Below are 144179 nucleotides of genomic sequence, written 5' to 3'. Positions count from 1 at the left end.
AGTATTAGTTGGAAGTTTGAATAAATTCTTCACTCACATTCTTATTTCCCAATACTTTAATAAAACTGGATCTTCTACATTTAAAGCAACAGAATTAATGATTCAAAAGAGTAAGTACAATTTTTAAGTTCTAATTTTGATTCAGAAGTCCTCGTAAGATGGCCTAGGTTTGTAAATACTCTGTGCCCTCTATAGGAGGAACAGCTTTGAGTGTTTCCAAGATGCTGATATAAAAGGTTAATATATATAATCTGTATCATGAACATTTAAAGGGACGTGTACTCTGACCCAAGAGAAATATAGATAGTAAAACATATGATCAACATTAACATCTAGTATTAATAACAGGATTTAATCAAGTTTCACTCTACATCTATTCTGTTATAGGCACTGATTTAGGAGCTGTGCCTACAGCAAAATCTAAATAGATAAAACTCTTCTCTTCTCATAAAGCTTATATTCTAGTTCAGTCCAGTCACTCAGTCATGTCCGACTCTTTGCAACCCCATGAACTGTAGCATGCCAGGCCTCCCTATCCATCACCAACTGCCGGAGTCTACCCAAACCCATGTCCATTGAGTCGGCAGATGACAACAATAAAGAGATGGCAAACAATAAATAAAAAAACCAGCAAAGTAATTTTATATAGTGAAGACAATACAGGATGATTACATTGTGACTGAGAAAGGGGCAACTTTATTTATCCTGAACCATGCAGCTTGTGGGATCTTAGTTCCCCAACCAGGGATTGACAGCAAAACATCAAGTACTAACCACTGGACCACCAGGGAATTCCCAGGGGCAACTTTAAACAGTATCATCAGGACAAGCTTCTTTGAAAAAAACAGCATTTCAACTGATACTACAAAGGGCCAAGAATGCTCCAGGCAGAAAGAACAGCAAACACAAAAGCTCTGGGGTCTTAACAAACCTACCATGTTGGAAAAACCAGAAAAAGGTCCATTTGGCTAAAGTATAGTAACTTGGTGGATCAAGAAGGTAAGCCAAGGATACCGCACAGCTGCAGGCAGGAGATGATGGTGGCAAGGACAAGAGTGGTAGCAGTGGAGGTGGAGACACAGACAAAGCTGGGATAAAATTTCTGGAGATTAAGCCATGAAAACTTGCTGCCTGGATGTGTGAAAATGAATAACTAAAAATAGCTCCTAAGTTTTGGGTTTAAGTAAATGGGTATGGAGTAATACAACTTATGGAAATAGAAAAGAAAAAACAAAAAACAAACCTGTGAAAAGAACACATTATGAAGGAAATGGAGTTCTGTTTTGAACTTGCTTTAACAAGATACCCAAATGGAGATGTCAAACCGGTAACTGTATTAGAGTATCTGGAATAAGGAAGAGGTCAGTCATCAACATAAATCTGGGAATAAATACCACATGAATGGTATTTAAAGCCAAGGGACTAGAAAGAATCAAAGTAGGAAGTATCAGTGTGGAAGGTACAGGCAGGTCACAGTCAAAATGTTAATGGTAGAAAATGTTAATGGCAAGACAGAGCTAATACTTGTGAGAATTCTGTGTCAAGTACTTCACATACAACATGAGAATTAACTGACCACAACCCAGGGAGGTAGATCTGATGGACAGAGTGCCTGAAGAACATGGATGGAGGTAGAGACCAAAACTATCCCAAAGAAAAATAAATTAAAAAGACAAAATGGTTGTCTGAGCAAGCCTTACAAATAGCTGAGAAAAGAAGAGAAGCAAAAGGCAAAACAGAAAGGGAACTCAATCCAGAGTTCCACAGAATAGCAAGGAGAGATAAGAAAGCCTTCTTAAGTGAACAATGCAAAGAAATAGACGAAAACAATAGGATGGGAACAACTAGAAATTTTTTCAAGAAAATTGGAGGTACTGGGGAAACATTTCATACTAAAATGGGCACAATAAAGGATGGAAATGGCAAAGACCATAACAGAAGCAGAAGAGATTAAGAAGAGGTGGCAAGAATACACAGAATAACTGTACAAAAAGATCTTCATGACCCAGATAACCATGATGGTGTGGTCACTCACCTCAAGCCTGACATCCTGGAGTGTGAAGCCAAGTGGGCCTTAGGAAGCAATATGATGAACAAAGCTAGTGGAGGTGATGGAATCCCAGCTAAGCTATTGCAAATCTTAAGAGATGATGCTGTTAAAGTGCTGCATTCAATATGCCAGCAAATTTGGAAAACTCAGCAATGGACATAGGACTGGAAAAGGTCAATTTTCATTCCATTTCCAAAGAAAGGCAGTGCCAAAGGATGTTCAAACTACTGTACAACTGTGCTCATTTCACATGCTAGCAAGGTAATGCTCAAAATCTTTCAAGCTACGCTTCAACAGTACCTGAAGCGAGAACCTCCAGATGTACAAGCTGGATTTAGAAAAGGCAGAGCAAACGGAGATCAAATTGCCAACATCCACTGGATCACAGAAAAAAGCAAGAGAATTCCAGAAAAACATCTGCCTCACTGACTAGGCTAAAGCTTTTGATTGTGTGGATCACAATAAACTGTGGAGAATTCTTAAAGAGATGGGAATACCAGACCACCTTACCTGCCTCATAAGAACTGTATGCAGGTTAAGAAGCAACGGAACCAGACATGGAACAATGAACTGGTTCCAAATTGGGAAAGGAGTATGTCAAGGCTGTATATTGTTATCCTGCTTATTTAACTTATATGCAGAGTACATCATGTGACATGCCAGGCTGGATGAAACACAAGCTGGAATCAAGACTGCTGGAAGAAATAGCAACAACTTCGGATATGCAGATGACACCATCCTCATGGCAGAAAGCGAAGAGGAACTAAAGAGCCTCTTGAGAATGAAAGAGGAGAGTGAAATAGCTGACTTCAAACCCAGCACCTGCGACTTCCCTGGTGGTCCAGGAGGGCTTCCTACATGGCTCAGTAGTAAATAATCTGCCTGCAATGCAAGAGATCCAGGTTTGATCTCTGGGTCGGGAAGATCCCTTGGATGGGGGCACAGCAACCCACTCCAGTATTCTTGCCTGGAGAATCCCATGGACAGAGAAGCCTAATGGGCTACAGTTCATAGAGTTGCAAAGAGTCAGACAAGACTGAGGGATCAACACTTTCACACTTTCAATACTCTCCAAGTCCATCCATGTTCCTGCCATTTTGATCCATAATCCATAATTTTTCTACAATTTTACCACATATTCCCCTATCTTATTGGCATAGAAAAAATAATTTTGCCTTTTAAAAAATTCCTCCAGTTCTTATTAATTGTGGTGACTGTTGTAATATAAAGCAAAATGGGGGCCATTCATCTCAGGAGAAAGCAACTTATAAGGACATCATTATGTTTATCTTAATGTTTTCAAGGGTTATTTGGTTCAAAAATAAATGTCCCTGCACTGTTTTACAGTCACTTGTCTCATCTTTTAATGTTGCTATGATTTGGAAAGTCCACTTCTAACAGTTGTTGTCTCTGTAACAAAAGAAGCCTTTGGAAACAACCTCAGTTCTCATACGTTTTTAGGCCACAGGCTCCATATCATCCCTCAGAGTTCTCTTTCACTTTCAGGTTCCAGATGTCTTATTCCAGAATGAAGAAAACAGAAAAGACTCCTGAGATAACATTTTCCAGAAAATGAAAACAATGAAATGAAACCTACCTTGTCCTTCAATGGTATTCCTAAGGATAAAAGTAGCTCCAAGTCCTGTTCCCGATCTCTGGATGCAAATCCCCAGAAACTGGCTGGTTTTTCCATTGGCATACGGGTCAGCAGTAGTAACACGAAGAATGCTACCTACAAATTCAAAGGAGAAGCGAACTTTTACATGAAATGCAGAGTCGAACAACAGTATTTCCACATAACTCCAAAACTTCCAAAATATATTAATATAATGTTAGAAATAAGTACCTCATATGGGCAAAACCTGTTTGAAAAACAATTTTCTCTGTATCATGAAAACTAACCCTCCTACCACTAATGATAAAAGCATCCAGCTCTTACTGACCAACGTAGAACTCTGGAATGTGGAGTATCTTTCTCCTTTCTAACATATCTTTTCTTTCTATTTGAAATTTCAGAGGATTTGTTCTTCCCCTTGGAGGAATGAATTCAGGACTCAAGAACCTACGAAAAATATAAAGTAAAATAAATTAAAAGCAAACTTAAAGACCATTAAAACAAACCACTGTTTTACCAAAAAAAGTGAAAGATTAGGATGCTGACATGTTTTATTCTTTCTTCTCTAAATAAGAAAAGTCCACCTTATTTCTATAATTGTTGTCAATTCTCATAAAAACAGCTAATAATTCCTGAGTACTCACTAAGCATTGTGTTAAAAGTTTTATTAAACATGAGTTTGGTGTCATCATCTCCTTTTCACAGATGAAGAAAATGAAGCTTGGAGACAGTAAATAACAGATTTATTATTACATTATCTATAAACATATCATTAAATATAGGCATGTCTGTCAGATTCCAAAGTCTAACCCATAGGCTTCATGTTGAGTTGTACATGTTACAGTAAATTATATTGGAAAAGATATAAACATATAAATCAACTGCAAACTAACTTTAAAAATAATCTCCCTATTCTCAAACTGATTTTAAACTTATTACAAAATATTTAATCTATAGAAGAGCATAAATGACATTACCATGAACATACTTGTCCCTGTCACCCATCTCAAGAAATAAAATATCAATATAGTTGAAGCTCCAGTGTACCCCTCCCTACCCCCACAGTTAATTTTGTTGTTGTTGTGTGTTAGTTGCTAAGCTGTGTCTGATCTTCAGTGACCCCATGGACTGTAGCCCACCAGGCTCCTCTGTCCATGGGATTTCCCAGGCAAGAATACTGGAGCAGGTTGCCATTTCCTTCTCCAGGGGACCTTCCTGACCCAGGGATCAAAACTGCGTCTCCTGCATTGGCAGGTGGATTCTTTACTACTGAGCCACCAGGGAAGCTCCACAGCTAATTACTATGGGATAATTAATTTGGTGATGATTATTCCTAAGAATTTCTTCCTTTTCCTCAATGTCCTACTTTAAAATGCTTCAAACTTACCAAACAGATGAAATAGTAATACAATGAACACTCATATATACTTCATGTAATTTCACCAACTACCAACATTTTGCCAGATTTGCTTTATATATAATTTTTTCCTGAGCCATTTGAAAATGTCAAATAGCAAGGCATTTCATCCTTCAATACTTTAGAAGGCTTCCACTAAGATAAGAATTTTCTTACATTTATCACAATACCTTTATGACACCTAAGAACTTCAGCATTAATTCAATAATCTAACATAGTTCATATTTAAATGCGCCTAATTGGTCCTGAAAAAGGTCTTTTATAGATTCTGTTGCCCATTTCAAACTATAATCAAGCTTCACACATTATATCTGGTTTTTATTGTCTTAAACTAGTACTCTTCCCGTATCTGCAATTTGTAATGATTCTTTTCTTCAAAGAGTCAAAGCCTATCACATTATAGACCACTGCTGGATTCTGGATTTATTGTTTCCACATGCCTAGACTGAGGTTAAACATTTTGGTAAAAATATTACTGAGGTGATGATGTGATCTTCTTATTCTGTCACGTCGGGAGACACATAATGTCAGCTTGTACCACTATTTGGAAAACCAGATTTGATTGCTCTGTAAAAGCAGAGAATTTCCCCTCTACATTTTTTAAACTTTACATATGTATGAATGTATGGGCAATATAAAAATGCTGCAATACTTGTCAATTCTTCTGCAGGTTGCTTTTTCACACATCATATTTGTGAAGTTCATCCATGTTAACTCTAGTTCATTTCTGTTTCACTGCTGTACAATAGTGTATTATGTGAATGTATTTGCCCATTCACCTCCTGAAGGATATCTAAGCTACTTCTAAATTTTTAATACAAACTTTACTTTTGTGTTCATTTTTGTACATATCTCCTTGTACATATTACATGTCTCTCAGTTCATATTACCTTCCTTAACTTGCATACTCTCTGGATGGAAAGGTACAACCTCAAACTTACTAAATTTTGTCAAATTATTTATCAAAGTAGTTATTCCCATTTAACTGAATTATATTAAGTGTTGCCATTTAAGAGAAATATTCCTTTTCCACCTTAAAAAAAGTACAGAGAAATATTTTCTAAGTCTCTTGGTTCCATAAATTCAAGTTTATTTCAACTTAGAATCACAGGATATTTTAAATGTTAAACACAAATACACACACAGAGATAATCCAATCGACAATATAGAACTCTCATATAGCCTGTGTGTGTTGGTCACTCAGTCCTGTCTGACTCTTTGTGACCCCATGGACTGTAACCCACCATGCTCCTCTGTCCATGGAATTCTCCAGGCAAGAATACTGGAGTGGGTTGCCATTTCCTTCTCCAGGGGATCTTCCCAACCCAGGGACTGAACCCAGATCTCCTGCATTGCAGGCAGATGCTTTACCATCTGAGCTACTAGGGGGGCCCTTTATATAGCCTAAATCACACCAATTTTCCCCCCTAATATTTGCTTTTTAATAAAGTTGTTGTACAAGTTTACAGAAACACTTTCTGCAAATCTTAGATCATCTAAATTTACATGTACTTCAAAGTTACCACTGTACACTTAAATGAACCAGGTTTTTAGAAAATATTTATTTTTAGTTAATTGTTTGGCTTTGCTGGGTCTTAATCACTGCAGGAGGGATCTTCCATCTTGCAACATGTGGATCTTTAGTTGCCACATGTGGGATCTGGTTCCCCTACCAGGGATCCAAACCAGGCCCTCTACATTGGGAGCACCCAGTCTTAGCCACTGGGCCACCAGGGAAGTCCCTTAACCAGGATTTTAAGCACACTGTTTTGAAGAGCAAATTTCAGGCACAAATTAGTGGAAATTTCTACCACTGTATCGCTTTTGCAGGGACACTAAAATACGATGAGTTGGGAAACTACAACAGGCTGTTTGGTCCAATCCATTTCCACCTAGGGAAGTAAGATCTTAACATCAACAGGTAAAATACGAGGTACTTCACAGAAAAATTCTTGGTACAGGCCAAAGAGCTTCCAATCTGGGCAATCTCTACTTGAAGTTCTGATCTAGTATGACTGCAGAAAATGCTGACTTGGGAGAGCCAGGAAGACAAACCTGAGCTCGGTGTGCTTCCCAGATTCATGAATTCTGCATACAAGCTCTTATCCTGTGAGTTCCAGATCCTAGGATAAGACCCGCTTCAGACTTCGGAAGCAACTATAGGTTCGAGAACGCACAGACCCAAAAATGCAAGAATCGCTTCCAGGTCGCGGGGCCTCACCTGCTTTCCCGGCGTTGAGGACTGCGCTTGTCCACTATAACTGGTTTCGGCGGTGGCTGGAACACGCCAGGCTCAGAAGGTCCAGTGATCTGCCGCCGGCCCGGCCACGCCAGGACCCCTGCAGGGGCACACCACAGAGGTCAAGACTGCTTCTCACAGCCCAGAGCCTCTGAAACCTCGCACTCTCCCCCAGCTCCCGGTCCCACGAGAGGCTCCTCCCAGGTCGCCCGTGACTTCCAGACTCGCCTCTCCCCTAGCCTGACCCGAAGCTCTTTCTGCCCCCGGCTAGCAAGCTCCGCTGCACTTACGGCTGGCGACAGAGGTTGACACAGGGAGTAGAGCCCTGGCGGATCGAAAGCTCGGGCCCAGACCCTTTGCAGCCTGGCAGCCCCTTGCGATAGAGGCCGCCATGCTTGTGCTCTCTGTTGAGACTACAACTCCCAGTGATCAGTGCGACAAGGAAGCGGCCGCCCAAGGCCAGATGGCAGCTTCTACGGGACAAAATAGTCAAGTTTTTCTCTACCCCCGAGCCCCGCTCCCCACAAAGGCCTGACTGTCTTAGGGAAAGTGCACTGTATTTCCCTGCAAGGAGATCTAACCAGTCCATGCTAAAGGAAATCAGTCCTGAATATTCATTGGAAGGACTGATGTTGAAGCTGAAACTCCAATACTTTGGCCACCTGATGCGAAGAGCTGACTAATTTGAAAAGATCCTGATGCTGGGAAAGATTGAAGGCAGAAGGAGAAGGGGGAGACAGAGGATGAGGTGGTTGGATGGCATCACCGACTCAATGGACATGAGTTGAAATAAACTCCGGGAGTTGGTGATGAACAGGGAGGCCTGGCGTGCTGAAGTCCATGGGGTCGCAAAGAGTCGGACACGACTGAGCGACTAAACTGAAGTGAACTGTATTTCTCTAGTTCCCATAATGTGCCAGGTTATGTCGGTCCACTGGGGTGTTCTCTCAGCCTGAGCATTCCTTCCTCTTTGAATCCTCACTATTTATCTTCAATTTCTCAGGCAAGACTTCAGCTTGTTAAAATTCTCATTATAGACTCTCATCCTTCCATTAGCAGCTCTGATGTCATTTGCAATTTTAATTATTAATTTAATTTTAAATTACTTGTATATTTATTGGATTAGATTCTAACTCCAACCTTATACTACAGGCTCCTGAGGGTGTGGAGTTTGTCTTTTGCTCACCATTTTCTCTCAGCATCTAGCTGGTCCTCACTCTTTGTTGAATGCAAGGAAAAGAAAATAGTTCTTGACAGAAGGAGTGACTCGAGTCTGAGACTACAGAGAGCATTACTTCTCTAAGGAGCTAAACTTGAGTTTGCACTGGACAACTGTAGGTAGTCATAATATTACCCTGAAAACTGGGTGCACCTTGAGTCAGGAGGTAGGTGGTTCCCCCCAGGGTAAAGCAATTAGAGATTCATTCCCCTTAGCCTGAAACTCTAAGAATAGCAGGACAATCAAGGGAGAAGGGGAGAAGGAAATGGCAACCCAGTCCAGTGTTCTTGCCTAAAGAATCCCGTGGACAGAGGAGCCTGGTGGTCTGCTGTCCATAGGGTTTCACAGAGTCAGACATGACTGAAGCGACTTAGCATGCGTGTATGCATTGGAGAAGGAAAGGGCAACCCACTCCACTATTCTTGTCTGGAGAATCCCAGGGACAGAGGATCCTGGTGGGCTGCCATGTATGGGGTCACACAGAGTCGGACACGACTGAAGCGATTTAGCAGCAACAGCAAGGGAGAAGGCTGGGCCCTGCCCGGACCACATATTTCTCATTCTCAGCCAGTAGAGAATTCTCTGTTCCAACCACACACTCACAGAAAAGCCTCCTTGGAGGCCACGAGGGTGTTATGTCAAGGGATGTTCCCTACAGAGACGCATTTTTGGTAAAATCCATCTTTGCTAAGAGATGCGTGCATACTCATGGGAGGATCCTGAGACATACCAAATATGAACTGCGAACCAGGCAAATCAAAATGGTCAGCCAAAGGAAACCCAGAAGAAATACCCCATAAAAGTAATTCAAACTGCCAGAGGGCACAACCCAGGGACTCTCCCTCTGAATCTGCCCTTGTGCCTATATACACGTACTGAACTCTTTTCCTCTTAATGGTTTACCTGCTTGACTACTTTCCTTTTATGCAAAGCTAAAGGGCCAGGGCCCTTGTCTCTGACCACTGGCCTAGTGGCTAGGATCTGATGCTTTCACTGCCACAACCGAGCGTGAATCTCTGGCTGGGAACCCAAGCCGCACTCCAGGCCACTGCAGGTGAGGCCACCCGAGATCATATCTGGTGCTGAAACCTGGGAATTCAGAAAGTACATTTCTGGCCTTGCCCAGCTGTGGCTTGAGGCCCCTGACTTTTGCTCCTGCCTTCTTTCTCTCACTCTCCCCTTTGCTTTCAAGACCCGCAGGGCATAATCTCTGTCTGTTCACAGCATTATGGCTCCCCCCAACATAGGGGGTGGCAGGGGAATTCTCCAGGCGGTGCAGATTCAAGCACTGCTGGGGTGACGCAGCTGACGCTGTCCTCTGGGACGTGGTAGAAACGTGATTTCTGACTGTGCTGGGATCCAAGGAGTCTCTGACTCTCACTTCCCCTTGCTCTCTCACTCTCCCTGTCTCACTCGCACAACAAGGTCTCTTTCTCACTTCTTATCTCCGCACCCTTCTCCAGAATGATTTCCTAGATATCATTCCTAAACTGCATCCTCACCACTGTCACACTTGGTGCCATGCCGGACAAAATTGTCAGACGAGTCTCAATTCTATCTTAGCTGCCAGGAAGACAGGGCCAAGGATTTTGGGTTCTTCTGCTGTCTAGTCTCTCACCTCACTCTATGTCCAGAAATCTACCATGAGCATTTCTCTGCCTCCCAGCCCTCAAGCCTTGAACCATGTGCCATCTTCCATAGCACCCAACTCTTAATTTCTCCAAGGGTTCCTCTTTGCATCTGTTGGACCCCTTCACTCCAGGCCTTGGCAGTCTCCACACTGTTACAGATAGCCTATTGGACCAGCTGCTACCCAGAAGCCCAAATTATAAACTTTGTAGATGCTCAGTCTTGAGGAATACACCCCAGTGTAGGAAGACCTATCATAGAACGTAAGCTCTATAGACAAGGGATCCCTTCTAAGAAAAGTCCTGGCAACCTGTCTACACTAGAAAGCCCTTCTCTGGCTGTACTGGGTTGGGCACCCTGCACAGGGTATCACAGGGGCCAGAGATGTCTGGTCAGAAATCGATGGAAGAGTAGAGGATTCTTGAAACTCCATCAAGTTCGAAGGGAATTTGGAGGACGCCCTGAACCCCTTCAGGTTAAAGCCTTCTGGTAAATGTATCTGGGACACTAGATTCCATTCTAGAAGTGCTGTCTTGTTCTGGGGTTCAGGTTACTCAACATGGGAGGATCCCTGTACAAGCCAGAAGAAACACTTCTGGAGTGTATCCCTAAGAACTGGTAGTTCTTTAAAATCGAAGGGTTAAAAAAGGAGAAACTTAAGTTCTACTGTAGCAGTGCCTGGCCTTTTTGTAAGTTGGGGAATGGAGAAAAATGGTCTGAAAACGGGCCTCTAAATTATAATACCATTCTGCAATTAGATCTTTATTGCCACAGAATGGAAAAAGTGGAGTGAGATTCCCTATCTTCAGGTTTCCATGGTCCTTTCATGGTCCAAAATCCCGACCTGTATGGCTTTCATAATGTAAAACCTGGAGAACCAACCAGAAGATTTTCCCGACATTTTGGTTGATCCCCTTCTAAGCTCTTCCAGGGTGGGGGGGGAGGGGGAACTGAGCTTTTCCTGCTCCAAACCTAGCTCTTCCTGCTCCTGAAAGTATTCCCACCTAATCAGTCCACCCTTATATTGAAGTGAAGTCGCTCAGTCCTGTCCAACTCTTTGCGACCCCATGAACTGTAGCCTACCAGGCTCCTCGGTCCATGGGATTTTCCAGGCAAGAGTACTGGAGTGGGTTGCCATTTCCTTCTCCAGGGGATCTTCCTGACCCAGGGATCAAACCCGGGTCTCCTGCATTGTAGGCAGACACTTTACCGTCTGAGCTACCAGGGAAGTCCCAGCCTTTATATTAGGAGGGCTTCCCTAATATCAGATGGTAAAGAATCTGCCTGCAATGCAGGAGACCTGGGTTTGATCCCTGGGTCAGAAAGATCCCCTGGAGAAGGGAATGGCTACCCAGTCCAGTATTCTGTGTAGGGTAAGGGAGTTAGAGAAGGTGAGGTTTGGGAAAAGAATGAGGCCGGCCCTTTACAGGAACAGATCACCTTTAATGAGGCGAGAAGGGGCAGCAGTCAGATTAGTGAGCTGCTGCACTAACCCAGGAAAAGAGTAAGTATATATAGGAATATATGTGGAAATCTACTGTCTTAAGGGGGCTTCTTCTTCTCCAAGGTTGTTCAGAGTAGTTATCTCTTAAACGGCTGGGGCAAGGAATTCTGGAGATTGGCCAGAGACTGGACCAGCTGGGAACTGGACGTAATCAATCTTAGTGTCCATTTTTTTTCTTCGGGTGAGAGAGTTCTTTGTTTTGCATAGAATGGTGGGGAGGACCTGGAGGGGAGTTTTAACTCCAGGCTATTTTGAGCCATGTAACTTTCCTTCACTCTCCAGTATTCTTGCCTGGAGAATCTCATGGACAGAGGAGCCTGTCCATGGGGTCGCGAAGAGTCTGACATGACTGGAGAGACTTAGCAGGCAGCACGCAGGAGTAAAGAATTATTTCTAATTGTATAATAATGTCAATTAGTTTGCTGTCACAGAGGTGATACGTACTTGAAGGAACTGTGATTTGATTTTCCCCTGCTTACAGTGAATACGTTGTTTGTGTCTCAACAGTGATAGAAGACATGGGACTCCTCAGACAACAGACTTTATTATTCATGGCACAGGAAGAAGGTTGAGCTTCAGCATGTTCGCAAGGGTTTCCTTTGCCCCTAAACTCCGCACAGGAGTCACAATGAACACAGATGGGTGGCGCCCGTGCAGTGGGTTTGCTTTATGCTGAGGAACACTGAACTTAGTAAAGCCTTTGCTTTTATAGCAACAGTAAACAAGCCTATGCTTTGTCCTGGTGAGACATGCTTTTATCCCTTGAGGTTGCTCATGTAAACTCAGTCTTGAGAAACGGTCTGAATGGCATAACCAATAAGACACATAGAAGCTCAAGAGAGCCACAGAAAATTCCCTTCAAACAGTACTTACTCTGTGTGTGTGTGTGTGTGTGTGTGTGTGCAGTCTCTTCAGTTGTGTCTGACCCTTTGTCACCCTGTGGACTGTAGCCTGCCAGGCTCCTCTGTCCATGGAATCCCCCGGGCAAGAATACTGGAGTGGGTTGACATGCCTCCTCCAGGGGGATCTTCCTGACCCAGGGATCGACCTGCATCTCCTGCATTGCAGGCGGATTCTTTACTGCTGAGTCACTAGGGAAACCCCAATACTTACTTACATTTCCTAATGTGGAAAAAAACAAAACAAGGAAAATCTACCCTCTACTTATATATCCCAGCAACTTCATTGTTAATTTAGTTCTACAGACTAGATCTGTCTAAAATTGAGAAAGGTATATGGTCAGCCACTGGAATCACATTTAAAGTTCGGGTTATAATATTTTTGAAACTCACAAAAATACTCCTGTTAGTGACAGCTAAAGCTCTTACACATTGTCAACCTCATGATTTGGGATTGCAATTACTTTCTCAGGTGGGGTTACCCAGGGGCCTCCATTTCCCAAATTCTCAAGGACAATCCCTCAGGTTTCCCAGTGATGGAGTGAATGTCCTCTGTCTTTGCACATGGTGAGAGTTTCCTCACAGAGCCTGTCCACTTCTAAGCCCTTGCCTCTTCCTCAGTACACTGTCAAACAAGAACAAGTCACAAAAAAGGCTTGGAATAGGACAGATATCCACAGCAGAGCATCCAGACTAAGGCCACAGGCAGCCTCGACTGCGGAAACATGTAACACAGTTGTCTGTATATGTTAGTGGGACGTTTCCCACTGTTTGTGCTTAGTCACTCATTCGTGTCTGACTCTTTCCCACCCCACGGGCTGTAGCCTGCCAGGCTCCTCTGTCCATGTGGATTCTCCAGGCAAGAATACTGGAGTGGGTTGCCATGCCCTTCTCCAGGGGATCTTCCCAACCCATGGATCAAACCCATGTCTCCCACATTGCAGGTGGATTCTTTACCTTCTGAGCCACCAGGGAAGCCCAAACTTTTAAGTGAAAGTGAAAGTGTTAGTCGCTCAGTTGTGTCTGACTCTTTGCCACTCTACAGACTATAGCCCACCAGGCTCCTCTGTCCATAGAATTCTCCAGATAAGAATACTGGAGTAGGTTGCCATTCCCTTCTCCAGAGGATATTCCCAACCCAGGGATCAAACCCAGGTCTCTTGCACTGCAGGCAGATTCTTTACCATCTGAACCACCAGGGAATGCTACTAATACTTATTGGTATGTAGGCCATGAGTGGTTCCCAAACCTGCTGTTCCCTCTCAGTCTCTTGTATTGGATTTTTCTCTGTACCTGTTTCCTGGATTGCTGGCTATTCCCATACAATCTCTCACAGGGATCTCAAATTCAACATGTTCCAAATTGACTTAATCATTCTTTACCTATCCAAATCTGCTCTTGGCCCTGTAGTTCTGTCTTGATGGATAAAATACTGAACCATCCCACTGCCCAAACTACAACCTTGGGAATCCTGGTTGACACATCCATCTGGCTTACCCTGGATCATCCATCTAAGACCAACTCTTGTTGATTTTACTGCATAAATATTCCTTATACCTGTTCTCCCCCTGAATTCTTTGTCACTTCTCTGACTCAGCTCTTCATTATTTCCTCAGTAGTTTGCAACAGCTTCCTTACTAATCTCTCTTCCAGGGTTTCTCAGAGGAGATGCTATTGGCATTTTGGGAAATATAGGTGTTCATTTGTGCAAGATGGTTCCAGCATCTAATGGTTGCATGCATGAAATGTCAATGGTGCCATCTAATTGTAAGAACCAATCTCTCCTCCCACAAGTGGTGATAGAAAGGAGTTAATGTTGATCAGAAACCCAAGAATACCAAGGGCAAAATAGAGCCACAGGAACCATCAAAGCTGATCTGAGCCAAATCTAAAAGTGGGAACGTGTACCCTTGATGGGGATCCTAGGGTAGGAATGCAGTTCCCTCCAGGAGTTTTAGATGTAGCAGACACTGCATCTCTACCCCATGCCTTGTCCTTCTTTGTCTTTGCCTTTCAGATTTTCTTCTTCTTACTCTACACATTATCCTCAGAGATTGTTTTCACTTGCAAGATCCAAGTGTCATGGAAATGCTGATTTCTACCAGACACACAACTCTAGCCAAGATACCTCTTTTGACCTTGAAATTTTGTATATATTGAAATTTTGTATATAAAAAAAAAGTGGCCATTCAAATCAGTTCAGAAAGGTAAACTATTCAACAAATTGTATCCATACATACAGAAGGAAATTGAGATAGATCCTTAACCAATTATAGAAGTATGTTCCTGATGGTTAAAAAAATTAATATAAAAATTATGAAACTATAGAATAAACTTAAAGGTATATATATTTGAAGATTCCAGTTTGATGGTGACATAGGGAGATCCTGAATTTACCTCTTCCCACAGACACACTGAGTCTATAACTACATGTGGAACAGTTTCCTCTGGGAAAAACCTAAAGCCTGGTTAAGTGACAACTACACACTGGCAAATGAGAAGAAAACCACATCGAAGTGAGTAGGAGAGGCTGGCATACAATCTGATTATAAACCCCATCCCCAGTTTATAACTCACAATCAAGAGAGAATTCAAAACCTGGAACTTCTCCCTGAAGAGTGAAGGGTTTGAACCCTATATTGGTCACCCCACCTTTTAAGACCTGCACCAGAGAGATAAGCCCCCAAAACATCTAGCTTTGAAAACTAAAGTCTGAGATCTTTGACCCATTTCACCCTTTTCTCCCACCCACCCACCCAGCGACAATTGGACTTAGTAAATACACATCTTATCTATCCCAAGGAAAATTCACACATATGCACACACAAGAATGTTCATTGCAGAAATGCTTCTTAGAGCAAAGAGTAGAAAGAAACTTGATGGTTAAGTATAGTGTGATATATCAGGGGCTAAATATACTGTGGTTTGCTCTATCTTAAGACATTACAAAATAGATTACAAACTTATATATGTACAGATGTGGACATTCAGTGAGAAAGTGTAGGTTCAAAAGTAAAGCAATACTGGCAATTCCCCAGTGGTCCAGTGTCTTGATTCTGCACTTTCACTGCTGAGGGCCCAGATTCAATCCCTGGTCATGGTACTAAGATCTCCCCACAAAAAAAAAAAAAAAGAAGAAGAAGAAAGAAAGAAAGAAAGTAAAGAAAAGAAAGAAAAAGCAAAATAGTAATGGGGAGATCTTAGTTTCCTCACCAGGGATCTAATCTGAGCCCTCAGCAGTGAAAATGCAGAGTCCAAGCCACTGGACCACCAAGGAATTCTCAATATATAAAAAAATAAGCAGGGCTATAAGAACTACTTGCCTTTTAAAGGAAAGGAAATATTTGGTAACATGTGGCAAAGGGTGAGTAGTCATGAAGGAGTTAAACCTTTAACTTTTTTTGAAAGTGTGGAGTCCTAACCACTGAACTGCAAGGGAATTCCCATTTTTAACTTTTTGAGAGTTTTGTTACAATGCACACCCTCAATATTAATATAAAACTTTAAAATAATAGAATATACCAGACAATAACCCTCCCCTTTCTTCTTCAGGAAAGGAAGCAAACCATGAGAATGAAGAACAAAACATAAGCAATTGCACCAGAAAGGAACCCTTCACCTAGCATTCTTTCCCTTCTATCCTTCCCAAAGGCAGAGAAGAGCAATCAGCTGCAAACACTAGCCCCACCAGGTGGTTCTACTGACCAGTTTCACACTCAGAAGAAAGGAGTACAACTCATCATGGTTTTTGAAGCCTGACACTATTTTGAAACACTTCTCTGGTAACATTCGATAGAAATGGTCTCTGGAAGTGTAGACTCTGCCCTTTACCTTTGTTGAAACTAGGAATTTTATTCCTGTTTCATTGATGGAGAGATTTCTCCCACTCTCCACCCAACAGTCCTTCAGAAGAATATATTTCCTTAAAATTTTTTTTTGTTTAATTTGTGTATTTATTTTCAGAAGAATATTTCTTATAATTACATTCCACAAGTTTAACAAAGCACTTTGGAATCCATTAAGTAATATTTCTTAGAGAAAGCTTAAGCCACAAACCTCCTAATTAGTACCACCCCACCAATGGCAACACACTCCAGTATTCTTGTCTGGAGAACTCCATGGATGGAGGAGCCTGGCAGGCTACAGTTCATGCTATTGTCTAAGAGTCGGACACAACTGAGCAACTTCACTTCTTCACTTCACTTCATTACCCAATCAGAAGCCATTATCATCCAACTGATATCAGGCCCCTAATTCTTTAGCTACTCTAACATACAAGAACCAGCTCCCCAGTTGGTGGAGCTCTTCTCTGTGATTATGATATTAGCAAGTTGATGCTACCTCAAGTGGAATGAACGTATATGACTTAAGTATAGATTTGAAGTTATTGTTAATTCTGCTTTGTGTCAGGGGTAGTGTCAATGGAGATTTTTAATGCTCAAAACAGTAATAATTATGTTGTATCATTGTGCTTCTTAGATATCTAAGTAAAGTTAGTGAGTTGGTAGTTTGAGTGTTAAGCACAATAAAATGATCTGACCTAGAGATAGGATCTTTGTATGGCTGTTAGAATAATTGATGCCATCCTGGGCCCATAGAGTTCCTCCAGTTCTTCCACTGACCCTACTCAGGACTCTACTTTGTGGCAGATTACTTATCTGTTATCAAGGGCTTTGTAGTTAATACATATTGTTTAATAAACAGGTGACTGAGCATAGCACACACTCCACAGGACCAGGTGACTTCTATGTTCTGTTAGTACCCAAACAATGATGAGACCTTTGCTGACATAATCCTGGCACCCATGAGACTGGTTACTCATTCATAAATCTTGACATCGGAATGCATATCTTATTTCCAAGCATGTACTCCTATACCCTAGGTTGACTATAAAACAGTCCCAATGGCTTCTAGTTGGTGTGGAATGCATTTGCGAATGCTTTCCTATTATCCCACCCTGATCCCACCCTGTGAGTATGTTACCCTATAATAAATTGATCCATTGGTTATATGCAGCTGCCTTCCTCATTTTTCAATCTCAAGATGCCCTCTCACTTTGGTGGGCACTTTTTGTTCCCTCCATCCTCCAACAGCCCTCTTCTGAGAAAATAAAACACAAGATTAAAGTAATATTTTGAGATATTGGTGCTTTTCTCCTCTGTGTATTTTCCTTTATTTATTTATTTTCAGAACTTTCCCCTAGCCATCTCCATCCCAGAAGTTGGTCCAGTTTAATTTTCTCAGGGAAGGAGAGCAATAGCAGAAAATATCCTAATAGTCTCTGGCTAAAACTCAAGCTCACTAAGAAGATTAAGTGAGATGCCTCTGAGGGTAAACACCACAATAGAGGGAGTGCCTTTTAGTCTAAAGTCATAATTAAAAGTTCCTTTGGGCGGGGTGGGGCTGGGAGGAAGCTAGGAGTCTGGAGTTAGGAAGGTTCCATAAGGGAATGGTTGGTCCCCAAGTCCAAGACCCAGAGCATCAGGTAGGTCCTGAAGAGGGTCTGCTGATGATGCTATCTGGGCAGAGTTGTTGACTGAGTGGGGAAAGGAAAGGGCAGTAAGACTCCAGAGAGATCTTAGGGGACCCAAGTCTAGTGAATAGGCAGTGGTATCACAGAGATGGCCCAGAGGAGGCAGAGAAATATGAGGTGGGGTAGGGATGAACTAAAACATACTGGGATTAAATTTCCACTCTTCCTATGGAACAATGGCTTTGCTCGTGATGGTGGAGCTCCAAATAGAAATTGAAGTAAATCTAGATGAAGTTATATTTCTTTAATATGAATCTGAGGACTGAGAGTCCTCTCTGAGACACAGATAACATCTTGTTCTTATCAATACTACACAGAAATGCAGAAATAAATACTATACAGTAATACAGAAGAAATGAAGGGGAGGAGGAGAGAAAATCTTGAGACACCAATGAGAGAGAACAATCTTAGGACCAAATTGATGCGCAGGGGAGGCAGGACCGGGGCGGGGTCGGGGGAAGAAGGAAATGGCATCTATGATGAGCCTCAGGTTTCTTGCCTGGGGCCGTGGTAGTAAAAGTTGGGGTCATTTACTAGAGCTTGGAACACATGAATGAGAGAGGCTATATGAGCCTGGGAGATTGAGTGAAGGCACCTAATTCTCTCTCCTACTCATCTTTATAAAGTAGTGACAACACTACACACCACAGGGCCCCGTTGATTTCACAAAGACCTATTAGAATGCTATGGGCTAGAGTTGATAACTGAGGAGAGGCTAACAGTTGAGAAGAACAACAGGTGATGGAGAACATTAGACAGGAAGGAAATCTTTAAAATGAAATTTAAAAAACTTAAATTTAAGATGAAATTTTAAAAATTCTCTCTAAGTGAATAGATCAGAGCCAGAGACATTCCTTCTGTTTGACACTACTGCTTCGTATCCACATCATGGCTCACCTTCATTAGATCTCCATCACCTGTAAAATGAGGATCACAGTGTGGTCCCAAGACAAGAAAGGGGCAGGGCACAACATTTGAAAGGATGACATGGTCCAAGGACAAGACACAAACTGATTAGAACCAACTAGGTCCAAGATGGTGTACCAGTGGACTTACCCTAGACCTGGAGACTCAGTGTTTGCTCATTTTAATACATCAGCAAGCTAAATGACACACCCACAGGTGTCATGACAGTTCTAAGACTGAACATAAGGTCAAAATGTGGATGGTGGCCCAATTTCTGGAAATCCCCAACCCTTTCTCAAAATGGCTAGAATATTCCTCCCACTCATTAGCCTATGAAATTACTCACCCCTGTAAAAACGAACAACTCCATACCCTATTGCTTCTCTTGACTTCCAAAATGGTCTACATTCTGTCTCTGGAGTGTGTTTCCTCCCTGAATTAACCTTCTTTCACTTTAGTATGGCGTGCTCTTGAATTTTTTCCTGTGTGCAGCCAAGATCCCACACTGATTAGTGCCCAGAGAGGACTGGATGCTGCAGGGGGACAGAGGCAGGAGAGACATGAGGTGTGGGTGAGGGGTTGGTGCCTTGCAGATGGTTGGGGGATAGCTGTGGGGGAGGGAGTTCAGAGATCGTCTATGACCTAGGAAAATCAGGGTGGTTCAGGACTGAGACTGCCACATCAGCCCCCTCCCTGGGCCCTGGAGAGCATTATCAGACTTAGGGCAGCCCCAGGATGGCAGCATTCTTTGAGAGGAGGGCACAGGACTCACAAGGCAGGCCCTCACCACAGGGTCCTCAGCGTAGACAGGAAAAGAGAAAGAGGAGATCATTGGCTTCAATGATCTCTGAGCTAAAGGGCACCCAATCTGACCCTGGACTATTTCTTCTTCTGGCTAATGTCATAGTGGAGTCACTAGACTTTTCTCCAAAGTAACTGGCAGGGCTTTGAGGGTAAAAGCTCTTGTTCTTGCACCTCCTCTGTATTCCAAAGCCCCAACAAGGCATGGCAAGGAAACAGTGCTGGGTAAAGATACAGGTCTCACCCAAATAGCTAGAAAGGCTAGTTTATGTAATAATAAAAATTCAGGACAGAGGGACTGTCACAGAAAGTGGAGAAAAGGTGGTGGGCTTCACTGGTGACTCAGATGGTAAAGAATCTGCCTGCAATGCAGGAGACCTAGGTCCAGTCCCTGAGTTGGAAAGATCCCCTGGAGAAGGAAATGGCAACCCACTCCAGTATTCTTGCCTGGGAAATCCCACAGATAGAAGGAGCCTGGTGAGCTATAGTCCATGGGTTCACAGAGTCAGACACAAGTGAGTGACTAACACTTTTCTCATATAAAGCATGGCCTTGAAGACACCGGCTGGCATTAATCATCTATTTGTAGGCCATCTTGAGACACTGCTGCACCTTAGTAATGATTCATGAAAGGGAAACTGCTACCAAAAATGATATTTAGAGGAGATCATGATAGCAGGGCAATAGGACATGGAATTCATCTCTCCACACAAGTGCACCAAGAATACATCTACAAATGGAATAATTCTCACAAAGCACCAGCTGAACACTAGCAGAGGACCTGAGAGACCTCAAAGGGCAGGAAAGATCCCCATGTGACTGGGTAGGATGAAAGAAAGAAGAGGAAAAGAAGAGAGGAAGCAGGATGAGACTGGTTCTCGGGGTAGGGGGATCTGAAGGAGAGGTTCCCACATCTGGGGAACTCCCTTCACCAGGAGGAAGATCAATTGGTACAGAAGGAGAACTTAGGGGGCCATCAGAGGAGAGTTCAGTAAGCGATCTGTGGCATGCAAGACAGAGTCAGACTTACACAGACAGTCTATGTCACAGCCCTGTGCACTCTACCCTAAGACATGTGTCTGCAACTGTGAGTGGGGATTGGGGGCTGGAACCTGGGGTTGGAGAGCAAACCTGGGAAGGGCTGTGAGGAGACAGCCTAAAGGAGTGGAAGTGAGGAAATTTGCAACTAGGAATGTTTCTGAAGAAAACTTGATCTGCCATAGAAGCAAAAAGTGAAGTGTTAGTAACTCAGTCATGTCTGACTCTTTGCATCCCCATGGACTGTAGCCTGCCAGGCTCCTCTGTCCGTAGAATTCTCCAGGCAAGAATACTGGTGTGGGTGGCCAGCACCACTGCTAAGTGAGGCATGAGGGGCAGGGTCGCCGTTGCAGCCTCTCTTCCCACATGGTAGCCTGGCCTCATGGGCACTGGCAGGGTCCCCTCCCAGGTCTGGCTCTCTCAGGCCCACAGTCTCTGGCTCCCTTACATGACTTGTTGTCACTGGGACCAGCCCTCTCACGCCTGTGGCTCCTGGCTTCCCTGCACACCCCAAAACACCAGGGCCGGCTCTTTTGCACCAATGGCTGGGCACTAGGAAAGACCCCTGCTGGGGATGATTTTCTCTCACCCATAACTGCTGACCTTCCTACATGCCTGTCAGCACTAGGGCCAGCTCTCTTATGCCCATGGCCAAGCACTGGGAATGACCCCAAACAACATACAAGGGACTCCCCAGAAGATTATCAGCTGAGTTTTCAGCAGGAAGTCTGTGGATCAGAAGGGAGTGACATGATATGTTTAACTTGATGAAAGGGATAAAATTACAATCAAGAATACTCTATCAGCAAAGATTTGACAAAGAAATCAAAAGCTTTACAGAAAAGCGAAAGCTGGAATTCAGCACCATCAAACCAGCTTTACAACAAATGCTACAGGAACTTCTCTAGGCAGAGGAACAAAAATAGATCACAACTAGAAACAAGAAAATCACAAATGGGAAACCTCACTGGTAAAACAAAACCTAAAGTAAAAGCAGGAAATCATCCATACACAAATATGACATCAAAACTAGCAACCATAAGAAGAAGCAAGCACAAATGCAGGAAATGGGAAATTGAGAGGCCAGCAATTTAAACTTGAATATATATATAGTGGTTTCCCTGGTGGCTTAGTGGCAAAGAATCTGCCTACCGATGCAGAAGATGCAGGTTCGATCCCTGAGTCAGGAAGGTCCCCTGGAGAAGGAAATGGCAACCTCCTCCAGTATTCTTGCCTGGGAAATCCTATGGAAAGAAGAGCCTGGTGGGCTATAGTCCATGGGTCACAGAGTCTGATATGACTTAGTGACTAAACAACAACAGTGACACCATATATGTGTGTGTATATATATATGTATCTATATACACATATATACATATATATATGTATATATGTATATATATATGTATATACATGTATATATGAATATGTGTGTATATATATATATATATAGAGAGAGAGAGAGAGAGACTGCTAACCAAAATCTCAGGGGAAATGCAAATTAAAAGCTATGATAGATACACACAAAAATAAGAAAGCAACTCAACCACAACACTAAAGATGGTTATCAAACCACAAGAGAGGAGAACAAAAGAGGAAGGAAAGAAGAAAAGACCTACAAAAACAAACTGAAAATAATTAAGAAAATGGCAATAGAAATACACATATCAAAAATTACTTTAAATGTAAATGGATAAATGGATTAAATGCTCCAGCCAAAAGACATAGATTGGCTGAATGGATACAAAAACAGACTGAAAGTTGGAAAAGGATATTTCATGCAAATGGAAATCAAAAGAAAACTGGAATAGCAATAGTTGTATCAGAAAATAGACTTTAAATAAAGACTGCTACAGGAGACAAGGAAAGACACTACCTAATGATCAAGGGTTCAATCCAAGAAGAAGACATACCATTGTAAATATATATGCATCTGACAAAGGAGAACCTCAATATATAAGGCACATGCAAACAACCATTATAAGGGGAAATCAATATTAACACCCAATAGTGGGTGACTTTAACACTCCACTTAATCAATGGACAGTTGATCCAGTCAGAAAATAGATAAGAAAACACTAGCCTTAAATGACACATTAGACCAGATAGACTTAATTGATGTTTACTGGAGCATTCCATCCAAAAGCAGCAGAATACACTGTCTTCCCAGGTGTACATGGAACTACCTCCAAGAAAGATCACATCTTGGGTCACAAATCAAGCCCTGGTAAATTTAGGGAAATTGAAAACATCATGCATCTATTCTAACCACCATGACATGAAATTAGAAATCAATTAGAGGGGGGAAACTGTTTTTAAAAAAAGCACACACATTCACATGGAGGCTAAACAATATGTTCTAAATAACCAATGGATCATTGAGGAAATCAAAGAGGAAATTTAAAAATACCTAGAGACAAATGACAATAGAAAATTATCCAAAACCTATGGGATAGAGCAAAAGCAGTTCTAAGAGGGAAGTTTATAGCAATATAACCTTACCTCAAGAAACGAGAAAAATCTCAAATAGACAATATAACGTTATACCTAAAGCAACCAGAGAAAGAAAAAACAAAACCCCAAGTTAATAGAGGAAAAGGAATCATAAAAATCAAGGCAGAAAAAAATGAAATAGAGACAAAGAAAACAATAGTAAAGATTAATGAAAATAAAAGGTGGTTCTTTAAGAAAATAAACAAAAGTGATAAATCTTTATCAAGTCTCAGCAAGGAAAAAAGGCAAAAGATGCAAATAAATAAAATTAGAAATAAAAAAGGAAAAATTGCAAAAGACACTACAGAAATATAAAGGATCATAAGAAATTACCACAGGCAACTATATGCTAATAAAATGGACAACCTAGGAGATTGAACAAATACTTAGAAAAGTATGGTTTTCTAAGACTGAACCAGGATGAAATAGAAAATATGAGCAGACAACCACAAGTACTGAAATTGAAACTGTGATTAAAAAACAAAAACCCAGGACCAGATGGCTTCAAAGACAAATTCTATTAAACATTTAGAGAAGAGTTAACACCTATTCTTCTGAAAATATTCCAAAATATTGCAGAGGAAGGAACACTCTGATGTTCATTCTATGAGATGACCATCACCTGGATACCAAAACCAGAGAAGAATATCACAAAAAAGAAAATTACAGGCCATTATCACTGATGAACATAGACACAAAAGTCCTCAACAAATTATTAGCAAACTGAAACCAACAGCACATTAAAAGGATCATAGCCCATAATCAAGTGTGATTTACCCCAGAGATGCAAAGATTCTTAAGCATATGTAAATCAGTCAATGTGATACACCACATTAACAACCTACAGGATAAATACCACATGATCATTTCAGTAGACGCAGAAAAAACTTTTGACAAAATTCAACACTCATTTATGATAAAAAAATTACTCTCCAGAAAGTGGGCACAGAGGGAACTTACCTCAATATTATAAATACAATATGAAAAACACACAGCAAACATCAATCTCAGTGGTGAAAAACAGAAAGCATCTCCTCTACAACTAGGAACAAGACAAGGATGTCCACCCTCACCACTTTTATTCAACATCGTTTTGGAAGTCCTAGCCATAGCAATCAGAGAAGAAAAAGAAATGAAAGTAATCTAAATCAGAAAAGAAGAAGTAAAATTGTCAATGTTTGCAGATAAGGTGATACTATACAAAGAAAATCCTAAAAATGCTGTCAGAAAACTACTAGAGCTCATCAATGAATTTGGTAAAGTTGCCAGATATAAAATCTATACACAGAACTCTCTTGCACACCTATACACTAACAACAAAAGATCAGAAAGAGAAATTAAGAAAACAACCCCATTTCCCATAACAGCAAAAAGAATAAATTACCTAGGAATAAACCTACCTCAGGAGGCAAAAGACTTGTACTCAGAAAATTGTAAGATACCAATGAAAGAAATCAAAGATGATGTCCATCAATGGAGGAATGGATAAAGAAGACGTGGTACATGTATACCATGGAACATACTCAGCCATAAAAAAAGGACAAAATAATGCCATTTTCAGCAACATGGATGAACATAGAGACTGCCATACTGAGTGAAGTAAGTCAGACAAAGACAAATATATAATATCACTTATATGTGGAATCTTACAAATGGTACAAATAAACCTATTTACAAAACAGAAATTGGGTCACAGATGTATAAAATAAACTTATGATTATGAAGGGGGTAAGGGGGGTAAAGGGATAAACTAGAATATAGGGATTGACATATACACACTACTCTACATAAAAGACAGCTAATAATAACCTACCATATAACACAGGAAATTCTATATGGTGCTCTGTAAGATGATGCTGTGAAAGTGCTGCACTCAATATGCCTGCAAATTTGGAAAATTCGGAAGTGGCCACAGGACTAGAAAAGGTCAGTTTTCATTCCAATCCCAAAGAAAGGCAATGCCAAAGAATGCTCAAACTACTGCACAATTGCCCTCATCTCACCTTCTAGTAAAGTAATGCTCAAATTCTCCAAGCCAGGCTTCAGCAATACATGAACTGTGAACTTCCAGATGTTCAAGCTGGTTTTAGAAAAGGCAGAGGAACCAGAGATCAAGTTGCCAACATCTGCTGGATCATCGAAAAAGCAAGAGAATTCCAGAAAAACATCTATTTCTGCTTTATTGACTATGCCAAAGACTTTGACTGTGTGGATCACAATAAACTGGAAAATTCTTCAAGAGATGGGAATACCAGACCACCTGACCTGCCTCTTGAGAAATCTGTATGCAGGTCAGGAAGCAACAGTTAGAACTGGACATGGAATAACAGACTGATTCCAAATAGGAAAAGGAGTACGTCAAGGCTGTATATTGTCACCCTGCTTATTTAACTTACATGCAGTACATCATGAGAAATGCTGGGCTGGAAGAAGCACAAGCTGGAATCAAGATTGCTGGGGGAAATATCAATAACCTCAGATATGCAGATGATACCACCCTTATGGCAGAAAGTGAAGAAGAACTAAAGAGCCTCTTGATGAAAGTGAAAGAGGAGAGTGAAAAAGTTGGCTTAAAACTCAACATTCAGAAAACTAAGATCATGGCATCTGGTCCCATCACTTCATGGGAAATAGATGGGGAGACAGTGGAAACAGTGGCTGACTTTATTTTGGGGGGCTCCAAAATCACTGCAGATGGTGATTGCAGCCATGAAATTAAAAGACACTTACTCCTTGGAAGGAAGGTTATGACTAACCTAGACAGCATATTAAAAAGCAGAGACATTACTTTGTCAACAAAGGTCCGTCTAGTCAAGGCTATGGTTTTTCCAGTAGTCATGTATGGATGTGAGAGTTGGACTATAAAGAAAGCTGAGTGCCGAAAAATTGATGCTTTTGAACTGTGGTGTTGGAGAAGACTCTTGAGAGTCCCTTGGGCTGCAAGGAGATCCAACCAGTCCATCCTAAAGCAGATCAGTCCTGGGTGTTCATTGGAAGGACTGCTGTTGAAGCTGCAACTCCAATACTTTGGCCACCTGATGTGAAGAGCTGACTTGTTTGAAAAGACCCTGATGCTGGGAAAGAAGGCAGGAGGAGAAGGGACGACAGAGGATGAGATGGTTGGATGGCATCACCGACTCAATGGACATGAGTTTGGGTAAACTCCGGGAGTTGGTGGTGGGCATGGAGGCCTGGCATGCTGCAGTCCATGGGGTCGCAAAGAGTCGGACATGACTGAGCAACTGAACTGAACTGAATGACCTATATTGCAGTGTCCTTGGTGACTCAACGGTATAGAATCCGCCTGCAAAAGCAGGAGATGCAGGAGACATGGGTTCAATCCCTGGGCCAGGAAGATCCCCCCGAGAAGGAAATGACAACCTACTCCACTATTCTTGCCTAGGAAATTCCATGTACAGAAGGGCCTGGCAGTTTATGGCTATGAGACTGCAAAAAAGTTGGACACAACTTAGTGACCAAACAGCAGCATCAATGACCTATGTGGGAATGGAATCTAAAAGAGAGTAGATATATGAACACATGACTGAGTCACTTTGCTGTACAGAAGAAACATACTATTGTAAATGAACTATAGTTCAACAGTAAATTAATTAAAATGTCAAAAATGAAATTAGCATTCAATTTTTCCCTTCCTCCTAGCTGCAGCAGAAGGTAGGTGAAAATCTGCCATTTTAGAGCCCTGGGTAGTCAGATTCTTGCTTTCTCAACTCATGTTTCCCCCACTATAGAAGGCTGGCAATGGGACTGGACATGAGTAATTAGGGGACAAAGACAGAGTCTCCTGACTTGGCACTTGTCTCTGACAAAGCCTCCTTGAGAAGTGGATAACTGAAGCTGAGTCTTTTACTTGTGATACGCTTGTGGGTTCTTCAGAGCTTCCCTGCCCATCCCTCTGACCACAGGCCCTGTGATGTGGGCAGTTCCTTCTGTCCCTTTGGATGTCATCCCCCTGGGGCCCTCGTGTGCTCATGGCCCATTCTGCATCACATCTGACTGTTGGGGTCCCTTCAACCTCCAAGACTCAGCTCTCAGCAGGGCTTAAAACCTCTTTAGTTAGGTTGTTCTGCCTTTTCATTGTCTGTGAAACACTCACACATCCTTACTCTGACAAATTCTGGGAGTCCAGTTCAGTTTTGGGGCAACATATTCTGTCCTGATGTCCAGGTTCCCTTGTTGTTAAGTAGCTAAGTCATGTCTGACTCTTTGTGACCCCATGGATTGTAGCCTGCTAAGCTCCTCTATCCATGGATTTCCCAAGCAAAAATACTGGAGTGGGTTGCCATTTCCTTCTCCAGAGGATCTTCCCAACTCAGGGATCAAACTAGCATCTCCTGCATTGCAGGCATATTCTTTACCACTGAGCCACCAAGGAAGCTCGTTAGCTATTTCAAAATATCCTGTACCCTCTCTGGCCTTTGCAAACACAGTGCAAGGTCTTCTACTGCAACCATAGAAGTCCTCTCATTATGCCTGAGGGACAGAGGCTGCTTCTAGATCCTCCCTGAAAGGGAGTAGGAACTTGGCAGTAGCAACCTCCAGATAAATCTTTTCGAAATTCTTCTTCCTCTCTCCTCTCTAGATACAGGCTTTTCTATATTCTCAAGTAGGCAACAGTGCTTGAGGACCATAGAACCAGATCTGGAAATTTCCTTTGTGAATTCTGCACATTGTGAGCTGGCCTTTACCCAAACTTGCCCACATCTCAGTTGAGACTGAGTCAGGAAAAACCCCATCTAACATGTCTTTGACATGAAGCTCTAGTAGCATGAGATGTCAGTTCAGAGGTTCTCAATATGCTCACTTGTTTGCTCCCTCATCTCTCACACAGCACCTGTTCTTTGAGTCAGACACCTGGAAAAACCCCAGAGACTGTCCAACTTAACTGGACAGTCAAGTATCCTTTACTGCATTCAATTTGGATTGCTTCATCAGGTTTTAGGTGCAGCTACTGACTGGGACTGGGGCTTCCCTGGTAGCTCAGTGGTAAAGAATATGCCTGCTGATACAGGAGACATGGGTTCAATCCCTGAGTTGGGAAGATCTCCTGGAGAAGGAAATGGCAACCTCCTCCAGTATTCTTGCCTGGGAAAACCCTGGACAGAGAAGCCTGGTGGGCTACAGTCCATGGGATTGCAAAAGAATCGGACACGACTGAGTGACTAAAAACAACAACAACAATTGATTGGGACTAAATTCAGCAGCATATGGAAGCAGTCAAGATGGCTCCGCAAATTTGGGGTGCAAATGTGAGCAACTCTCTTTTTTCCACTGGCATAGCAAGTAACCTCCAACCACTCTGCCTTTCCTTGAGGTCACACTCCTCACCTGAGATGATCTGAGAAGGTCCAGGATGTACGAGGGAGAGAGCAATGGGATCCACTGTCCTCCCAATGCTGCCACGTGGTGGCAGCTGTTGAAGGTCCTGCAGCCTTCCACAAAGGGGCTTTTGTCTGTGTCCCCACAGAGCCACTCAGGTTCTCTGAAGGAGGATGAACCCATTCCTTCAGCAGTAACCTCAGCCGGGGTGACCCTCCCACTGGAGCTCACAAGGTTGCAGCTTAGCTGAGTTCTGCTGCCAGTTTTCTTTCACAGCTCCTATTTGGGAGCCAGTTGGCCCCAGGATCCCCAGGGCAGCACAGGCTACCAGGAATCCCAACAAGTGTTTGTTTTCAACTCAAAACACAGTGTCCTGTTACCATCTCCTCTTCACGGACAACCAAGATACTTGCCACTCATCTAGAATTCTGGAAAAAAGTAACCTCAGTAACTCTCTAGGGAATTTCAGCATGCCTAACTCTTCCCTTCCCCTTCCCTCCACTTAAAGTTAGCAGCTCATGGAGTTCAAATTGGTTTTCTGTCAGAATCTACAAACCAATAAGAAGTTGGTACTTTTCTCACTTAAGAAAGGGACTGCAAATGTAATTTTTAGATTTTCCTTAGACATCCCTCAAAGTGAGAGGTGCCTCAAAGTCACTCTGCCTGAAAGTAAAAGCCTGTCTCACATGCTTTAAGATCTGGAACTGTCTATGGCCCTGATTTTCAGAGCGGACCTCTGGGAGTGCGTTTGAAAACAGTGCCACAAGACTCTACAGCCATGGCCAAGACTAAGGTTTGAGACCTTTGCAGCAAGAAGAAGGAGGAGCTGCTGAAACAGCTAGAGGACCTAAAGGTGGAGCTGTCTCAGCTGCGTGTGGCTGAAGTGACAGGTGGCATGGCTTCCAAACTCTCCAAGATCCGAGTTGTTCATAAATCCATCGCCATCATTAACCAGACTCAGAAATAGAAATTCTATAAGGGCAAGAAGTACAAGCCCCTGCATCTGCGGCCTAGGAAAACATGTCCCATGGGCCGCTGACTCAACACGCATGAAGAGAGCCTGAAAGACCAAGAAACAGAGAGGCAGGAGTGGCTGTACCTGCTCCGGAAGCACACATCTGAGCACCCAGGGGGCAATGGAACAACAAACTGGCAAAAAGAAAAAGGACATGGTGCCACAGTCTGACCTCTCTGACCTAAGAAATTGATTTTAGGTTCAGAAGGCTTGTTCATGCGTGGCAATTAGTTTTTAAAGCTTCACGGGATAAAGGTTAGTCCCCATGGAGATGCAGAATGGGGAACCCAGTGTTTTTGAGGCAGGGATGTAGGTCATGGAGTGCTGGATGTTGCATCAGTGACTAAGCCACTTCTTACCTTTGCTCAGTAGGAGCAGGCACTGAGGGGACCAGAGGGCTCACAGGGTGAGGATGAGACAGTACATCTTACAATCTGGGATAACAACAGTTAACATCTTTGAACAGGGGTTATATGCCAAACCTTTTTGGGCTTACTTTGCACATGTTCTTTCTTATTTTCATGAGCAATCTATTTGGTGGATGTTTATCACCCCCATTTTACAGATGAGGAAAGTATCTCAGAGAAGTGAGCAGTCCAGTGTCACACAGCTATTAGTGGAGTTGGGATTTAAACTCACTTTACAGGACTCTACAACTCTTTCTTTTCCCACTGTCCTATGTGGCCTCTCAAGAATATTATCCATCTTGGAAGATGGATGACAAGGAGAAGGCAGCTGGGAATGGATCTTGCAGGGCTCCTTGTGAGATTTAAAGTTTAGAAAAATGATAGGCTTGCCAATAAGGCAACAATGAAAATTATTGTCACCTACAGTCCCTTACAGAAAGAGTGGTGGAAGCCAAGGGCACAGACTAAATGTGACCACTTCACTTCCTTAGGAGTGGGTGGGCTTTTTATTAATTTGACATCCTCTTTCATGTCTCTGTAGTGTTTCCTCTGCTGCTTCCTTCCCTGGAGTTACTTTCAGCCCCCACTCTGCTTCCCTTGGAGAAAGTCTGACCATCTCCTCTATGCAAGAAGGCCTTTCCTGATGGGTCCTCTAATATGCAGGTGGAGTTAGGAACTCTCTCATCTGTGTCCCCATTGTTCTTGTGCAGGCCCTAGAACAGCATGCATTATTCAAAGCACAGTCATTGTTTAGGCCTGGGGCTAAATGCAATGGCAGGGGAGTTATTTTTTACACAAGACAATAGCAGGTGCCAGGAATGTTCAGAGCCCCAACTATTCAAGAACAGGGAGGTCTGAAGGGAGTCTACATGGCCCAAAGGCAGTTATGTTAGAGGATGAAGCTGGAGCCAGGAACCTGGAACCTGGAGAGGATGAGAGAAGCAAGCACTAGCAAGTCAAGCTGGAAGGTGCAGTATCTAGTGAGGGCCCTGCCTGTAGATGGCTGGTCCTCAGTAAGCAGGTGATAAATCAGAGAGGAACTGATAAAGTATGATGAACAGCCTTTCTTAAGCCAAACCTGAGGCTGTATTCATCACAGGCAGTCGCTAACATGAAACTGGAGTCATAATTCTCCCAAGAGCTCATCATTGTCTTGAAACTTCTCCCTGTGTTTCCCGAATGACTTCCCCACAGGTTTGACCAAAGATCTGGACCACTTGAATTGATAAGCCACACCAACCATCCTGGCCAGCCACACTCTGAGAAACACTTCTCTCTCTAGGTGCCTGCGTGCACAGCTAGAAATAGCTGAACCAAAATGACAGTTCAGTATAACTGAACTGCCTCATTTGGGAATCAGCCTTTACTCCTGGTCATAAATCTACTTGTGCCCAACACTCCCTTTGTTTTTCTGGAAGTTGGGATTTCTTTGGTTAAGCCTCCAGGTCTTCCCTATTTCTGCATTTAATGAATTCATTTATTTTTCACCTAGCAGGTTTTAGGGCTGGTTAATGAGTGGTGGGGTTCTCTTTAACTGCCCAAGTGGGCCAAACTCGGACACTTTTCTTGCTATTTCCGGCTTTCAAGTCCCCAGAGTCTCAGTCTCTCCTCAACTCTGGAAATTGCCTTCCTTAGTACAGTTCCAGTCTGTGGAAATTTCTGCAGTACAATGCCTCAGGTTTTGTTTTGTTTATTCACCTATCTTCCCTTGGACAGTTATTTCAAAATGAGCTTATTCTTTTTAAAAAGAAATCTGTGTTGAAGTGTCAGGGAGAGAGATTTGCTTTTAAACATAGTTTCTTCTCTGGGATTTGTCTGAAACTTTTGGTAGATTTTGGGGTGGGGGATGGTTATGAACCCTAGAGAGACTTGCCAGAGGCTGTTTCAACCTCCTTTGGGTGAAGCTGTTATAAAGAGCTGCCAGGAGGGAACACTAATGAAAGGGAACTTAGAAGCCTCCCTTGGTGATTGACACCTGGGAAATTTTCAGGCTAGAGCAAATGAGTGTAGGGTCTGTGTGGCAAGAACAGGAATCTACAGTGACTCAACGGCTGACTCTGTTCCCAATAGCTCCTTGTGGTAATGACATCGCAGCTGCTTTATGGAATCATGAACCACAGAAAGTTTAACCCATAGGATCTCTGTATCGTTGATCCTGCTTGTGACGCCAATTGTCTTGCTATTCACACTGTCCGCACTGTTTGCTAAACCCAGGGTAGGCAAGGTGCTAGCTAAGAGGCTGGAAGGAGACTTGAGGAGCCGAACTGCAGACACATTCATTCTCCTCTGGCTGGCACAGCAGCCGTAGTGGTGTTCACACTTTAGTCTCTCCTCTCATGGCTGACCACACAGACACAGCCCTGATGCCGCAGTAATGCTGACACTTTTTAGGTGGATCTCACATGTACGTACAGCATACAACCCGTGACCAAGCAGGAACCTCATAACACTCATGTGCAGTGCTATAAGTGATCTCAGCTGTTACATAAACCTCATGATGTGCATGCACAGTGCTATAAATGAAGTCAGCTGTTATATGGTCATTATTTACAAAATGTAGGGAGAGAGAGCCTGAACACACTATCTTGGCTAATTTGCTCTCTCCCCACAATTTCCTTATGTGTTTGCCCACCATCCTTTGATCTTCCATCCATTGATCTAGTTATCCATCCATCTATCCATCCAGTAAATGAAGGCTGACCACTTACTGTGAGGCAGGCCCTGGACTAGGTACTAGGGTGGCAGGAGGAACGATTAGACACAGCACCAATGAATAAATACAGGTCACCTTTGCACATTTCACAGTAAGGATTCTTGTGTGGTAGAGGCCAAAAGACAGTGGGGAGGCGATGGAGAATAATTCACAGAAACCTCAGCATGCCATGTTTGGGTGGTTCACAGAGTGATTGTTAACTCCTTGTCCCCTGCTGAATCTCTAAAGCTTGGGCACAGCACTCTGCCTCCTCAACCTCTGCTGCCTCCTATGAAGTCACAGCTTTCAACCCGCTTCTCCATGGGGTCTAGACAGTGGGTAGCATTAGAGAGTCTGAGGTGCTTCCATCCCAGGTGAGATTAGAGAGACAAGCTCAGGTGGGTTCTGCCTTCATCTGTGTGCCGTTGCTGGGCTTCCCAGGTGGCTCAGTGATAAAGAATTCACCGGCCAATGCAGGAGACGCAGGAGACTAGGGTTTGATCCCTGGGTCAGGAAGAGCCCCTGGAGGAGGAAATGGCAACCCACTTCAGTATCCTTGCCTGGAAAAATCCCATGGACAGAGGAGCCTGGCAGGCTATAATCCATGGGGTTGTAAAGAGCTCAACACAACTGAGCACCTTAGTTTGCTAGGGCTGCTGTAACAGAGCACCACCTGGGTGGCTTAAACAGTAGGAATTTGTTGTCTCACAGTTCTGGAGGCTAGAAATCCAAGATGAGAGTGTCAGGAGGATTAATTCCTTCTGAGGATTATGAGAGAGAATCTGTTCCAGATTCATATGAAATCTGTTCCATTTTTCATCTGGTTTCTGGTGGTTAGCTGATAATCTTTGGCTGCTCTTGGCTTTTTTTTTTTTTTTTTTTTTAGTGTAGAAATTATTATTATTTTTTTACTTTTTTTTCCATTTATTTTTATTAGTTGGAGGCTAATTACTTTACAATATTGTAGTGGTTTTTTGCCATACATTGACATGAATCAGCCATGGATTTACATGTGTTCACCATCCTGAACCCCCCTCCCACCTCCCTCCCCATCCCATCCCTCTAGGTCATCCCGGTGCACCAGCCCCGAGCACTTGTCTCATGCATCCAACCTGGACTGGCGATCTGTTTCACACTTGATAATATACATGTTTCGATGCTGTTCTCTCAGATCATCCCACCCTCTCCTTCTCCCATAGGGTCCAAAAGTCTGTTCTATACATCTGTGTCTCTTTTTCTGTCTTGCATATAGGGTTATCGTTACCAACTTTCTAAATTCCATATATATGCGTTAGTATACTGTATTGGTGTTTATCTTTCTGGCTTACTTCACTCTGTGTAATGGGCTCCAGTTTCATCCATCTCATTAGAACTGATTCAAATGTATTCTTTTTAATGGCTGAGTAATATTCCATTGTGTATATGTACCACGGCTTTCTTATCCATTCGTCTGCTGATGGGCATCTAGGTTGCTTCCATGTCCTGGCTATTGTAAACAGTGCTGTGATGAACATTGGGGGTACATGTGTCTCTTTCAGATCTGGTTTCTCGGTGTGTATGCCCAGGAGTGGGATTGCTGGGTCATATGGCAGTTCTATTTCCAGTTTTTTAAGGAATCTCCACACTGTTCTCCATAGTGGCTGTACTAGTTTGCATTCCCACCAACAGTGTAAGAGGGTTCCCTTTTCTCCACACCCTCTCCAGCATTTATTGCTTGTAGACTTTTGGATAGCCCCATCTGAGCCGGACTTTAATGACTTAACTGATTATATCTACAGTGACCCTATTTCCCAATAAGGTCACATTCTAAGGTACTGGGGGTTAGACTTTAGTACATGAATTTTAGGGAGACACAGTTCTACTCATAACATCTTGTTTCTGACTTTATCCTCTTCTTCCTGCCATCAGCAGTGCCTTTGAAAAGGAGGCCACAGTGATTTGTGCTGGAGAGCAGCATGGCAAATTTAATTATTTAGAGAGTTCCTTGGTGGTCTAATGGTTAGGGTTTGGATCTTTCACACCTGTGGCCCAGGTTTGTTCCCTGGATGAGGAAGTGAGGTTCCACAAGCCACACAGTGTGGCCAAAACAAAAAAATTAATCATTTATTCATCACACTGGCAAAAATTAAAAAGACCAGTGACATCTTGTGCTAGAGGGAATGAGGGGAAATGAGCACTTAGTATACCTTGCTGGTAGGACTGTGAACTGTTGAAACCTCCAGGGAAAACTAATCTGGTAATGTTTGTTAAAGTCCACAGACTCAGCAACCCTATTTTTTGCTTTAATCATTTGATACCATTGAATCCATTATGTAACTTTTATTTGTTTATTGAAGTATAGTGGATTTATGCTGTATTAGTTTCAGGTGTACAGGAAAGTGATTCAGTTTTGTATATATATACATATATATGTTTTATTTTTCAGATTCTTTTCCCTTATAGGTTGTTACAAAATATTGAACATAGTTCTCTGTGCTATACAATAGGCCCTGGTTGGTTATTTATTTTATATATAGTAGTATGTTGGAGAAGGAAATGGCAACCCACTCTAGCATTCTTGCCTGGGAAATCCCTTGGATAGAGGAGCCTGGTGGGCTACAGTCCTTGGGGTCGCAAAGAGTTGGACACAACCGAGTGACTAACACTTATGGAGAAGAAGGGGATTCCCTAGTGGCCCAGATAGTAAAGAATCCACCTGCAATGTGGGTGACCTGGTTTCTATCCCTAGGTTGGGAAGATTCTCTGGAGGAGGGAATGGCAACCCACTCCAGTATTCTTGCCTGGAGAATCCCCATGGACAGAGGAGCCTGTAGGCTACAGTCCATGGGGTTGCAGAGTTGGACATGACTGAGCAACTAAACACACACACATATGGGTGTGTCTATGTTAATTCCAAACTTCTAATTCATCCCTCCCCCTGCTTTCCCCATTGGTAACCATAAGTTTGTTTCCTATGTCTGTGGATCTATTTCTGTCCTGTTATATAAATTTATTTGCATAATTTTTCCACATACAAGTAATATCATTTATTTGTCTTTCTTTGTTGGACTTACTTCACTTAGTATAATAATCTCTAGGTTGAGCCATATTGCTACAAATGGCATTATTTCATTTTTATGGCTGAGTAATATTCCGCTGTGTGTGTGTGTGTGTGTGTGTGTGTGTGTGTATGTGTGTGATATCTTCTTTATCCACTCATCTGTCAATGGACTTTTAGGTTGCTTCCATGTCTTGGTCATTATAAATAGTGCTTCAATGAACATTGGGGTGCAATTTCAAATTATTATGGTTTCCTCTGGATACATGCCAAGGAGTGGGATTGCAGGATCACATGGTAGTCTGTTTTCAGTTTTTTAAGGAACCTCCATACTGTTCTTCATAGTGACTGAACCAATTTACATTCATACCAACAGTGTAAGAGAATTTCTTTTTCTCCATACCCTCTCTAGCATTTATTATTGTAGACTTTTTGATGATAGCCATTCTGACCTGTGTGAGGTGATAACTTACTGTAGTTTTGATTTGCACTTCTCTAGTAATTAGCAATGTTGAACATCTTTTCATAACCTGCTGTTTATCTGTAATTCTTCTTTGAAGAAAGTCTATTTAGATCTGCCCATTTTTTGATTCGGTTGTTGGTCTTTTTTATATTGAGCTGTATGAGCTGTTTATATTTTGGAAGTTAATCCCTTGTTGGTCACATGGTTTCAGGAACCCCACTTTAAGCTGTTCTTCCAGTGAGATATGAAAGTACTTGTACCTAAGAATGTATGACAGGGGTACTTATGGAAGCACGGTTTGCTGTGGCAAAATACTGGACAATGCACCAGAATCTGTCAATGATAAATGGCCAAATAAACACTGTGCCTCCATACTGTAAGATGTTATGTGACTATCACAAAGAAGAAGTAAATTAGATTTATCAACATATTCACATGGAGAAATGTTACTGTATTAAGTGCAAAAGCAAGTTGTTTTCAAATGTACATACCATAATTGCATTTTTATAGAAAAGTTGATAAGCAAATAAAACACAATACTCATGCCTATTCTGTGTTTATATTTATAACATTTTGGAGAAGCATGGCTTAACAGCATAAATTGCCTCAGGGAATAGGAATAATAGAGTGATTTTTAACTTACCCTTTCTATACCTTGAGTTGTTTTGCTTTTTAGAAGAATCATGTTTTTGCTTTTTTAATTAAAAGCAATTGGTTAAAGGCAATTTTCAAGGGGAAAAAAAAGACAAAGTGCTTAAAACATTTTTGTGACTCACTGGAATCTCAGGTTAAAGTTCTTTAATGGACACACAAAGCCCGTGGGATCTGATGTCTGCATACAATAACAGCCTTTCCCCCCTTTATTTTGCTGTTTCTCCTCTGTTCCCCAACTGTGCAGGACCAGGAGCCTTCTTGATAGTATTCTTCCCTCTCTGCATACCTGGATCTCACTTCCCATGGGAATCCCTGAAACTGGCTTAAGTACCCACCTAACCATTCCTACAGCTCCTTGTGCCTATGTCCCTAATGGGATTGCTGTAATTGTCTGTTGGTTTAGTTTTATCCCCACTGGATGGTAGGTACCATAAAGGGAGAAACAGCTTTTTTCAAAGTGCCCTCTGTGCCTTGTCCAGTTCATTGTGGGTAATAAATACAATAAAAGTTTGCTGAATGAATAAAGGAAAGAAGAGCAAAATTAATGAATGAATGTCAAGCATTAGAGATACAAAGAAGAAAACATAGTCTGTGCCCTCAAAATTGCATAGTGGAGAGACAGGCATGTAAACAGCACAGTTATAATAGAAAAGAATGATTATTGTTATAGGACAGAAGGACCATAAGCTACCTAGAATTGCCCAGAGAAAGTCTGGAAGATTTCACCAGTGAGGAAACATTAAATTAGAGATCTAAAGTATAAATAGACATTTACTAGGAAAATAAGAGGATGGCGTGATTTTCCTTGCACAAGGACAAGCTCCGGCAAGGGCATAAAAGAGCATAACATAGTCTGAAAAACCTCAATAGATTTAGCATTGCTTAAGTGTAAAGTTCAAGGTTGGGAAAAGAAGTATATGAAAGGTCATAAATGGAGGCAGTTTTATTGGAACCAAATCATTAATGAAGTTCCCTGCTTAGCCATGACCATGACTTTAGGGATTACATGGGGAATTACTGAGGAAGACTTTAAGAAGGGGTATTATATGAGAGGAGAAGGCAATGGCACCCCACTCCAGTACTCTTGCCTGGAAAATCCCATGGATGGAGGAGCCTGGTAGGCTGCAGTCCATGGGGTCGCTAAGAGTCGGACATGACTGAGCAACTTCCCTTTCACTTTTCACTTTCATGCATTGGTAAAGGAAATGGCAACCCACTTCAGTATTCTTGCCTGGAGAATCCCAGGGATGGAGGAGCCTGGTGGGCTGCCATCTATGGGGTTACACAGAGTTGGACATGACTGAAGTGACTTAGCAGCAGCAGCAGCAGCATGATATGAGAAGTTTTAGATCATACTGATAAGATTTGAAGTTTGGGGCAGGAGATGATTATCAAATAAAGGGAGACTGGTCAAGAGTGCAACAGAAAGGAGGTTACTACAACCTTCTGAAAGTGAAAGCCGCTCAGTTGTGTCCAACTCTTTGCGACCCTGTGGACTATATCAGTCTATGGAATTCTCCAGGCCAGAATACTGGAGTGGGTAGCCTTTCCCTTCCCCAGGGGTTCTTCCCAACCCAGGGATCAAACCCAGGCCTCCCATATTGCAGGTGGATTCTTTACCAGCTGAACCACAAGGGAAGTCCAAGAATACTGGAGTGGGTAGCCTATCCTTTCTCCAGTGGATCTTCTCAACCTAGAAATTGAACCGGGGCCTCCTGCATTGCATGCAGATTCTTTACCAACTGAGCTATGAGAGAAGCCCACCACAACCTTCTACTAGAGAAGTAATCTGGGCTGAACCATAGCAGAGACTGCGCTTCAAATAGGAGGGATTGGTGAAGTACTAAGGAGGTCAAGTGCTTGATGGGCTGTAGCAGCCAAAAGTCCAAATGATGCCTCAAATTTCTGATTTGGCAACTTCAGAAATATTATAATAAGAAACATCAGAGTAGATGCAGATGTAAGAAAGGTAGGAAACAAATTCATTCTGGCCTGCGTGGAGGGTATTCATTTTCTAGGGCTTAAGTTCTAAAAACTGCATGGCTCAAATCAATAGGAATTTATTCTCTTACAGCTCTGGAGGCTGGAAGGCCAAAATCAAGATGTCAGCAGTGCCATGCTCCCTCTGAAGGCTGTAGCAGAGAGTTCTTCTTTTCTTGCCTCTTCCTAGCTTCCTGGTGGTTTCTCTCAATCTTCAGTTACTGGGCTTTCAGCTCCAGTCTCTGCCTCTGCCATCCCTGAACTTCTCCCTATGTCTCTGTTTCCATACAGCATTTTTCTTTTATTATAAAGACTGGGCATATTGATTAGGATCCACCTTACCAGCCTCGTATTAACCTGATTATACCTGCAAAGACCCTATTTCCAAATAAGGTCACATAGAGAGATGTGGGGAGTTAGGATTTAAACACATATTTGGGGGAGATGAAATTCAACCCATTGCACTGAGTTTAAAGGGTGGTGAGACTTTTGGTGGCAGTGTCCAGGAGGCCTCTAGACAGATGGTTTAGGGCAGAGGCCTGGATTGCATATCTTTAATTAGAATCTGGTGGTTCAGATGGTAAGGAATCTGCCCACAACGTGGGAGACCTGAGTTCGATCCCTGGGTTGAGAAGCTCCCCTGGAGGAGGGCATAGCAACCCACTTCAGTATTCTTGCCTGGAGAATTACATGGACAGAGGAGCCTGGTGGGCTACAGTCCATACGGTCACAAAGAGTTGGACATAACTGAGCAACTAAGCATGCACACCAGCAAACGGACTGCAGGAGTGATCGCGGCAAACACGGAAGTGGCCTGGGAAAAGGAATCCTGGGGAAGGTTATGGAGCTGCAAGGGCCAGAGGGTCCCATGCAAGGCATGAATAAGAAGGGCCACAGGATGGACATCTTCAGGGACTCCTATGGATATGGCTGTGACAGGGCAGGCATGTGTCCACCCTTTGCTAATTGTCACCCACCAGAGCACTAGACTGTAGCCTGGCTCTTTCGTGCTCGAGTTTCTTCCCCCTGCTTGTCATAGCTTTTCTCTCTTATTTAGGAAGCATTTGAGCCCTGCAACCGCCTTCCAAAAGTGTCAGTGGTGATCTTGTCAGGTCAACTGCCTTGCTAAACTCAGCACCATAGTACAGCATTGGTAAAATAAACAAGGGCGGCTTGTTTGCATTTTGCATTCCTTCAGAAATAAGCTGAACGTTTTATAATAAAACTGAGGAATTACACTTTGCTGTATCACCAAAATATTCCCATATGGCCATAAAAGGGTTGTCAGGGTGTACCTAGTCTTTCCCTTTCAATCTTGAGCCTCTACTCCTAAGAGGCTGCAAAGCCAGATTTCAGTTATCAGAGAAAGGTGCAGATTCTAGAAAGTAGGACTGAAGGTCAGAGAGGACCGGAATAACTCAGCCAAGGGCATTCAAAAAGCGTTCCTTTCAAACATGGTAGTATGTGCTTTCTGTTAGGGCAGAGTCCTTGACTGTTTGTTCACTGCTATAGCTAGCTCCTGGTAGGCTCATGGGAGTTTTTTTTAAGTTTAGTCCCTCAGTCGTGTCCGACTCTTTGTGACCCCATGGACTGTAGCCTACTAGGCTCCTCTGTCCATGGGATTTTCCAGACAAGAATACTGGAGTGGGCTGCCATTTCCTTCTCCAGAGGATCTTCCCAACCCAGGATCGAACCCAGGTCTCCCACATTGTAGGCAGACACTTTACCATCTGAGTCACCAGGGAAGTCACACGTTAGGTGTTAGGCTCATGGGAAATACTTGAGATACTCAAGAAATACCTCCAGCTCCGGGCAGCCCAGGAAGTGAGATGATTGTCAACACTGGGATCAGTAAATGACTGCCCAGCAGTTTTCAGCTAAAGTGGAACTCCCACCTCCATCCTGAGTGAGCAGGAGTGAGATGCGTGCAGCGCTCATCTTTTCTTTTCCTTTCTGGGGAGGCCAGTTGTCAGTGCTCAAGCTTACTGCAGGTTAGCAGTTCTGAGCCAAATCTTCCTTGCTCCAGCAAGATTTATTTTCTCTGACTCTGAAAACTATTGCATTTTGACAATAAAAATAATGACTAATATTTATTGAGTGCCTGCTATAGATCAGGCTCTGAACTATGTGCTTTACATGTATTGTCCCAAGTAACACTTGCAACACTCTATGGGGTAGTGGAGTAGGTGCTTTTTTGTTTGTTTAAGAGAACTAAGCTTTTATTTTGTTGTTTCACAAATAAAGCTGGCTGAGTCGATTGCTTTCTTGGTGATAATTCAAAGAAACCAAGTGCAGGTGTTATTATATCACCATTTTGAAACAAAAATGAAATTTAAAATGATGAAGTCACTTTATTCAAGTTCTCACACCTAGAATGTGGTGTTAGGCATGTCTGAACCCAGACTCTCCGGAAATGTAGTCCCCTTCTTGAAGCCCTTCATTGTACACATGAGTTTTGTCAATATCTTGTTGAAATTTCTTGTATACTCATAGCAAGTTTAGCCCAAGAGATGTGACAAGAATGATGTGGACAGTTAGGAAGCCTTCAGGGAGGCTCCTGTCAAGTTCTAGGAATTAGAACACAACTTTGGCTTTGGGGAGAAAAATAGCAGTGAATTTAACAAGAAGTGCAAAGGAGCCTAGGTGCCAAGAGTCATAACTGCCTTGTAAGCGCTACATGTCTTTTGGGCTGAGTTCAGCTGTACAGGCCTACAAAGGGCATGGACTCACAGTCTGAGCTCCTTTTGTCAATTAGTGAATTACGCGTTAGAACCAGTGATTCATAGCCTCTGGGGATTGACAGGGCCCCCAAGGATAATCCAGTTTGACTCTTTGATTTCACAGGTGAGAAACCTGAGGTTCCAAATGCAGAGCAAGGACTATGGAGGTGAGTTCTTTACCACTGGGACCACCTGGGAAGCCCCATGGCAGATTTAAGATGGCTACAAATTCTTTGACACTTGTCCTACTGTGAGTGAGAACTAAGCTCCTCCCCATGAATCTAGAGAGTCTATGACTGCTTAGCTAATAGAAAGCTGCCTAAGTGACACTGTGCCAGTTTCTGGACCCAGGCCTTAAGAGACTAGCAGCTTCCACTTCCTGCTGTGTGAACATGGATTCTTCAAATACAAATGCCATGCTGTGAAGAAGCCTAAATAGCCCCATAGAGAAACATATAAAGAGGAACTGAGGTCCCTGAAGTCAACAGTCCTTGATGACAGTGAGGATTTTGTGGCTAATTTGGAAATGTAGCCTCTAGCTCGAGTCAAGGGCCTCCTGCTGAAAACTCATGGAATAAGAACAGCCATTTCTGCGTAGCCCGGCCCCAAATGCCAATTTATAAGCAAATTAAGTGCTATTTTAAGGCACTGAGTTTTGGAATGGTTTGCTGTGCAGCAAGAGATAATTAGAATAAGATGTTCTGACCTTCAACCAGTGTTTATTTCACTCTAGTGCACTAATGCTTGGGGTTTGCCTTTGGGTCACGCAGCCCACTCACCAGTCTCAGTGGTCTGTGAAGCTGGAAAAACTGGTTTATTACCCTATATGAGGACTGCTGAATGACTGCAGGTCTTCAGCAAACGTCTAAGGATCATAAGAATCCCTGGGGTCTGGAGCTTAAGTATATACATTATTGAGGCTCATCCCATCATATATTGAATCATAATCCTTAAATGTGTGACACTTCTATTTTTTAAGGCGTCCCCAAGTGATTCTGATGATCAGTCAGCTTTGGGAACCACCAATTAAGATTTGTTGTTGTTCAGTCAGTAAGTCATGTCTGACTATGTGTGACCCCATGGCATGCCGGGCACCTCTGTCCTCCACTATCACCCAGAGTTTGCTCAAATTCATGTCCACTGAGTCACTAATGCTATCTAATCATCGCATCTTCTGCCACCCTCTTCTCCTTTTGCCTTCAAATTTCCCAGCATTGGGATCTTTTCCAATGAGTCAGCTGTTTGCATCAGGTGGTCAGCATCAGTCTCTCCAATGAATTTTCAGGACTGATTTCCTTTAGCATTGACTGGTTTGATCTCCTTGCAGTCCAAGGGACTCTCAAAAGTCTCCTCCAATACCAGAGTTCAAAAGCATCAATTCTTTAGTGCTCAGCATTCTTTATGGTCCACATCCATATATGACTACTGGAAAAACTGCAGTTTGACTATACGGATCTTTGTCAGCAAAGTGATGTCTCTGCTTATAATATGCTTTCTATGTTTGTTATCACTTTCCTTCCAAGGGGACTTCCCTTGTGGCTCAGCTTGTAAAGAATCCACCTGCAATGTGGGAGATCTGGGTTCAATTCCTGGGTTGGGAAGATCCTCTGGAGAAGGAAAAGGCCACCCACTCCAGCATTCTGGTCTGGAGAATTCCATGGACTGTATAGTCCATGGGGTCCCAAAGAGTCTGAGCTACTTTCACTTTACTTCACTTCCTTCCAAGGAGCAGACTTCTTTTAATTGTATGGCTGCAGTCACCGTCTGCAGTGATTTTGGAGCCCAAAATATAAAATTGTCACTGCTTCTGCTTTTTCTCCTTCTATTTGCCATGAAGTGATGGGACCAGATGCCATGGTCTTAGTTTTATGAATGTTTTAAGCCAGTCTTTTCACTCTCCTCTTTCACCATCTTCTAGAGGCTCTTTAGTTCTTCTTCACTTTCTACCATTAGAGTGGTATTATCTGCATATCTGAGACTGTTGATATTTCTCCCTGAAGTCTTTATCCCAGCTTCATCCAGTCCAGCATTTTGCATGATGTACTCTGCATATAAGTTAAATAAACAGGGTGACGTATACAGTCTTGATGTACTCCTTTCCCAATTTTGAACCTGTCAGTTGTTCTATACATGGTTCTGACTGTTGTTCTTTGACCCAGATACAGGTTTCTCAGGAGACAGGTAAGGTGGTCTGGTATTCTCATCTCTTTAAGAATTTTCCACACTTTGTTGTGATTCATAGAGTTAAAGGCTTTCATGCAGTCAATGAAGCAGACATAGACATTTTTCTTGAATTCCCTTGCTTTCTCTATGAGCCAAAGATGTTGGCAATTTGATTTCTGGTTCCTCTTTTCAAAATCCATCTTGTACATCTGGAAATTCTGGATTCACATATTGTTGAAGTCTGACTTGAAGGATTTTGAGCATAACCTGAGAAATGAACACATGAGAATGAACACATGAGAAATGAACACAATTGTACAATAGTCTGAAAATTCTTTGGCACTGCCCATATTTGGGATTGGAATGAAAACCGACCTTTTCCAATTCTGTGGCTGCTGCTGAGTTTTTCAAATTTGCTGGTATATTGAGTACAGCACTTTAACAGCATCATCTTTTAGGAGTTGAAATAGCTCAACTGGAATTTCATCACCTCCGCTACCTTTGTTTTAGTTATGCTTCTTAATGCCTACTTGATTTCACAGTCCACTCACTAAAGAATCCACCTGCACCACACCATCATGGTTATCTGGGTCATTAAGACCTTTTTGTATTGTTCTTCTGTGTATTTTTGCAACCTCTTCTTAATCTCTTCTGCTTCTGTTAGAGCCTTACCATTTCTATCCTTTATTGTGTCCATCACTGAATGAAATATTACCTTGATAGCTCTAATTTTCCTGAAAAGAGGTCTCTGTCTTTCCCATTCTATTGCTTTCCTCTACTTCTTTGCGTTGTTCATCGAAGAAGGCCTTCTTATTTCTCCTTGCTATTCTCTGGATCTCTGCATTCAGTTAGATATATCTTTCACTTTCTCCCTTGCTTTTCACTTCTCTTCTTTCCTCAGCTATTTGTAAATCCTCCTCAGACAAACACTTTACCTTGTTGCATTTCTTTATATTTGGGATGGTTTTAGTCTCTGCCTCCTGTGCAATGTTAGAACCTCTGTCTACAGTTCTTCAGGCACTCTGTCTACCAGATCTAATTCCTTGAATCTGTTTGTCACCTCCACTGTATAATCATAAGGGATTTTATTTAGGGCATACCTGAATGGCCTAGTGGTCTTCCCTGCTTTCTTCAATTTAAGCCTGAATTTGGCAATAAGGAGCTGATGATATGAGCAACAGTCAGCTCCAGGACTCACTTTTGCTGTCTGTAGAGAGCTTCTCCATCTTTGTCTGCAAAGAATATAATCAGTCTGGTTTCTGTATTACCATATGATGATGATCATGTGTAGAATCATCTCTTGTGTTGGTGGAAAAGGGTGTTTGCTATAACCAATGTCTTCTCTTGACAAAACTCTGTTAGCCTTTACCCTGCTTCACTTTGTACTCAAGGCCAAACTTGCTTGTTACTCCAGGTATCTCTTGACTTCCCACTTTGGCATTCCAATCCCCTATGATGAAAAGGATATCTTTTTTTGTTGTTAGTTCTGAAGGGTCTTAGAGGTCTTCATAGAACTGTTCAACTTCGATTTCTTAGGCATCAGTGGTTGAAGCATAGACTTGGATTACTGTGGTACTGAATGGTTTGCCTTGGAAACAAACTGATATTATTCAGTCGTTTTTGAGATTGCACCCAAGTACTGCGTTTCAGACTCTTTTGTTGACTGTGAGAGCTACTCCATTTCTTCTAAGGGATTCTTGCCATAGTAAATATAATGGTCACCTGAATTAAATTCTCCCATTCTGGTCCATTTTAGTTTACTGATTCCTAAGATGTTGATGTTCACTCTTACCATCTCCTGCTTGACCAGATCCAATTTACCCTGATTCATGGACCTAAGATTTCAGATTCCTATGCAATATTGTTCTTTAGCATTGGACTTCACTTTTATCACCAGACACATTCACAACTGTGTGTCATTTCCACTTTGGCCTAGTCACTTCATTCTTTGTGGAGCTATTAGTAATTGCCCTCCAGTCTTCCCCAGTGGCATATTGGACACCTTCCAACCTGAGGGGCTCATCTTCTGGTGTCATATCTTTTTGCCTTTTCATACTGTTCATGGGATTCTCAGGGCAAGAATACCAGAGTGGTTTGCCATTCCCTCCTTCAGTAGACCACATTTTGTCAGAATTCTCCACTATGACCCGTTGTTTTGGGTGGCCTTGCATGTCATGGCTCATAGCTTCATTGAGTTACACAAGTCCCTTTGCATGACAAGGCTGTGATCCATGAAGCAGAAAGCAAAAGTTACTTATTCTCTTAAAAGCTAGGCCCAACACTGGAATGGCATTATTTCTGCTACATTCTATTTGTTAATCAGTCATAGAACCAGTCCAGACTCAAAATTAGGAGTAGCAAAATCTACCTCTAGATAGGGTAATTGACAAAGAATTTGCCATCATCTTTAAGCCACCACATTGCCTAATTTCCATTTCAAATATCTCCCAAATCACTCAAGAAGATTCTACGAGGCAAAGTAAGTCTATTAGCATTTCCAAAATATGTCTGGTTCTTTCTCACTTCTCTGTCTTGAGCAAACCTATCCCTCTTCATAAATTTTGCCCTCAGATACCTCTACCCTCTGGGGGATTCTAGACAGTCAGAATTGGCCATTGATCAGTGTCTCCTGTGAAGTTTCATGACAATACAGCCATCCATTGGTATCTGCTGGTGATTGGTTTCAGGACACCTCACAGATATCAAAATATTCAGATATATATCCCTTATATAAAAGGTATAGTATTTGCATATGATCATTGCATAGTCTTCTGTGTACTTTATCTCTAGATTACTTATTATACCTAAGACAATAAAAATGCTAAGTAAAAGGTTGCTGGTGTGTGCAGTAAATTCAAGTTTTGTTTGAACTTTCTGAATTTTTTTTTTAATAGTATTTTCAATCTGCAGTTGGTTGAATCCACAGACATAGAACCTGTGGATAGGGAATGCTGAATGTACATTTACCTGTTACTTGATACTTTCCAGATCTGAATACTCATTTTATACGTAGTTTCTCATTGAATGGGCTTCCCTTGTGGCTCAACTGGTAGAGAATCCACCTGCAATGTGGGACACCTGGGTTCGATCCCTGGGTTGGGAAGATCCTCTGAAGAAGGGAATGGCTACCCAGTATTCTGGCCTGGAGAATTTCATGGACTGTATAGTCCATGGGTCGCAAAGAGTCAGACATGATTACTTCTCATTGAATGGAATTTATATGTCATGGCTTTCAGCATTGATCAGTGCTTAGTAAGTATTTTCTAATTTGAGTGCTGTGGGACCTTCTCTGGTGGCTCAGACAGTAAAGAATCCACCTGCCAATGCAAGATACCTGGGTTCAATCCCTGGGTTGGGAAGATCGCCTGCAGGATGGCATGGCAACCCACTCCAGTATTCTTGCCTGGAGAGTTCCATGGACAGAGGAGCCTGGTGGGCTATGGTCCATGAGGCCACAAAGAGTTGGACATGACTGAGTGACTAACGCACATTGTGGGGAGGCAATGGTGGAAGGGACTTGGTATTCATTAAACACAGAGCCAAGCACGATGCTATGTTTATACACATCATTTCATATGTTCTTGATGGCCATTCTATAAAATGAGAATTTTATTCCCCTCTAACAGACAAGGAAATCAGTACTTAATTCGTTTTATTTCACAGCTGGTAAGTGGAAAACCCAGAACTGAATGTAAATCTGTTTGAGGCCAAAATATTTATCTTTCATTGGTATCATCCTGCCTACAACTCCCTTGAAATGAAGCTGTATGGAAAAATAGGGGAAAACTATGTAACTAGAGACTGTGGTTTCTAGAGCATTTGAACCATGAACTTATGGTGAAGGCATACTCTAGTCAGCTTATCGGCATGCAGACATTTACTAGTGCTTAGGACTAAAGCTAAACATTAACTCATTTGAGATCTGCTTTTTCTTTTTGTTTTCAAATTCCTATGACTCTCAGTGGACTTGGTCATAGACCTTTTCCATTATTACTCCTTTTTAAACAGCTGCTGGGCCTCGAGACAGCACTTTTGGAAACACTGGGTCACATCTGTAGTGATTAAACTTCACTAATATGTTTGGAAACACTGGGGCACATCTGTAGTGAAGTCGCTAATATGTTTGACTCCTAGTCTTCCTTAGGCCTCATGACTCCAGCATTGCTGGGGAGCCCCTATTTATGTCTCCATTTGAAGAATCTCAAGAGAGTGCTTGTGGCTCCTTCTCTCCAGCCTCAGGGGGGAGAAAAATTGCTGGGTAGGCATTTCCAGAGGGCTTCAAGGGGATCAAAGAGAGAAAAGCAAACACTGAGGGAAAATGTGCTGTTTATTCTTGGAACAGAGTTACATTGGCAGCTTTCTCCTCTCCAGTAATACTTGTTTTCCTGAAAGGATTATGCATGAATTTGCTTCCTCCCAGAGGATTGAGATACCACTCAGCTTGTGACCTGCAACTTCTATCTCCCATACCCTCTCAATTATGCTTTCAGTTTTCTCACTGGCTGGACAAAATATAAAGAGATTAAAATCAACCATGAGAGAAAGTGGGTTAATGCAGCTGCTGCAAATGCCCATGTCAGCAATCCAAGTCAGCAGCTTTAATTAACTCAACCATGGGGGTGGTGTCCCTGTGCCATAGACGAAAAGAGCCCAGAGATTTTAGGGCTCCATCCCCAGGGAAGCAATGAGGAGGTTTAGGCTAAGTGAGGAGGGCTGCCAAGTGGAAATATCTTTCTTTGGGAAAGCAATTCTGGGTTTCTAAGCATACACATCCAGACTGGAGGTCAAGGAGTTCCCCAAAAAGGAAAGAGAGAACAAGATTTCTGAGTGTGTTCATGAAATGTAAATGCCTGGATCCTGCTCTCCTACGGCACCCATTTCAAGGACTGCTGAAGGGCAGGACGGGAGAGAGAGAGAGTAGAAACAACCAAATATTACAGGCTGTGGCCTTGAGAACCACAGGCCTCAGAAGTTACATGTAGACTTAGAAAATAAGCTTGGATATAGTAATGAATGTAGACAGGAGGGCCCACCTTACATGCTCTGTATGGTACAAATCATCAGGGAGCTACCCCTGACCTTGGGGAGAACCTAATAATGACTGAGATTAAATTTCCCTATGGAGGGAGTAAAGAGCTCAAAGTGAATTAAATTCACTTTAGAGAAATAAAAGAAGTGTGATGGCTCTTGCATCTTACTCATGTAGTAGCACCTACTAGGTGCTAGGCAGTGTGCAAACTCTGGATACAAAGCGATGAACAAGCACTTATTGCCCTCACAGGTGAGGAAACAAATTGCAGAGTTCACAGTGAAGACGTCACAGATGCCAGGGATCCAGGAGGGAGTGCTGCCTCTGTTTGAGGGCAGGGAAGCCTTTCTAGAATTCCCCACCTTTTTCCTGAGTCTCAAAAGATGATTTGGAATTCCCCAGTGGAGGATGGGGGTGGAGTAAAGGACATTTTTTACAGAGGTATAGAAGTGTGAAATAGCATGACATATTTGGGAGATGGTAAAGAGGTTCACCTGGGTTTCCCAGGTGGTACTAGTGGTAAAGAACCTGCCTGCCAATGTAGGAGAGTCAGGGGGCCTGGGTTCTACCCCTGGGTTGGGAAGATTCCCTGGAGGAGGGCATGGCAACCCACTCCAGTATTCTTGCCTGGAGGATCCCTGTGAACAGAGGAGCCTGATGGGCTACAATCCACGGGGTCACAAAGAGTCAGACACGACTGAAGTGACTGAGCCTGCATGCAACGCAAAGAGGTTCACAGAGCGAAGCATTGCAGATTGTTACAGGCTGTGTGGGGGCTGACCCTGAAAAGCCTTGCGCTCCATGCTAAGAAGTCTAGGCTTTATTCTGTACGAGGTGGACAACCCCCAAAGGATTTTAGTAACACTAACAGATGCATTTATCATGAATCAAAGCTAGTTAATGAAGGTCACAAAGGAGGTATGACCACAAAGATAGGAAGGAATCTAAGCGATGGGAAAGTGCAGAAGTGAAGGGAGTATAGTTTGTGAAGAAGAAAATGGCCAACAGTGGACAATACTGCAGAGAGGTACCAATATGAGCTCAGGGACAACCAATGGGTTTTGAAATTTGGAGGCTATTATTGACTTTATTGAGGGCAATTCCAATGGTATGTTGGGGCCAGAAAACAGGCAACAGTGAGCTGATGACTGAATAGAGTTTGAGAAAGTGAAAGTAAATACACTCATTTGTTTGATAAATTTGGAGAAGAAATAAAGATATGGAAAAATATACATAAGTGGGTAATTTATTTATGTGTTTCAATTGATGAGGAGGACTCAGGCATGTTCAAGATTTAGGAAGGAGGCAATGAGAGGATAAAAGATAAGAGAGGGAAAAAAGTATTAGAAAGCAAGGTCTGGCAAGCAAGGGCTTAAAGCATGAAGAAGATTCCGCTGACCAACCAAACTTCCCATATGCCCAAGGGGGTAGAGATCACACGCTAATTTAAAGGGTTCCAAGTATGGCCCTTTTGTTGAAGCAAATGAATCTGTTTTTTCATTTATTATCTCTTCTTCTGTTTGGACCATAATCTTAGACTCTTTTTTCAACCTAAAGTAGATCCCTAACTCCATTAGCTGTGTCCACACATAGGAGGCTGACTGTTTGCTAGATGCAGACATCAATTTAGAAATCACTTCAGTTTGGGCACTGGGGTAATGAACAAAGTGCCGTCCATTTGGTTTGATTAGATTTGGCACACCTGTGCATAAGGATACCATGTTCCAGAACTTGCTACTATGAAATTTATGAAGCAGAGAACTGATTAATGAATGCACTGTAGGGTTTTGAGAAGTTTAAGGTCACCTCAACCATCTGTTCTGGTTAGTGCACACTCTTCAAAGAAATGAATAATTTGGTATGTTCTGTCATATGTTCTGTGTTTGCCTATTTATCTTTCAGACCAAATCACTCAATTTCTCAGTCTCACACCTTTCACAGATTTGCAGGATACAAGTCTTTGAGAAATTTGGAAGAGTTGCAGACTGTCTTGTAAAGGAGTACTGAAATAGAGCTCAGAGTTTGGTTCAGTTATGTTATTATGTTGAGCTACTGTAATTAAAGTTTTATACTTTATTTTGAACTCTACTGTTTCTTATTCCTCTAAAAATGACTTTTAGTAGTTTTCTACGTATGAAGTGCATTTTTTTTAAACAGAGTGTGGGACTAAAGTTAAGTGTAGCAGAATGTCTCAAAATTGAAATGTCAATGACATTTTCAATATAAGAAAGACATTTATCTTACAGACAACATTTAGGGTCATATGTATTGTGGATAGAAGTAAAATTCGCACTTTCTTAAAACACAACTATTAAAAATTTTACTAGGCATGTTTCCTGTTTCCATTGTCTCATTTCTTAAAATTAAAACCTCTCAGTTGCACAGTGACTTCCTGTTCATTAGAAAGAGAGTGTTTTCTATGAATGATTTATTAAAATTCTGTTCATGCTTATTTAGCCTGTTAGCTTTGATGAAAAAAGTAAAGGTCTCAGCCAAAGGATAAAAATCCCCCCATGGAAAATAGAGGGAATAAAAGAGAAGCAAAAAAAAATTTTTTTTTGAGAAGCAAAATTTATACTCAGCTATATTTATAGTTTCACTGGTGAATGTTTTTTGGTTTGAAACCCACCAGTAATCAGAAGTAATATTGTATTGGGCAGCAGAAACTGGCTAGAGAAATATTTTGATTTCTACTCTGTTACCTCAAGCAAGATATGGTGGTTGAGCCAAGAGGACTTAGATTTCTACTCTTCTGACTGGACCCATGGGGAAATAATTCAATGAGAGATAAGTTTCCACTTTGCAATAGAATAAAGACATCCTTAGTGGATGCTTGTTCCTCATTATTTCATCTATTTTAAGTGCATAATATTTTAAGAAAGATGGAGGAAATAATTAGAACACCGGGAGGCCAGTTGGGGGGGTTGGTGCTTAGCTGTGTGGCTTAAGTTCTCTATGCTTTTCAGTTTTATGAAATTTTTTTGACTAGTGCATCCAGCATCCCCTTATATTTCTCTGTATAGGTAAAACTTCACTTTCTGAAAATGAAGAAAAGACCAGGGACTATACATTTGGTTATCTGTCTCTGGAAACTAGGGAGGGCATAACTGTCAATATTGACTTATTTGGTGATCAAAGGTGAAAAAGCTGATGAAAGGTCTGGCTGTAAGTGTTTGGTGCTGCATTCTTCAACCTTTGGTGTCTAAGAGGTATTAGCAACTAATACTATTAAGGTTGGTGATAAAGTAACTGCAGTTTCAGACCATGAATTTTAAATCATTATAACTAGGCTCAAATACATCTTTACTAAACAAAATAGGAACCATCACAATCACCACATTTTTGCCAATAAGAAATAAATTTGTTTATTCCTGTAGCATAAAAATCCATACCTCAGAATTTGATGAACTCTTGGAAAGTATTTTCTGCATGCTGTTGGTTGTGGAAGTGTTTTCCTTTGCAAAAAGGTGTCAAGATGTTGAAGAACCAGTAGTTGGTTGGTGAGAGGTCAGGTGAATATACCAGATGAGGCAGAACACTGTAGCCCAATTCATTCAACTTTTGAAGTGCTGGTTGTGTGACATGCGGCCGGGTGTTATCATGAGAAGAATTGGGCCCATTCTTTTGACCCATGTTGGCTGCAGGCATTGTAGTTTTCAGTGCATCTCATCAATTTGCTAAGCATACTTTTCAGATGTAATGGTTTTGTTGGGATTCAGAAAGCTGTAGTGGATCAAACAGGCAGCAGACCACCAAACAGTGACCATGGCCTTTTTTTTGGTGCAAGTTTGGCTTTGGGAAGTGCTTTGGAGCTTCTTCTCAGTCCAACCACTGAGCTGGTTGTCTCCAGTTGTTGTATAAAATCCCTTTTTCATCGCATGTCATAATCTGATGGAGAAATGGTTCGCTCTCATTGCATAGAATAAGAGAAGATGAAACTTCAAAACAACTTTTTTGATTTTCAGTCAGCTCATAAGGTACCCACTTATCAAGCTCTTTCACCTTTCCAATTTGCTTCAAATGCTGAACAACCACAGAAGTGCCGACATTGAGTTCTTTGGCAACTTCTCGTAAGAGGATCAGCTTCAATAATCTTCTCAGTTGGTCATTATCAACTTCCGATGGCCAGCCACTATGCTCCTTATCTTCAAGGCTCCTGTCTCCTTTGAAAACTTCTTGAACCACCACTGCAGTATATGTTTGTTAGCAGTTCCTGGGCCAAATGTATCATTGATATTGCAAGTTGTCTCTGCTTCTTTAAGATCCATTTTGAACTCAAGTAAGAAAATCTCTCAAATTTGCCTTTTTGACTAACAGCATTTCCCTAATCTAAAATAAATGTAAAATAAACAGCAAGTAATAAGTAATAAGCAAGTAATGTCACTAGCAAAAAAACATAAAATGAGAAATGCACATTAAAATGATGTATAATATAACCACATTTAATTTAAGAATGTAACCCAATATCAAACAGCAAATTTCAACAATGCAAAATCAAGATTATTTTTGCACCAACCTAAATATCTATCATATGACTAGCATCATTTCAGTGGGAAGTTATGAGGTGAATTTAAATGTCACCTGATTAATGACTATCCATGGGCCTTAATGTAAATTTTATCAGTTTTCCAGGGAGTGTAAAGGTAAAAGTGAAAAGGGATTTTTAAAAAAATAGGGAAAAAAGGAAGCAAGAAACAAAGAGAAAGAAATTGTCTTGCATCCTGTAATATTTTAAGTAATATTTGAAACAATGTTCAATATTAAACAAGATTAAACAATAATCTTACTTTTAAGATTAATAAATATGAAAAGACTATACGGTAGAACATTTTTAAAAATTCTCAGCTTCTTGATTTTCCTAATGTGACATCATTAATGGTGACTGTTGCATCACTGATGCAATGGACATGAGTTTGACCAAGCTCCGGGAGATGGTGAAGAACAGGGAAGCTTGGTGTCCAGCAGTCCATGGGGTTGCAAAGAGTTGGACAGGGCTGAGTGACTGAACAACAAAAGTCATGAGGCAATTTCTTTCGTCTTTCATTTACGTGTTTACATTACTGTCTTGCTCTGACTCTTAGAGATCATTTACTACTTCTGAAATTATAAGTGCTTGATGTATGAATGCTTCTTGTAAATAGCAGTGTCATAAGAGAAAGGACAAGAATTCTGGTTTCAATCATTTGTACTTTCTTAGGACAGAACAAGATTTCCTACTCTTCAGCATGTGTTGATGACCTCACCTGCTCAAGACTGAGATAAGTCCAGGGATTTTTGTTAGTTTGGTGTTATCTTAACATGCTTCAGTCAAGAGGGAGATTTTGATATTTTCCTTTCTTTGATGACTTCTGGTGATCATCCATTACTAAACAGAGCACCTCATCTGTTAGGACCTAGGCTTTGTCTCTGCCTTTCCTAGAGAAATGCTTCTTAATCCTGACTGTAATTTTAATTACCTGCAGAGGTTAAAAAAATGGGCTCCACCCCTAGAGATTCTGATTCAATTGGTTTGGAACCCAGCTTGCAATTTTAAAATATTCTCCAGCTCTCTACTCCTGCCCATTTGACAGATAGCCGCAACTTCCCTGCTGTGCCAGCCGCATCCCTGAGACAAGATGGTGAAGGTCGGAGTGAGGGATTCAGCTGCATTGAGTGCCTGGTCACCAGGGCTGCTTTTGATTCTGGCAAAGTGGACATTGTCACCATCAATGACCCCTTCACTACATGGTCTACATGTTCCAGTATGATTCCACCCACGGCAAGTTCCACGGCACAGTCAAGGTGGAGAAAGGGAAGCTCGTCATCAATGGAAAGGCCATCACCATCTTCCAGGAGCAAGATCCCACCAACATCAAGTGGGGTGATGCTGGTGCTGAGTACGTGATGGAGTCCACTGGGGTCTTCACTACCATGGAGAAGGCTGGGGCTCACTTGAAGGGTGGCGCCAAGAGGGTCATCATCTCCGAGCCTTCTGCTGATGCCCCCATGTTTGTGATGGGCGTGAACCATGAGAAGTATAACAACACCCTCAAGACCGTCAGCAACGCCTCCTGCACCACCAACTGCTTAGTCCCCCGGCCAAGGTCATCCATGACCACTTTGGCCTCGTGCAGGGACTCATGACCACTGTCCAAGCCATCACTGCCACCCAGAAGACTGTGGATGGCCCCTCTGGGAAGCTGTGGCGTGATAGCTGAGGGGCTGCCCAGAACATCATCTCTGCTTCTACTGGCACTGCCAAGGCCGTGGGCAAGGTCATCCCTGAGCACAATGGGAAGCTCACCAGCATGGCCTTCCGCGTCCCCACCCACAACGTGTCTGTTGTAGATCTGACCTGCCGCCTGGAGAAGCCTACTAAGTATGATGAAATCAAGAAGGTGGTGAAGCAGGCGTCAGAGGGCCCCCTCAAGGGCATTCTAGGCTACACTGAGGACTAGGTTGTCTCCTGCGACTTCAACAGCGACACTCACTCTTCTACCTTCAATGCTGGGGCTGGCATTGACATCAGCGACCACTTTGTCAAGCTCATTTCCTGGTACGACAATGAATTTGGCTACAGCAACAGGGTGGTGGACCTCATGGTCCACATGGCCTCCAAGGAGTAAGGTCCCCAGACCCCAGCAGGAGCACGAGAGGAAGAGAGAGTTCCTCAGCTGCTGGGGAGTCCTTGGCCCACCTCGATCCTCCGCCACACTAAGAATCTCCTGACCTCCACACGGTTTCCATCCCCAAGGCGCTGAGGAAGGGGAGGGGCTTAGGGAGCACTGCCTTGTCCTGTACCATCAATAAAAGTACCCTATACCCCCCAAAATAAATAAATAATAAAATAAAATATTCTCCAGATTAGGAGTGAGTGTAACATGCCTCTGGTGTCTAGGAAAATTCTTTGTGAAGGCAGGTAGTCTCCAGGAAATGGCAGATAAATTGAACCACATTGGTAAATAGGCTACAGAGGCCAGATGATTTTGAGTGAGGACACGTCTGGACCTATTTCACTGCAAGCATAGTGCAGCATCTTACCTACATCATTTGGGGGTAAAATCATAGGGGCCTGAAGGTCTCACCTTAGATTCATTGTCCCCCTTTGGGTATTGTGCCTTAATTTCCTCATCAGTAAAATGGAAATAACCAAAGTTTGAGGTCACAGTTTTGTTTGAGGCAAAAACCAGTATCAGTAAAGGTTCGCCACAATGAGCTTTGTGTAAAATCATCAAATTGCGGTCATGCAAACACAGATGAGAGTCTGGGAACTGGAAGCAGCAAAAATGTGTCTGGGGTCCTTGTTTAAGTTGATTGACAGGGATCCACAATGATGTGGACTTGGAATCTCCTACTAAATCCCAGCATCATGACATTAGTGTTGCTGAAGAAATGCTACAGCCTCCACTGACTGAGGGTTAAAACTACCAGTTCTTTTTTGTGTTAAAAAAAAGGGGGGGTGGGCTCTGAGGACTGTGTTCAGTCACTTCAGTCTTATCAGACTCTTTACAACCCTATGGACTATAGCCTGCCAGGTTCCTCTATTCATAGGATTCTCTAGGCAAGAATACTGGAGTGGGTTGCCATTTCTTTCTCCTGAGGATCTTCCCAACCCAGGTATCGAACACTCATTTCTTATGTCTCCTGCATTGGCAGGCATGTTCTTTACCACTAGCACCACCAGGAAGCCCATGGGACTGAATCTCTTCCATGAGTCAAGATGTCCTGCTGCTAACCAGGACACCAGTGTGCAGGATGGTGGAGCTTTGCTCTTACCACCAGCACCTTGGGAGCCTAGCATACTCTGCAGGGAGGCCCAAGCTTGTTGATATTCACATCAGCAAGAGTGCTTACAATGAGAGCTTAGTTCACAGCTCTGGGCCTGGACCCATGCATGAAGTAGTTACTTCAGATTCTGGTTTCCCAGAATAAACACTTTTCCTCTTCTAATTCCCCACCCCTGCCTATAACTGGAGCCACAGGCCATGTCTGTGAGTATAGACTCCCTCCTGCTTCTGCTCCTACCTGGATCATCCTATGGTTCTCAACCCCAGATTGTGTTTCTATTTAACTCAGCCTTAAGGCCAGTCCAGCAGTCCCATAACCAGGGGATTAGCTTCATAAGATAGCCACTGAGTATCTGCCATGGTCTAGGATACAGACAGCCCCTCCTCACATTCAGTCTAAAGTCTTAAATTATACATAATGCCAGATGGCACTAGTGGTAAAGAACCCACCTGCCAGTCCAGGAGACATAAGAGACACAGGTTCGATCCCTGGATTGGGAAGATCCACTGGAGGAGGGCATGACAACCCACTCTAGTATTCTTGCCTGGAGAATCCCATGGACAGAGGAGCCTGATCAGCTACAGCTCATGGGGTCACAAAGAGTTGGACACATCTGAAGCAACTAAGCACGCATGCACAGACAAGGAAAATAGAGGATTCCCTCTTTTATGATAGTTGTGCTATTAATGAAGTGCTGAACCCTCTCATCTTGGGATAAATCTCCCCATTATGTTTGGCTTCTCATCACAGTCTATAGTTTCTCTCTCCTCATCTCACTTACGGAGGATCAAGCCATGCATTGCTTGCTTGCTTGCTAAGTTGCTTCAGTCATGCCCGACTCTTTGCGACCCTATGGACTGTAACCTACCAGGCTCCTCTGTCCATGGGATTCTCCAGGCAAGAATACTGGAGTGGGTTGCCATGCCCTCCTCTAGGAGATCTTCCTAACCCAGGGATTGAACCTGTGTCTCTTACGTCTCTTGCATTGTAGCTGGATTCTTAACTGCTGAGCCACAGAGGAAGCCCCAAGCCATGCATAGTGTCTTGGTAAACGGGCAATCAAGGCAACTTATTTTACATATGGGAAAAAGGGGGACAGAGAGTTTTGATGAAGTATAACTGTGACAAGTGAATGGGATCTGAAATAAGAACTCTTGTTTCTATCAAAATGGTGGTGTGGGGGTAAAAGGGTGGTGATCAATGTGAACAATGGTGGTGGTCAAGTGTACCACTTGAGAAACTTGGATTGCAGGGACAAACAAATCTTCATTTAATGACATCTCAGTTTTCTCATTTATAAAACATGAAAACAAGAGTACTTAACATGTTAGGATGCTGTGAGGGTTAGTAAAAATATATGTGAAAAGAACTGCAGCAGGGTTTGGCTTTTGTAAGTAAGTAAGGCAGTAAGTGCAAACAGGTGCAACCACGAAGTGGGTAGCTTTGAAGAGTCCCTTTTCAACGCTTAACCAGATAGTCCAGAGATCTCTTGAGATAGGTTCTGGGAGCATCGGTTCCTATAGGGCCCTGGAGCAGTCACTCCGAAGCCCTTCCCTCAGGTTGGTCTCTATGGAAGCATTCTCTTTGAAGAGTGACCCCTAAGACCCTCAGGAGGGCTCTCTGGCCCAGTTGCACAACCAGAGGCAGGGGCTGCCTTAGGGGTTGCCCTCATCCCTTTATATCTATGATTCCTGAAACTAATTGGACTGTATAAGTTCAACAGTATCTTCTTCATTATAATGAAATGAGGTTATCCTAAGCAGAGTATTTAGCTCAATGCCTGGTGTATACTAAGCATTCAACAAAGGTTTTATTTTTGTTGTTTTTTAGTTGCTAAGTCGTGTCTGACTCTTTGCGAACCCATGGACTGTAGTCCACAAGGCTCCTCTTTCCATGGGACTTCCCAGGCAAGAATACTGGAGTGGGTTGTCTCTTCTTTCTCCAGGGGATCTTCCCCACCCAGGGATTGAATCCACATCTCCGGTGTTGGCTGCTGGATTCTTTACTGCTGAGCCACCAGGGAATAGTTTTAAATCCTAAACTAGGTTTATGGGTCAAAGTGCTTCCAAATTCCAGAGTCCTTCCTCTAGATTAGGAAGGGCCAATTCTGGGTTAGGGCCAGTTCATGGAAAGTCTATATCACCATTATGAATGATATTTATTCATTCATATATTTATTTAAACATTTAGTACACATTTACTGAGCATCACTTATGTGTGTTGCCCTTGCTCAGCACATAATTCTCTGATCTCTGGTGCTTATGAATGGCAGTTGCACACAGAATGTTTTATCAGGAAAACCCACCTCTGAACATCACTTTTCCATTTACCTGCTGATAAACATAGCAAATGAGAAGGAGCTCTGATCATGGCACCTTTCAAGCCAAGGTGTGAAATCTAGAGTTAGTCACGTGTGTATTTTACAGATAAGAAACTGAGGCCTGAGAGGCCAGAGGCCCCAAGTTTGGAACAGTACTTCAGAGGCCATCTGAGGCTAGAATCTGATTCCCTGATTAGTTTAGGAAACAAAGGCCCTTTCCAGCAGACTGGTTGCCTCTGTACAAGGGTGAGATAATTGGTCTTTACATTGTCATTTACACAAAGGTGTTCTTTTTTTTCTGAAGAGGTGACCTTCAAGGTTAAGTGAAATAGCATTTGAATAAGTCTAAAACAGTGGTTTTTAACTCTGACTGTATTAGATCCTCTGAAAAGCATTTTTAAAACACTGATTTTGGAGCCCCACCCCAGACCAACGAAATAAGCATTTGTGGGAGCAGGGGTCTGGGGGCCTCATGTTGTTTTTTAAAGCTCTCCAGGTGTTTCTAATTAAAAAGCTCCACAGTCTAATTAATACCCAATCATTCTTATACACAGTCAGTGGTCTAGAGATCAGTGCCTCTGAAATTCTAATGCACATTTGCATTATCTGGGATCTTGTTAAAATTTAGATTCTGATTCAGTAGGTCAAATGGGGCTGGAAAGTTCCCATTTGCAACACACTCTCAGTTCAAGTTAATAATGCCAGTCCCCAGATCACACTTGAAATCGCATCCCCAGAAAGTGCTCTGGATTCTGGTCATCCACTAGTCACCAGTTTGTCCAGCCAGAGGCCTGGAAATTGCCTCTTTACTTCACCCACTCATCTGTACCCCATCAGCTCTTGGTTACTAGTGCTTGTCAATGCCAGCCCACTGTTCTCTGTAGCTTGTCAACTTAAATGCACAACATGAAAATTGCAAATTTTATCTGCAGTAAAGTGAGAACTGCAACCAGGAGACAGCATCTCAGATAGCTTTGAGAAACTGCTCCAAAGATGCGGGGCGGGAGGGAGGGGGAGGTCAGTATATATGATTTTTTGTGAACAGAGAATACATGCAATCAAATACATTATTTTTCCAGAAGGTTTCTATTAGTCTCTTGAAGCCTTCTCTAGTCCTGAGGAACAGTGTCACCATGAAGGATTTTAGTGTTCTAGATAGGAGGAGATGTAAGAATTGGGCTCATAAAAATCAGCTCCTGAGAATATCTATTTGAAGACCTGTCCTGTCAGTTTTCCTGGGGCACAGATTGCCTCATTTATGCCCCTCACCCTGAACCCCTTCAGGGGATGTTGAAAGTCAGCAGCAACAAATGATTTAATCCTTGTAGAGGTAAATGGCAAGCACCCATGTATGTGTGTTTGTGTGTGTGTGCTTAGTCAGGCAGTCATGTCCAACTCTTTGTGACCCCCAAAGACTGTAGTCCACCAGGCTCCTCTGTCCATGGGATTATCCAGGCAAAACTACTGGAGTGGGTTGCGATTTCCTTCTCCAGGGGATCTCCCCAACCCAGGAATTGAACCCGCGTCTCTTGAGTCTTCTGCATTGGTAGGTGGATTCTTTTTTTTTTTCCATTTATTTTTATTAGTTGGAGGCTAATTACTTCACAACATTGCAGTGGGTTTTGTCATACATTGACATGAATCAGTGGTAGGTGGATTCTTTAGCCCTAGTGCCACCTGGGAAGCCCAATCACCCATGGCAAGTTCCAATCTGTATTTGACAAGTTCTTAATTCTTTCTTGGTAGACTGGTGACCATTCTCTTCCACATTCATCTACCGTCACTCCCCATCCTGGCTGTGTTCTCTGATAGACCACCTCCTGATGGGGGTTTTCCATTCCTTCTTAGCTCTGTGCATGCCTTTTCTACTCTGTAGAAAGCTCTTCCAGTACTTGACCTATCTTGTAAGAGACCACAGAATCCTTGGGCCTCTATCTGCACTAGATACATATTACAATTGACCAGGAACAACACGTCCTACTGGTTCTTTTCTAAGTTCCTAGAGCCCTGCTCAGCACTCATCAGGCTCTTAAATAAAACAGTCCTTGAATCTAAGAAAGAAAATCCCAAATTTGAATGAGCAAAACCAAACAAAGACATCAAATACTCTCCTCATCAAAATGAACATTCTTTGAGATTACGCATTAGGTTTTAAACACCCCCATTGGGGGGGGGGGGGAAGTAGCTTAATAGGGGCTCAGGTATGTCTCTGGTGGTTCAGTGATTCAGATTCTGGGCTTCCACAGCAGGGGGCACAGGTTGGATATCTGGTCCTGGAACTAAGACCCCAGATAGGGAACTAAGATCAGAAAAAGGAAACAAAACAAAACAAAACAAAACACTCCCCACACAAAAAAGAGCTCAAAGCAAGCGAGAGGACAGGAAGGAGAGGATGGGATGCTGGAAGCAGCTTGGAGGTCCGCTTTTAAATCTGGGCTGGTCCCAGCAAAGGCGCCTCTCATAGCTCAGTTGGTAAAGAATCTACCTGCAATGCAGGAGACCCCGGTTGGATTCCTAGGTCAGAAAGATCCCCTGGGGAAGGGACAGGTTACCCACTCCAGGATTCTGGTCTGGAGAGTTCCACGGACTGTATAGTTCATGGGGTCGCAAAGAGTCGGACACGATTGAGCGACCTTCATTTTTTTTTTTTTTCTTTCCTCCCAACAGGGGAAAAGGGAAGAGCTCTGGGCCAGGGTGGGGACAGCCCACGGTGAACCTTTCAGGGCCCTGGGGACTGTCAGAAGTGCGCGGAGTAGGCAGGAGTTTCGAAGCTTGAACTAACTTGCTGCGGAGGGAGGCGCCGCGAGCCGCAGCCATTCAGGTTTCAGGTCTTTCCAGCGCCCTCAGGGTAGCTGGTTTGGGGAAGGGGAGGGGATGGGAGGGCAGGTCCAGAGCAGAGTGGGTGGAGTGGAGGGGGCAGACTGAAGGAAATGAGACAACCTTTTCCTCCCACCGAATCGAGATCCTCCTGCGTCTGCTGGGGTTACCACCGCCGCCCGTGAGCGCCCAGGCCGGGACCGCGTGCCCACAGGTCTCCACTGGGGTTTCTTTCCGAATCGCCAGTGCCAGCCCCAACCTTGGCCACAGCTTTGCTGCGTCCTCCTCTCAGGGATCGGCTCCCGGTCCCCCGGCTCCGCCCCCAGCACCAGGAGCCAGGACCCCGGAAGTGCGTGCTGGCGGCTCCGGCGAAGGTAAGCGTTGCGGTTGAGCGCGCTCAGGGGTTAGGGGCGCCTGGCATCCCCAGCGGGTCGTGGCCTGCCCTGAACACCCCTGCTTCGGAAACACGTAGAGCACTTCTGACCCGAGGAGGCTGCTTTGTTCCTGACCCCCTGCCCAGGTGTTGTATCCTGGGTACCCACAAGGAACTTTGCTCACTGGCGCTTTTCTCTTTCTTCTTCTCACTTTCCTGTTGCTTCCTACCCCGCATCCCTGCTTCTTTTTCTGGATCCAAGAAATCTCTGCTCCTTGCCTATGCAGCCTGGCTTCGGAGAGCGAGTCCTTCCCTAATCTCTGCGCCTCTCTCCTTCTCTGCCTCCGGGACCAGGGGCTAAGTTCCCAGCCGGCGACTGTGACTGGCTTTGACCTCGGACCTGCGAGGTCCGAAATTTCCTTGGCTCTAGTTGATTTCGTTTTGTTGTTCAGTGGCTCAGTCGTGTCCGACTCTTTGCTACCCCGCGGACTGCAGCACACCAGGCTTCCCTGTCCCTGACCTTCACCATCCCCCAGAGCTTGCTCAAACTCGTCCACTGAGTCAGTGATGCCATCCAACCATCTCGTCCTCTGTTGTCCCCTTCTCCTCCTGCCTTCAATGTTTCCCAGCATCAGGGTCTTTTCCAGTGAGTTGGCTCTTCCCATTAGGTGGCCAAAGTATTGGAGCTTCAGCCTCAGTTCTTCCAATGAATATTCTGGGTTGATTTCCTTTAGGATTGATTGGTTTGATCTTGCAGTCCAAAAGACTCTCAAGAGTCCTCTCCGATACCACAGTTCAAAAGCATCATTTCTTCCATGCTCAGCCTTCTTTATGGTCCAACTCTCACATTTTACATGACTACTTAAAAAAACAGCTTTGTTTTATGAATGTTTTAAGCCAGCTTTTTCACTCTCCTCTGTCACCCTCATCAAGAGACTCTTTAGTTCCTCTTCGCTTTCTGCCATATGGGTGGTGTCATCTGCATATCTGACATTTACCAGACTCCTTTCCAGGAACTCAGCCTGCTACATGCTTTTGGTGGCCCCCGAAATAAAAATGGATGGGGGGGTGAAAAGGTAGTTGGTGGTCCCTAAATCCTTAGGGGGATGCTTTGCTCGTGGAGAGGAGTGTAGTCAGCTTCTTGCAGTTCTGACTGGGTTTCCCAAGGATTAGGATGTGGGGGAGGGGATGAGCGCTGAATGTGGGATTCGAGGGTGGAGGGTGGAGGTAAGGAGGCTGATTTGGAAGGAGAGGGGAGGAAACCATTTTGTGTAAACTTGCCATTTTGCTCTTATTAACTACCTGAGTTCTCACATCAAGCCTCTGAGTAGGGACTCCTATCCCTATTTTACAAAGGGGCAAAGTGAGATGCACAGAGGGTGAGTAATGCTGCCAAGGCTATGCAGATGGGAAGGGATCCAGCCAGGATTTGGGAATCAGCTGGTTTGTACCAAGCATACCCACATCCTGCCCTACAAAGAGTTCCTCTATCCAGTTTGAGCAGAATACCAACACCTATCCCTGGGTCAAACTACATGGGACCAGGCTTTTTACTTTTTGAGCAAATACATCTTGATTCTATTCAAATCCAAATGATTTATTTAGTACCTACTATCCTCACAATTCAGTGGAAAGCACTGAAATTTCAGCTTGAAACCTCACTCTTGTATCTTCTGCCCGTCATCCAATCTGTCATCAAATATGTAATTCTTCCTCAGAAGCATGTCTTGAGTCTCTCTCCCCAAAAGACTGTTAGGCTTGTTGGCTAACCTAAACCCTAGAGTGGGACCACTAGCGTTTAAATCCTGCATGAGGTCTTACTGTAGTTTTCTGTGTCTGGAAAATAGGGATGGGAGAATTTGAAGCAGAAGCTGTCAACTAGGGTTTCGGTTTTGCCTCCCAAATGGTATCTGGCAATTTCTGGAAACATTTTTGGCTCTTAACATGCAAGTATTAGTGTCCTCCCACCCCCAGGTGACAGAAGAGATGAGAATCTGCACGTGTTGTATGAGCACCGAGGTAGATCCTGTGCATATTAAAATTTGAGAATCACTGTCTCACAGAATAAAGTCTAACCTCAGATATTGGCCTACATGCCTGTTCACACTGGTCTCAATTTACCTTCCCAAATTCATCTCATGACACTTCCTGTATGCACTTTCTATTCCACCCAACTTCCTATTCTTTTGGTATTCTAGGTCTTGACTTTTTGGAATGCCCATCTTTCTCCATGGCTGGCAAATTCCTCATTATTCTTTGAGACCAGATCTCAAGTCCCATGCTGGGTGAAGGATAGTTCAGCCCCTACAGGTGGTTTGGTTTTATCCCTCCCTGCTACCCTGTCCCCAGTCCTCCTCTCCCATTTTTCCTTTTAATGTAGCTCTCCGGTAGTGTTCACTGTGCTTTATAGGGATCTCTTGTTCATCTCCTGACTGGTCTCTACCTGGAACCTAGCTCAGTGCTGTCCTCATGCTGATGGTTAAACTTGCAAGCTTTGGAATCAGGCTGCCTGCATTCAAATTCTGGTTCTGCCACTTTGTGACCTTGAGACATTGACTCAATCTCTCAACACCTTGTTAACAAAATAAGAAGAAATAGTCTGCCTTCTCTGCGGACGAGTGTTATTAACTAGTAGGATAATAATTGTTCATATTAGCACTGAGTGCCAGGACAGGGTTCAATTTTAGCATTTTATATTTTTACTAATTTAATTTTTATGAGGACCCTATTAAGTTAGTACTAGTGTTACCTTATTTTCCAGGCAAAGAAATGGTATCCCGGGAAGCTAAGCAGTTTGCCCAAAGTCACACAGCTAATGTAGGCCAGGATTCACCAGACATCTGGACTGTAAAACACATTCTGGTACAGGGCTTAAACCACATATAGTAAGTGCTATATAAACATGAGCTGGATTTGTTGTGTACATTGATAAGAGCCAAAGTCTATTGGGTTTTTCAACTACACCGCCTTGTGATCTAAGACTGTGCCTTTCTTTTTACAATTCCTGTTCCTTTCCTCTCCATCTTGCCCCTAACCCAGTCACAGAGGGACAAGACATTGGGGTCAGTCTCCTGTCACAGTTCTAGGTCAGCACCAATGAACTTGATGCTGAATGGAGCCTTTTGTGAGCCAGGTCAGGGTCAGAACAGCATTCACTCTTTGAGGACGGGCCCATGGAATCAGCACACTTGCTGGAGGTGGGAGGTGCTGAGGAGGAGTTAGGAGCTACCTGACTCCAGCTCTGTCCTTTCTAAGCATTTTGTGTTTTGCAGTGTGTTCCTAGCACATCAGTACTGTGTTAAATCAATCAGTGAATGTGGGATGAATGGGTGAATGGCACTAGGTGGATCTCCTGCCTATACTTGATGATGCAGAGTATGCTTTTTCTCCAAGTGTTATATAGTAAAGGTAAAACTTGTTAAGAGAATTTAATGACTTGCACGGAGTTTTTGAGAACCAGATTTGGAACCTGTCACTGACCACTTATATGAGTTATGTGTGACACTGGATTCTAGGTTACAGCTGATCACTTTATTAACTCAAGATCCTTTTCCCTGAATATAGCCCTGCCTTTGAAAGCTGAAAGCTGAACCCCTTCCTTGCTGGTCCATTGGCCACTTGCTCTATAGGCCAGACTGCCTTACACAAATACCTGCACATTTGTGTTTTCTGGCTTCTTTCACAGCTGACTCAGACAGTTGTGATCCCCCTGAGTTTGCTTGTTTTGGCAGGTTGTCCCTCAGACTTTAGTGGAATGAGGTTACCTGGTATGTGCAAGGCTTTGAGGTTTTGTTAGGAGGTCACAGAAATACTCTAGTAAGGCTGCTTTTGAGGATGGAGCAGGGTGAGAACTTTCCTGTCCATCGACATGTTACAGACCACTCAGATTCCCTGTAGCACTTCAGACCAGACTCTTACTGCCTCTGGTGGTAATGCCTCTGGCATTATCCCCTTTCCTGGGTCACCAGACGACTGATCTGAGAAACACGTTTCCCTCAAGTGCTAATGACTGGAGTGAAAGGCCAACTCAAGATTTTGGGAGCATCACTTGTATTTTCACTGAGGCATTTATCTAGAAGATAAACTAGCCCAGGAGGGGAATGTCAGGCCCGGCACTATGTTTTCAGGCCTCTGATGTCACAGCTTGGCTGCCATCTTAGGTAGTACCTCTTAACCTCTTCTACCTCTCAAGTAGGAGCTTGCTGGGTTTGTGGGGACTGGTAATCATAAATGTGACAGATAGAAAGCTGTATGTAACTGGTATATAGCTAAAGAAGGACCTGACAGATGGATAGGTGCATGGTGACTGGAGGACAAGAGATGGGTCTGGGAGATGGCTCTGACTTTCCAGCAGACCAGGAATCTGTTTCTACATTTTGGGAGACAGTGGAGTGGGCTCAGGTATGCTGAGCTCTTTGAATGGTGGCTCTCCCTTCTGTTTCCTCCTGTGGCCATGGAACCAGAGCCCAGGGGGAGGGACAGTGTGTCCGGTAAGCAAAGAAACCAGAGTCACGAGGTTGTGCTCAGTGGTTGTAGGTTTGTTTGTCTGTTTTCCTTCAAAGCCCTGGTTAATAAACTGTGTGGATGCCTCCTCCTGAGTCTGGACTTTTGAACATTACCTTTAGAGAAGCCAAAAGTCTGTCTGAATTGATGAGTAATTGCTAAGTTTCTCTGGACTTAGGGAGGAAGAAAGCAAGAGAGAGAGAGACAAGAGAGAGAGCTAGGGCACACTTGATCTATCAGGTCTGATTTTGTAAAATCCAGCATGTGACCTAGCAGATCACTGTCATGGCTGATACATTTGCTGGGAATCATGTTCACAGTTGCAGTCCTTTTCTTTGATCCAAAAGCCTTTTGTCAAAACACACTTCAGGTGCTAGGTACATATGTTTGTTGATTGGACAACTGATATAAGTGCTTCTATAGGTCATTCCCAGATTTCACTAGTTTATTTACCACTTAGTGACAACCCCTTCCCCCTTCCCGCATGCAAGAGATACTTATTGAGTGATAAACAGTGAATGAATGCACTAGCTTGAAAGTCACATCTTGAACCTCAATATGTTCATGCCCTAAATGGGGAGATAGACAGCAAAACCAGCACAGCACAGTGGAGCAGTTCTGTGACAGAAAATACAGATGCGGAGGAATACTCAGTCTAGCCAGGGGTCAAGGAATGGAGGCAGAGGGAGAGGAGGTCTCTTTGTGGAACATTCCTCCTCCATGGAAAGTGGTCCCATAGGTGGTTCCTAGTGGTCAGCTGCAATAAGAGCACCTGGGAGTAGGTGGCAGAACCCATGTTAAAGGTTTTATATGCCTTTATTGTGTTGATTCTTGTAACCATCCTCTGAGGTCAACATTAGAGGGGGAATCAGAATCCCATCCTTAGCTAAAAGGCAGATCTGGTATTGGATCCAGGCCCCTGGACTCTGAGCCCTTCACCATTGCTCCAGACAGTGTCAGGGTGGTCATATTATCATCAAAGCCAATTAGAAAATCTAATTTTCAAAAAAGAAAGTACAGGTGTGTGGGTTTTTGTGGTCTGGGTGGGAGTGGCCCTTTCCTCTATGTTTTTCCCCCTTTCCCTCTCCCTTGCCTGATGTCTGAGGCCTGGACTTGTGAGAACTTAGAAGCTTAGACGCTGAGAAGCTTAGATGTCTAAGACGTCTTAGATGCTTAGAAACTTAGAAGTTAGACGCTGTCTGCTCTGGGGATCAGCACCTCTTTTTTGTTTTTTTTATTAGTTGGAGGCTAATTACTTCACAACATTTCAGTGGGTTTTGTCATACATTGATATGAATCAGCCATAGATTTACACGTATTCACCATCCCGATCCCCCCTCCCACCTCCCTCTCCACCCGATTCCTCTGGGTCTTCCCAGTGCACCAGGCCCGAGCACTTGTCTCATGCATCCCACCTGGGCTGGTGATCTGTTTCACCATAGATAGTATACATACTGTTCTTTTGAAATATCCCACCCTCACATTCTCCCACAGAGTTCAAAAGTCTGTTCTGTATTTCTGTGTCTCTTTTTCTGTTTTGCATATAAGGTTATCGTTACCATCTTTCTAAATTCCATATATATGTGTTAGTATGCTGTAATGTTCTTTATCTTTCTGGCTTACTTCACTCTGTATAAGGGGCTCCAGTTTCATCCATCTCATTAGGACTGATTCGAATGAATTCTTTTTAACGGCTGAGTAATATTCCATGGTGTATATGTACCACAGCTTCCTTATCCATTCATCTGCTGATGGGCATCTAGGTTGCTTCCATGTCCTGGCTATTATAAACAGTGCTGCGATGAACATTGGGGTGCATGTGTCTCTTTCAGATCTGGTTTCCTCAGTGTGTATGCCCAGAAGTGGGATTGCTGGGTCATATGGCAGTTCTATTTCCAGTTTTTTAAGAAATCTCCACACTGTTTTCCATAGCAGCTGTACTAGTTTGCATTCCCACCAACAGTGTAAGAGGGTTCCCTTTTCTCCACACCCTCTCCAGCATTTATTGCTTGTAGACTTTTGGATAGCAGCCATCCTGACTGGCGTGTAATGGTACCTCATTGTGGTTTTGATTTGCATTTCTCTGATAATGAGTGATGTTGAGCATCTTTTCATGTGTTTGTTAGCCATCTGTATGTCTTCTTTGGAGAAATGTCTGTTTAGTTCTTTGGCCCATTTTTTGATTGGGTCATTTGTTTTTCTGGAATTGAGCTGCAGGAGTTGCTTGTATATTTTTGAGATTAATCCTTTGTCTGTTGCTTCATTTGCTATTATTTTCTCCCAATCTGAGGGCTGTCTTTTCACCTTACTTATAGTTTCCTTTGTAGTGCAAAAGCTTTTAAGTTTCATTAGGTCCCATTTGTTTATTTTTGCTTTTATTTCCAATATTCTGGGAGGTGGGTCATAGAGGATCTTGCTGTGATTTATGTCGGAGAGTGTTTTGCCTATGTTCTCCTCTAGGAGTTTTATAGTTTCTGGTCTTACATTTAGATCTTGAATCCATTTTGAGTTTATTTTTGTGTATGGTGTTAGAAAGTGTTCTAGTTTCATTCTTTTACAAGTGGTTGACCAGTTTTCCCAGCACCACTTGTTAAAGAGGTTGTCTTTTTTCCATTGTATATCCTTGCCTCCTTTGTCAAAGATAAGGTGTCCATAGGTTCGTGGATTTATCTCTGGGCTTTCTATTCTGTTCCATTGATCTATATTTCTGTCTTTGCAGCACCTCTTTTTTCTACCTCTTACTTCCTCTTTCATCACCTAGGCATCTTGCACTTTTTTCTCCAAGGTGAGAGGAGGTGGAAATGCTGCTCAGTAGACAAGTAACCATAGAGTTTTGAATAAAAAAAAGCTTTCTTAAAAAAAAAAAAACAACAACAACCCTGCTGTAGTTTAAGCCTTTCCCCTTCGCCCTGTGCCCTCCTGCCTGTGTCACTCAGATGGTTAGTAGTAGGAGGAAACTGACTTCAGGGGGCCTTGTTTCTACACAGGGACCCTTGATCAAAAGGGCTGCCAAAACTTGCCTTATCCTAAGGACCTACACAAATCACAAATATGGCTGGCTTGTCTTTTTGCTTGCTCATATTGGCAAGACAGGCCACAGCAGCCCATGATAAGGGGCTGGAAGGGCCTCTTATTGGAAGACACATGCATGATTTTCCTTAAGTGCCTATCCTGTGTTCCACTAGGCTGAGCAACCTTTGACGTTAGTTTCCTTCCCTGCTGGAGTACATTTTGAGGACCTCATGAAAATACAGAAAACAATGACTTGGATGTATTAGAGTCTTGAAAAGACACTCATAAAAGTGAAGAGTGAGCCTGTAGATAGCCTTGTTTGCTCACAGAGATAGCTTGGTGGCCTTGGTTAGTCTGCTTAGCTCAAACCGTCAGTGTTTGGGCTTCCCAGGTGGCTCAGTGGTAAAGAACCTGCCTGCCAATGCAGGAAACACCACAGACTCAAGTTCAGTCCCGTGGGTTGGGAAGATTCCCTGGAGAAGGAAATGGCAACCCACTCCAGTATTCTTGCCTGAAGAATCCCATGGACAGAGGAGTCTGACGGGCTACAGTCCACGGGGTCACAAGAGTTGGACCCAACTGAGCACACATGCTGCACGTCAGTGTTTACTGACACCTCATGTCCCAGACATAGTTCTAGGCCCTGGGGTTGTAGAGATGAACAAGATGTTCTTCCTGCCCGTCAGGCTTCTTTGCCCATGGAGTTTTCCAGGCAAGAATACTGGAGTGGAGTGCCATTTCTTACTCCAGGGGATCTTCTCAACCCAGAAATTGAAACTGTGTCTCTTGCATCTCCTGCATCGGCAGCTGGATTCTTTACCACTAGCACCATGTGGGAAGCCCCAATGTAGCTCCAATTATTACATGACTATTCTGTATTGTAGTAGCATTACTATATTACTGTCTTGTAGTATTACTATGCTGTCCATCTCTCTCATTAAAGTAAATTCTCTGAAAGCAAGACATGTGTGCTTGTGCATGCTGAATTGCTAAGTCATGTCTGACTCTTTATGTCCCTATGGAATGCAGCCTGCCAGGCTCCTCTGTCCATGGGATTTCCCAGGCAAGAATACTGGAGTGGGTTGCCATTTCCTTCTTCAGGGGATCTTCCCAACCCAGGGATCAGACCTGCATCTTCTGCATTGGCAGGCAAATTCTTTACCACTGCACCACTGGGGAAGTTATTTCTCTACTGATCTCCAGTAGCATATTTGGCACCTACCGAGCTGGGGAGTTCCTCTTTCAGTGTCCTATCTTTTTGCTTTTTCATACTGTTCATGGGTTTCTCAAGGCAAGAATACTGAGGTGGTTTGCCATTCCCTTCTCCAATGGGCCACATTTTGTCAGAACTCTCCACCAAGACCCGTCCATCTTGGGTGGCCCTACATGGCATGGCTTAGTTTCATTGGGTTAGACAAGGCTGTGGTCCATGTGATTAGATTGGTTAGTTTTCTGTGATTGTGTCTCCATTGCTTGTCTGTAAATAGGTTCTTCAGTGCTATTTTTCTAGATTCTGTGTATGTGTGTATTCACAATCAATAGCCAGACAAAAAATAAAAAATAATTACAATTGCAGGCTGCAATGGAAATATGATTAACTTAACAATATTAAATAATTACATACAATTTGAGGGGTCAAGCAGAATAATGTGGGAAGTGGACATACATACATGCACATGTTTTCATCTGCCCAGCCAGTCTTTGTCTTTGATTGGTGCATTTAATCCATTTACATTTAAGATAGTTATCAATATGTGATCCTATTAGCGTTTTCTTAATTGTTTTGGGTTTATTTTCTGTAGGTCCTTTCCTTCTCTTGTGTTTCCTGCCTAGAGAAGTTTCTTCAACATTTGTTGTAAAGCTGGTTTGGTGGTGCTGAATTTGCTTAACTTTTGCTTGTCTGAAAAGCTTTTGATTTGTCCATCAAATTTGAATGAGAGTCTTGGATAGAGTATTCTTGGTTGTAGGTTACCTTTCATTACTTTAAATATATCATGCCAGTCCCTTCTGGTTTGTGGAATTTCTGTTGAGAAATCAGCTGATAATCTGATGGGAGTTCCCTTGTATGTCATTTGTCATTTTTCCCTTGTTGCTTTCAATATTTTATGTCTTTAATTTTTGTCCGTTTGATTAATATGAGTCTCAGTGTGTTCCTCCTATGGTTTATTCTGCCTGGGACTCTGTGCTTCCTGGACTTTGTTGACTATTTCTTTTCCCATGGTAGGGAATTTTTCAGCTATTATATCTTCAAATGTTTTCACAGGTCCTTTCTTTTTCTCTTCTCCTTCTGAGGCCCCTATAGTGCGAATGTTGGTGCACTTAATTTTGTCCCAGAGGTCTCTTAGGCTGTTTTAATTTCTTTTCATTCTTTTTTTCTATATTCTGTTCTGTGGCAGTGATTTGCACGATTCTGTCCTCCAGGTCACTTATCTGTTCATTTTCATTAGGTATTCTACTATTGGTTCCTTGTAGTGTATTGTTCATCTCTGTTTGATTGTTCTTTCCTTTTTCTAGGTGTTTGGTAAACATTTCTTGCATCTTCTCAATCTTTGCCTCCATTCTTTTTTCCAAGATCTTGTATCAATATCGCTATCATTATTCTGAATTCTTTTTCTGGAATGTTGCCTGTTTCTAATTCATTTAGTTGCTTTTCTGGGGTTTTATCTTGTCCCTTTATCTGGGACATAACTTTCTCCTTTTTCATTGTGATTAACTTTCTGTAATATGGTTTTTATTTTAGCTGCTATGAGACTGTTTCTTTTTGCTTCTTCTGTCTGCTGTCTGGTGGAGGAGGCTAAGAGGCTTGCGTAAGCTTCCTGATAGGAGGAACTGGCGATGGGAACTTACTCTGGTGGGCAGGGCCTTGCTCAGTAAAGTTTTAGTCCAATTATCTGCGATGGGTAGGGTGTACTTCCTTCCTGGTAGTTTTTTGGCCTGAGGCAACCTAGCCCTGGGGTCTATGGTAGGGTTAATGGTGACCTCCAAAAGGGTTTATGTCAAAGGGGACCTTCAAGGCTTGCTGTTGCCATGCCCCTATCCTGGTGGTGAGCCCCTGCCAACCCACACCTTCACAAGAGGCCCTCCAACACTAGCTTTGGTTCAGCAGCCTGTGGGGGTCACTGCTCTTTTCCTCTGGGTCTTGGTGTGTGCAAGATTTTGTTTGTACCCTCCAAGACTGGAGTCTCTGTTTCCCTTAGTCCTGTGAAAAGTAAAAGTGAAAGTCGCTCAGTTGTGTCCAACTCTTTGCAACCCCATGGGCTATACAGTCCATGGAATTCTCCAAGCCAGAATACTGGAGTGGGTAGCCTTTCCCTTCTCCAGGGGATCTTCCTGAGCCAGGAATTGAACCAGGGTCTCCTGCACTGCAGGCAGATTCTTTACCAACTGAGCCATCAGGGAAGCCCCAGTCTTGTGGAGTCCTGTAATCAAGTCCCGCTAGTCTTCGAGCTCAGGTTTCCTCGGGATTCCTAGTCCCTTTGTTGGATCCCTAGGCTGGGGAGCCTAACATGGGGTTTAGAACCTTCGCAACAGTGGGAAAATTTCTTTGGTATTATTGTTCTCCAGTTTGTGGGTCACCCACCCGGCAGGTTTTGGATTTGATTTTATCATGATTGTGCCCCTCCTACTGTCATGCTACAACTTCTTCTTTCTCTTTGGATGTGGGGTACATTTTTTTGGTGGGTTCCAGCCTCCTCCTATTGATGGTTGTTCAACAGCTAGTTGCAGTTTTGTTGTTCTCATAGCAGGAGATGAGTGCACATCCTTCTATTCCACCAGCTTGAACAGGAAGGCTTAATTTCTAACTTTTTTGAAATTAAAAAAATTTTTTCTTGATGAATCTGGCTAATGGTTTGTCAGTTTTGTTTATCTTCTCAAAGAACCAGCTTTTAGTTTTATTGATCTTTCTTATTGTCCTTTCTCTCTTTTTTTTTCCCATTTATTTCTGCTCTGATTTTATGAGTATTTCCTTGTACTAACCCTGGAGTTTTTTGTTTCATTTTTTTCTGGTTGCTACAGATGTAAGGTTAGATTGATTATTAGATGGTTTCCTTGTTTCTTATTTTTTCCCTTTTTAAAAAAGTTCATTTTTAATTGGAAGAAAACTGCTTTACAATATTTTGTTGGTTTCTCCCATGCATCAACATGAATCAGCCATAAGTGTACATGTATCCCCTCCCTTTTGAACCTTGCTCCCACCTCACTCCGTCTCTCAGCATTGTCATAGAGCACCAAGTTTGGGTTCTCTGAATCATGCAGGAAATTTCCAGAACAAAGTTAGTGGAGGTGATGGAATTCCAGCTGAGCTATTTCAAATTCTAAAAGATGATGCCATGAAAGTACTGCACTCAATATGCCAGCGAATTTGGAAACTCAGCAATGGCCACAATACTGGAAAAGGTCAGTTTTCATTCCAATACCAAAGAAAGGCAGTGCCAAAGAATGTTGTAATAAACTGTCTTACAATTGCTCTCATTTCACATGCTAGCAAAATTATGTTCAAAATCCTTCAAGCTAGGCCTCAGCAGTGCCTGAATCGAGATCTCCAAATGCACAAGCTGTATTTAGAAAAGTAGAGGAACCAGAGATCAAATTGCTAACATCTGCTGGATTATAGAAAAAGCAAGGGAATTCCAAAAAAGTATACTTCTGCTTCATTTGACTCCAAGAATGCTTTTGACTGTGTGGATCACAACAAACTGTGGAAAATTCTTAAAGAGATGGGAATGCCAGACCACCTTAGCTGTTTCCTGAGAACCCTGTATGCAGGTCAAGAAGCAACAGTTAGAACTGGACATGTAACAGTGGATTGGTTCTAAATTGGGAAAGGAGTATGTCAAGGCTGTAGATTGTCACCCTGCTTATTTAACTTATATGCAGAGTACACCATGCAAAATGCTGGTCTGAATAAATCACAAGCTATCATCAAGATTGCCAGGAGAAATACCAACAGCCTCAGATATGAAGATGATACCACTCTAATGTCAGAAAGCCAAGGGGAACTAAAGAGCCTCTTGATGAAGGTGAAAGAGGAGAGTGAAAAAGGTGATTTAAAACTCAACATTCAAAAAACCAAGATCATGACGTATGGCTCCATCACTTCATGGCAAATAGATGGGAAACAAATGGAAACAGTGACCTATTTTATTTTCTTGGGCTCCAAAATCACTGTAAATGGTGACTGCAGCCATGAAATTAAAAGATGCTTGCTTCTTTGAAGAAAAGCTATGACAGACATAGACAACATATTAAAAAGCAGAGACATCACAGTCAACAGAGGTCCATATAGTCAAAGCTATGGTTTTTCCCATAGTCATGTACAGATGTGAGAGTTGGACTGTAAAGTAGGCTAAGTATCTAAGAATCGAAGCTTTTGAACTGTGGTGCTAGAGAGGACTCTTGAGAGTCCCTTGGACAGCAAGGAGATCAAACCAGATCAAACCAATGGAAATCAACCCTGAATATTCATTGGAAGGGATGATGCTGAATAGGGATGATGCATGATGCTTGACCACCCATGATGCAAAGAGCTGCCTCATTGCAGGGTACCCTGATATTGGGAAAGATTAAGGGCAGAAGGAGAAGGGTGGGACAGAGAATGAGCTGGTTGGATGGCATCACTGACTAGATGGACATGAGTTTGAGCAAGGTCTGGGAGTTGGTGATGGACAGGGAAGCCTGGTGTGCTGCAGTTCATAGGGTTGCAGAGAGTAGCATATGGCTTAATGACTGAACAATAATAATCTATTTTACATATGTTAATGTTTATGCTTCAATGCTACTCTTGATTTGTTCCACCCCCTCTGTTCCCTACTGTGCCCGCAAGTCTGTTCTTTATGTCTGCGTCTCTATTGCTGCCCTACGAATAAGTTCATCAGTACCATCTCTCTGGATTACATATATATGCATTAATGTACAATATTTATTTTTCTCTTTCTGACTTAACTCTATATAATAGGCTGTACGTTCATCCACCTGATTAGAACTGACTGAAATGCATTCCTTTTTATTGCCGAGTAATCCATTGTCTATATATACCATTCATCATATGTACCATCCATTCATCTTAATGAATGTCCATTCATATCCATGGACATCTAGGTTGCTTCCATGTCTTTACTATCGTAAATAGTGCTGCAATGAACATTGGGGTATGTATGTCTCTTTCATTATGGTTTCCTCATGGTATTAACCCCAGTAGTGGGATTGTTGGATCATATGGTAGTTTTGTTCCTAGTTTTTAAAGGAATCTATGTATTATTCTCCATAACTGCTGTATCAATTTACATTCCCACCAACAGTGCAAGAGAATTCCATTTTATCCACACCCTTTCAAGTGTCTATTGTTTGTAGATTTTTTGATGATGGCCATTCTGACTGATGTGAAATGATACCTTACTGTTTTTTTGATTTGCAATTCTCTGATCATGTGTGATGTTGAGCATCTTTTCATGTGTTTATTAGCCATCTGTATGTCTTCTTTGGTGGAATGTCTGTATCGGTCTTCTGCTCACTTTTTGATTGAGTTGTTTGTTTTCCTGGTATTGAGCAGCATCAGCTTCTTGTATTTTGGGGGAATTAATCCTTTGTCATTTTTTCCTTTGCTATTATTTTCTCCCAATCTGAGGGTTGTTTTTTCACTTTGTTTACAGTTTTCTTTTGCTGTGCAAAAGCTTTTAAACTTAATTAGGTCCCACGTGTTTATTTTTATTTCTATTCTTGAAGGTGAGTCATGGAGGATCTTGCTGTGATTTATTCAAGGAGTGTGCTGCTTATGTTTTCCTCTAAGAGCTTTATTGTTTCTGGCCTTATATGCAAGTCTTTAATCTATCTTGAATTAATTTTTGTGTATGGTGTTAGGAGGTGTTCTAATTTCATTCTTTTACATGTCCAGTTTTCCCAACACCACTTACTGAAGAGGCTTTATTTTCTCCATTGTATATTTTTGCCTCCTTTGTCAAAGATAAGGTGTGTGGGTTTATATCTGGGCTTTCTATCTTGTTCCTTTTGTCTACATTTCTGTTTTTGTGCCAGTACTGTGCTGTCTTGGTGACTGTAGCTTTGTAGTATAGTCTGAAGTCAGGAAGGTTGATTCCTCCGTCTCCATTTTTCTTTCTCAAGATTACTTTAGCTATTCACAGTCTTTTGGTTTCCATACAAATTGTGAAATTTTTTTGTTCTAGGTCTGTGAAGAATACCATTGGTAGTTTGAGAGGGATTGCATTGAATCTGTAGGTTGCTTTGGGTAGTGTAGTCATTTTCACAATATTGATTCTTCTAATCCAAGAACATAGTATATCTCATCTGTTTGTGTCATCTTTGATTTCTTTCATCAGTGTCTTATAGTTTTCTGCATACAGGTCTTTTGTCCCTTTAGGTAGGTTTATTCCTAAGTATTTCATTCTTTCCATTGCAATGGTGAATGCAATTGTTTGCTTAATTTCTCTTTCTGATTTTTCATTGCTAGTATATAGAAATGCAAAGGATTTCTGTATATTTATGTCCTGCAATTTTATTATATTCATTGATTAGCTCTAATGATTTCTGGTGGCACCTTATGGTTTCTGTGTATAGTCTCATGTCATCTGCAAAAAGTGAGAGTTTTACATCTTCTTTTCTAATCTAGATTCCTTTTATTTCTTTTTCTTCTCTGATTGCTATGGCTAGGGCTTCCAAAACTATGTTGACTAATAGTGGTGAGTATGGGCACCCTTGTCTTGTTCCTGATCTTAGCAGAAATGCTTTTCAGTTTTTCACTGTTGAGAATAATGTTTTCTGTGAATTTGTTGTATATAGCCTTTATTATGTTGAGGTAGATTCATTCTGTACCTACTTTCTGGAGAGGTTTTTTTTTTTTTTTAAATCATAAATGGGTGTTGAATATTGTCAAAAACTTTCTCTGCATCTATTGAATTGACCATATAGTTTTTATCTTCAATTTGTTAATATGATGTGTCACAGTGATTGATTTGTATATATTGAAGAATCTTTGCATCCCTGGAATAAACACCACTTGATCATGGTGTATGATCCTCTTAATGTGTTGTTGGATTCTGTTTGCTGAATTTTGTTGAGGATTTTTTAATGCATCTGTGTTCATCCATGATTTTGGCCTGCAATTTTCTTTTTTTGTGTGATATTTTTGTCTGGTTTTGGTATTAGGGTGTTGGTGGCCTGGTAGAATGAGTTCAGGAGCTTTCCTTCCTCTGCAATTTTCTGTAAACATTTGAGCAGTATAGGTGTTAGCTCTTCTCTAAACTTTTGGTAGAATTCACCTGTAAAGCCATCTGGCCCTTGGCTTTTGTTGTTGAAAGATTTTTTATTGAAGTTTTGATTTCTGTGCTTGTGATTGTTCTATTTATATTTTTTATTTTTTAGCTTTTAGTTCAACTTTGGAAGCTTATGCTTTTTCTAAGAATTTGCCCATTTCTTTGTGGTTGTCCGTTTTATTGGCATATAGTTGCTCACAGTATCTGTTATAATCCATTATATTTCTGTGTTGTCTGTTGTAACTTCTCCTTTTTCATATTTAATTTTATTGATTTGAGTCTTTTCCCTTTTTTTCTTGAGAAGTCTGGCTAATGGTTTGTCAGTTTTGTTTATCTTAGTTTTAGTTTTATTTAGCTTTTAGTTGTATTTGTCTTTGCTATTGTATTCATTTCTTTTTCATTTATTTCTGTTCTGATCTTTTTTATTTCTTCTACTAACTTTTAGAGTTTTTTATTCTTCTTTTTCCAGTTGCCAGGGTTAGGCTGTTTATTTGATGTTTCTCTTGTTTCTTGATGTAGGCTTGTATTGCTGTAACGTTCCATCCTAGCGCTGGTTTTACTGCGTCTCTTAGGTTTTGAGTTGCTGTGTTTTCATTGTCATTTATTTCTAGGTATTTTTTAGTTCCTTTTTGATTTCTTCAATGACTTCTTTGCTTTTCAGAAGTGTATTTACCACCTTCCATATGTTTGGTTTTTTTGTTTTTAACATTTATTCCCCTTGTTTTGATATCTAATCCTGTAGCATTGTGGTCAGAAAAAATATTTGATACAATTTCAAGTTTTAAAAATTTATGAAGGCTTGATTTGTGACCAATGATGTGATCTATTCTGATGAATTGTCCATGTGCACTTGACAAAATAGTGAAATCTAGTCTTTTTGGATAAATGTCCTGTAGATATCAATTAGGTACATCTGGTCCAACATGTCATTTAAAGCTTGTGCTTCCTTATTAATTTTCTGTCTGGAAGATCTGTCCATCCGTGTTAGTTGGGTGTTAAAGTCCCCACTATTATTATGCTGCTGTTGATTTCCCCTTTAATAGTTTTTAACATTTGCCCTATGTCTTGAGGCAATCCTTTGTTGTGTGCATATATATTTAAAATTGTTATGTCTTCTTCTCCGATTGATCCCTTGATCATTATGTAGTGTCTTTACTTGTCTCTTGAAATGGTCTTTATTTTACTTTCATTTTTTAATGATGAGTATTACTATTCTTGATTTCTTTTGATTTCCATTTGCATGGAATAATTTTTTCCGGCCCCTCACTTTCAGTCTGTATGTGTTCCTAGGTCTGAAGTGGATCTCTCATAGATAACAGCATTGGGGTCTTGTTTTTTTATCCATTCAGTTCTCTGTGTCTTTTGGTTGGAGCATTTAATCCATTTCCATTTAAGGTGATTACTGATATGTATGATCCTTTTACCATTTACTTTATTGGTGAGTGTGTTTTTGTAGGTCTTTGTTTTTCTCTTGTGTTTCCTGTCTAGAGAAATTCCTTTGGCATTTGTTGTAAAGTTGGCTTATTGGTGCTGAATTCTTTGAATTTTTACTTATCTGTAAAACTTTTGATTTCTCCATCGAATCTGACAAAGCAAAGTCTTTGCTGAGTAGAGTAATTTTGGTTGTAGGTTTTTCCCTTTCATCACTTTAAGTATATCTTGCCACTCTCTTCTGGCCTGCAGAGTTTTTGTTGAAAGATCAACTGATAGCCTCATGGGGATTCCGTTGTATGTTTTTTTTTTTTTTTTTTTAAATCTTCCCTTGTTGCTTTTAATATTATTTCTTTCTGTTTGCTTTTGTTAGTTTGTATAATAAGTGTCTTGACATGTTTCTCCTTGGATTTATCCTGTTTGGGACTCTCTGGGCTTCCTGGACTTGGGTGGCTATTTCCTTCCCCATGTTAGGGAAGTTTTTGACTATAGTCTTCCCAAATATTTTATCATACCCTTTATTTTTCTCTTTTTCTTTAGGGACACCTATACTTTGAATGTTTGTGTGCCTTATGTTTCCCCAGATGTCTCTGAAACTGTTCTCATCTTTTCTTATTCTTGTTTCTTTATTCTGCTGTTTCAGTTACTTCCACCATTCTATCCTCCAGCTTGCTTATTCAGTTCTTTTGCCCCAGTTATTCTGTTATTGGTTCCGTCTAGTGTATTTTTTGTCTCATTGTTCATTGCTGATTGCCTATTCTCTAATTCTTCTAGGGCCTTGTTACACATTTCTTGTATCTTTTCAATCCATGCCTCCATTCTATTAATCTGTGCCTCCATTTTTATTTCCATGATTTTAGATTATCTTTAGTATCATTACTCTGAATTCTTTTTCAGGTAGACTGCTTATTTCCTTTTCATTTGTTTGGTCTTGTAGGTTTTTACCATTTTCCTTCATCTGCTGCGCATTTTTTGTGTCTTTCCATTGTGTTTAATTTGCTGTGCTTGGGATTTCCTTTTTACAGGATTCTAGGTCATAGTTTCTCTCATTTATGGAGTCTGCCCGCCGTGGGTGGGGCTGGACCAGTGCCTCATGATGGTTTCCTGGTTGGGGGGATGGGTGCTTTTGTTCTAAGACAAATGGTAATAGCAATACTCCACAGACAAGAACACCCGAAGAAGCTCACATGCTCACAAAGAGAAGAGACAGAAAAAGAGAACAAAAAAAAGAAAAACAAGAACCAAAAGAGAAGAGAGCAGTGAAGCCAATTAAAAAATCCATAATTAAAACAAATATAAAAACTAGCAAAAATACAAAATCAAAAACATAGGATAAAATCCTATTTATCTACAGAGTACTGTAAAAATAGGAAAAATGAACAAGAAAAAAGATATATATATATATAGCAAGAGAGAGAGGAGGAAGAGGAGGAGGAGGAGTAAGAATATCCTCCTGTGTACTCTGTTGTCCTCATTACACAGTGATCACCAGCCAATCTGCCTCCTCAGGAAGTCCTCCAATATTTCTAGGAAGGTGTCTGAACCTTCTGTGGGCATTCTGGGGTCAGCTCAGACCCAGATCTGTCCTTCTCCAGCTTGTAATTGCGTCCAAAGTCCACAGTTGACCCCAAAGCCATCTCAAACCTATTGTGGGGATTTGACCTGTGTCCGCAGCCATATTAGTACTCTAGTACTTTGGCCATCTGATGCGAAGAGTTGACTCTTAGAAAAGAACCTGATGCTGGGAAAGATTGAAGGCAGGAGAAGAAGGGGACAACAGAGGACGAGATGATTGGATGGCATAACAAACTCAAGGAACATGAGTTTGAGCAAGCTCCAGGAGATGGTGAAAGACAGGGAAGCCTGGCGTGCAGCAGTCCATGGGGTCACAAAAAGTTGGACACAACTGAGTGACTGAACAACAACGTGTTGCACCTGCAGCTGCAGTAATGCATAGCCTTCCTCTTCTCAGGCCACACAGCCCCGAGTGCTCAGCTTTGGTTTTGGCTCTGCCTCTGCTTGTAGGTCTCCCTTTGGTGTCTGTTCCACCCAGGCAGGAGGGGCCAAAAGTTATCAGGTTATTAGGGCTCACTTGCTCAGTCAGGCTAAGGAGACGGAGGGGCATAGCAGATACAGTTGGGGGTGTGTGAGGCGTGCCTGCTACCGCTGAGGCCTGAGGGAAGTTGCTGTAGTCTGAGGTGGTTCATGTGCTCTCCTAAAGGAACTGGCCCTGGATTGTGTGTCCCTCGGCAAAGCCAAGCGGCATAGCCTCCCAGGAAGGTGTGGGTAGTGACCTGTGCCCGTTCACAGCTTGGTGGCAGCTGCTACCTCTGGGGTCGGGACAGCAGTGGTGTTTTGTCCCTTGCCTTTGGCACTCGCTCAGGCTTTGGTGGTGGCCATTTGGCCTGTTTCCACCTTTGGGATTGAAAACAACAGTCCCTTCTAGTCCTGCTTCTGGCACTCATGCCAACTTTGGTGGTGCTGGCCAGCGTATCTAACTCTGGGGTCACAGTCCACAGCTGCATCTTGTCCCACCTACAGCACTAGCGAAGGCAGAGTCTGGTGGTCTGTGAGTGTGTGGAGTTAGAGGGTCCCCACAGCAGTGATCTTTTGTGTCTCTGGCAGGCCCAGGCTTTCCCCTGGACTTCCTCAGCTGTGTCATACTAGCTCCCTCAGAGTATCTTCACAGCAGTCAACCCAAGTCCTTTACCTGGAGTCTGACCCCCAAAGCCTGAACCTTAGCACCCAGCCCCCATTTGCCACAGCAAGTGTGCAAACAGCCCCTCAGCCTACAAGTGCTGGTTGGCAATGATCTCCGTAGTGAATTCTCTCCATTTTGCCTTCCAAGCACCTATTGCTGCATCCAGCTTTGAGGTTCTGAAGCTCCCTGCCCTGTCCCTGCCCGTGAAGGGGTTTCCGACTGTGTGGAAACTTTTCCTCCTTCACAGCTCCCTCCTTGAGATGCAGGTCTCTGTCCTAAATCCTTTTATTTATTTTTTTTCTTTATATCTTTTACCCTACCCCATTCTGTGGAGATAAGTTTGCGTTTTTGGAAGTCTGGGATCTTCTGCCAGCATTCAGGTGTTTTGTAGGAGTTGTTCCACGGATGTATTTTTGGTGGATTTATGGGGAGAAAGGTGATCCTCTAGCCTTACTCCTTAGCCATCTTGAAAGCTACTCCCATTTAGCTTCTTAATAATGGGAAAGACTGACATTTCTTTATGAATGCTCTGTAATCAGGCTTGAAGGACAGTTCCAGCAAATTCTAAGAAGTGCTAATCTAGATCCAAAGACAATCTCCATGTTTTAATACATAGAATTCTTTCATTGCTTGACCAGAGGTAGATGCCACAGAGGGCTGAAAGCTTGATTTAAACAAGAAATTCAGCTTTGCCTTCATTCATGGAACTGACATCCCTGAGGCTGCAGGCTAGAAATAGAATTTGACTGCCAGCTTCGTTAATTTGCCTTGGTTGAAAAGGTGTCTTTGCTCTTCTTGGAAACATCTCAGTGAAATGCACACACCTCCACAGAAAGCCTTTGTGGATGGGGCTGTCTCTCAAAGAGACGCTGTCCAAAATCAAAAAAGCCACACAGGAAATGGCCTTGGGATATTTTTTTTTCCCCTACACTAAGCAGCAACCAAGCTGAATTATTTGCCTGATCTTGAGCTTCAGGTCTTAGGAAGAATGAACAATACAGCTTTCAAGAGTCACAGTCTGAGCTTAAAAATTTCTTCTGTTGGAGTCAAGGAAGGATCATTCCAGCCTGGCAGTCTCCCCCAGCCCTTCCCACCCAGGCCTCTCATCTGTATGTGGGCATGGTGTGTGGTGCCTTTAGCTGGATGTGGGAGTGATGCATGGATAGGACACCCTCCTTAGGGACAGAGAGAAGAAGTTGCAGTAGTCTTGCCCACCTTTTCTTAGTAGAAAAGGAGTAGAGAATGTCTTTTTCTAGGAAGTCATGGTTGGGATACTGTATGGTTCATTGAAAATGTAGACTCAGTGACATAAAGCTATAACTTTATTTCAGTTTCATGAGGTCTGAATTTGAACTCATCAAAAGGGCTATGTAAACGTTCCACACAGATTCCAAGAACATGTGAATAGAACTGTATACATATTCCAAACATCCCCATCAAAGTGGTACTTGAGTTCAGTTCAGTCACTCAGTCGTGTCTGATTCTTTGCGACCCCATGAACCGCAGCATGCCAGGCCTCCCTGTCCATCACCAACTCCCAGAGTCCAACCAAACCCATGTCCATTGAGTCAATGATGCCATCCAACCATCTCATCCTCTGTCGTCCCCTTCTCCTCGTGCCCTCAATCTTCCCCGGCATCAGGGTCTTTTCAAATGAGTCAGCTCTGCACATCAGGTGGCCAAAATATTGGAGTTTCAACATCAGTCCTTCCAATGAACACCCAGGACTGATCTCCTTTAGGATGGGTTGGTTGGATCTCCTTGCAGCCCAAGGGGCTCTCAAGAGTCTTCTCCAACACCACAGTTCAAAAGCATTAATTCTTCGGCGCTCAGCTCTCTTTATAGTCCAATTCTCACATCCATACATGACCACTGGAAAAACCATAGTCTTGACTAGACGGACCTTTGTTGGCAAAGTAATGTCTCTGCTTTTTAATATGCAGTCTAGGTTGGTCATAACTTTCCCTCCAAGGAGTAAGCGTCTTTTAATTTCATGGCTGCAATCACCATCTACAGTGATTTTGGAGCCCAGAAAAATAAAGTCAGCCACTGTTTCCACTGTTTCCCCATCTATCTGCCATGAAGTGATGGGACCAGATGCCATGATCTTAGTTTTCTGAATGTTGAGCTTTAAGCCAACTTATGCCTATCCAAACTTTTGGACCATCTGAATGCCAGAAGAATCTGAGGGGCAGTATCTGGTGTACTCAGAAAGTAACAGTTTTGATTCTTTAGATTATTTCATTGATATTTTTGTCTTTTCATACTGTTCATGGTTTCTTGCTGCAATAGTACTGAAGTTGTTTGCCATTTCCTCCTCCAGTGGACTGCATTTTGTCAGAACTCTCCACTATGACCAGTCGATCTTGGGCAGTCCTGCATGGCATGCCTCATAGCTTCATTGAGTTATGCAAGTGCCTTCTCCGTGACAAGGCTGTGATCCATGAAGCAATATGTACTGAGTATGACATGTCAGTTATTGGTGGGATATTATTTCCAAGGAAGGAGTGCCTGCCCCTTGGATAGGGCTGAGGCAGCAATTCTAGAAGGCTTCATAAAGGAAAGGATATTCAAGAAGTATATTGAAGTACAAATAGAAGTGTTTTGTTGTTGTTGTTGTTGTTGTTTATGTGGAAAGGGTGTGGTGTTGTTCTAGGTGAAGAGATTCTGGTGTGTTTTGGGGAGCTTTATTCTACAAGGAGTTTAGGGTGCAAGTAGGGGAATGGTGAGAGATGAGCCAGGATAGACTGGTTAGGGCCAACTAACACAGCTTAGACTTTATCTTATAGGCAAGTCACTGAAGGGAATGATGAGTTACTAAGGGGGAGTGTTCTAGAACAAATTACCAAGGGTACTGCAAGCTTTCTTAAAGAACCAGATAGTAAATATTTTAAGCTTTACAAGCCATACTGTTTCTGTTGCAGCTACTCAGCTGTGCCACTATAGTGTGAAAGTTGTAATAGATGATACATAAGCAAATGAGCATGACACTGTTCCAAGAAAACTTTATTGATACAAACAGCCAGTGGGCCTGACTTACTTGTGAACTTACCAATCGCTATTCTACAATGACAGTTCTAGGGGCTCACTCAAGATTGGATTGGACCATGGGGAGAGAATGGAGACAGTGAGGCCACTTAGGCTCCACTGCTTTAATTCAGGGGAACTAGGAAGGAGGGACCTTGAAGAGAATGGCTTGTGACATGCTCAAAAGTCAAAATGACAGGACTACATAACCAATTTGATGGAAAAAATGTCTAGCTGTTTCTTTAATGCTCAGTGGACTGATTTTTCCAGTAAAGAAAAAACAAAACTGTAGACATTCTGTATTTGTGACTCAGAATCATGTGTACATCCTGGGGAAGTCACCTCTTGATCACAAGACACTATGCTGGGTGTATTATATAGATTATTATGCAGAATTCTTAAAAATATTGTTTTATTTTCTGTTTCTCAAACTGAATTCAAGTAGCTGGTAAATGGTGGAGCTGAGATTGAACCAGATCTGGGATCAAAGCCTGTGACATTCTTAAAGTGTAGAGTCTTCTCCCCACCTCTCATAGTGTGGCATGAAGCCCCATTCCATAAACCTATGCCACTCTCTCCTCTCTGTCCCTGCTAAGACCCACCTAGCCCTTCAGGGTTCTCAGTTAGCCTCTGGCATAGCAAGGACTGTGTTTTAGCTGCAAAAACCAGTTAGATGTGAGATTATTCTTCTGTGTTTGACAAAGGACATGCAACAAAACTCAGACCCAAACTTGAGGTTCTAACCTGATGATTTTTGCGTGTTACAATTTGGAGAAAGTGTGGTATTAGGTTGTGGATTAGGGAATTCCTGAATTTAAGTGTCTAGATTAGAACATTGTCTTATCCACTGCCTAATCACCCAGGGAATGTTTGTTAAATTCAGGTAATAATATCTGATAAGAGAAAACTTGTTAACTTACACCCTGGAGGTCCAGATTAGCCTCTGAAAGGACAAACAACTATTATGGTCAAAGAAATCAATTCAGTTACCATTCTCCCTCAGGTTATCTAGTAACCCCACTGATTATTACTTTAGTGCCTTGTCCAGGTTCAGTAAGAGACAGTCTCTGCATTGAATATTTCAAACAGGCCTTCAGAGACAGAGAAATATCCAAAACCGAATGAATCATATCATGGATGCTGTGCTGCTGTGCTAAGTCGCTCAGTTGTGTCTAACTCTGTGAGACCCCATGGACTGTAGACGCCAGGATGCTCTGTCCATGGGATTCTCCAGGCAAGAATACTGGAGTGGGTTGCCATTTCCTTCTCCAGGGACTCTTCCCAACCCAGGGATTGAACCTGCGTCTCATGTTTCCTGCATTGGCAGTTGGTTCTTTACCACTAGCACCACCTGGGATACAGCAGTCCTTTTAGTGAGACCTCTTGGACAGAGCTGGGTCACATGGCACACGGAATGGCAAAGAGATCTCTGTGATTGAAGTGAATCAAGTCCATCTCCCATACCTTGGGCCAGGGAGGATGGAGAAACAAAGCAGAGGTCTTCAGTAAGCGATAAGGAGGACTGCATGTTGGGGATAAGCACCAGTGCCTGCCACAGGTTTTGATCTGTTTGACTTCCAGCCTGTATTAGTTTCATAGGGCTGCCATAACAAAGTACTACAAACTAGATGGCCTATAACAACAGAAATTTATTGTCTCACAGTTGGGGAGGCCAGAAAAAATATTAGCAGGGCCATGCTCCCTCTGAAGGTCCTAGGGAAGTATCTGTGCCAGGTTTCTACCCAGGCTTCTGGTAGCCTTAGGCACTTTTGCTTCCTCCCTGTGTCTCTTCACATTGTCTTCCTTCTGTGTATGTCTGCATCCAAACTTCTCCTTTATGTAAGAACACTAGTCATACGGAAGGACCCACTCTTAAAGACCTCATTTTAACTTGGTTAAATCTGTAGAGATCCTGTTTCCAAATAAGGTTACATTTTGAGACTTCACCATATCTTTTTTGAGGGACACAATTCAACCTATAACACAACCCTCTCTCTCCTTTTTTTTTTTTTTTATTGCAGTGGTTTTTGTCATACATTGACATGAATCAGTCATGGATTTATATGTATTCCCCATCCCAATCCCCCCTCCCACCTCCCTCTCCACCCGATTCCTCTGGGTCTTCCCAGTGCACCAGGCCCAAGCACTTGTCTCATGCATCCAGCCTGGGCTGGTGATCTGTTTCACCCTAGATAATATACATGTTTCGATGCTGTTCTCTCGAAACATCCCCCCCTCGCCTTCTCCCACAGAGTCCAAAAGTCTGTTCTGTACATCTGTGTCTCTTTTTCTGTTTTGCATATAGGGTTATCGTTACCATCTTTCTAAATTCCATATATATATGCGTTAGTATACTGTATTGGTCTTTATCTTTCTGGCTTACTTCACTCTGTATAATGGGCTCCAGTTTCATCCATCTCATTAAAACTGATTCAAATGAATTAATGGCTGAGTAATATTCCATGGTGTATATGTACCACAGCTTTCTTATCCATTCGTCTGCTGATGGGCATCTAGGTTGCTTCCATGTCCTGGCTATTATAAACAGTGCTGCGATGAACATTGGGGTGCACGTGTCTCTTTCAAATCTGGTTTCCTCAGTGTGTATGCCCAGAAGTGGATTGCTGGGTCATATGGCAGTTCTATTTCCAGTTTTTTAAGAAATCTCCACACTGTTTTCCATAGCGGCTGTACTAGTTTGCATTCCCACCAACAGTGTAAGAGGGTTCCCTTTTCTCCACACCCTCCCCAGCATTTATTGCTTGTAGACTTTTGAATAGCAGCCATCCTGACTGGCGTGTAATGGTACCTCATTGTGGTTTTGATTTGCGTTTCTCTGATAATGAGTGATGTTGAGCATCTTTTCATGTGTTTGTTAGCCATCTGTATGTCTTCTTTGGAGAAATGTCTGTTTAGATCTTTGGCCCATTTTTTGATTGGGTCATTTGTTTTTCTGGTATTGAGCTGCAGGAGTTGCTTGTATATTTTTGAGATTAATCCTTTGTCTCTTGCTTCGTTTGCTATTATTTTCTCCCAATCCGAGGGCTGTCTTTTCACCTTGCTTATAGTTTCCTTTGTTGTGCAGAAGCTTTTAAGTTTAATTAGGTCCCATTTGTTTATTTTTGCTTTTATTTCCAATATTCTGGGAGGTGGGTCATAGAGGATCCTGCTGAGATTTATGTCGGAGAGTGTTTTGCCTATGTTCTCCTCTAGGAATTTTATAGTTTCTGGTCTTACATTTTGATCTTTAATCCATTTTGAGTTTATTTTTGTGTATGGTGTTAGAAAGTGTTCTAGTTTCATTCTTTTACAAGTGGTTGACCAGTTTTCCCAGCACCACTTGTTAAAGAGGTACACAACCCTCTCTCAAGGAGACTTCAGGACTGCTTCCTCATACCAAGGTGATTGAGTAGCTCTACCCTAAGGAATTTTCATCTGTGTTCTTTAGGCCACACTCACTGCCTTTGTCCTTCCAGCCTCCCCTTACTTTAAACTTTGCTCATTTATTTAACAGTAAGTGTTCATGTAACAGTAAGCGCTGAGTTCCTGTTGCATTTCAGGTACTATGCTAAGCGCCCCTCTACCATGCTCTCCTTGCTTCCTTTGGAAACAGTACTCCTTTCCCCCAAAGCGACACTGACCAAAATTTGTTTGTCTTCATAACTCAAGTACTACTATCATGCCCGTGTTAGTAGATGCTTTATCAGTAAATGAGTGAATGAATGAATGAATGATTCCTAGACTATGCTGCACTTCTGCTTTCCAGGCTGCATTCTTCTCTTGGCCTCCTTCCCTCAAAATCATGTCTAGTCACCACTTTTTTTCTACATGCCCAGAGCAAGTAGCACATGGCATTCTTTCCATTATGCTGATACCTCAGCTATGCTGGTCCTAATCATCTGTGGAAACATTTGGCTACCCATTGACCACCATCTCTCTGTCCTGCTTCACACAAAGAAAAGTCCAATTTCAGTTCAGTTCAGTTGATCAGCCATGTCCAACTCTTTGCGACCCCATGGACTGCAGCACACTAGGCCTCCCTGTCCATCATCAACTCCCAGAGTTTACTCAGACTCATGTCCATTGAGTTGGTGATGCCATCCAACCATCTCATCCTCTGTTGTCCCCTTCTCCTCCCGCCTTCAATCTGTCCCAGCATCAGGGTCTTTTCTAATGAGTCAGTTCTTCACATCAAGCAGCCAAAGTATTGGAGTTTCAGCTTCAACTCCTTCCAATGAATATTCAGGACTGATTTCCTTTAGGATGAACTGGTTGGATCTCCTTGCAGTCCAAGGGACTCTCAAGAGTCTTCTCCAACACCACAGTTCAAAAGCATCAATTCTTGGTGCTCAGCTTTCTTTATAGTCCCACTCTCACATCCATACTTGACCACTGGAAAAACCATAGCCTTGACTAGATAGACCTTTGTTGGCAATAACATCTCTGCTTTTTAATATGTTATCTAGGTTGGTCATAACTGTTCTTCCAAGGAGTAGGCGTCTTTTCATTTCATGGCTCCAGTCACCATCTGCAGTGATTTTGGAGCCCCCAAAAATAAAGTTTCTCACTGTCTCCCCATCTATTTGCCATGAAGTGATGGGAGCAGATGCCATGATCTTTGTTTTTTGAATGTTGAGCTTTAAGCCAACTTTTTCACTCTCCTCTTTCACTTTCATCAAGAGGCTCTTTAGTAAAAAAAAAAAAAAAAAAAAAGAGGCTCTTTAGTTCTTCTTCACTTTCTGCCATAAAGGTGGTATCATCTGCATATCTGAGGTTATTGAAATTTCTCCTGGCAATCTTGGTTCCAGCTTGTGCTTCACCCAGCCCAGCGTTTCTCATGATGTACTCTGCATATAAGTTAAATAAGCAGGGTGACAGTATACAGCCTTGACATACTCCTTTCCCTATTTGGAACCAGTCTGTTGTTCCATGTCCAGTTCTAACTTGCTTCCTGACCTGCATACAGGTTTCTCAAGAGGCAGGTCAGGTGGTCTGGTATTCCCATATTTTTAAGAATTTTCCACAGTTTGTGGTGATCCACACAGTCAAAGTCTTTGGCATAGGCAATAAAGCAGAAATAGATGTTTTTCTGGAACTCTCTTGCTTTTTTGGTGTTCCAGCAGATGTTGGCAATTTGATCTCTGGTTCCTCTGCCTTTTTTAAAACTAGCTTGAACATCTGGAATTTCCTGGTTCATGTACTGTTGAAGCCTGGATTAGAGAATTTTGAGCATTACTTTACTAGCATGTGAGATGAGTACAATTGTGCGGTAGTTTGAGCATTCTTGGAATTGGAATGAAAACTGACCTTTTCCGGTCCTGTGGCCGCTGCTGAGTTTTCCAAATTTGCTGGCATATTGAGTGCAGCACTTTCACAGCATCATCTTTTAGGACCTGAAATAGCTCAACTGGAATTCCATTACCTCCACTAGCTTTGTTCATATAGTGAACAAAGCTAGAAACAATGTTCAACTTACTTGCCCGCAGAAAGATGGCTCTCATAGGAAAAGCAAAACTTCTACCATGGGCATCTTTGTTTCTCCATTTCTAAGGTTTCCCTCTCTTGCAATTCCAGAAGGAAGGGACATACCATTTCTGCTACGTTGATTATTTCAACAAGTATTTTTTCAAGTCCCACGTTTATAGGTGGGGCTATGTTTGAAGCACATTAACTCTTATCTAGTTTCTACCTTTCTAATAAAAAGGCCTGCTTCTTTAACTTCTTCCTGTTTAATATATTGGGTTTTTCCTATGGATTGAATAACACAGCGACTTTTAATTTTTTTTAGCATTAATACTCTTCAAATGAAATCTTAAATGGAATATCAATGAGTTAAAGAGAAGAAACAAAAATTTTGTTGTATATTTGAAAATAATGAGACTGTTATGGTAAATATAAAAATATAAATTGAAATTTTGCGATGACAGTTGTAGCCTTGTAGTCGCCTCACTATTAATACTTCTCTGTGTTTTGTGTTGGCTGTACAGCCTTAAGAAAATTATGGCAGCCAGACATTCAAAGTGATAGCACTTTTAAACAGGATACCTTGCAGATTCAGGTTATTTTGATTAAAATGATCCAGAAACTTGAAAGAAGAATATAGGAAAATGTGGTTTTAATGTTACTAAATAATACTATGTAACAACTGTTTGCATTCTTTAATTATAAGGAATCTAATTGAAAATAATAGATAAACAGGTTCTTCAACCAATTTTTATCTTCCTTTGACAGAAAATACTTCCTCAAAACATATTGTGCCATTATGAGATGTTAATTATGTTATTAAGAGTATTGTGACTTCAGTGCCTGTTTCTATTAATGGGTTTCCCTGGTGGCTCAGGTGGCAAAGAATCCACCTGGGTTCCATCTCTGGGTTGCAAAGATCCCCTGGAGGAAGGCATGGCAATCCACTCCAGTATTCTTGCCTGGAGAATCCCCATGGACAGAGGAGACTGGTGGACTGCAGTCCATGGGGTTGTAAAGAATCGGACACGACTGAGTGACTAAGCACAGAACAGCACAAGACCTTAAACACAGCAAAAAATATTTAATTTGGCATGTTGAGTCCAAACTTCAGTTGTCATTTTCATCACTGACATTTTGGCCTGTACTGCTGAGTTGGTCTTATTTGGATTTATAAAAGCCTTCCAAGCACTATAAGAATAAAACAAACATTAAAGGTACCAATACTACCACATTGCAACAGGTAATGTGGTCACTTATTACTATTACAGTTTACTTTCCCTCTTTATGTGAGCATGCACTCAATGGATATCCCAGAGTCTTGTCTAGCATTTAACTTAGCTATGGCATACTTGAGCCAAAGTGGTGGTGGTGGGCTTACTTGTCCAGTTTTACAGAGAGAAGACTTGCAAGGATCTGAATCACTAAAGACATTTTCAGAACTACAGCTTTCCTAATTATTGGTGTTTCTAATACATTCCCTGATGGCTCAGCAGTAAAGAATCTACCTGCCAAGCAGGAGATGCAGGAGACACGGGTTCGATCCCTGGGTCAGAAAGATCCCTTGGAGGAAGAAATGGCAACCCACTCAAGTATTCTTGCCTGTGAAAAATCCCATGGACAGAGTAGTCTGGCAGGCTATAGTCTTTGGGGTTACAAAAAGTCGGACATGACTCAGCACAAGCTACCGTTAATATGTTCAAACATATTCATGATTTTCCTTTATTCTGAGCTTGTTTACATTTGGCATATCACACACTGAATATATATGTTTACTGTTTTAAAAATATTTTAAAAAATATAATTTGAGTCAAGCATTTGTAGAACCCTGAAGCAAATAGGTTGAACTTCAGTGTATTGGAGTATGATGTAAGACAATGGTGGCTGCAAGGAAGCTGTAGAACTGACTTGTTGGCATCAGATAAATGTCTGCCCAGCTCATGGCTTTTCACCTTCTGCGTGTTCAGCGGTTTGTCTGCATTGCATTGAATTGAATTGGCCCAGAGCAGGTCCTGGGTATCTGTGGACTAGTTTCCCCTGGAAGGTCTCAGGTGGAAGCTGTCTACCTTCTCAAGTATCCACACAGCTCCTGCCAAGGAAGGCTGGCACACCCCTACCTAGAATTTCCCTTTTCTCCAGCTCCCTGGGGGACTGGTGTGGGTTTCCAGACTCCACCTTGTTTTTGATCCACTCTTCTGACTTCTTGTCTTCTTTGGGCTTCCCTTATGGCTCAGCTGGTAAGGAATCTGCCTGCAATTGGGAGACCTAGGTTCAATCCCTGGGTTTGGCAGATCCCCTGGAGAAGGGGAAGGCTACTCACTCCAATATTCTGGCCTGGAGAATTCCAGTGTCCCTGTACTTATGCTCTGGTTTTAATAATTATCATGGACTTAGAAGTCAGCTTGGGACTTGGGAAGCCAAAATGGAAAAGAATCATGACTGGTAATGCTTCTTGTTCCCATTTGTGTGTTCCTTGGTGGGGCATTATTTTTGTGAGTTCTCTACATTTACAGATGCCCCAGGTATACAGGACTTGGGAAGCCCTAGTGGTGGCAGATGAAGCCTTTGCTTGAGGAATACAGGTTAAGAATAAAATGGCAAGTGAATTGCCTTTTTTAATGGCCTGGATTAAAGATCCACATGTCTGTCGTCATGTTCTGCCTTGCTTGCAACCGTAGAGAGAAAATCACACAGGATTTAGTCAGAATTATTCAAGCACATGTTGGTTGGCTGACCATCAGGACTGAAATTCTTTTCATGCCCAGTGTGGTACAAATGTTGTGATTCTGTTTGACTACTTCCTGCCATCTCCATGAAGTTTCTTCTTTCTCCATCTGACACTTGGCAGGCTAGTTTTCACTAGGATTCAGCCATGAGTTCTTTCCTTTACCTTTGATATTCTTCGTCAGGATTACCTCCTCTGTTTTCACACTTCAGCTGATAACTCGCAAATGCTTTTAATTATCATTCCAGGATCACAGCATGATTCCAGAATTCCTTTACGTTATTATTCCTCCAAACCTCTTTACATGTCTTACAAGCTGAGCAAATTCAATGTTCTTGGGTCTCTCTACATTTCCTTAATGAAGGCGAATCTGGTGTAAGGCCCCTAATGTCAAAGAACTTATATGGCCTAATGCAAAAATATAGGAAACACATACTTTTACCACATGCAAAATATTGTCACAGAGGGTTACAGGGCTGCAAGAGAGGGAGCGATTATGTATGATGAGGAGAATCAGAGAATGTTCTTACAGGAGATGATGTGACATGGATCTTGAAGGGTGGATAGGACTCAGAAGTGCATTAATGTAGAGAAAAGCATTCAGCAGAGCAAAGCCCAGAGTTAGAACTGAGTGGGAAGTATATGAGGAAGAACATGATTCCATTTGCTGGGACTTTGGCTGTGTTGGAGGGCTAGGTTGGGAAGAACCTATGAAGGGCCTTGATTTACAGGCTCACACTTGAATTTTACTCTGTAGGTGGTGATTTTAGAACAGAAGAGTGGCATTATTAGAACATTGTTTCTGAATGCTCAGTCCAACACCAATATATGATCTTGGGGTAGGAGAAGAAGAAAAGGGAACTCCTGTTAGGTGAGTGGCAATGGGGACCAAAGAGGGGATATGAGGTAGAATTTTCAGGGCAAGGGAGAGGAAGGGCCCAAGATGACTTCCAAGTGTGAGTATGAGTGATTGGGAGGGTCAGGATATTGTGAAAACTGTGGATAAAATAGGAAGTAGTTTAGTGGGAGAATGAACTTAGGACACACTGGGCTGGGGAGATCGCTGAGAAATCCAAGTGGAGACTCCCATTCCGCCTCATCCATCCTCAGTCCTTTAGACTCCCCTTTCAGATTAAGGTGGTCTGGCTCCCTGCCTGGCTCTCCAAGCTAGAATCAACCCCAACTTGTATGCCCAGGCCTGTCTTACTTGGGGCAGTAAATATTTAAGAGGATCCCCTGACCTCCTGGGCACATATATTTGGGCATCAGTCAAAGAGTCAGACACAACTAAAGGGACTTAGCACAAACCCAACAGGCCAGCCTAGGGCTGATCCTAGAGCCTTGCAGGTTAGACCACGTCTAACCCATGTGGTCTACTTCATAAGACTGGTTTTTGTTTGTTTCCCTTTCAAATTCTTGTCCCTTTGCTTGTCTTCGCACTCCTGTACGCCCTCCTGAGACAGAAACCCCTGCTCCCAGACTAGTGCTAGGGTCCTAATACACATAGACAGAATCCAGAGATTGAAAGCTACTCTTTAAAGATAGCTTCCTGGATTCTGACCATTTTTAAGGCCCTTAGAGTTGACTCGGGCTTCCCAGGTGGCGCTAGTGGTAAAGAATCCACCTGCCAATGCAGGAGACATAAGAGACGCAGGTTCAATCCCTGGGTCAGGAAGATCCCCTGGAGGAGGGCATGGCAACCCACTCTAGTATCTTGCCTGGAGAATCCCATGGACAGAGGAGTCTGGTGGCCTGCAGTCCATGGGGCCACAAAGAGTCGGACAAGACTGAAAGTGACTTGGCTCTGGCACTAGAGATGACTCTGCTCTTCCATCTACAAGATCAAATCCTCAGTGCCTGTATTATCCTTAGGGATGGGCCCTGGTTCTCTTCCCACGTCCAGGTGCTACTTCAAGCCCAGTACCACAGCTCACCACTGACTTCCAGGAAATGTGAGGTGTCCCACATGTGCATGGCACACCCTGCATCTTGCACCTATCTGGGACCTTTTATGAAAGCATCCTGCATCCTGCCTCCCAGGGTTTGAACATTCCTTTGGACCCTCAGTCTTCCCTCCGTGGTACTCTGGTTGACCTCCCCCACGACCGGACACCTGACCTTCGTGCCATACTGGAGGTGTTTGGATTGCTGGTGCTTGGTATTCCCCACGTTGGTTGTTTTTGCTGCTGGTTGCCCCTTGGTTCTGACAGTGTCATCATTCAATTCCATGAATACTTCCTTTATGTTTATGGTTTGGAGACTTCAGAAATAAACTGAAACTGGGGAGGAATCCGGGAGTATCCAGAGCCTTTTCAATTGCTTTAGTCAAACATCTTCAATCACTTTTTCCTCCTAGTGAAGACTTCACATAATTAAAACCATTCCTGGCCAACGCCAAATAAATTTTTCACATTCTGCTTGAGTTACTGTGCAATTTTACCCTAGTGTGGCTTTGTCTGAAATTAATATTTCACCGAAACTCTTCCTCTGGATAGGCTGAAACAAGAAACAGTGGAAATTCAACATTTGCTTTGTACAATGAAAATTTAGGACAGGACTCCCCCCTCCCCCACATTTCTTAGATATGTAACTCATTTGTTGCGGGGGGGGTGGGAATCATTCTTGGCAGAATCCATGTAGCATGAGCCAAATATCCTAGCTTGTGTTTCTATATACTCAGATATAAAGTGATGGAGAAAATGCAATTCTAAATGCCCATCATATAACATTGGTGTATAAAAGTTAGGATTACCATTTATTGAGTATCTACTATGTGCCAGGCATCTTACCATGCTCTGCATCCTCAAAAACACCCTGTGAGTATAAATGTGCCAAACCTGGACCTTTTGGCTTTCTGATCCATACTCTGTCCTGCATAGAAGGGACTAAACTGGAGGCTGCCTTTCTCAGGCTTTAGGGTGCTCTGATTTCCTGCTAGGTTCGGTCAGTAGAGTCACCAGTGAATGGTTGAAGGGTGAGGAAAGGAGGAAGCTGGAGCATTTCCTTCCTCCCTCTTTTCCTCAGGTGTCTCCTCCAGTAGTGGCTGCGTCTCCATGGTTCCAACTTCCACTGTTTCAGTGCTCCATGGTTCCAGATTCTTCCTGGTGACCCTGGCTCCTGGAAAACACAGCCTTCTCCCTGTGTCCCTTCAGTTGGCTCCTGCTTATTGTTGCTAATCTCTGGTTTATCTCTGGCCCATCTTGTACAGTCTTACTCCAGCTATTTTCCTCTTTTTAAAGTTCAAACCAATCTGAAAAGATTTTTAAATTCTTGACTTTGTCATCTATTATAGCAGTCTTCAAATCTCAGCTTCTCTGTCACCTTCAGCCTGTATTTATATCTTTATCAAATGCAACCAGTTCTCTGAAATAAATTTCTTTTGTTGTAAATACTTGAAACAATTTCTCTGGTTAGAAGGGGATTGATGGATTGAAGCCGGAATCATTAGCCTCATTTTAAGGATGAGGAAACAGAGGATCACAGAGGTTACTGATTTGCTCAGTCTTAAATATAGGAAATAGAACTCTGGTTTAAACTCATGCTTGACCAGTCCTGAAGCTTGTGCCCTTTCCCCTACGTACATCTGTGTTCTGCTTACTGCTGCCATACAAATGGAATCTAATTTTTTTTTCTGTATAAATTCCTTCATCTTCTGGAAAAAGAAAACTTTCATAACCTCCTTCTCCAAGATTTCCCCAGATGAAATGTTCTATGTCTCTTCAACTGTTCCTTATGAAAAAGAATTTTGGATTTCCCAAGAATCGCTCTGTGGCCCTTTTATTGCCATACTCACTTCCCTTCTGACCCTAACCCCTCCTTAATCCCTAAAACCACTAATTTACTCACCATTTCTATAATTTTGGCATTAAAAAAAAAAGACTATTACATAAAGTCATACAATATGCAACCTTTTGAACACGTTTTTTTAGATTCACTTTTTAAAAATATTTGTTTCTTTTTGGCTGCTGTGGGTCTTTGTTGCTGAGTGCAGGTTTTCTCTGGTTGCGGCAAGTGAGGGCTCTTCTTTGATTTGGTGTGCGGGCTCCTCATTGTGTTGGCTTCTTGTTGAGAAACACAGGCTCTAGGCTGCGTGCGTCAGTAGTTGCAGCCCGTGGGCTCAGTAGTTGTCGCGCACAGGCTTAGTTGCCCCACAGCATGGGGAATCTTTCTGGACCAGGGATTGAATTTGTGTCACCTGCATTGGCAAGTGAATTCTTAGCCACTGGACCACTAGGGAAGTCCTGAAATCTTCTTGGATTGAGTTTTTAACTCATAATTTTTTGGAGATTTATCCAGGTTGTTGCATTTGTTAAAAGTCTGTTCCTTTGTTCTTGCTGAGTAGTATTCCATGGCATGACTATCCCACAGAACATTTACCCCTTGGAGAAAATTTGGGTTGTTTTCAGTTTTTGGATGTTACAAATAAAACTGCTTTAAATATCTGTGTGGGTTTTTGTGTGAATGTAAGTCTTCCCTTATTTGGAATAAATGCCCAGGAATGGTGCAATTGCTGGGTTATGTGATAGTTTTTTGAGAAACTATGGAACTCTTTTCTAGAGTGGCTGTCTAATTTTACATCCTCACTAGCAATGTATCACTGATCTAATTCCTCCATATCTTTGTCAGCAATTGGTATTGTCTCTATCTTTTAGTTTTGCTGTTTTGATAGATATGTATTGGTATCTCATTGCTTTAATTTCATCTTCTTAGTGACTCATGATGTTGCATATCTTTTCATGTGCTTATTTGCTATTTCAGTATCTTCTTTGGTGAAATGTCTCTTCATGACTTTATCCCTGTTCTAAATGGATTGTTTCCTGTTTTTTATCATTGAGGTTTGGAAGTTCTTTATATATTCTAGATAGTAGTCCCTTTGACAGATATATGACTTGCACACTTTCCCCCATTCTCTAGTTGTCTCTTCATCCTCTTAACAGAGAGAATGTTTTTAATTTTGATGAAATCCAGATTATCAATTTTCCCTGTTATGCATTGTGATTTTGGTGTCAAATCTGAGAATTCTTTACCTAATGCTAGATCCTGAAGATTTGCTTTTTTTTTTCTAAAAGTTTTGTGGTTTTATGGTTTGTATTTGGTCTGTGATCCACTCTGAGTAAACTTTTATGTAATATATGAGGCTTAGGTCAAGGTTCACTTTTTTGCCTTTGGCTGTCCAATTTCTCCAGCACCATTTGTTATAAAAGCTCTTTCCTCCATTGAGCTGCAAAGCACCTTTGTCAAAAATCAGTTGGGCATATTTACGTGGGTCTATTTCTGGGTTATTTATTCTGCTCCATTGGTCTGTGTTTCTCTCTTTCAGAAGTAACACACAGTCTTGATTAATGTAGCTGTATACTAGTAAGTTTTGATATAGGTAGACTTATTCCTCTCACTTAATTCTTTTTCAAACTTGTTTTAACCATTCTAGTTCCATTGCATTTTTATATAAATCTCAGCAAAATCTTATTTATATCTACCAAAAGTCTTGCTGGTTTTCTTGTTTGTTTGTTTGTTTTTGGCTGGGATTTTAATAAGAATTCATTACACTTATATCTTTTTGGCCTTTTATACAGCTCTCACAGCAAGTATACTGGGGTGGTTTGCCATTCCCTCCTCCAGTGGATCACATTTTGTCAGAAACTCTCTGCTATGACCTGTCTGTCTTGGGTGGCCCTGCATGGCGTGACTCATAGCTTCATTGAGTTACACAAGCCCCTTTGCCATGACAAGGCAGTGATCCTTGAAGGGGACTGTATACACAGAAGAACTGTATAGAAAGGATCTTAATGAACTGGATTACTACGATGGTGTGTGGTTAGTCACCCAGAGTCAGACATTCTGGAGTGCAAAGTCAAGTGGGCCTTAAGAAGCACTGCTGTTAATAAAGCTAGTGGATGCGATGAAATTCCAGCAGAATTATTCAAATCCCTAAAGGATGATGCCATCAAGGTTATGCATTCAGTATGTCAGCAAATCTGGAAGACCCAGCAGTGGCCATAGGACTGGAGAAGGTTGATCTTCATCCCAGTTCTAAGGAGGGTAGTACCAAAGAATGTGCTAACCATTGGACAGTTGCACTCATATCCCATGCTAGTAAGGTCATGCTTAAAATCTTGCATGCTAGGCTTCAGCATTATGCAAACCAAGAAATTTCAGATGTCCAAGGTGGATTTAGAAAAGGAAGAGGAACTAGAGATCGAATTGCCAATATTCACTGGATTATAGAGAAAGCAAGGGAATTTGAGAAAAACATCTTTGACTGCATGGATCATGACAAACTGTGGAAAGCTCTTTGAGAGATGACTCATTGGACCAGCCCCTGATGCTGGGAAAGATTGAGGGCAGAAGGAGAAGTGGGTGTCAGAGAATGAGAGGGCTGGACAGCATCACCAATGCAATGAACAAGAACTTGGGCAAACTTCAGGAAGTTTGGTGAAGGACAGAGAGGCCTGGCATGCTGCAGTCCATGGGGTCACAAAGAGTTGGACACAACTGAACGACTGAACTGAACTGACAGGGCAACTGAACAACAACAACAACAAAATACTTGTATATCACTTTGGGGAGAATTAGTATCTTTACTCTATTGAATCTTTGAGACCACAACCATGATTTCCTTTCATTTTTTTAGATCTTTGATTTCTCTCTGCAGCATTGTATAGTTTTCAGCTTTAGAGTTCTGTACATGTTATGTTACATTTATATCTAAGCGTTTCATTTTTTGAGCAATTGTAACTGGTATTGTGTTTTTAATTTCAGTGTCCACATGCTCATTACTAGCATTTAGAAATAAACTTGATTTTTGTATGTTTTATCTGTTTATCTTCCCTGTGATATTGCTGAACTCACTTATTAGTTTTAAGGGTTTATTGTCGTTGTTGTTGGCTTTTTTGTTTTGTGTTTTTAGGTTCCTTGGTATGGTCTGTGTAGACCATCAGTTCAGTTCAGTTCAGTTCAGTCGCTCAGTCATGTCTGACTCTTTGAGACTTCATGAACCACAGCACACCAGGCCTCCCTGTCCATCACCAACTCCCGGAGTTCACCCAAACCCTTGTCCATTGAGTCGGTGATGCCATCCAACCATCTCATCCTTTGTTGTCCCCTTCTCCTTCTGCCCTCAATCTTTCCCAGCATCAGAGTCTTTTCCAATGAGTCAGCTCTTCGCATGAGGTGGCCAAAGTATTGGCGTTTCAGCTTCAGCATCAGTCCTTCCAATGAACACCCAGGACTGATCTCCTTCAGGATGGACTGGTTGGATCTCCTTGCCGTCCAAGGGACTCTCAAGAGTCTTCTCCAACACCACAGTTCAAAAGCATCAATTTTTCAGCACTCAGCTTTCTTCACAGTCCAACTCTCACATCCATACATGACTACTCATTTTCAAATGAGTCCATCCTCTCATCTGCAAATAGAAACAGTTCTGTTTCTTCTCTCTAATTTGTATCTGATCTGTAGCTAAGGACAGATCAGTTCAGTACAGTCGTTCAGTTGTGTCCAACTCTTTGTAACCCCATGGACTGCAGCACACCAGGCCTCCCTGTCCATCACCTCCCAGAGCTTACTCAAACTCGTGTCCATCAAGTTGGTGATGCCACCCAACCATCTCATCCTCTGTCATCCGCTTCTCCTCCTGCCTTCAATCTTTCCCATTATCAGAGTCTTTTCCAATGACTCAGTTCTTTCCATAAGTTGGCCAAAGTATTGGAGTTTCAGCTTCAGCATCAGTCCTTCCGATGAATATTCAGGACTGATTTTCTTTAGGATGGACTAGTTGGATCTCCTTGCAGTCCAAGGGACTCTCAAGAGTCTTCTCCAATACCACAGTTCAAAAGCATCAATTCTTCGGCACTCAGCTTTCTTTATAGTCCAACTCTCACATCCATACATGACTACTGAAAAAACCATAGCTTTGACTAGATGGACCTTTGTTGGCAAAGTAATGTCTCTGCTTTTTATTTATTTATTTTTGTCTCTGCTTTTTAATATGCTGTCTAGGCTGGTCATAGCTTTTCTTCCAAGGAAGAAATGTCTTTTAATTTCATGGCTGCAGTCATCATGTGCAGTGATTTTGGAGCCCCCCAAAATAAAGTCTCACTGTTTCCATTGTTTCCCCATCTATTTGCCATGAAGTGATGGGACCGGATGCCATGATCTTAGTTTTCTGAATGCTGAGTTTTAAGCCAACTTTTTCACTCTCCTCTTTCACTTTCATCAAGAAGCTCTTTAGTTCTTTTTCTCTTTCTGCCATAAGGGTGGTGTCATCTGCGTATCTGAGGTTACTGATATTTCTCCAGGCAATCTTGATTCTATATTGTGTTCCATCAGATAGCTCTAGCTTAATTTGGTTTCAAGGTTTCTTTCTTTGTTTTAGTTTTCAGAAATTTAATTAAAATGTGTTCCGGGGACTTCCATCTGCCTGCCAGTGCAGGGGACATGGGTTCGATCCCTGGTCCAGGAAGATGCCCAGGGAAACTAAGCCCGTGTGCGGCACCTCTGTGTGCCCTAGAGCCCATGCTCTGCAACAAGAGAAGCCATGACAGTGAGAGGCCTGCACACTTCTCTAGTTGTGGTGAGTGGGGGAGAGAGCAGCCCCCACTCACCACAACTAAAGAAAGCTCACATGCCGCAACGAAGACCCAGTGGAGCCAAAAATAAATACATAAAAATAAAAAAAATTTAAGTGTGTTTTAGAATGGATTTCTTTTTTGATAATAGCTATTTTTATTTATTTAAGTTTAAATTTTTATTGGTGTATAGTTGGTTTACAATGTTGTGTTAGTTTCAAAGTAAATCATTTATGCATATATCCTCTCTTTTTTAGATTCTTTTCCCATATAGGCCGTTACAGAATATTGAGTAGAGTTCCCTGTACTATACCATAGGTCCTTATAAGTTATCTATTTTATAGATAGTAGTGTGCATATGTCGATCCCAGTCTCCCAATTTATCTCTCCCACCGCTTTCCCACCTGGTAACCATAAGTGTGTTTTCTACCTCTGTGACTCTATCTCTGTTTTATAAATTCATTTGTACCATCTTCTTTAATATTCTACGTATAAGTGATATCATATGATACATCTTTCTTTGACTTACTTTACCCAGCATGACAATCTCTAGTCCATCCATGTTGCTGCAAATGGCACTATTTTTTCTTTTTTATGGCAGAGTAATATTCCATTGTATATATGTACTCCATCTTCTTTATCCATTCCTCTGTTGAATGACTTTTAGGTTGCTTCCATGTCCTGGCTGTTATAAACAATACTGCAATAAACATTTGGGTGCATGTATCTTTTCAAATTATGATTTACTCCAGATATATGCTTAAGAGTGGGATTGCTAGATCGTATGGTAACTCTATTGTTCTTTACTATTCTTCATAGTGCCTGTACCAATTTACATTCCCACCAATGGTGTGGGAAGTTTACCCTTCTCCACACTCTCTCCAGGATTGATTGTTTTTAGATTTTTTGATGATGGTCATTCTGATCATGGTATGAGCTGATATCTCATTGTAGTCTGGATTTGCTTTTCTCTAACAATTAGCATGTTTTGTCAGAACTCTCCTCTACGACTCGACTGTCTCGGGTGGCCCTGCACAACATGGCTCATAGCTGAGAAGAGGAGTGAAAGGCAAAGGGAAAAAGGAAAGATATGCCCATCAGAATGCAGGGTTCCAAAGAATAGCTAGGAGAGATAAGAAAGCATTCGTAAGTGAACAATTCAAAGAAATAGAGGGAAACAATAGAATGGGAAAGACTAGAGATCTTTTCAAGAAAATTAGAGATACCAAGGGAATGTTTCATGCAAGATGGGCACACTAATGGACAAAAACCGTGTGGACCTAACAGAAGCAGAAGATATTAAGAGGAGGTGGCTAGAATACACAGAACTGTACAAAAAAGATCTTCATGACCCAGATAATCATGATGGTGTGATCACTCAGCTAGAGCCGGACGTCCTTGAGTGTGAAGTCATGTGGGCTTTAGGAAGCACACTACAAACAAAACTAGTGAAGGTGATAGAATTCAAGCTTAGTTATTTCAAATCCTAAAAGATGATGCTGTTAGTGTGCGGCACTCAGTATGTCAGCAAATTTGGAAAACTCAGCAGTAGTCACTGAAAAAGGTCAGTTTTCATTCCAGTCCCAAAGAGGGCAGTGCCAAAGAATGTTCAAACTACTGCACAATTACACTCGTCTCACACACTAGCAAAGTAATGCTGAAAATTCTCTAAGCCAGGCTTCAGCAGTATGTGAGCTGAGAATTTCCAGATGTTCAAGCTGGATTTAGGAAAGGCAGAGGAACCAGAGATCAAATTGCCAACATCCATTGTATCATAGATAAAGCTAGAGAATTCCGGAAAAACATGTACTTCTGCTTCATTGACTACGCTAAAGTCTTTGACTATGTGGATCCACAACAAACTGTGGAAAATTCTGAAAGAGATGGGAATATCAGATGGGAATATCACCTTACCTGCCTCCTGAGAAATCTGTATGCAGGTCAAGAAGCAACAGTTAGAACCAGACATGGAACAACAGACTGGTTCCAAATAGGGAAAGGAGTACATCAAGGCTGTATATTGTCACCCTGCTTATTTAACTTATATGCATAGTACATCATGAGTAACACTGGGCTGGATGAAGCACAAGCTGGAATCAAGATTGCCAGGAGAAATATCAATAACCTCAGATATGCAGATGACACCACCCTTATGGCAGAAAGTGAAGAAGAACTAAAGAACCTCTTGATGAAAGTGAAAGAGGACAGTGAAAACGTTGGCTTAAAGCTCAACATTCAGAAAACAAAGATCATGGCATCTGCTCCCATCACTTCATGGCAAATAGATGGGGAAACAGTGAGAAGCTTTATTTTGGGGGGGCTCAAAAATCACTGCAGATGGTGACTGCAGCCATGAAATGAAAAGACGCCTACTCCTTGGAAGGAAAGTTATGACCAACCTAGATAGCATATTAAAAAGCAGAGACATTACTTTACCAACCAAAGTCTGTCTCGTCAAGGCTATGGTTTTTCCAGTAGTCATGTATGGATGTGAGAGTTGGACTATTACAAAAGCTGAGTGCCAAAGAATTGAGGCTTTAGAACTGTGGAGCAAGCGTCTTTTATAGCACTTTCACAGCATCATCTTTTAGGATTTGAAATGGCTCAACTGGAATTCTATCACCTCCACTAGCTTTGTTCGTAGTGAGGCTTCCTAAGGCCTACTTGACTTCACATTCCAGTATGTCTGGCTCTAGGTGAGTGATCACACCATCGTGATTATCTGGGTCATGAAGATCTTTTTTGTATAGTTCTTCTTGTATTCTTGCCACCTCTTCTTAATATCTTTTGCTTCTGTTAGGTCCATACCATTTCTGTCCTTTATTTTGCCCATCTTTGCATGTAATGTTCCCTTGGTATCTCTAATTTTCTTGAAGAGATCTCCAGTCTCTCCCATTCTATTGTTTGCCTCTATTTCTTTGCACTGATCACTGAGGAAGGCTTTCTTCTCTCTCCTTGCTATTCTTTGGAACTTCTAGCAGATGAAACAAATCAGGCTCACTTGGCTAGAGGGCCAATATTTACGGAAATGACACTTAAGATTTTAACTTATCCTTGACAACCTGTAGTTCTCAATTTCTTCACCCTTGTTTTCCAAATTTATATTTTAAAAAGATGGCAGAGATAAGGTGTTCCCCTGAATACCAGATAAGAACATTTACATTTTGAAGGTGTAGGCAGATTTCTCCTAGGATGACTTTGTTTTCCCTCTGTTTAATACTGACAAGCCTTTTGAGAAAAATAAGGTTTTGGGAGTGGTAAAAAGGATTGGTGGGCTTTGGATTACTTTTGGAGCCACACTTCTGGTCCTATAAAGGCTAAATTTGTAAAACAAAGATGGTTTTGTTTTTATTTCTCTCTCCCTCTCTCTCTCTCTTTTTTTTTTTTTCGAAGTTTGGGTGGCTGCCCCAGTGATATGGAAGGACTGACATACCCATTTGCCGGTGCTGGAATGTTTTAGTTTTACTCATTTAGCTTAAGGGAGAAGGCCTTCACCTAAAATTCCTGTCAGGCTCCAAATGTTATCTATGGTTAGTGTGAAAGTGAAAGTGTTAGTCACTCAGTCATGTCTGACTCTTTGTGACCCCATGGACTGTAGCCCACCAGGCTCCTCTGTTCATGGAATTCTCCAGGCAAGAATATTGGAATGGGTGCCATTTCCTTCTCTAGGGAATCTTCCCCAGTCAGGGATTGAACCTGGGTCTCCTGCGTTGCAGGCAGACTGTTTACCGTCTGAGCCACTAGAAAGTCCATGATTAGTGTAGTGGCCTCCCATTTTGGTAGTCTATTTACAAACACTTTCGAGGATCTTCCCTAGGCTTAAGGAATTTGTACCTTATATTTAGACACTGTTAGACCCTTTTGCGTCACCCACTTGGTTGACATGAGTTTGAGTAAACTCCGGGAGTTGGTGATGGACAGGGAGGCCTGGCGTGCTGCAATTCATGGAGTCGCAAAGAGTCGGACACGACTGAGCGACTGAACTGAACTGAACTGAAACCCTTTTTACTTAATAATCATTGGCTGGATATCTTCAGCCAATCCCAGAACCTTGCTATTCCACATTATAGGGTCTACTAAGGCTTCTATTTTAGTTTCAGCTTTTATCTGTTACTTTCTACTTTCTGTTAGAACCACTTGGTGATGAGGGTGGTTACTTTGCCCCTCAAGAAACAGAGAAGCCCCTAACTTGGTTAATAAATCTTTTCCCATTAAAGGGATGGGGCAATCAGGCACAAACAGAAAGGAATGTAAAAACAGCTGGCCATTGATTTTGCACAAAAGAGGTTTCTAGGAAAGTGTGCCCCTTCTTTTTCCCTGACACCCTCATTACATACTCTTTATGGTTACTAAGGTTTCCAATACTTTGGGTTAAGACTGAAAAGGTTGCACCATATTTAACATATTTCTCTGGGTATGTTAAGACTTTCTGGCCATATCACTATTATTGAAAACCAAATAAGCCAATTGGAATAAATCATTCATCAGTGTCTGAGGATCAGCAGTTGTTTTCTGAATTGTTCCTGGGGCAGACTGGGGTATGAAATGCATAAAAAAAGGGCCTGTCCCTCGGGGGAGGAGGTATCCGTGTTCATGTACCTCCTTATCAGCTCTACTACCTTGGAAGACTGCAAGACTTTTCTCCCGTCCCTGTTGAACCTCTTGTCTCAAGCTTCCGTCTTGTACGTGGTCCTCTCGTAGTCCTGAGGAAGTACCCAGCTTGCCACCCGACTCATAACCGGTCAGCCCTGGTGTCCTTTTAGTCTTCAGAGTGGCTCACTCTAAAATCTACTCAGAAATACTCTCTGAGACTTACTCATGCACGTAGAATGTTGTTAGTCACTCAGTCGTTTCCAACTCTTTGCGACCCCATGGACTGTAGCCCGCCATACTCTTCTGTCCATGGAATTTTCCAGGCAAGGATACTGGAGTGGCTAATCACTCCCTTCTCCAGGGAATCTTCCCGACCCAACATCAAACCCGTCTTCTGCATTGCCGGTAGATTCTTTACTCTTTGAGCCACCAGGGAAGCCCTTATGCATACAAAGCTCATGCCTAATTGCTCTTTTGTTTTTCAACTTTCTTTCATCAGGTACCATGCTAGGTACCAGGATAATAAGGATTTGTAAGATGCCTCTTCAGTAAACCAATAATTCCAATTACAATAGCATAGGTACAATATTAGAAAAATATTTGGATACTTTGATAGAGAAGAAAAGAGTCTGGAGCATTTGAAGCTTTGCTTCATTAGATTATTCTTTTTTAAAAAAAATCATGAATTTTTATTAATTTTTACACAAACACATTTTTACATTCAGTGACATATGTTTTTCCTCTTAATCCATAAATGTGATAGAATACAGTTATTTACATTAAATTTTTTATAAGTGAGATAATGAAAGCTTTTACATAAAGTTAAGCCAGATTAGAATTGTATTGACTTCAACTTTTTACATCAAAGTGTAGTTTATATATAATATTCTATAAATTACAAGTGTACAATATAGTGATTCACAATTTTTAAACATTATAGTGCATTTTTAGTTATTATAAAATATTGGCTATATTCTCTGTGTTGTATAGTGTATCTTTGCAGCTTATTTTGTACATAATACTTTGTATTTCTGAATCCCTTGCTCTATATTGCTCTTCCCCCATTCCCTCTCCTCACTGGTAAACACTAGTTCTCTATATCTGTGAGCCAGCTTCTTTTTTGTTATACTCACTAGTTTGTTGTATTTTTTTAGATTCCACATATAAGTTATATCATGTAGTATTTTGACTTCAATTTTAATATCACTATAATTCTATTATCATTCCTGTTAACTGAAAATCAATATTTGATTACAGGATTCTCTAAAGAATCTTTAAAATTTAATGTTTAAAATGTATTGTGTACCTCATCAACAGCTTATATTATTATTAATTTAAAAATTGTGAAAATTTCCTATTTAAGTCATTTTTTTTTTTTTTTATTTAAGTCATTTTTAAATGCACAACTCAATGGCATCAAATACATTTACTTTGTTGTGCAACCATTATCACTATCCATGTCCAGAACACTTTTCATCTTGCAAAATTGAATCTTTGTGCTCTGTACCCATTAAACAGTAATTTCCCATTCCTGCCTTCTCCCCACCCCAAAAGTCACCATTCTTCCTTCTGTCTCTATGGATTCAACTACTCTAGATACTTCATATAAGCAGAATCATACTATATTTGTTCTTTTGTGACTGGATTTATTTCATTTAACACAACGTCCTCAAGATTCATCCATGTTGTTGCATGTGTCAGAATTTCATTCCTTTTGAAGACTGTAAGTAATATTTCTTTGTATGCATATACCACATTTTGCTTATCCATTTATCTGAGGATAGACACTTTGATTGATTTATCTTTAGTCTGATGTAATACTGCTTCATAATTGATAAACAAATATCTGAGCCCCTGTTTTCAATTCTTTTGGTTGTAGACCCAGAGATGAATTGCTGAATCATATTTTTAATTTTTTTTTTTAGAAACTGCCATACTATTTTCCATAGTGCCTCCACAATTTTACCTTCCCACCAAGAGTACAAGTGTTCCTCTGAAATCCCCTCAAATACTTGATCCTTTCTGTTCTCTCTTTTTTTTTTTTTTTTAATAGTAGCCATCCTAATGGATGTGGGGAGGTATCTCACTGTGTTTTGATTTGCATTTCCTTAGTAATGTTGAGCATCTTTTCATGTGCTTATTGGTCATTCATAAATCTTCTTTAAAGAAAGGAGTATTCAAGTTCTTAGCACATTTTAAAATCAGATTGTTTGTTTTTTGTTGTTGAGTTGTAGGAGTTCTGTATATAATCCAGATATTAACCCCTCATCAGATAAATGATTTGCAAATATTTTCTCCCATTCCATGGATTGCCTTTCACTCTGTTGATTGTATCCTTTGATGCACAGAAGTTTTAAGTTTTGATGTAGTCCAGCTTATCTACTTTTATTTTGTTGCCTGTGCTTTTGATATTAAGTTCAAGAAATCATTGCCAAATCCTGTGTCATGGAATTTTCCTCTATGTTTTCTTCTAGGAGCTTTATAATTTTAGCTCTTCCATTTAGATCTTTTATCCATTTTTAGTTAAATTCTTTTAGTATGGTGTAAAGTAAGGGTTCAACTTCATTCTTTCACAAGTGGATATCCAGTTTTCTCAACAAGACTATTCTTTCCAAGTTGTATGGTCTTGGCTCCTTTGTTGAAAATACTGTAACCAGGGGGTACTCTTTTGCCCCCCTTCTGATGCCTATGTCAGAAGCTTTCTCTATCTCCTTTATACTTTAATAAAGCTTTATTACACACACACACACAAAAGAAACATCAATTTTGTAAAATAGGAGCAATACATATAACATAGCAGTATTAGTAAAGTCACAAGTAAGACTTAAGTTAAGAGCTTTCATTAGATGTAGCCCAGTATATCCCAGGTCATTTGACTTGGTCTACTCTGTAGAATCTTTATCTTGCAGGGAAATTATATATTGGCATCATCTATAAGGCATATAAGCCCAGTTTTTTAGTGTTACTAGACTGATTATCTTTAGTATGATTTAATTGTTTTCAACACAGAGGAGACTTTAAATGTAAATTACCATAGCCTGGTGTTATCTGTATAAATCCGTCTCATAATTGTGGGAGATTTTTCCCTCCTTTGTTGAAACTTTGTTGCTCTGATTGAGTTTGAGTAATAGAAGAAAGCTCAAATTTATGGCCAGAGTCAGAGCAGGCATTATTAATTTGCCTGGTGAGGGGATCCCATCTAGTAATATCAATAGTGTCTTGAATATGACTCTAATTTTTTTTTTAAAGTAAATTTTTTCAGGGCCAACCAGTTAGACCCTTGTAGTAGAGAAATTCACCAAGGTAACCCAGAACTAGACACAGGTAATTGGCCACAAACCCAACAATTGGATTGATTTCTAAACCTAGTATAGGATCAGGCCTATGATAGAAAAGCATTTGATTTATATGTAAAGGTCTAAGAAGTCAAGATAAAAAAAAAAAAAAGAAAATACTGTAACCATATATATAAGGTTTTATTTCTTGGCTCTCTATTTTATTCCATTTATGTATATGTCTGTCTTCATGCAAGTACTATATTGTCTGGGTTACTGTAGCTTTGTAATATGTTTTGAAATCAGGAAGGGTGAGACTTCCTGCTTTTTTGTTTATTTAAGGCTGCTTTGGTTATTTGGATTGCTTGATATTCCATATGAATTTTAGTATGGATTTTTCTATTTCTTAAAAAGGGAAGTCTTTGAGATTTTGAGACTATCATAGAACTTTTGAATTATTTCTTAAAAGAAACATTAGCCAGACAGATAAAAGGAGGAGGGGCTTTTAGACAAAAGGAAGGGTATAACAAAAAGCATGAAAAGATGAAAGAGCTTAGTATATTTGGGGAACTGAAAGTAATTTAGTATTTTGAAGTTTTAGGCATATTTCTATCTCTGTGTATATGTGTAAGAGTGTAGACTTGATTAGGAGATGAATTAGGAGTTAAAATACAGTTCATATATTGTGAAAGTAGATGTGTTGTTAAGTTTAATGAGGATTAGTTGAAGGGTTGGACTATGGAGTGAAGTGATCAGATTTGTACTTTATAAAGATAATCTTGTTGGTGAGAGTGGGTGCTAGGTTGAATAGGAAGAGTTATTGGCAGAAGCATCAGTTAGGAGACTATTAGAAAACTCACAGAAATGAAATGAGATTTGCACTATAGTAAATCTTGATGGGGATACAAATGAGGGAATGGACCTGAAACAGCTTTGTCCCACTACATACTCCATTTTTCATTGACCTCACTTTCTTCCTAGGTCCTGAAGTCCTCAGACCTTCAGTTCAGAGTTCAGTCTCTGAACTCAGTATGGTGGTTCCAAGCCTTCACCTACATCATCTAGTTGTCACCATTTAGGAACTCAAATGGCGTTGAGGGCTCAGAGATACAGGGGTCCCTAAGCAGTATCTAGCCCCCTCTCAGAGCCCCCTAGCTCCCACTCCTCATCCCGCTTCTCTCTAGGCCTCTGGCTGCTCCAAGGACCTTACGTTGGTTTCTATCTTACCTGTGGGTTGGTCTGTCTTTCTTTGCTTTAGTCTTCCATAAGCCCATTGGAATTCATCAAAGTGAGAGTTGCTTTATCTGTTGTGACCCATTCCACCCACCTATGGAACTGTGGTTCTCCAAGCCCTCTAAATGTGATCCATGTTACCAATGTCTGTGACCCATCTGAGAACCTGTTTCTTCTGCAAGGACTGGAGCTTTCTGCTTCTCTTACTTTCCCCAGGGCTTCCCTTGTGGCTCAGCTGGTAAAGAATCTGCCTGCAATGCAGGAGACCTGGGTTCAATCCCTGGGTTGGGAAGATCCCCTGGAGAAGAGAAAGGTTACCCACTCCAGTATTCTGACCTGGAGAATTCCATGGACTGTATAGTCTATGGGGTCGCAAAGAGTCAGACACGACTGAGTGACTTTCATTTCACTTCACTGCTTTCCCCAACCTGACATCCCTCCATACCCTGTGACTCAGTTTCCTGCTTCCAGCTGGAGTGTGGCATTGAATAGGAATCATTAAAATCTTTGCCACTTGAAATCCTCAGCTGTCTGCCAGGGCTTCATTGAATCAACTGGGTGATGATAATGTTGGGCCTGAGCAACAGCAGCAGCTGGGGAAAGAATGTGTTCCCCCAGCCAGAGACTGAGCCACTGAATACTGAGATCCCAAGTTCTTGTTTGGAACCCCAGTGATCCAGTTCCTTTGATGGGTAGTTCATAGCACTGCCTGTGTGTTTGGTTGGCCCACCACTGTCACAGTGGAGTCATGGAGCTAGGTGCAGGGAGCATGCTTGAGCTCCCAACTTCTTGGGGGGCATTTTAGAACTGGAACCACTTTAGCAGTTCTAAAATAGCCAGCTCTGACCCATTTCCAAGAATCCACATCTGGTGATATGTGGGATGAGGCAAACTGATCAAAGTACCCAAGTGCCAACAATACAGGCGAAAGCATAGCCAAGTGAAGAGCAGGCTGTGGCTTGGGGTTAAAATGCAGTGACTAAAATGACGATGGACTGCACCTCATAGACAAACCAGCGAGAATGAAATGAAACATATCACAGAATGATGAGGGAGAAGTGTTAAAATGGGAAATTGGAAAGAGATGGGGAAAGAGAAGGGCTTCTCAGGTGGTGCTAGCAGAAAAGAACCCACCTGCCAATGCAGGAAACATGGGTTCGATCCCTGGGTCAGGAAGATCCCCTGGAGGAGGGCATGGCAATCCACTCCAGTACTTTTGCCTGGAGGATCCCATGAATAGAGGAGCCTGGTAGGTTATAGTCCATAGGGTCGCAAAGAGTCGGACATGACTAAAGCAATTTAGCATGCATACATACCGGGAAGAGAAAGGAGAAAGGCCAGGAAAAAATGACTTAAGGAATTACTGCTTCTTTGAAAGCCAAGAAGCTGTTATAGCAAAGGGAATAAGACCTCAGGTCTTTGCAGCCCCCTGGCTGGGAAATTGGACTGACTTTTGTTCTTGAGCCCAGGCTACCTGGAACACAGCTTCAGGAAATCAGAACGTGTTCTCATCACTCACTTTGTGTTCCCAAACAGAAGAGAAGAGAGGGAGGGTGGCCACCTTGATCCAGCTAAAGCATCTCCAGGAGGCCTTCTCTGGATGTCACATCGCGGCTGCCCTTCTGCCACAACACGGAACTGGTGATCCCCGAGCGCATGGACATGGCTTTGCTCAGCAATATCCTAGCGGCCTATTCCTTTGTCTCAGGTAGTTGTCCAGGCTCAGCTGGGCCAGGTCTGAGGCCTTGGGCTGGGCAGAGTCATTTCCTGAGTGGCCACCTCTGGCCTTTTACTCAGGAGAAAAATGGTATGCAGACTTAACAGAGGGGCTCTGTGTTACTGAGTTTTGAATGGAAAATCTTCTGGTTTGAAAGTTAAGTTTTCTCTAATTTGGCAAATGGGAGGAGTTCTAAGAGCTTTATATAATGTTTGGTTTCCTTTTGGACTCAAGTGAGTGAGTGAAGTAGCCTGGGGCTGCTGTTGGCTTCTGTCATTAAGCATTTAACTCTGATATGAAAGGCCAGAATAGAGTATCCTCATCCTGATTTTTTCTAAACAATGGTTCTCAACCCTGCTTAGGGTGTGTGTGTGGGCGGGGGGGGGGGGGGGAGCGTCTATGTTTGGGGGGCTATGTGGAGAAGTTTGATAACTCTCTTTGAGACATGGAAACAAAAAGTATGTGAGTCTGGGAGAGTCTAATATTTGCCTCTTCCTTGATTCCAGGTTCTTTTCTTTTAGGAAGATGGCTGACTTTCTCAAGATCATTTCTTGAGAATAGGTGCTGTACATATAATAGGAGTCATTTAAAAATACATGAAAATATACCTCAATAAAGCTGAAAATTTTAAAAAATATATGAAAATGCTCAATGGTTTGAATGACCAAACTGATTTTCTGCTGCTTGAGTGAGTTTTTAAGTTTTGGTAGTTGACTTTTCTTTATCTTATGTCTCTATTGTATAAAAAGGAAGGGACTGAGGTTCTGAATAGATTTCCTTTGAGAGCCTGGTTTTACTTTCTAGTTCTCTAGTCAGGGTTGACATGTGATGACTTCAGAGTTCAGATACAAAATTTGACTTTTCTATTTACAATGTCAACTCTGAGCCAGGACTGAGGATAAAGGAAGTTCACAGCTTCTTGCTGAGAGAGCATCTTGGATGACATGCAATCTGATTTTAGAATGGAAGACTTCTCAGGAGCTTGGCTGGCTCCTTAGTGGTTGGCAAGATGCAGCATGTCATCTTCACATGTTTCGAGTCCAGGGTTCTCCCTTCTCAGATCAGCAAAGGCTCAGGTCATCAGTCAGCTCCTCACCTCCCAAAGTGATGCCGAAAGCTCAGCTTCTCTATAAACTGGTGCCAGATCGAATCTCAGAGAGTTTTAGGTGAAGTAGAAATGGATAGCTTTGTTACTTTGCCAGGCAAAGGGGGACACAGTGGACTCCTGCCTCAAAAAACTATGTGTCCCCACTTGGAGAAGATAGAAAGTTTATAGTAATTGTTCAAAGAGAGCATGATCAGCTCATGGGCATTCTTCTGATAGGTTGATGGTAAGTAGGAGTCAGCATCATAAACTTTCAGGTTCCAGCTGGTCTGGATCTACATACTTGTGGTCAGCATACCATTCATTATTAACTGTTAATTTATCCCACTCTGAGGGGGGGTTTCAGTATCTGAAAAACAACTCAAAGATATTGTGTGTATCTGTTGATGGGGAACCAGGACCGTGCCCCATGGCTGAATAACTTGTTTCTCTTGACCGTTTCTCCCTGGTCTTGCATCCTCTCCCTTCCCTAATTAGCAACTGCTAGAATCTACCTGGTGGAACTCAGCAAAGGTCATGGAGGCTGAATGAAGGCTATTTTCTGTAATCAAAGAAATGGGAGACATAGAAAGGATTTGTGTCCAGGAGACCCACAGGACCCTGCTCAGTATCAAAAGGAAGTTCTAGTGCCAGGAGCCTCCTTACCTGGGTACTCACACATCAAAGGAATCTCAGTTCTGCTCTTTCTTCTAGGTTATTCTGGGGAGAAAGGACACTGGAGCTGGAAAAGAGATGTTTGAAACTATGGTATCATGTTTTCACAAGCAATTGAATGATGGTCTCCTCAGCTCTATAGTGAAGACCTCCAAAATGAAGTGGGGTATGGCAGGGAGGGTCTGAAGTTTTCAAGGTCTCAGATGACCCTTGCAAATAAGCTGTTGTAAGAAAATATCTCTGGTGAGAACAAACAGGCTATTGGACTTTGAAACTGTTCTCAGCACAGGAAGTACCTGGCAGATTTCCATTTTGGCCAGCATAACCCTGAGTTGTGATCATTGGATGTGGTAACTCATTGAATGCCCTGGTGTTTACCATGTGTCTTATGATCTTAAGGTGAAAGGGTTCGTGGCCCTGTTTTTCTTCCTCCTTCAAACTTTTTCCTTCCCACTCCATATTCTGGAATTAAATATTGCTTACGGTACAGGAGGATTTCCCTGATGGCTTAGAGGGTAAAGTGGCTGCCCATAATTCGGGAGACCCAGGTTTGATTCCTGGGTCAGGAAGATCCCCTGGACAAGGAAATGGCAACCCACTCTAGTACCCTTGCCTGGAAAATCCCATGAACCGAGGAGTCTGGTAGGCTACAGTCCATGGGGTCGCAAAGAATCAGACACGACTGAGTGACTTCACTTTAGGGTACAGGAAAATAATTTTTCTTTTAAGTATGGGCTGAGATAAAAAGAGAATGCAAGGAAATGGAAAGTATAGTAGCTAAAATAAAATTCATTAGAACTAGTAAGTAGATTTGGTGGCTAAAAATTCATTCCAAGTGTGATTTAGAACACCGCCTGACTATAAAGGAAATGAATTAAAATATTTAAAATATGAAAGTGTTAACTTAAAAAATATTCACAACTTATTAATAAAAATTGAGAGTAATATTTTATTCAGTGGAAATTTGGGGAATTTCAAGACTGGAAGACAGCATTTCAAGTGACCCTGAGAGAATTGCTCCCAGAAGGTGAGGGAGGAGCCAAGTTATATAGAAGTTTTGCAACAAGGGGCAGGTAGTCTTAACATCAGAAGATGATTTTTAATTAAAGAAAACCAGATACTCCAAGTTAAAGAATTTAGTGCTTTATGGCAGGAAATATTTCATTTCTCAAAGGTGAATATAATATCCCCTAACCTCTCCTAGTTTCTCCCAGCTTATCAATTGCCTCATTCATGTGGTCCATCATTTCAGCAACACCCTTGCATACACATAATTCCCTTATTCCTGGGGGCTTCTCTGGTAGCTCAGATGGTAAAGCGTCTGCCTACAATGCAGGAGACCTGGGTTCGATCCCTGGGATGGGAAGATCCCCTGGAGAAGGAAATGGCAACCCACTCCAGTATTCTTGCCTGGAGAATTCCATGGACTGAGGAGCTGGTGGGCTACAGTCCATGGGGTCGCAAAGAGTCGGACATGAATGAGCAACTTCACTCACTCCCTTATTCCTGTGCCTCGTTTCTGACTAAACCAACAGGCAAAATTCCAACTCTTAAGTGAATCCTTCTTTCTCCCTTTTCTTTCTCTGCACTCAAGAAACCAAACTTTGAGGATTGAAACAATTAGAAATTCATAGAATCCAGCCTTTGCTGAGCCTAATATTGCATCATTCTATTTGCTTTTGGATACATCTTATTCCCATTCTTCACATTCTTCCCATTCTTCACCATTTCAAACCTTGACCATTCCAGCAATTTAAAATATCTGTTTATCAAAATGTACCCTTAGTTGGCAAATGCAACTAAGAATAAAATGTAGCATTAATGAAGAAAGGTTAAAGTTAATATGTAAAGAGCTCTTACAAATCAATAAATGTTTTAAAAGAAAAGGGGCAAAGGATAAGAATCAGCAGTCTGCCAAAGAAAAAATCCAAATTGCTGATAAACATAAGCATCTCAGGTTTTAGAAATTAAATGCAAAATGAAAACAACAGGTTAACATTTTTATTTTATAAAATTGTCAAATATTTGAGTGATTATGCTTATAATTTCAGTTTTGGAGAAAGTGTAGGGAGATGAGTATTTGCACATATGCTGATGACATTATGAATTGCCACAGCCTCTCCAGAAAATGATTTGGGAACACCTGTCAAAAGCCTTAAAACAATATTTAGCCAGCAATTCCACAAGTAGGGATTTATCCTAGTGAAATAATTAAGGTTATGGGCCAAAATTTTACTGTGAAGACAGTTTGTCTCAGAACTATTTATAATAGTATAAAAAAATCATAAAAGTAGGTGAATATTAATTTAAATAGAAAGATGTTTCTTATGTGCTATTAAGTAAACAACGCCTGTTACCACACAGCATATGCAGTATAATCCTGTTAAGTGCATATGTTCATATGTATATCAATTGTATACATATGTATTTTTTTACTACAAACTGTATCTGGATGCTGGGATTGTATGAATATGTCTGTGTATTTTTAATTCTCTTTTGCTTAGCTGTATTATTAAGTATTCTATACTTCATTGATATTGTTTTTGTAGTGTTATGTTATTTTATTGGAATTTAAAAATTTGATACATATATATACCACTGCTTTACTCTTTTTCTGACTTCTCTAGCTAAGTATCTAAATGTCATGAACATTACCACTTAGATGTGCCATCAGCATTTCAAATTCAACTTGGCCTGGAATGGAATATTATCCTCTTTAAAAATATATATATATAATCTTCTTCAGATCCTTTTCCATTATAGATTATCACCAGATGTTGAGTATAGTTTCCTGTGCTATACAGTGGGACCTTGTTTACCTATTTTATATATAGTAGTATTAGTAGGTATAATGTATAATTAATTCCAAACTTCTACTTTATCCTTCTCTTGCCTCTTTTGGTAACCATGTTTGTTTTTTAAAATATCTATTTTTATTCATTTATTTGGTTGTGCCAGGCCTTAGTTGTGCCATGTGAGATCTTTAGCTGTGGCATGTGGAATCTAATCCCCTGACCAAGGACCAAACCTGGGCCCCCTGCATTGGGAACATGGAGTCTTAGCCACTGGGACACCAAGGAGGTCCCTCTCAGTTTGTTTTCTGTGTCTGCAGGTCTATTTCTGTTTTGTAATTAAGTTCATTTGTATCATTTTTTAGATTCCACATTTAAGTGATATAATAAGATATTTATCTTCCTCTAATTTGCCTCACTTAGTGTGATAATCTCTAGGTCCATCTATGTTGCTGTAAATGGCATCATTTCTTTTTTTTTATGGCTAAGTAATAATCCATCGTGGTGTGTGTGTGTGTATCCACACGATATTTTTATCCATTCACCTGTTGATGGACATTTAGGTTGCTTTCATGTCTTGGCTATTGTAAATAGTGATGCTTTGAACATTGGGGTGCATGTGCCTTTTCAAATTAGAGTTTCCTTCAGATACATACCCAGGAGTGGGATTGCAGGATCATATGGTAACTCTATTTTTAGTTTTTTAAAGAACCTCTATACTGTTCCCATAGTGGCTGCACCAGATAACGTTCTCATCAACAGTGTTAACACAGTTCCTTTTTCTCCACACCCTCTCCAGCATTAATTATTTGCAGGCTTTTTAATGATGGCCATTCTGACTGGTTTTGATTAGATTTTTGATTTGCCTTTCTCTAACAATTAGTAGTGTGGAGCACTTTTCGTGTATTTGTTGGCTGTCTGTAGGTCTTCTTTGGAAAAATGTTTATTTAGGTCTTCTGCCCATTTAAAAAAAAATTTTTTAATATATTAAGCTTTATGAGCTGTTTGTATATTTTGGAAATTAATCTCTTGTCAGTAGCATCATTTACAATTTAAATATGCTCCTTATATTTTGTGTTCCATCTAGGACATCACCTACACCAGAAGTATGATTTTTAGCCTTTGATGTATCTTCTTCACTGCCCATATCCAATTACTTACAATTTCATTTATGAGATCCATTTCACCTTTCAATGTCTCTGAAATGCATCCTTTCTACTTTATTACCACTATCACTGAGTTGACTTAAGCTCATTCATGTTTTTGCCTGATTTGCCATAATGGTATTTTCCATGGTCTACCAACCTCTATTGCCTGTGTTTTGTAGTGAAATGATTTTTCTAAAATGTAGATATGATGATGAAATTCTTTTTACTCTTAAGATCTAGGAAAAAATCCAAACACTTTTGTATGCTTTAACAGTTAGGATTGCTTTCAGCTGCAAATAATAGAAACCTTCAATTTGGTGGCCTAAATGCATAGGAGTTATCAAACCCACTTCGATGGGAGAAGTCCGGAGGTAGGTGATTGCTAGCATTAGCTCACAAATGTAGGGGCAGCTTCTCTGACTCTCATGGTCTTTCTTTTATGCTTATCATCTCATGGCTGCAAAATTGCTGCTGTTGCTTTTGCCTTTCAAGTAAGGATTGAAAGGATGAAAAAGGAAGGAAGTTCCAATAGACCCCCTCTCATGTTTCATTGGCTAGACTGTGTCACGTGGTGATTTCTAGCTGCAAGCGAGGCTGGAAAAGTGAGAATTCTAGCTTTTTCAACTTCCAGACCAGTGGTTCATAATCAGGGGTGATTTTGCCCTATAAGGGGATTTCTGACAATGTCTGGAGATATTTTTGGTTGTAATAACAGGTAAGGGTAGAGAAACATACTACAATGCATAAGACAACCCCAGTGACAAAGAGTTAACCATTCCAAGATGTCAGTCATGCTGGGATTTAGAAAACATGCTAGAAGAGAGACAAGCAAGGGAGAAGGGATTTAGGGATAGTTTGAGGTACTCCAATCTGCTGTTTTTTATATGGCTTACCAGGGCTTTTAATGCTTACCTTGACATCTCCATACTCTTATTTAGTTATAGTCCTCCCTGACCAAGACCTCACTTTGCTTATTCTGAACCACGTGCCTGGCCTTTGCTCATCTCTTTGCTTTTGCACAGTCATTTCCTTTTCCAAGAATTATTTTACTCAGTCTTGGATTGGCTAACTCCTTCCTAGTCTTTAGAACTCACTCAGCCATCTTCTCCCCTCACTCCCCATTCTGACCTAGGTGCCCATCCACCTAAGAATCATCCATGTGTTCTCCCTACACATTTAGTTTCCTCTATCTCAGCACTTGAATTGGAGCAGTAAACACTTCTTGTTTTAACTTCTTGTTTTAAGGGGTTGAAAGCAACCCCTTGAGATCATAATATAGTAAATTAAAATAAGGATGTAATCTCAACAATAATAACCTTATTAATAATTAATATTAATAACTTCTAAGTACATTGTTTAGAAAATTAAACTGAATGGTTGCTCTTTTTTAATTCAATGTTTTTAATTGATAATACATTCTGCAGCCTCACTCTTCCATTGTTAGATTTTTTTTCCTTAAAAATCACCTTCTTAGTGAGATTCTGGTCATTCTGTTAGCCTCCTTGCCTCCAGCATACATTCAATACATTGTATCTTCTTTCCTATCTTTTCTGTTTTCTCCTTATCACCATCTAACATGCCACCTATTTTATTTATCTTGTTTATTATCTGTCTCCTTACTAGCTTACTAGAATGTAAGCTCCCAGGAGCACAGAGATGTGTTTCTTTTTTTGACTGCCGTATCCTTAGCACAAGAATAGGGCCTGGCACCTATTAGGTATTCAGCAAGTTAGTGAATGAATATTATTCAATGATCAAATAATATGAAAGGACATATAGTAAGAGGTCTTACTCCAGAGCTGCCCCCTTCTTCCAGTCCCAAAGTCTGATGTATTACCAGTCTTCTCTGCACCTTCCCAGTGCTCATTGTGCAGATGTAAGAAACTCTAGCCCAACAGTCTCATCCTCCCCACTTTTACAGACAGGTAGCATATCCTATGTACTGTGTTGTACTTAATTTTTTTTCACTGAACATATATTATAAAAGTATTTAATATCAATATATAGAGAGCTTCCTCATTCTTTCAGACAACTACATACTGTTCCATTATATAGATGAATTAGTTTAACCAGTCCTCCAGTGGGAATGATTCAAATCTTTTTGAATAGGAAAACAAACCCGTAATAAATAACCATAGCATACATACATGTTCAAGTGCATTTGTAGAATAAATTCTCAAAAGTAGAATTGCTTGATCAAGTATAAATAAATTATTGCTTAAGATAAGTATTACCAAATTGCCATTTGAAGAGTTTCACAAATTTATTGCTCATAAGATGTGTGAGAAGACCCTGTTTTCAAGCTGTTGGATTTTTGACAGTCTGATAGAGAAAAAATAGTATCTAAATGTCATTTAATTTTTTTCTCCAGATTACCTGTCAGTAGACTTTCCTTTAAAAAACCAGATAGTAAATATTTTTAGGTTTGTAGGCCATATGCAGTCTCTATTCTAACTCGCAAGTCTATTGTAGCATGTAGGCAGACATAGACAAAACGTAAATGAATGGGCATAGCTATGTGCAAGTAACAAAACAGCTAGCTAGCCAGATTTGGCTTGTGAACCATAGTGTGCCAACCCCTGCTTTCAGTGAGCATCTTTTCATGTGTTTTAAAGAACCATTTGTATTTACTTTTCTTTGAGCTATTAATATTTTTTGTTCATTTCCTTTATTGATTGTCTTTTTCTTAATGCTTTTTCTAGGTACTCTCTATATATTAGCTCTTCATCTCTGTTACATATTTTAAATATTTTTCCCAGTTTAGCATTTGTCATTTAACTTTGCTTATGGTAATTTTTTCAATGACTAAGTTTTGGGGAATTATTTTTCTATTTAACCAATATTCTTTGGATATTTAGCTGCCACTATAGCTGTACAGGCCATGTAATATTTAACCAGAATTTGAATTACTGTTCCTATGAGATTGGCCTGAGAGAGATGATCTCAGCAACGAGGGAGTGTAGCCCACCATTGCTCAATCGATAGTCACAAATTTGGGGATTTAAGAAAGTATTGTAATTTCTATTTTCTAGTATTCTCCTTTATATGGAAATCTGGTGAGGGCTAAGAACCTTGTCTCTAGGTCAAAGGCATTGTAGACTCACAATAAATTTTTGTGAAATAAAGTAACCGTTTACTGACAAAAGGTTTAAAAAAATTTTCAACAGTTGGAATATATCTTCTTGGAGAGTTTGGTGAAAGTGGTAATTTCATACATAGCTGTTGGCAAGATATATTGTTGTACCATTTTTGAACATTCACTTAGCAATGTATTTTAAGAGGTATAAAATTATATACCCTTTTGACATGAAGATTTCTATTCTGAGAATCCATTATAAAATCTGTAAGTGAAACAAGCATAAAAGGAAGTAGGTTTAAGCACAAAAATGCTGCTTCCATCATTTTTAACATAAAAAGAAATTGGCAACAACCTAAATATTCAAAGGTAGGAAACTGTTTTTGTAATGTGTGGTGAATTCACTGGGTAGAATACTATGTAGCCATTATTAGGTATGATTGATTAGAAGACTATGGAGCAATACAGAAAGACATTTACATTATATAAACTGTATATCCTTGGAGAGAAGGGTGAATAGGTGGAGCACAGGAATTTAAGGATAGTAAAAATGCTCTGTATGATGGATACATGTCATTATACATTTTTTGAAACTGATAGAAAGTACATCACCAAGAGCAAGGCCTGGTATAACCACTGGCCTTTGGGTTATTATGTATCTATGTAGTTTCATGTAATAAATGTAGTAATTGTACCAAATGTAACAAATGTACCACTCTGCTGGGACATGTTGATAATGGGGGAAGCTATTGCATTTTTAGAGTAGTTTTACATTCAGAGGAAAATTAAGAGGAAGGTACAGAGATATCTCTGTAAATCATTGTAAAAGCAACAAAAAGTATATCCAGAGAAAAATATATAAGTTGTTTGTAAACTGACAATGAACAAATATAAATATATACAGGATAAAGAAGGGAGAAAATTCACTTCACTGTACTTCATAGTGTCTAGTTATGTTCAGGTTGTGAGATTATGATGATCTGATAGATTTTTTTCTGTTGCCATCACTTCATGGCAAATAGAAGGAGAAAAGTGGAAGCAGTGAAAATTTTATTTTCCTGGGCTCCGAAATCACTGTGGATGGTGCCGCAACCATGAAATTACAAGACTTGCTCCTTGGAAGAAAACTATGACAAACCTAGACAGTGTATTAAAAAACAGAGACATCATTTTGCCAACAAAGTCCATATAGTCAAAGCTATGGTTTTTCCACTAGTCATGTAGGGATATGAGAGTTGGACCATAAAGAAGATTGGTGGAGAAGACTCTTGAGAGTCCCTTGGACTGCAAGGAGATCAAACCACTCAATCCTAAAGGAAATTAACCCTGAATATTCATTGGAAAGACTGATGCTGAAACTGAAGTTCCAATTCTTTGACCACCTGATGCGAAGAGCTGTCTCATTGGAAAAGACTCGGATGCTGGGAAAGATTGAGGGCAAAAGGAGAAGTGGGTGGCAGAGGATGACATGGTTAGAGATTATCACTGACTCAGTGGACATAATTTGAGCAAACTCTGGGAGATAGTGGAGGACAGAGGTGCCTGGTATATTGCAATCCATGGGGTTGCAGAGTCTTAGCGACTTAGCAACTGAACAGTACTCTTTTAATATTTCAGCCTCCTTCTCTCTTCTTTCCTTTCTTTTTTTTCTCCCTCCCTCCCTTCCATCCTTCACTTTCTTCTACCCTCCTTTCATTCCTTCCTTCTTTTATTTCTTTAATTGAGATATAATTTGACATATAACATTGTATAGATTTAAGATTTATAAGTGTATAAAGTTATACATTTCTGTATTGCTGCATGATCACTCTTGTAGCATTAGCTAACACCTATTTCACATCATATAATTACTCTTTCTTTTTTGTGATGAAAATTAAGATCGTGTCTCTTAGAAATTTTCAAGTCTATAATAAATATTGTTGTGCATAATGACTATGCCATACATTAGGTCTCCAGGACTAATTTATCTACTAGTTGCTAATAGGTACATTTAAACTACATGTCCACAGTTCTCTCACCCCTCAGCCCCTGGTAACCAGCATTCTATTCTGCTTTTATGGGTTCAACTTTTTAAGATTCCACATGTTACTGATATCATACATTATTTGTCTTTCTCTGATTTATTTAATTTAGCATAATGCCTTTGAAGTCCATCCATGTTATAAATGGCAGAATCTCCTTTTTTTTAATGGCTGAATAATATTGTGATATATATCACAGTTTTTTTTAATTTATTCATCAGTTGATAGGTTGTTTCCATATAGGAAACCATATAGGTTGGTTGCTGTGAATAATGCTGCCATAAATATGGGAATGTAGGTATCTCTGTAAGATGATGATTTCATCTCCTTCTGTTTCCTTGATCATCTCAATAGATGCAGAAAAAGCATTTTACAAAATACAGCTTTCCTTAATGATAAACCCTAAACAAATTGAGTATAAAAGGAAGATATCTCAGTATGGGCTTCCTGGGTGTAAAAGAACCTGCCTGCCAATGCAGGCGATGCCTGAGACAGGGTTCCATCCCTGGGTCAGGAAGATCACCTGGAGGAGGTCATGGCAACCCTTTCCAGTATTCTTGCCTGAAGAATCCCATGGACAGAGGAACCTGGCAGGCAACAGTCCATAGGTTCACAAAGAGTCAGACATGACTGAAGCGACTTAGCACACATGCATGCACTCAGTTTAATAAAGCCAATATATGACAGACCCAAAGCTAACATACTAATTGGTGAAAGACCAAAAGCTTTTTGTTCACATATGAAACCTCCACCATTTTACTCCCCTCTTTACATTTTGATGTCACAGTTTACTTCTTTTTAATATTGTGTATTCTTTAACAGATTATATGGCAACCCACTCCAGTACTCTTGCCTGGGAAATCCCATGGATGGAGGAGCCTGGTGGGCTGCAGTCCATGGGGTCGCAAGGAGTTGGACACAACTGAGCGACACTTTCACTTTTCACTTTCATGCACTGGAGAAAGAAATGGCAACCCACTCCAGTATTCTTGCCTGGAGAATCCCAGGGATGGAGGAGCTTGGTGGGCTGCCATCTATGGGGCCACATAGAGTTGGACAGAACTGAAGCGAGTTAGCAGCAGCAGCAGCAACAGTGTTATAGTTATTAGTACTCTTTTCCTTTAACCTTTAAACTGAATTAAGTGGTTAACATACCATGCTACTACAGAATTAGAGTTTTCAAAATCTGAAACTGTATTTACAGTATATTTACCTTTACCGGTGTGTTTTATACTTTAGTATATTTTCATGTCACCAATGGCTTCCCTCATGGCTCAGATGGTAAAGAATCCGCCTGCTGTGTGGGAAATCTGGGTTTGATACCTGGGTTGGGAAGATCCTCTGGAGGAAGGCATGGCAACCCACTCCAGTATTCTTGCCTGGAGAATCTTCATGGGCAGAGGAGCCTGGCAGACTACAGTCCCCGGGGTCATAAAGAGTCAGACACAACTGAGTGACTAAGCATAGCATAGCACATCACCAATTAGCTATTTTCTCCTTGATATCTGAAGGATAACTTTGCCAGATAAAATATTCTTGGCTGGCTTTCTTTCTTTCAACAATTTGAATATATCATTCTGTGCTCTCCTGACCTATATAGCATTTCTGCCAATGATCTTCTGATAGCCTAATGAGGGTTCATTTGCAAGTTTACTGTCTTTTTCCCTCTAGCTTTTTAAGGATTCTCTCTTTTTCTTTGATTTTTGACAATTTCATTGTAATGGATTCTTGGTAGTCTTTTGCATTGAGTTAGTAGGATGACTTATTAGTTTCATAAACTTGGATTATCTATGTCTCTCCTTACATTTGTGAAGTACTTAGCTAGTGTTTCTTTAACTAAACTTTCTGCCCTTCATTTCTCCTTTTGGAACTCCAATAATGCTAGATATTTGTATGTTTGATTGAATCCCATAGATTATGCACACGTTCTTCCCACTTTTTCATTCTTTTCTCTCTGTTCACCTCTGATTGGGTTATTTCAAAATCACTATCTTCCTGGTTGCTAGTCTTTGATCTACCCTGCTGCAGATTCTCTCTATTGCATTTTTATTTTAATCATCAAATCTTTAGTTTTGGAATTTCTGTTTGGGTCTTTTTTATGGTTTTTAACTTTTTGCAGAATTTCTCATTTTGTGCATGCCTTTTCCCCCTGGTTTCATTGAATTGTCTTCTGTGTTTCTTGTAGTCTGTAGTTTCCTCAAAACCGCTATTTTTAATTCCTTATTGGCTCAATTATAATTTTTTTTTCTGCTTTTTAGCTCAGTTATTGATGGATTATTATCTTTTGGTGATGTGTTTTCTTGATTCTTCCTTTCTTGTATCAGACACTTCCTCAAATCTTCACTAGTTGCCTTCAGATAGGGTATAAACTGTTTGTTAATCCTGTTCTATCTGGGGTTCTCTCTGACCTCTTATTTATACACCTGCTTTGCACTTCTTGCTCCCTCATGTGGCAGAATTCATAAGCTTTTATGTCTTCTGTGGTTCTTAGAACTCACATGGCTGGCTGCTAGAAACCTCTCCTGTTTTCCAGAAAGTAGAGCTATAGCTCAAGTTTGTGTTTTCTCTTTTGCCAACAGATCCTGGCCTGTTTTTGTCATAGCACTCCTTTTACTATCCTCGCTCCTGCTACCAGTCTCTGCTCACAGAAGCCACCCTAGAGTGAGGGGAGGTATGGTTTTAGTTCTTGGGACATTGAGGGTGACCACCCACTAGTGGCGAGATCCTTGGCTGAGCCTCCCAGAGGCTCCTAAGTGGACTTCCTGCTGAAGCTCTGAGCACAGACAACAGGACCCATGACCCTTTAGTGCCTTTTGATGTTCTTATTTAGCCTTTCCTGATCTCTCCCCTGCCTCCCAGTAATGGAGGTTCCCGCTTCCAGTACTCTTGTTGCTGGAGAAAAGTGGATTTCTTGTGTGCAGCATCTAGTACAGCTGGGGCAGCCGTGCACTCACTGCATCCCCTTTTCACCTGTGGAGAGGTCATCATGAGATAGCTCCGTCTTTTATTGTGTCAGCTTGTGGGGAGCAGCAGAGCCGATCAAGTTCCTCTTTGCCTCTCTGCTACAGTCAGACTCGTATGTGTGTGTGTGTGTGTGTGTGTGTGTGTTCCCTCCAGTGGTGTGCTCTGATCACCTCCATAGGGCTGGAATTTTACAAATTCTCCCTCATCTGTGGGTATTTGCCCAAGTCAGAAATCTCCAGGTTTTCCCCAGTTATGGCTGGGAGTTGTTGGGGCAGGTTTGCTCACTCTGCTGATTCTGCAAACCAAACCAAGGATTTCTCTGTTACCTGATGAACAGGTAGGCGAGGCTTCTCCCTGGTCCCTTGGTTTATGTTGATAGATCATGCTGTGCCCACAGAGGCACTCTTGTTTGTGTTTGTTTAAAAAGAAGGGACAGAAAGTAGGCTTACACTACCAGGAGTTGATGTCACTCCTTTTTCACTATATTATACTGTTTGTTGGCTACTCTTACGTTGACTCTTCGTGTTTTCTATTTTCTTCTCTATTCTTTTCTTCATAAAAATACCTATAATTTGTATCTATTTTATACATGTCACTGTCATTTCAGTGGGGATTTCAGAGAGAAGGAGGGATCATAAACACATGGGTTCAATATGCTGTGTTCAAACTGATAGAACCTTTTTTTAGGTAGAATTTGAAATGTATAAAACCTCAGAATGCCTAAGCCCTTTGATGCAAAGTTCTGTTTCTAGATTAATTAACCTGTAGAAATAATTTTGCTGCTGCTGCTGCTGCTAGGTCACTTCAGTTGTGTCCGACTCTGTGCGACCCCACCAGGCTCCCCCGTCCCTGGGATTCTCCAGACAAGAACACTGGAGTGGGTAGAAATAATTCTACATGTACATAAAGAGATGTGTATAAGGACACAAAGATATGACTCTAGCATTGATCGTAACAGTGAAAAACTGGAAACCGTTTATATGCTATCAACAAGGAAAAGGTTAAATAAACTTTGATGTCTACACTACAGAAAAATATGCAACAGTAAAAAAGAGTGCTATTGGTATATGTTGAAACCTCTCTAATAAATATTTTTAAGTTTAAAAAGCAAATATAAATAATATATAATCCCACTTATATTCTTTAAAAACACACAAATACAGGGTTTTGAACACATCATACAGGGATCATCACTGGGCCCACTAAGTATATTGCTCATCAGCAGAATGTTTATTTCTTTCTCTCACCAAGGAAGGCCTTAAATTACTCCCCCACAAATTAACCTAATGAGGTCATTCAAAAATGCCCACACTGGCTTTCAATCTATGATTAAAAAGATAAGTTATCTATTGCTGCACAGTAAATTACAGATCTTCCTTAACTTACCCATTGTAAATTGAAAATATCATAAGTCAAGATGCATTTACTTAAAAAAATTATTTTATATTGGACTATATTTACAATGTTGTGTTAGTTCCAGGTGTACAACAAAGTGATTCAGCTGAAAACATACATATATCTGTTCTTTTTACAATTCTTTTCCCATTTAGGTTATTACAGAATATTGACCAGATTTCCCTATGCTATACCGTAGGTCCTTGTTGGTTATCTATTTAAAATATAGTATTCTGTGTATCTCAGTCCCACAGTCCCAGTTTATCCCTCTCCTCTACCTTTCCCCTTTGATAATAGTTTTTTCTAAGTCTGTGAGTCAGTTTCTGTTTGGTAAATTTTTAGGTAGGAAGTTAGGCATGAGCGACTGAGGGGTGGCCTAGCAGAAAAAGATTCAAGCTGATATCTAAACCCCACCTCAGTTGCTTTATAGACAAGCAAGAGATAAGAGAATTCAGAACCGCTAAACCAGTTTTACAACAAATGTTAAAAGAACTTCTCTAGGCAGGAAACACGAGAAAGAAAAGACCTACCTACAGAAAATAAACCCAAAGCAATTAAGAAAATAGGAATAGGATCATACATATTAATAATGACCTTAAATATAATGTATTAAATGCACCAACCAAAAGACATAGGCTTGCTGAGGTGGATACAGAAACAAGATGCATATATTATGTCATCCAGAAGAGCCCACCTCAGACCTAGGGACATCTACAGACTGCAAGTAAGGGGGTGGGAGAAGGTATTCCATGCAAGATGAAGTAGCAATACTCATATCACACAAAATAGACTTTAAAACAAAGACTATTATAAGAGACAAAGAAGGATACTACATAATGATCAAGGGTAATCCAGAAGAAGATATAACAATTATAAATATATATACACCCAACATAGAAACACCTCAATATGTAAGGCAAATACTAACATAAAGGGAGAAATTGACAGTAACACAATAATAGTGTGGGACTTTAGTACCCTATTTTCATCAGTGGACAGATCATCTGAACAGAAAATTAATAAGGAAACACAGATCTTAAATGACACTTTAGACAAGTTGGACTTTACTGATATTTATAGAGCATTCTACCCCAAAGCAGCAGACTAAAGTGCACACAGAACATTGTCCATGATTGACTACATGCTGTGCTGCAAGGCAAGCCATGGTAAATTTAAGAAAATCGAAATTATATCAAGCATCTTTTCTGATCACACCACTATGTGATTAGAAATAAACTATAAGACAAAACCTCTGAAAAACCCAAACACGTGGCAGCTAAATAATATACTACTCAATAACCATTGGATCACTGATGAAATCAAAGAGGAAATAAAAAATACTTAGAGACAAATGAAAACACAATGGTCTAAAACTTATGGAATTCAGCAGAAAGCAGGTCTAAATGGAAAGTTTATAGCAATACAATTTCATCTCGAGAAACAAGAGAAACCTGGAATAAAAACTGTCAGCTCACGCATGCCTAAATGAGTTTGTAAAAGCCCTCTCTTGAAAACCCCTGTGCCTCCTCATTCTGGCACCGGTGCCTCTCTTGGCTTGGCCCACCTCTCCCTTGAGGTGTTCTTATAAGACCTCAGATTCTTCTTAGTGTTCTTAAGAAGAACTGAGGTCCCACAAGCGGGGGGTCCTGTTCAATTCTCCCTGTATCTGCTAATAAAAATAGGCTCATTTGTATCATTTTTTTGGGTTCTGTATATAAACAGTATCGTATGATATTTGCCTGTCTCTGTATGACTTACTTCACTTAGTATGATAATCTCCAGGTGCATCCATGTTGTTGCAAATGACATTTCTTTTTAATGATTGAATAATATTCCAGTGTGTATATGTGTGTGTGTGTGTGTGTGTGTATGTATGTATGTATATCCATTCATCTGTCAATGGAGATTAAGTTGCTTCTATGTTTTGGCTATTGTAAACAGTGCTGCAATGAATATTGGGTTGCATATATCCTTTCAAACCATGATTTTCTCCAGATATATGCTTAGGAATGAGATAGCTAGTTCGTATGGTAGCTCTGTTTTTAGTTTTTAAAAGAACTTCCTTACTGTTCTCTATAGTAGTTGTACCAATTTACAGTCCCACCAACAGTGTGAGAGGTTTCCCTTTTTTCTACGCCCTTTCCACCAATTATTGTTTGTAGACTTTATGATGGCCAGTAGTCAAAGCTATGATTTTTCCAGTAGTCATGTACAGATGTGAGAGTTGGACCATGAAGAAGGCTGTTGTTGTTCGATCGCTCAGTCATGTCTGACTGTTTACAAACCCATGGACTGCAGCACGACGCTAGGCTTCCCTGTCCTTCACCATCTCTCGGAACTTGCTCAGACTTATGTCCATTGAGTCATAATGGGTCCATTATGATGCAGTCGTAAGGTCAATGATGCCATTCAACCATGCCATCCTCTGTTGCCTCCTTCTCTTACCCTCAATCTTTCCCAGGATCAGGGTCATTTCCAATGAGACAGCTCTTCATATCAGATGGCCAAAGTATGGGAGCTTCAGCTTCAAGCTTCGGCATCAGTCCTTTCAATGAATATTCAGGGTTGATATCCTTTAGGATTGACTGGTATGATCACCTTGCTGTTCAAGGGACTCTCAAGAGTCTTCTCCAGCACTGCAATTCAAAACCATCAATTCTTCAGCACTCGGTCATCTTTATGACGTACATGACTATTGTACATATCACATCTGTACATGACTAGTGGAAAACCATAGCTTTGACTATTCAGATCTTTGTCGGCAAAGTGATGACTGTTTTTTAATACACTGTCTAGATTTGTCAGAGCTTTTCTTCCAAGGAGCAAGTGTCTTAATTTCATGGATGCAATCACCATCCACAGTGATTTTGGAGCCCAAGAAAATAAAGTCTCTCACTGTTCCTATTGTTTCCCCATCTATTTACCATGAAGTGATGGGACCGGATGCCATGATCTTTGTTTTTTGAATGTTGAGTTTTAAACCAGCTTTTTCACTCACCTTGTTCACCTTCATTAAAGAGGCTATTTAGTTCTTCACTTTCTGCCATTAGTGTGGTGTCATCTGCATATCTGAGGCTATGGATATTACTCCTGGCAATCTCAATTCCAGCCTGTGATTTATCAAGCCCAGCATTTCACATGATGTACCCTGTACATAAGTTAAATAAAGTAGGGTGATATACAGCCTTGACATACTCCTTTCCCAATTTGGAATCAGTCCATTGTTCCATGTCCGGTTCTAACTGTTGCTTCTTGACCTGTGTACAGATTTCTCGGGAGGCAGGTAAGGTGGTCTGGTATTCCCATCTCTTTCAGAATTTTCCACAGTATGTTGTGATCCACACAGCCAAAGGCTTTAGAGTAGTCAGTGAAGCAAAAGTAGGTGTTTTCTGGAATTCTCTTGCTTTTTCTATGATGCAATGGATGTTGGCAATTTGATCTCTGGTTTCTCAGCCTTTTCTAAATCCAGCTTGTACATCTGGAAATTCTCAGTTCAAGTACTGTTGAAGCCTAGCAGGAAGGATTTTGAGGATTACCTTGCTAGCATGTGAAATGAGCACAGTGGTGCCCTTTTTTGGGATTGGGATGAAAACTTTTCCAGTCCTGTGATCACTGTTGAGTTTTCCAAATTTGCTGGCTTATTGAGTGCAGCGCTTTCACAGCATCATCTTTTTTGGATTTGAAAAAGCTCAGCTGAAATTCCATCACCTCCACTAGCTTTGTTCATAGTAATGCTTCCTAAGGTCCACTTGACTTTGCAGTCCAGGATGTCTGGCTCTAGGTGAGCAACCACACCATCACAGTTATCTATGTTATTAAGATCTTTCTTGTACAGGTCTTCTATATATTCTTGCCACTTCTTAATTTCTTCTGCTAGATCCTTACTGTTTCTGTCCTTATTGTGCCCATCTTTGCATGAAATGTTCCCTTGGTATCTCTAATTTTCTTGAAGAGATCTCCAGTCTTTCCCATTCTATTGTTTTCCTCTATTTTTTGTGCATTGTTTACTTAAGAAGACTCTCATCTCTCTTTGCTATTATTTGGAATTTCATTCAGATGGGTATCTCTTTCCCTTTCTTTGCTTTTCACATCTTTTCTTTTCTCAGACAAACATTTTGCCTTCTTGCATTTCTTTTCCTTTGGGATGGTTTTGGTCACCGCCTCCTGTGCAATGTTATGAACCTCTGTCCATAGTTCTTCAGGCCTTCTGTCTATCAGATCCAATTCCTTTAATCTATTTGTCACTTCCACTGTATAATCATAGGGGGTTTGATTTAGGTCATACTTGGATGGCCTATTCATTTTCCCTGCTGTCTTCAATTTAAGCCTGAATTTAGCAATAAGGAGTTCATGATCTGAGCCACAGTCAGCTCCTGATCTTGTCTTTGCTGGCTGTATAGAGCTTCTCCATCTTCTGCTGTAAAGAATATAATCAATGTGATTATGGTATTGACGATCTAGTGATGTTCATGTGCAGAGTCATCTCTTGTGTTATTGAAAGAGGGTGTCTGCTATGACCAGTACATTCTCTTGGCAAAATTCTGTTAGCCTTTGCCCTGCTTCATTTTGTATACCAAGGCCAAACTTGTCCCAGAGTAACAACTCCAGGTACCTCTTGACTTCCTACTTTTGCATTCCAATCCCTTATGATGAAAAGCACATCTTATTTTGGTGTTAGTTCTAGAAAGTCTTGTAGGTCTTCATAGACCCATTCAACTTCAGCTTCTTCAGCATCAGTGGTTGGGGCATAACTTGAATTACTATGATGTTGAATGGTTTGCCTTGGAAACGAACTGAGATCCTTCTCTCATTTTTGAAATTTCACCCAAGCACTGTATTTCAGACTCTTGTTGACTATGAGGGCTACTCCACTTCTTCTAAGGGATTCTTGCCTATGGTAGTAGATATAATGGTCATCTGAATTAAATTCTCCCATTCATCCATTTTAGTTCACTCATTCCTAAAATGTCGACGTTCACTCTTGCCATCAGAATTCCAATTGTGGTGCTAGAGAAGACTCGAGAGTCTCTTGGACTGCAAGGAGATAAAACCAGTCAATCCTAAAGCAAATCAACCCTGAATACTCATTGGAAGAATTGATGCTGAAGCTGAAGCTCCAGAGCTTTGGCCACCTGATGTGAGGAGCCAACTGATTGTAAAAGACCCTGATGTTGGGAAAGATTGAAGGCAAAGGGAGAGGGAGGCAGCAGAAAATGAGATGGTTAGATAGCGTCATTGATTCAGTGAACATGAGTTTGAGCAAACTCTAGGAGACAGTGAAGGACAGAGGAGCCTGGCATGCTGCAGTCCACGGGGTCATAAAGAATTGGACATGACTTTGCAACTGAACAACAATATTCTGACTGGATGAGGTGATATCTCATTGCAGTTTTGATTTGCATTTCTCTAATAATTAGTGGTGTTGAGCATCTTTTCATGTGCCTCTTGGCCATCTGTATGTCTTCTTTGGAAAAATGTCTGTTTAGGTCTTCTGCCCATTTGTTGTTTTCTTTTATATTCAAAAAAAATGAATTTAATACACCTAACCCTTGGAACATAATAGTATAGCCTAACCTACCTCAAATATGTTTATAACACTTACATTAATCTGTAGTTGGGCAAAATTGTCTAACATGAAGCCTATTTTATAATTAGAATCTCATATAATTTATTGACTACTGTATTGAAAGGGGAATACCAAATGGTTGTCTAGCTTCAGAATGGCTGTGACTGATCACGTGGCTGACTGGGAGCACAGCTTGCTACTACTCCCCAGCATGAGGAGAGAGTATTATACCCTATATTGCTTGCAGAAGGAAAGATTAAAATGCAAAATTAGAAGTACAGTTGCTACTTAAATGCATATTGCTTTCACTCCATTGTGAAGTTAAAAAATTGTTAAGTCCAGCCATTGTAATTCAGGGACACTCTGTATCTCAAAACAACAAGTATTTATTTTCTCTCAGTTTCTGTAAGTCAGGAATCTGGGATTTTCGTAGCTGGGTTCTCTGTTCAAGAGGTCCCAAAAGATTGCTGCAAGACCAGGGTTGTGGCCACCTCAAGGATCCAGCAGGAGATGATTCACTTTAAAATTTTATGTCCCAGTAAAATAAAATGACTTATTACAAATGTGATATCAATAAGTATAGAATACTGACAACATATAACTAAGCAAAAGAAAATTTAGAGGACATATACACATATTCATACACATCCAGGCCCACTTACATGGCTGTTGGTGCAGTCCAGTTCTTTGAAGGTTGTTGGTCAGAGGCCACCCTTAGTTCCTCCCTATGTGGGCCTCTCTGGTACAGTTCACAGCATGGGAACTGCCTGCTTCAGAGCAAATGGGTAAGAAAAAGAGAGCATGAGTAGTTGGAAGTCAGTCTTAGGTTACCTAATCTAAAGTCATCCATCACTTTTGTTAGAAGTAAGTCACTAGGTCCAGCCCTTGGGGGGAAGGTCTTATGTAACAGTATGACTACCTAGAGGTAAGGATCATCTCTGAAGTTGCCTACAACTACAGTTAAAAGATAATTCAAGGAGTTTCAGGAGAAAATTCAGAAGCAAAGATTTTTGTAATATAAGCAAATGGCTTCTTAAGCACAGTTACTTGCTTATAGTAGATGCTAAACGATATTTTTTTCATTTTTTAACTTCTCATTTTGAAATAATTTCAAAGTTAAAGTTGCAAGAATAGTGAAAGAATTCCATACAGTCTTTATCCACACTATTTGTTGAAAATTATATTTGAATACATTATGCTATTTATCACATGAGAAGGCATTATTTGTAGCCATCAAAGCTTTGGGGCCTGGTGAGAGGGGTCCATCCTGTGCTGAAGTCATATTTGCTCTCTTAGTATATAGTTCTCATCTTTCAAATGCTCTCTTTTTCCTCCTTCTCCAACAGAAAATCCCGAGGGAGCAGCTCTGTACTTTGTCTCGGGTGTGTGTGCTGGACTGGTCCTCACCCTAGCTGCCTTGGTGATGAGGAGCTCTTGCCACACAGACTGCTGTCAGCGTTCCCAGAAGCTTCTGAAGGACCAAGAAAGCAGCAGCAACAGCAGCGACAGCGAGGATGGCAGCTTGGATGCAGCATCTGACATCTCGGTCAGGAGACACCGGCGCTTTGAGAGGACTTTGAACAAGAACGTCTTCACCTCAGTGGAGGAGCTGGAGCGAGCCCAGCGGCTGGAGGAGCGGGAGCGTATCATCAGGGAGATTTGGATGAATGGCCAGCCCGAGGCTCCCGGCACTAGGAGCCTGAACCGCTACTACTAGGGGCCGGAGCAGGAACCCACAGCCCACTGTTTAGCTGCCTGGGAGAGAAAGGGCCCCGCAGAGACACTGGGCACTGAGAGTTGAATGCAGTTCTGCTAATGTTATGGTGGCAGAGATAAGCAGGGCACTGTCATTTTTGAGACAGTAAGACAGATTTGTCCCTTTTGGCTACATGGAGAAGTAGAAAAACCAAGTCGTTTTATCAACCTTTCTAGATCTTGGAATGGTGCTGAAAACCCTCTCCAGCAATGTGGATGGAGATTAGAGGAATGGGACTTGTGGTGTGGTTTCTCTTGATTGCTGAGGATCTCAGAAGTTTCTGCAGACTTCATTGCTATGTTTTATTTCTATAGAAAAGGAAATATTATTATAGCAAGAGGGCTAGCGAGAGCAGGGTTACCTTAACTTAGTAAATGCAGCTTAAATGACTGCTTGCCATGGAGGTGATTTTGATCCAGATAGCATGACCCATGCTTATTATTTAAGGCCTATTTTCAAATCTTATATTGTAATTGCAACCTCTTCCATTTTAAATGGCACCTCAGGGATTAAAATCCTGTTTTTTATTACAGTTACCACTTCACTCATGAAAATGAATAATGTATTATAGGAGATGTGTCAGTGAACTAGAAAAATGTCAATAACCTCAAAGGATGAAGGGTTTTATTTTAAATAGCTTCTAAGGACTATATTAACATGCATTTAATGCTGTATGCATTTGAAAATGCAGCAGCAGAACAAAAGCTGTGTCTCCCCCCTTTTGGAGAAAAGAAAACTTTATGACTCTAGATAATCATGACTTTAAACATTTTGTTAAAAAAATAAAAACCATGTTTGGATTTATAGTAAGAGAATGGGAATGGGAGGTGAGGAATAAAGCCAAAACTAGGTTGGGATAAAAAATAAAAGTTACATAAAATCTTTTTTGCTTCATGTTTTGTTTCTGTGGTTACACTTACTTTAAACAGCAGCCCTTTTATAGGTGAGTATGGTCTTTTGCCTGATCCTTCAAATAACTGGAGAATTTTGAGAAACAGAGAAACCAGAAAGTGGAGAAATGACACCCAGGGGCTTGTTATTTTATGTATGTTTCTATTATGATTACAGTGTAGTTGAGTGATTGCTAAGTTGATATAGGACTAGAAGACTTACCAAAGGATAGAAATAATAGGGTGTCCTCATACGGAGAGGGGAAGTTGGTAAGGAAGGGAGGCAAGGCTGAACCACATTTAGAAATGGGTTACAGAGGAGGATGCAGCAGGAATAATGTTAGTTCTGTGTGACTGTCAGATCCCTTTTCTTGCCATGTAGTAGATTCCTTAGTCTGTCTGGATACTCCAGAGCCTTCCTACTAGATTTCTCCTGTTCATTGGCTTTGTCATCATACCTGAGAGGCTGATTGGGAGACTTTCTCTGCTGGACTCTCTATTAATGATACTTTGGCAACCCACTCTCTGTGATAGGGGCTTGGAAGTCTTCCTTAAGGACTGAGAAGTTACAAATACATGTTTCCCAAGGGAGCAATAGTTTGCTTGAAATCCTCAGTGGCTGGCTTGATTATACCTTTTTGAGTGACCTAATTGGCAACTGCCCAAAATCTTGTTAAATCAAGCATTGCTGAATCTGGTTTCAGCCCCTTGCCAACAAGTACAGGAATCATATCATTTCCCCTGAGCATTATATTAATATCATCTATACTGGTCTCTGCCTCTTTTTTAATTTTTAAATTTATTTTATAAATTAATTTTTATTGGGGTAGTTGCTTTACAATGTTGTGTTAGTATCTGGCTGTACAGAAACATGAATCAATCATACATATATCTACTCTTTTTCAATTTCCTTCCCATTTAGGCTACCACAGAACATTGAGTAAGAGTTCCCTGTGCTATACAGTAGGTTTTAATTAGTAATGTATATATTTCAGTCCCAATCTCCCAATTTATCCCACCCTGTCCCTTCCCCTGTTGGTAACCATAAGTTCTCTACATTTGTGACTCTATTTCTACTTTGCAAATAAGCTCATCTCTACCATTTTCTAGATTTCACATGTAAGTGTTACTATATAACACTTGTTTGTCTCTTTCTGATTTCACTCTGTATGACAGTCTCTAGGTTCATCCATATCTCCACAAATGGTACTATTTTGTTCCTTTTCATGGCTGAGTAATATTCCGTTGTTTATTTGTACCACATCTTCTTTCTCCATTCCTCTTTCGGTTGACACTGAGGTTGCTTCCATGTCCTGGCTATTGTAAATCATTCTGCAATAAACATCAGGATGCATGCATCCTTTTGAATTATGGTTTTCTTAGGATATCTGCCTAGAAATGGGATTGCTAGGTCATATGGTAGCTCTGTGTTTTATTTTTTAAGATATCTCCATACTGTTCTCCACAATGGCTGTGTCAATTTACATTTCCATCAACAGTTGTGGGATGGTTCCCTTTCCTCCATACCCTTTCCAACATTTATTGTTTGTAGAATTTTTGATGATGGTCATTCTAGCTGGTGTGAGGTGATACCTCATTGCAGTTTTGATTTGCATTATCCAATAATTTAGTGATGTTGAGTTTGTTTTCATGTGTTTGTTGGCCATCTGTATTTTTTTCTTTGGAGAAATATTTTGGTCTTGTCCATGTAGGTCCCGTGACCGCTTTTTGATTGGGTGGTTTGTTGTTTTGATATTGAGCTGAATGAGCTGTTGTATATTTTGGAGATTAATCCCTAGATGGCTGTGTCATTTGCAAATATTTTCTCCCATTCTGAGGGTTATCATCTTATTTATGATTTCCTTTGCTGTGCAAAAGCTTTTAAGTTTAATTAGGTCCCATTTGCTTATTTTTGTTTTTATTTTATTTTCATTACTGTAGGTGGTGGATCAGAAAAGATCCCATTATCACTTATATCAGACAGAGTTCTGTCTATATATTCCTCTAAGAGCTTTATAGTATCTGGTCTAACATTTAGGTCTTCAATTTGTGTGTGGTGTTAAAGACTGTTCATTTTTTAACGTGTAGCTGCCCAGTTTTCCCAGTATCATTTATTGATGAGACTGTCTTTCCTCTATTGTATAGTCTTGACTCCTGTGTTATAGATTAATGGATCATAGGTGCATGGGTTCCTTTCTGGCCTTTCAATCCTGTTCCATTGAGTTATATTTCTATTTTTGTAGAAGTACCATACTGTTTTGATGGGCTGTAGCTTTGTCACATAGGCTAAATTCTGGAAGCCTGATTCTTCAAACTCCGTTTATCTTTCTCAAGATTGCTTTGACTATTCAGAATCTTTCGTGTTTCCATACTATTTGTAAAATTTTTGTTCTAATTCTGTGAATATTGCCATTGGTTATTTGATAAAAATTGCATTGAATCTGTAGATTACTTTGGGTAGTATAGTGATTTTGACAGTATTGATTCTTCCACTTCAAGAATATGGTACCTCTCTCCATCTGTTTGTGTCTTCTTTGATTTCTTTCATTAGTATCCTACAGTTTCTGATCACAGGTCTTTTGCCTCCTGTGGTAGGTTTATTCTTAGGTTTTTTATTCTTTTTATTGCAATGGTAAATAAGATTGTTTCCTTAATCTCTCTTTTTGATCTTTCATTGTTAGTATATAGGAATGCAAGAGACTTCTGTATGTTAATTTTATAGCCTGCAACTTTACCAAATTTATTGAGGAGCCCTAGTAGTTTTCTGATAGCACCTTCAGGATTTTCTATGTATAGTACTGGGCTTCCCTGGTGGATCAGTGGTAAAGAATTTGAATTCTGTGGGAGAAGGCGAGGGTGGGATGATTTGAGAGATTAACATTGAAATATGTATATTACCATATGTAAAACAGATGACCAGAACAAGTTCGATGCATGAGCAGGGCATTCAAAGCTGGTGATATGGGACAACCCAGAGGGATGGGGTGGGAAGGGATGTGGGAGGAGGGGTTCATGATGGGGGACACATGTGTACCCAATGCTGATTCATGTTGATTTATGGCAAAAATCATCAAAATATTACAAAGTAATTATTCTCCAATTAAAATAATTTAAAAATTAAATTAAATATAACTTAAAAGGCAAAAAAAGAAACTCACTGCCAAGCAGAAGTCACAGACTTGACTCCTGGGTCAGGGAGATCTCCTGGCAAAGGAAACAGCATTCTTGCCTGTATTCTTGCCTGGGAATTCCCATGAACAGGAGAGCCTGGACAATCCAAGAGGTCACAAAAGAGTTGGACATGACTTAGCAACTAAACAACAACATGTATAGTATGTCATCTGCAAATAGTGACAGTTTCAGTTCTTTGTTTCCAATTTGAATTCCTTTATTTTTTTCTTATCTGATTGCCATTCTAGGACTTTAAAGCTATGTTGAATAAAAGTGGCAAGAGTAAACATCCCTTGTCCTGTTCCTAATTTTAAAGAGTTTTTCAGCTTTTCACCTATGTTGTTAGCTGTAGGTTTGTCATATATGGCCTTTATTATGTTGAAGTAGGTTTCCTCTAAGCTTACTTTCTGGAGAGTTTTCATATATGGGTGTTGAACTTTGTCGAAAGATTTCTCTGCCTCTATTGAGATGCTATTATGGTTTTTATTCTTCAATTTTTCAATATGATGCATCACATTGATTGATTTGTATATATTGAAGAATCCTTGCATTTCTGGGATAAAACTTATTTGGTCATTGTGTATGATCCTTTTAATGTGTTGTTGAATTCTGTAGGCTAGTATTTTGTTGAGGATTTCTGTGTCTACGTTCATCGGTGATATTGGTTTATAATCTTCTTTTGTGATATCTTTGTCTGGTTTGGGTGTCACGGTGATGGTGGCCTTGTAGAATGAGCTTGGGAGTATTCCCTTCTCTGCAATTTTTTTGAAGCATTTGAGAAGGACAGGTATTAGGTGTTCTCTAAATGTTGGAAAGGATTTCACATATAAGTCATTTGGCCCTGGGCTTTTGTTTATTGGAAGATTTTTTTAATAAGCGTTTCAATTTCACTACTTGTTATTGGTCTGTTAATGTTTTCTATTTCTTCCTAGTTCAGTTTCTGTAGGCTATATCCTTCTAAAAATCTTTCCATTTCTTCTAGGTTGTCCATTTTATTGGCATATAGTTGCTTGTAGTAATCTCTTATGATTTTTTGTATTTCTGTGGTAGCCATCATAACTTTTCCATTTTCATTTCTAATTGTATTGATTTTTTAAAAACTTTTAATTTGTACTGGGGTTTATAGCCAGTTAACAAGCAATGTTTAATTTTATTGATTTGTTTTTTTTATGTATTTTATGTATTTGGCACCACCAAGTCTTTGTTCTGGCACACAGGATCTTAGATCTTCTTTTTAGCATGTAGGATCTTTAGTTGTGTCGTGTGGGATCTAGTTCCCTGACCAAGGAGCAAACCTAGGCCCCCTGCAATGAAACCATGGAGTCCTAGCCACTGGACCTCCAGGCAGGCCCCTAATTGTATTGATTTGAGTCTTCTTTCTTTTTTCTTGATGAGTCTGGGTAAATACTTAAGAATTTTGTATATGTTCTAAAAGAATCAGCTTATATATGTTTTTATTTTTTGCTTTTTAAATTATGAAAACATGATAACACATTTACAGGAGACTTGGAAAACAAAGAAGGTTACATATGGTTCTACTATATATTACAATTATTTTTTAAATATATAAATTAAGGTTTTTAGTTGGAGTTTCAATGTCAAACACTCAAAAATTAATGGAATGAATAGACAGAGAAATAGAAAGATATAGTAGACCTAAAAAGCACTATGAACAAATTCACCATAATTAAGATTTATGCAATTTTCACACAACAGTAGGATACAAATTCTATTCAAGTTCCCATAGACTATGAACTAGGAGACACTAGAATGTATCCAGAAACATAAGACCAGGTTCAAAAATTTCATAGTCTAAAGCTATTGAAATTATAGAGTCTGTTCTCTTAACACTGTGGAATCATGTTAGAGATCAATATCAAAACCTTTTGAAAATAACCCACATATTTTCAAGTGCAATGTGACATTTACCAAGAGAGATCTTTGACTTAGCCATTGAAAGCCTCAATAAAGTTAGTAGACTGAAAAACCACAGAGGGTGATTGCAGAGAAGAAAGCTTTTAAATGAGAAATTAATATCAAAGATACCAAAAAAATCCCCATGTGTTTGGAAATTAAACCTTCACTTTTAAATGATGGGCATATCTAAGAAGTCATAACAAGGAAATAGAAGCTGTGTGAGAACCAGCTTTTAGTTTCATCGATATTGACTATTTTCTTTATTTCCATTTCATTTTTCTGCTCTGATCTTTACGATTTCTTTCCTTCTACTAACTTTGGGTTTTCATTTGTTGTTATTGCTATTGTTGTTCTCCTTTCTCTAGTTGCTTTAGGTTTAAGGATAGGATGTTTATTTGAGATTTTTCTTGTTTCTTGAGGTAGGATTGTTTTGCTATAAAATTCCCTCTTAGAACTGCATTTGCTACATCCCATACATTTTGGATTGTCATATTTTCATTGTCATTTGTCTCTAAGTATTTTTTCATTTTCTCTTTGATTTCTTCAATGACCCACTGGTTATTTAATGACATATTGTTTAACCTCCGTATGTTTGTGGGTTTTACAGCTTTCTTTTTTCTGTAATTGATTTTTAATCTCATAGCATTGTGGTCAGAAAAGATGCTTGATATGATTTCAATTTTCTTAAACCTACTGAGGCTTGATCTGTGACACAAAATGTGATCTATCCTGCAGGGTGTTTTGTGTGCACTTGAGAAAGTGTGTTCTGCTACTTTCAGATGAAATGTCCTATAAACATAAAATAAGTCTATCTGTTATAATGTACCATTTATGGCTCATGTATCCTTATTAATTTTCTGGCTGGATGATTTGTCCATTAGTACAAGTGGGGTGTTAAAGTCCCCCACTACTGTGTTACTGTTGGTATCCCTTTTTTATTTCAATTAATGAATTGTGTTGCTCAGTTACTCAAGTCATGTCCAACTCTGTGTGACCCTATGGACTGCAGCATGCCAAGCTTCCCTGTCCATCACCATCTCCCGGAGCTTGCTCAAACTCATGTCCATTAAGTCAAACTTAAATTGAAGAAAGTAGGGAAAACCACTAGACCATTCAGGTATGACCTAAATCAAATCCCTAACAATTACACAGTGGAAGTGAGAAATAGATTTAAGGGAGTAGATCTGATAGATTGCTTGATGAACTACGGGTGGAGGTTCATAACATTGTACAGGAGACAGGGAGCAAGACTACCCCCAAGAAAAAGAAATGCAAAAAAGCAAAATGGCTGTCTGAGGAGGCCTTACAAATAGCTGTGGAAAGAAAAGAAGCAAAAGGCAAAGAAGAAAAGGAAAGATATACCCATTTGAATGCAGAGTTCCAAAAAATAGCAAGGAGAGATAAGAAAGCCTTCCTCAGTGATCAATGCATAGAAATAGAGGAAAACAATAGAATGGGAAAGACTAGAGATTTCTTCAAGAAAATTAGAGATATCAAGGGAACATTTCATGCAAAGATGGGCTCAATAAAGGACAGAAATGGTATGAACCTAACAGAAGCAGAACATATTAAGAAGAGGTGGCAAGAATACATAGAAGAACTGTACAAAAAAGATCTTCACGACCCAGATAATCACGATAGTGTGGTCACTCACTTAGAGCCAGACATCCTGGAATGTGAAGTCAAGTGGGCCTTAGGAAGCATCACTATGAACAAAGCTAGTGGAGGTGATGGAATTCCAGTTGAGCTATTTCAAATCCTACAAGATGATGCTGTGAAAGTCCTGCACTCATATGTCAGCAAATTTGGAAAACTCAGCAGTGGCCACAGGACTGGAAAAAGTCAGTTTTCATTTTAACCCCTAAGAAAGGCAATGCCAAAGAATGCTCAAACTACTGCACAGTTACACTCATCTCACACGCTAGTAAAGTAATGCTCAAAAATTCTCCAAGCCAGGCTTCAACAATATGTGAACCGTGAACGTCCAGAAATTCAAGCTGGTTTTAGAAAAGACAGAGGAACCAGAGATCAAATTGCCAACATCTGCTGGATCATTGAAAAAGCAAGAGAGTTCCAGACAAACATCTATTTCTGCTTTATTGACTATGCCAAAGACTTTGACTGTGTGGATCACAATAAACTGTGGAAAATTCTGAAGAAGATGGGAATACCAGACCACCTGACCTGCCTCTTGAGAAATCTGTATGCAGGTCAGGAAGCAACAGTTGGAACTTGACATGGAACAGCAGACTGGTTCCAAATATGAAAAGGAGTACATCAAGGCTGTATATTGTCACCCTGCTTATTTAACTTACATGCAGAAGTACATTATGAGAAACGCTGGGCTGGAAGAAGCACAAGCTGGAGTCAAGATTTCGGGAAGAAATATCAATAACCTCAGAAATGCAGCTGACACCACCCTTATGGCAGAAAGTAAAGAACTAAAGAGCCTCTTGATGAAAGTGAAAGAGGGGAGTGAAAAAGTTGGCTTACATTAAAAAGAATACATTTGAATCAGTTCTAATGAGATGGATAAAACTGGAGCCCATTACACAGAGTGAAGTAAGCCAGAAAGATAAACACCAATACAGTATACTAATGCATATATATGGAATTTAGAAAGATGGTAACGATAACCCTATATACAAGACAGAAAAAGAGACACAGATGTATAGAACAGACTTTTGGACTCTATGGGAGAAGGCGAGGGTGGGATGATCTGAGAGAACAGCATCAAAACATGTATATTATCAAGTGTGAAACAGATCGCCAGTCCAGGTTGGATGCATGAGACAAGTGCTCGGGGCTAGTGCACTGGGATGACCCAGAGGGATGGGATGGGGAGGGGGATGGGGAACACATGTAAATCCATGGCTGATTCATGTCAATGTATGGCAAAAACCACTACAATATTGTAAAGTAATTAGCCTCCAACTAATAAAAATAAATGGAAAAAAAAAGAAGACACAGAAGCCTCTTAGTCTTTTCTAGAAAGATTTTGTAAAAAAAAAAATAATAATAATAATAAAGAAAAAGTTGGCTTAAAGCTCAACATTGAAAAAACTAAGATCATGGCATCTGGTCCCATCACTTCAT

General features: G+C 41.1%; 2 protein-coding genes, 1 non-coding gene and 2 pseudogenes across 3 annotated transcripts in view; 3 read left to right on the top strand and 2 right to left on the bottom strand.

The window, feature by feature from the left end:
• Window positions 1-7746, bottom strand: part of MRPL19 (mitochondrial ribosomal protein L19) — an 8892-nt gene extending 1146 nt beyond the window's left edge. The window contains exons 1-4 of the mRNA XM_043917918.1: window positions 7612-7746; window positions 7304-7421; window positions 3994-4112; window positions 3648-3782 (exon numbers count right to left, since the gene is read on the bottom strand). Coding sequence (XP_043773853.1) covers window positions 3648-3782; window positions 3994-4112; window positions 7304-7421; window positions 7612-7714 — 475 coding nt within the window. The 5' untranslated portion in view covers window positions 7715-7746. The remainder of the gene's footprint in view (window positions 1-3647; window positions 3783-3993; window positions 4113-7303; window positions 7422-7611) is intronic.
• Window positions 7747-16182: 8436 nt separating this feature from the next.
• Window positions 16183-16393, bottom strand: LOC122704206. Its single transcript, XR_006343812.1, has one exon. It is a non-coding gene; the product is annotated as a small nucleolar RNA U3 (small nucleolar RNA).
• A 13065-nt stretch (window positions 16394-29458) lies between these two features.
• Window positions 29459-29866, top strand: LOC122703120 (annotated as a pseudogene).
• A 24668-nt stretch (window positions 29867-54534) lies between these two features.
• LOC122703574 lies at window positions 54535-55566 on the top strand (annotated as a pseudogene).
• A 3409-nt stretch (window positions 55567-58975) lies between these two features.
• EVA1A (eva-1 homolog A, regulator of programmed cell death) lies at window positions 58976-135989 on the top strand. Its single transcript, XM_043917191.1, has 3 exons — window positions 58976-58995; window positions 61721-62118; window positions 134696-135989. The coding sequence occupies exons 1-3, from the start codon at window positions 58976-58978 to the stop codon at window positions 135064-135066; spliced, it is 789 nt and encodes a 262-aa protein (XP_043773126.1). The 3' UTR covers window positions 135067-135989.
• The last annotated feature ends 8190 nt before the right edge of the window (window positions 135990-144179 follow it).

Source organism: Cervus elaphus, chromosome 11 (assembly GCF_910594005.1).
Source record: "Cervus elaphus chromosome 11, mCerEla1.1, whole genome shotgun sequence".
Lineage (NCBI taxonomy): Eukaryota > Metazoa > Chordata > Mammalia > Artiodactyla > Cervidae > Cervus > Cervus elaphus.
This window is presented reverse-complemented; position numbering and strand designations above follow the sequence as displayed.

Coding starts and splice junctions, on each gene's coding strand:
- EVA1A (XM_043917191.1), top strand. CDS start 58,976: ATGGCACCTTTCAAGCCAAG. Junction 58,996..61,720: donor ATGGCACCTTTCAAGCCAAG/GTGTGAAATCTA, acceptor CTTGCTGCGGAG/GGAGGCGCCGCGAGCCGCAG. Junction 62,119..134,695: donor TGCTGGCGGCTCCGGCGAAG/GTAAGCGTTGCG, acceptor CTTCTCCAACAG/AAAATCCCGAGGGAGCAGCT.